We start from the raw sequence: 144179 nt of genomic DNA, 5'->3' as shown, positions 1-144179 counted from the left end.
GTACATAGAACATAGAACATAGAACAGTACAGTACATTACAGGCCCTTCGGCCCACAATGTTGTGCCGACCCTCAAACCCTGCCTCCCATATAACGCCCCCACCTTAAATTCCTCCATATACCTGTCTAGTAGTCTCTTAAACTTCACTAGTGTATCTGCCTCCACCACTGACTCAGGCAGTGCATTCCACGCACCAACCACTTTCTGAGTAAAAAATCTTCCTCTAATATCCCCCTTGAACTTCCCACCCCTTACTTTAAAGCCATGTCCTCTTGTATTGAGCAGTGGTGCCCTGGGGAAGAGGCACTGGCTATCCACTCTATCTATTCCTCTTAATATCTTGTACACCTCTATCATGTCTCCTCTCATCCTCCTTCTCTCCAAAGAGTAAAGCCCTAGCTCCCTTAATCTCTGATCATAATGCGTACTCTCTAAACCAGGCAGCATCCTGGTAAATCTCCTCTGTACCCTTTCCAATGTTTCCACATCCTTCCTATAGTGAGGCGACCAGAAGTGGACACAGTACTCCAAGTGTGGCCTAACCAGAGTTTTATAGAGCTGCATCATTACATCGCGACTCTTAAACTCTATCCCTCGACTTATGAAAGCTAACACCCCATAAGCTTTCTTAACTACCCTATCTACCTGTGAGGCAACTTTCAGGGATCTGTGGAAATGTACCCCCAGATCCCTCTGCTCCTCCACACTACCAAATAACCTGCTAGTCTTCTGGTCAAGATGGTGACTGCATACAATTCGCCTCCGGTTGACATCTTCTGGATAGATCATGAAATCGTATATTTCACTTCTTTTATGTCTTTCACATTTGTTTTTTTTTGGTCTTAGATGTGATTCTCGAGCTGTTGGAGCCTGAGATTTGCAGTTTGGAGATCATTTGAGTATTTCAGCACTCTGCAGTCATCGAGAGGATTCCAGGAGACAGAGACTGTGTGCACAAACCTCATGGCGAGAAGGCTGCAGGACAACTGTGGGGTGCGAGGCAATGTTTGACTTCATTTAAATGCGGAAGATGAGCGTCTGCTACCTGCCTTTTGGCCGCTCTGCCATCAGAGGGGTGAGACGGCCTTCAATCACTCTGCTATCAGAGAGGGGAGACTGCCTTTGATCGCTGGTGGATTGCTCTGCTGCCAGAAGGGGGAGACTGTCTTTTGATTGCTGAAGAGATCACTCTGCTGCCGCAGAGGGAAAGGATTGCCACTGTGCTCAGAGAATGTTACCCAGGTTTCTGCATTTTGGATATGGGCTTGGACTATAGACTTATTTTCAGTCTTACAGTTTGTTATATTCTGTGTTTTTCACCCAATCTTTCTCATCATTTTGTGTATGAGGAGGGGGGATTAGGAGGCAATGTGCCTGTTCAGTTTTTGTTCATTTTTCATGCAGGGAGAAGGGATTTGGGAGTTGATGATCATACTGCCGTTCTTTTCTTTCTTGGTTTCATGGCTATCTAGAGAAGTAGAATTTCAAAATTGTATACATTAATAATGAATGAATCTTTAAACGTTTGTTAAGGAATTGGAGCTGGGTAGGAATGGTGATGAGGTCTTGCAAAGTGAGTTCAGGGTGGTAGATGTGAGGTTAAAGGACAGGACCTCCAGGGTTGTGATCTCAGGGTTACTACCTGTGCCTTGTGCTAGTAAGACCAGAAAAAGAAAGATCATACAGTTTAACACATGGCTTAGGAGGTGGTGCAGGAGGGAGGGCTTCAGATTTTTGCATCATTGGGCTCTCTTCCTGAGAAAGTGGAACCTGTACGGAAGGGACCATTTGCACCTGAACTGGAAGGTAACTAATATGCGTGTGGAAATATTTGCTAGTAGTGCTTGGGGGAGAGGGTTTCAACGAGAGTTGTAGGGGGAAGGCAACCAGAGCGCCAGAGCAGATAATGGAGCGGTTGTGGGGAAAGATGTTTTTAAGCTTACGTTCTGTCATGATCTCGTAACGTACCAGCAGCAAGAGATGACAAATTGAGTCGGGTTTTAATATTAAAACCATTATATTTATTTACATCTACTCAAAAATATAGAAAATTAAATAAACTACTTTCTTAAACAGAAGTTAACAGTGTTATGTATCTATAGCTCCCAAACAGTCAAACTTAGAACCTGTTCTTAACAAATCTTACTCAAGCACAGTCTTAAAGTGGCAGTTCGGAGAGTCTCAGTAATTCACAAAATAGGTGAGAGGAGAGACTTGTGGATTCACAATGCAGCAACGAAGCGATCACCACGAATTCCAAAGATTCCACAACTAGCGAACGAAGAAACGGTCACCAAAGATCCCAGCTGAGGAATACTGTTCTGAAGTCCACAAAGAGCGATTTCACAAAGTGATTGTCATGAAATCCACATCCATGGATCATACGAAGGACAGACACGTCTCCACAATGCACAGTGTGCCGCTGATTAACCCAATCCTCTGGGTATGGGTAAGCATTAGACTTTACCCTTCTCGATCGTGAGCTGTTCCCGGATAGCTCGAAGCCTGCGATCTTCACTATCTCTCTCTTTCCTTTGACTCCCTGTCAGCAAAATGTCCACATTTCTTTTATGCCGTCGCTCACAGAAACGAAACTGTGGACTCAAAGTAAAACGAAACTGGGGACACGTGACGCTCGCAGTAAATGAAACTATGGACTCCCAGGAAAACAAAACTGTGGATGCGTAACAATTCAAAGTCAGGAATTGAACATTTGAGCATAGTGGGGCTAATGTTCTGAGTTGCGTGTATTTCAATGCAAGGAATATTGTCGGAAAGGTGAGTGAGCTCAGATCATGGATCAGTACATGAAATTACGATATTGTAGCCATTAGTGAGACTTGGTTGCATGAGGGGCAGGGATAGAGCAAGAGGAGTTAAAAGGGGAGGGGTGGCATTACCAGTCAGGGAAAATGTCACGACAATGCTCAGACGGGATAGAATCAGGTTATATGGGTGAATTAAAGATTAAAGTCTGTCACGAGCCTTGTGGTCCATCAGGCTGGTGCTTATGCTGGTTTCCGTGGCATGAAGCGACTGAGTGTACGAGACTCCCCCCCCCCACCCCCACCGAGATAGGACGCCAGTCAATTGCGAAGTTAACCCCCTGCATTTTTGCCGGTACCCATTCTCAGCTGGGTAGACCGGAGCATTGTGTGGTTAAGTGCCTTGCTCAAGGACACACACTCTGCCCTGGCCGGGGCTCGAACCCAGGACCTTCAGATCGCCAGTTCAACACCTTAACCACTTGGCTACGCGCCACACATATGGGTGGAACTAAGGAATGAAAAAAGCCCATCCGTGATTTATTTGTTTATATACACACATTCTTTTTCTCTCTCTCCTTTTTCTCCCTCTGTCCCTCTCACTATACCCCTTGCCCATCCTCTGGGCTTCTCCCCTCCCCCTTTTCTTTTTCCCTGGGCCTCCTGTCCCATGATCCTCTCATATCCCTTTTGCCAATCAACTGTCCAGCTCTTGGCTTCATCCCTCCCCCTCCTGTCTTCTCCTATCATTTCGCATCTCCCCCTTCCCCTCCCACTTTCAAATCTCTTACTAGCTCTTCTTTCAGTTAGTCAGTGGGCTGGTTTCACTAAGCAGACTGTCAAAACTATTTGACAGAATGCCTCATCACTGGAACTCACCAACAACCAACAAGCTTTTGTTTGGCTGTAAGTCAGATGGAGCTTACCCATCAGATCCTTGCTGCACAACTGACATCTCATCCACAATGTACACTACCCTCAAGGAAGCTGAGATGAGGATGAAAAAGTCATCCACCTACTTTGTGAACCACAAAGAAGGTCTGTAAAGGGGTTCAAAGGTCCTTGTCAGGGGTTATCCCATGTAGCTGCATTACAAAGGGACCTCGGATCCATGGTGGTTCCCAGGGACACGTACTGAGACAAACATGTGTTACTAGAACATTACCAACTCAGTAAAATATGTTCTTTGATCTGCCTGATTTTCCAGTATAATGAGATATCCATAAGGGAATTCTGCTTACTGGCAGATTCCAGGTTGTAAGAGCACATGCTGAGGAATGTGCTGAGGAAGGTTGGTATAGCTAACGTAAAGGTGTTACTTGAAAGAACTGGTCACTGAGTGTCTGGGCCCTGTGTAACAACCTCCCAAACATTTCAGGGGCACATTGTTCCATCAGCAAACATGAATAGCATTGACACATCAGAGAACGTGTGGAATTTTTGGGTCAATCAATGTAGGGAAAGATATGTGCCTGCTATTATTATCACCCTTCCCTCTATTATTGAAATAGTTGGTCTGTTGCAAATCATCTAACCACTTTCAACACAGAATAGTCTTGCTATTTTTGCTGCATTTATCGTTGAAAATTCACCAGAGTATTCCCTTTCACACCCCCTTCACCAGTCCAAACATAAAGGCTGAAGGGAGGAAGAAGACATTTGAGGATTGGAATATTTGAAGGAGGAAGGACCCAAAACAACACTGTGCCTAACCTTGCTAAACACCAGCTCCAGTGCTGGACGGAAGAGATTAGAAATGCATACTGTAGGTGGAGAGATATAATATAACCATATAACAATTACAGCACGGAAACAGACCATCTCGGCCCTTCTGGTCCGTGCCGAACGCTTATTCTCACCTAGTCCCACTGACCTGCACTCGGCCCATAACCCTTTATTCCTTTCCTGTCCATATATCTATCCAATTTTACTTTACATGACAATATTGAACCTGCCTCGACCACTTCTGCTGGAAGCTCCTTCCACACAGCTACCACTCTGAGTAAAGAAGTTCCCCCTCATGTTACCCCTAAACATTTGCCCCCTAACTCTCAACTCATGTCCTCTTGTTTGAATCTCCCCTACTCTCAATGGAAAAAGCCTATCCATGTCAACTCTCTCTACCCCCCCCATAATTTTAAATACCTCTATTAAGTCCTCCCTCAACCTTCTTGTCATGGTCCGGTCCGTGTAATCTGCATTCCAGTTCACAGTCCAGTCCATGCTCCTTATCCCAGGTTTTCCGGTTTTCCCCAGTTTCTGTTGAGGCAACTGATTCTCGTTTGGGCTGGCTTCATAAATAGCTTCAGGATTCAGCCCTGGGCTGTGGTGTGACTGGTTCAGTTGGAGATGGGGGCTATGAGGTAAGAGGTAGTCTGAGGGAAAACTGATTTCAGGTGGTTGATTGTGGAGCTCACTGGAAAATGGTGGAGAGGGAGAACATCAAGGAAAGAGCCAAGCTGTTGAAGGAATTTTTTGGTGAGAGTGGAAGTGAACTAGAGATGGAGGTTGGTGGGAAAGAGGAATGGAATTGAAAGAGGAAGAAAAGAAAGTAGAGGTATGGGATATCAAACTCTGAGGAGTCAGTGGATGATCATATTACTATTTAACTATTTATGATTTTATTACTATTTATTATTTATGGTGCAACTGTAATGAAAAACCAATTTCCCCTGGGATTAATAAAGTATGACTATGACTAAAACAGGACAGTAAAACAATGGAAAGAAGATGAGATTAAAGCAATTATAAAACTAAGTGAAGATGGGGTGTCTTTCGGTGATTGGAACCCGATTCGTTTGACGAAGATGCTCAACAAAATTATAGGTGAGATTAAAGGAGCAAAGACTTGGATCACTATTAGTGATTCGTTGGGATAGTGCTCAGCAAGGCAAAGTGATAAGATTATGTAAAATAGACAGCAAAGAAGTACAATGCTCAATATCCAACAATAGAAAGTGGACTAGAGGAGTTATTTCAGGGATACCAACAAAAGTTACTATGGATGAGATTAAACAGAACGTAAAAAGAGCAAAAATTATTGAGGCCAAATGTTTGAAAGTTACAAGAAATGAGAAAAAGTGTGATAGTTTATCGGTAATGATTAACTTTGATGAAGAGAGATTGCTGACTAATGTTTACTTAGGGTATATGTGTTATGTGGTTAGAATACATATACCACTGCCATTAAGATGCTATAAATATCAGAAATTCGGGCACATTGCGGCGGTCTGCAGAGGAAAACAAAGATGTGGGAGATGTGCTGGAGAACATGAATATGGGAAATGTGAAGTGGGAGCTAGGGTGAAATGCTGCAATTGTGGTGAGGAACACAGCGTAGCTTATCGAGGGTGCATTTATAGCAAGAATAAATATGTAAATATGTGGCTGAGATACAATATGTAAAAGTAACTCACGGAATCAGTTATGCAGAGGCAGTGAAAGAATTTGGTGGAAAAAAGGCTGTCAAGCAAACAAATACAGGAAATAATAAACTGGTGAATTGGAGGGCTGTAATATGAAAGAGAAGGATACGCTATTAATGAGTAGAAAGGATTTCGTACTTTTTATGGTGGATGCAATTAATTGTTCAGCGCAAACAAGCAAAAGAACTGAAAAAAATTAAAATTACAGTCAAGTCTGCGGAAAAGTATCTTGGTATTAAAGGGATTAGGTGGGAAGAAGTCAAACTCTGAATGGAGAATCCAATACTTCACAGGCAGGGGAGATAGAATCTTAATGGCAGAATATTTATCGCAAATGGTCAAGAATTTAAGAAATGTTTCAGAATTTAAGGAAAATCCTCAGATTTTATGGTTGAAGCCCAGGGTAAATGTGCAGAACTCCAACAACAAATAGAAGTACCCGACAAGAACAACTGAGTTGGAAAAGAGATTCGAAAATGGAGGAAATTATTACAAGAATACAAAAGGAAAAGGAATTTGTTGCAAAGTGAATTATCTACATTCAGATTATAAAATGAAAACATGGAAGCAAATGAAGAAGAACTCCGAGGTCTCAGTAAACAACTGCAGGCTACGATCCAAGAAAAGGAAAACATGAAAAAGCAGATAGACTTGGAAAAACAGCAATTTTAAAAGAAGAACATGCGATAATTACTATTCTTTAACAAGACGATTTTAGTCTTACAAGTGATGTAGATGAAATCAATGTAATTGAGGTAATGCAACTACGCAAAAACATGTGACATAATTAGGGAAGAATAGCAGTTTGCAGCATTATCTAATGAGCGCGTTAAGCATTCATGAGGAATTGCAACTACAGAGTGATGCTAATAGAGAACTGCAGGCTGCCTAGATTGTCTAAAGTAGAGAACTCCAGGACATATTTGGTTGGAACACCACAAGTCTAGCAGGTGGCGGTAATGCACTGAAAACTGGTTACCAACCGCCATAAAATGAAGAAGAAGCCTCGAGCTGCTGATCAGGAGTCAGGGCGAGACGTTGCAAAACGGGTGGCGACTGAAGAGCCTGAACCTGAGGGTGGGCGAGGGTTCCGGTCCAAGGGGCGACCAAGCGAACTGCTGAGGTGCTGTGGGGGACATTCTATGGGAATATTGACTGACGGCCTGTATAGGTCCGGAACGATATTCGTACACGGTCCCTTGCAAACTCTGATAGGATGGCAGGGAGGGAGACTGATGGTGACAGCAAAAGCATGGAGTTTGAGTGGGAAGAGGTGGGGAGAGGGACTGAGAACAGGAAGGTGAAGGGTCAGAAGAGAAAGAAAGGAGGTGGGCTAGTGTAGGTGGATTGGAAAGTGAGGGAAGAGAAGTTGAGGAGAAGGGCCCAAGGGCAAAATTGCTAAACGTAGTGGTAAGATTTGAGGGGGAAGGGGGAGTAAAGAAAATTGATCCACTTAAGCTAACAAAAATCATTAGAGGACAAGTAGGGGAAGTGAACAATGCGAGAATTTTAGGAGATGGAAACCTGCTGGTAGGATGTAAGACCAAAGAGCAGATGGAGAAGGCAATGAAGGTGACTAATGTTGGGAAAGTCAAAGTGTCCAGGGTTGTAAGAGTTGGAGCACAAAGGGACAATGATTGCAAGGGGGGTGATCTCTGGGGTTCCCCTCAGTGTTAATATGAAGGAGCTGGTGGAGAACTTGAGGGTGAGGAATAGTTCAGTGAAGAGTGTGAAAAGAATGACAAGGGGAGCAGAGAAAAGGGAGGCTGAAACCGTTCTGGTAGAATTTGAGGATATGGTGCCTCCAAAGGAGTTATGTATTGGATTCCTAAGATACAATGTAAGAGAATATATATTAAAACCTATGAGGTGTTTCAATTGCCAGGAGTTTGTGCATGTGGCCAAACTGTGCAAAGGAAAGAGAAGATGTGTAAGGTATGGTGGGGAACATGAATACGGAAAATGTGGAGAGGGAGTGAGACCAAAGTGCTGTAATTGTGGAGGTAACCATAGTGTAGCGTACTGGGGATGTGAAGTGTTGAAAAAAGAGGTGGAGGATTAGGCTTGCTGTGTACATACATCTATTGATGCTTCTGGACACATCTTCAGTGATGTTCCTGGAATCATCGGGTGTTTCAGGTCTTTCAACATCATACAACCTCCTCCAGGTGACCCAGCCGGGGCTGATCAGACCCCAGCTTGTGTCCAGATGGCTAGCTACTTATGACTCCATGGCTCCCCTCTTTTGAGCCACAGCCATCTTGAGGCCCTCTCTGCCGCATCGGTGGTACTGTGGATGGCTCTCCTCTTCCTCTCTCCCTCGATGCCCAAAATGCTGAAGGCTCTAACTAAAGAACGGGCTATGAATCCCCTACAACCAACCGTAGTGTAGCATACTGGGGATGTGAAGTGTTGAAAAAAGAGGTGGAGGTGCAGCAGATAAGGGTGAAGGAAAAAGTCTCATATGCTGAGGCAGTTAAGTTGGCAGGACAGAAGAAAATGAACGAGGGAGGATGTAGCAAAGAGCAAGCAGCAGCTAAAGAAAGGCAAGATAAGAAGAATGCATGGATAGAGAAGAAGAAATTGGTGACCCTTATAGCAGGAGTGGTAAACACAATTTATGAGATCAAATCTAAAACTGAAAGGATTCAGATTATTGTGAAAGCTGCAGAGCACCAGTTGGGTATGAGAGGATTAAAATGGGAAGAAGTAAACAATGAACTCAGAGTACAGTCAGGTCAAGAGGCAGCATGTGTGGGTTGATATTACTAATGATGCTACTTCTTCAATGGAATGCAAGAAGCCTGATTGCTAATGGACAAGATTTCAAGCAGTTTATAGCTAGTAGGAGAGAAAAGCCAGATGTTGTGTGTATCCAGGAGACCTGGTTAAAACCTAATTTAGATTTTGTTTTATATGGTTATGAGGCAGTAAGGCAAGACAGGAGAGAGCGGGGAGGAGGATGTGCAACTTGTGTAAAGCAAGGTATTCCTTATAGAATACTAGGTGTAGGAAGTGAACAAGAGTATGTGGTAGTAAAAGTATGGGCTGAGAGAAAGAGTTGGTGATTGTGAATTATTATAATCCATGCAAAAGACTAGAGTTAAACAAGCTTGAGGAGATAGAAGGGCAGAATAGTAGTAACGTTGTTTGGTGTGGTGATTTTAATGGACATAATGTATTATGGGGGAGTGACAGAACAGACATCAGTGGTCAGGTAATAGAGGAGTTGCTAGATAAGAAGTATTTAGTGTACCTAAATGATGGCAGTAGTACTAGAATTGATGTTAATACAAGTAAAGAATCTGTGCTTGATCTTACATTAGTATCAAACTCCATTGCATCAGTGTGTGATTGGTTAGTGTACCAAGAAGGAACTGTAGGGAGTGATCATTACCCAATCTGGTGCAAGATAAATATTTCTGCCTCATTGGTCACAGAGAATACAGGTGGGAAATGGATCCTTGATTTTTGCCAATTGGGAGAAATTTCTGGAAAAAAGCGATAGATATCTAAGTCAGGTCAGTGACGGAATGGACATAGAAACACTTGACAACATATTAAAACAAGGTATAATATCAGCTGCATTAAAATCCAGTCCTAAAAGTAAAGGAAGAACAAAGAAGAGAATAATACCATGCTGGGATGATAATTGTAAGGAAGCAGCGAGAAATAGAAATAAGGCATTTAAACTGTTTAAAAGAACTCGTAACTTCCAACATATGATTCAGTACAAACAAGCTCAGGCAGTAGTAAGGAGGACAATAAGACATGCTAAAAGGACGCACTGGAGAAAGTATTGTGATTCAATCGGAAACACAACTCAAGTAGGAGAGGTGTGGGGGATGATAAAAAGGACAGGAGGGGACAGGAGAGAGTGGAGATACCCAGTTCTAGTTAATAGAAATGTGACTGCAGTAACAAATAAGGAAAAGGCAGAGTTGCTGGCAAACACATTTGTTATGGTACATAGTTCCGATAATTTGTCTGAGAAGGGAAGAAGAGGTAGAGAACGAACAAAAGCTGAAAATATGGAGGCTTTATGTAGGAAAACTAACCTTGACGGTGCGCAAGATATCCCTTTCAACATGGGAGAATGAAGAAAGGCACTAGATAAAACAGGAAAGACTGCGCTGGGTAAAGATGAAATATGTTATAGTATGATAAAACACTTGAGTGAAGGAAGTCTGGAGAAACTACTGCTTCTGTATAACAAAGTCTGGGATGAAGGGAGAATACCAGGGAGCTGGAAAGAGGCAATAATTATTCCAATAAGGAAACCTGGGAAAGATGCCAGCAGGCCAGAAAACGACAGGCCAATTGCCTTGACATCACATGCATGTAAACTTATGGATCATATGATAAATGAGAGGATAGTGTACTTCTTGGAAATAGAGGTATGGTGGCTATGTATCAAAGCGGGTTCAGGAAAGGAAGGAATACTGTGGATCCAGTGTTGTATCTAGAGGATGAAATTAGAAAAGCTCAGGTAAATAAAGAGACAGTGGTTGCAGTTTTTTTTGGATGTTGAGAAAGCTTATGATATGTTATGGAAAGAGGGGCTCCTAATCAAGCTACATTTAATGGGAATTGGGGTGGGGGGGCGATGTTCAATTGGGTTAAGGACTTTTTAGAGGGGATAACTATTCAGGTGAAGATAGGATCAGAGCTATCAAGCCAGTTTGTTGTAGAAAACGGGACGCCGCAGGGGAGTGTAGTGAGTCCAACTTTATTCTCCATTGTGATAAATGATATATTCGTAAATATTCCAACGGAAGTGGGGAGGTCATTGTTTGCAGATGACGGGGCTTTGTGGAAAAGTGGGAGAAATATTGAACATATAGTTACGAAAATGCAAGATGGAAGTAATCAAGTTGAAGAGTTGGGGACAAAGTGGGGTGTTAAATTTTTAGTGGAGAAGACAAAAGCCATGTTCTTTACAAGGAAAAAGTTCAGGGGACTTAATTTGAATCCATATGGAAGTAACCTGGAGAGAGTTGAAAGTTTTCGGTTTTTGGGAGTGCATTTTGACTTGAGATTAACATGGAGAGAACATGTTAGATATGTAGTTACTAAATGTAAAAATGTGATAAATGTCATAAGGTGCCTTGCTGGATTGGAATGGGGCGCTGATTTTGCATCACTGAAGTATATTAATGCAGCATTAATAAGATCAAGATTAGACTATGGAAGTATTGTATACGGGTCAGCAACAAAATCTGTGCCAGCAGAACTGGATATCGTGCAAGCTCGGGCTCTAAGGGTGTGCTTGGGAGTGGTTAGAACTTCCCCCGTGTGTGTACTCCAAGTTGAAGCAAATGAAATGCCACTGGGGCTGCGGCGTAAACAGCTGGAGGCCAATTACTGGATCAATTTAAGGGGGCATGGTGATAGCCATCCTACAAAAAGGGTGTTGCAGACATGCTGGGAGAAGGAGAGGACACAAAAAGAAAGTTTTGGCTGGAGAGAAAACAGCAAAAAATATGGGTGTATACGATAAAGAGTCTTGACAAGTGTGGTGTGGCCTGTCAGACCTTTTTGGGTATTAGAAAATGCCCCTGTAGATTTGGAATTGCTTAAGATTAGGCCAGTTAGAAGAGTGAGCTGAAAGATGGCAGATGGAGTTTAATGCTGATAAATGTGAGGTGCTACATTTTGGTAGGACAAACATGGTAAATGGTAGGGCATTGAAGAATGCAGTAGAACAGAGGGATCTAGGAATAATGGTGCATAGTTCCCTGAAGGTGGAATCTCATGTGGATAGGGTGGTGAAGAAAGCTTTTGGTATGCTGGCCTTCATAAATCACGGCATTGAGTATAGGAGTTGGGATGTAATGTTGAAATTGTACAAGGCATTGTTGAGGCCAAATTTGGAGCATTGTGTACAGTTTTGGTCACTGAATTAAAGGAAAGATGTCAACAAAATAGAGAAAGTACAGAGAAGATTTACCAGAATATTACCTGGATTTCATCACCTAAGTTACAGAGAAAGGTTGAACAAGTTGGGTCTTTATTCTTTGGAACGTAGAAGGTTGAGGGGGGACTTGATAGAGGTATTTAAAATTATGAGGGGGATAGACAGAGTTAACGTGGATAGGCTTTTTCCATTGAGAACGGGGGAGATTCAAACAAGAGGACATGAGTTGAGAGTTAAAGGGCAAAAGTTTAGGGGTAACATGAGGGGGAACTTCTTTACTCAGAGTGGTAGCTGTGTGGAATGAGCTTCCAGCAGAAGTGGTTGAGGCAGGCTCGATGTTGTCGTTTAAAGTTAAATTGGATAGATATATGGACAGGAAAGGAATGGAGGGTTATGGGCTGAGTGCAGGTCGGTGGGACTAGGTGAGAGTAGGAGTTTGGCGTGGACTAGAAGGACTGAGATGCCCTGTTTCAGTGCTGTATTGTTATATGGTTATAAGATTAAACACAGTAATAAGATGGCTGATATACTCGGTGAATATCATAGTTATAGGGAATGTAAATATAAAGGCATACAGATTTTTACGGATGGATCAAAGGATCCAGAAACAGGTGCAACAGGGTCTGCAATTGTTGTGCCAAGTTATCGAGTGGAAATTAGCAAGAGAACACCTGATTGCTTGAGTGTATATGCAGTTGAAATGTTTGCCATATTGATAGCACTAGAATGGAGTGAGCAGGTTGATTGTAATAATATTCTGATATGTAGCAGTTCTGTATCGGCCCTTGCAAGCATTAAGACTGTACAGCTGGAGGTCACCAGGATCTGCTTTATGAAATCCTGTTTGCAAATTCAAGACTGGCTAGACAAGACAAAAATATCGCATTCATGTGGGTTCCAGCACATTCGGGTATTATGGGAAGTGAGAAAGCAGATAGGCTGGCAAAAGCAGCAGTCAAAAAAGGATCTGTAGAGGTCAATATTAAACTATCAAAATCAGAGGGGAAGAGCACAGTGTGGAGAAGGATACATCAACAGTGGCAGCAGCATTGGGATAGAGCAATAAAAGGAAGACATTTACATTCAATTCAGAACAGAGTAGATGTGGGAAGAAGTAGGGGAGTAAAGTGGAAGGAGCAAGTAATTTTCGGTAGACAGAGAACTGGGCACAGCAACCTTAATGGTACTCTGGCCATCATAAATAAATATCCAATAGGTTTTTGCAATCTGTCAGGAGACTGAAACAGTAGAGCATATCCTTATTTCATGCGGGAAATTTGCACGGAAAAGACAACAAATGTTACAACAATTACGCAAAATTGGACTGGTAGAGAACAGTGTTAAAGGTTTATTGGAATGTGGGGAGAGTGATCAGGGGAGGGAATAGTTGTTTAGATTTTTAAGGGTGATAGGACTGGAAAAACAGCTTTAAAGTGAATGGACAATGAGGGACAATAAATCCTGGAGATGGCAGTAATGCAACAGTGTGGATGCCAACTGCCATAAAAACTCAAGGAAAAAGAAGCCTTGGGCAGCTGGATTGTTCCTGTCTATACCCCCTGTCTGAATACCTTCCCTTCCCCTTCTGTTGCCTCGCCTGAAGCCTCGCCTCGCCTGTAAACCTCACTTGTACCGCTGTCAAGTTCATCGTCGGAGCAAGATAAGGAAACGTCTATCGTTGTTTTGAACTGTCTCTGTGTCCACACCTTCACTAGATAGGTCTGGCTGTTTGCCACTACTTAGTGATGGGTTATGTCTTTGTGCCCTCGCCTTCAGCTGGACCTACCGAGTGTTTTCCACTACCTAGTGTTGGGAACCGTCTGTGTCCATGCCTTCGCTAGGTAGGTCCGGCCGTCTGCCACTGCCTTGTGTTAGGAACCGTCTTGTCGTATTCTGCATTCTGTGTAATGAATCCTGGACCTATGTCCTGTACCCAAGGAGGGGTCCCGGCTCTGTGTTCCATGCTCCTGTCTCTCCCTTGATCAAGGCTCTGCGTTCCTGTCTCTCCCTCAACCAAGTCAAGGCTTCGGGGTCCCGTCTAGTCCGAGCCATGATCCAAGAACCTTCTCCTGTCCAAGCCATGGCTTTGTGTTCTCATCTTGTCCATGTGTCTCGCTCAGCCCAGGAGTACCTTGCCCAACCCGGTGCTGGGGTTCCCTTGTACTGTCCAGGAGCCTCATGTCCAGTCCTGTTGCCTCTCCTCGTACTGTAGCCCCGTCATGTCTTCACCTAGATCCGGGGTCTGAGCCCAAGTCAAGACCCAGGTTTCGGGTCCTTGTCCAGTCTCTGGCTCGGAGTCCAAGCTCAGGATCCTAGTTCCAAGTTCCATATCCTGATTCCGCTATCCTAGTCAAGCCCTAGCCCAGGCCCTGTATCTTTGTCTCGTCCAGGGCCCGTGTCATATCCAGCATCCCTTCTTCCCCACTTCCCTTGCTTGCTTAACTCTAGTGCTAGTCCTGTTCCTAATATGTCAGTGTCTGTGTCTTACATTTGGGTCCACCACCAGCACCCCCCTTTATGACACTTCTATGCTCCAATGAATAAAGACCCAACTTGTTCAACCTTTCTCTGCAACTTAGGTGCTGAAATCCAGGTAACATTCTAGTAAATCTTCTCTGTACTCTATTTTGTTGACATCTTTCCTATAATTCGGTGACCAGAACTGTACACAATACTCCAAATTTGGCCTCACCAATGCTTTGTACAATTTTAACATTACATCCCAACTCCTATACTCAATGCTCTGATTTATAAAGGCCAGCATACCAAAAGCTTTCTTCACCCCCTATCCACATGAGACTCCACCTTTAGGGAACTATGGAACATTATTCCTAGATCCCTCTGTTCTCCTGCATTCTTCAATTCCCTACCATGTACCATGTATGTCCTATTTTAATTAGTCCTACCAAAATGTATCACTTCACATTTATCAGCATTAAACTCCAGTTGCCATCTTTCAGCCCACTCTTCTAATTGGCCTAAATCTCTCTGCAAGCTTTGAAAACCTACTTCATGATCCACAACGTCACCTATCTTAGTATCATCTGCATACTTACTCATCCAGTTTACCACCCCATCATCCAGATCATTAATGTATATGACAAACAACATTGGACCCAGTACAGATCCCTGAGGCACACCACTAGTCGCCAGCCTTCAATCTGACAAACAGTTATCCACCACCACTCTCTGGCGTCTCCCATCCAGCCACTGCTGAATCCATTTTACTACTTCAATATTAATACCTAACCATTGAACCTTCCTATCTAACCTTCCATGTGGAACCTTGTCAAAGGCCTTACTGAAGTCCATACAGATAACATCCACCGCTTTACCCTCATCAACTTTCCTAGTAACCTCTTCAAAAAATTCAATAAGATTTGTCAAACATGACCTTCCACGCACAAATCCATGTTGACGGTTCCTAATCAGGCCCTGTCTATCCAGATAATTATATATACCATCTCTAAGAATACATGGCAGATGCAATTTAATGTGGATAAATGTGAAGTTATCCACTTTGGTGGCAAAAATAGGAAAACAGATTATTATCTGAATGGTGGCCGATTAGGAAAAGGGGAGGTGCAACGAGACCTGGGTGTCATTATACACCAGTCATTGAAAGTGGGCATGCAGGTACAGCAGGCGGTGAAAAAGGCGAACGGTATGCTGGCATTTATAGCGAGAGGATTCGAGTACAGGAGCAGGGAGGTACTACTGCAGTTGTACAAGGCCTTGGTGAGACCACACCTGGAGTATTGTGTGCAGTTTTGGTCTCCTAATCTGAGGAAAGACATCTTTGCCATAGAGGGAGTACAAAGAAGGTTCACCAGATTGATTCCTGGGATGGCAGGTCTTTCATATGATGAAAGACTGGATGAACTGGGCTTGTACTCGTTGGAATTTAGAAGATTGAGGGGGGATCTGATTGAAACGTATAAGATCCTAAAGGGATTGGACAGGCTAGATGCGGGAAGATTGTTCCCGATGTTGGGGAGGTCCAGAACGAGGGGTCACAGTTTGAGGATAGAGGGGAAGCCTTTTAGGACCGAGATTAGGAAAAACTTCTTCACACAGAGAGTGGTGAATCTGTGGAATTCTCTGCCACAGCAAACAGTTGAGGCCAGTTCATTGGCTATGTTTAAGAGGGAGTTAGATATGGCCCTTGTGGCTACAGGGGTCAGGGGGTATGGAGGGAAGGCTGGGTTCTGAGTTGGATGATCAGCCATGATCATAATAAATGGCGGTGCAGGCTCGAAGGGCCGAATGGCCTACTCCTGCACCTATTTTCTATGTTTCTATGTTTCTAATACTTCACATCAATTTACCCACCACTGAAGTCAAACTCACAGGCCGATAATTGCTAGGTTTACTCTTAGAACCCTTTTTAAACAATGGAACCACATGAGCAATACGCCAATCTTCCAGCACCATGCCCGTTTCTAATGACATTTGAAATATTTCTGTCAGAGCCCATGCTATTTCTACACTAACTTCCCTCAAGGTCCTAGGGAATATCCTGTCAGGACCCAGAGACTTATACATTTTTATATTCCTTAAAAGTGCCAGTACTTCCTCTTTAATTTTAATAGTTTCCATAACTTCCCTACCTGTTTCCCTTACCTTACACAATTCAATATCCTTCTCCTTAGTGAATACCGAAGAAAAGAAATTGTTCAAAATCTCCCCCATCTCTTTTGGTTCCACACATAGCTGTCCACCCTGATTCTCTAAGGGACCAATTTTATCCCTCATTATCCTTTTGCTATTTATATAACTGTAGAAACCCCTTGGATTTATTTTCACCTTACTTGCCAAAGCAACCTCGTATCTTTTAGCTTTTCTAATTTCTTTAAGATTCCTTTTACATTCTTTATATTCCTCGAGCACCTTATTTATTCCATGCTGCCTATATTTATTGTAGATACCTCGCTTTTTCTGAACCAAGTTTCCAATATCTCTTGAAAACCATGGCTCTCTCAAACTTTTAACCTTTCCTTTCAACCTAACAGGAACATTAAGATTCTGTACCCTCAAAATTCACCTTTAAATGACCTTCATTTCTCTATTACATCCTTCCCATAAAACAATTTGTCCCAATCCACTCCTTCTAAATCCTTTCACATCTCCTCAAAGTTAGCCTTTCTCCAATCAAAAATCTCAACCCTGGGTCCAGACCTATCCTTCTCCATTATTATATTGAAACTAATGGCATTGTGATCACTGGACCCAAAGTGCTCCCTAACACATACCTCCGTCACCTGCCCTATCTCATTCCCTAACAGGAGATCCAACACTGCCCCTTCTCTAGTTGATACCTCTATGTATTGCTGCAAAAAACTATCTTGCACACATTTGACAAACTCCAAACCAGCCAGCCCTTTTACATTATGGGCTTCCCAGTCTATGTGTAGAAAATTAAAATCTCCCACAATCACACCCTTGTGCTTACTACAAATATCTGCTATCTCCTTACAAATTTGCTCCTCCACTTCTCACTCCCCATTAGGTGGTCTATTACACACCCCTATAACTGTTACATCTTTCCCATTCCTCAATTCCACCCAAATAGCCTCCCTTGATGAGCCCTCTAATCTATCCTTCTAGAGCACCACTGTAATATTTTCTCTGACAAGCAATGCAACACCTTCCCCTCTTGTCTCTCTGATTCTATCACACCTGAAGCAATGAAATCCAGGAATATTTAGTTGCCAATCACACCCCTCCTGCAACCATGTTTCACTAATCGCTACCACATCATACTTCCAGGTATCAATCCATACTGCAAGCTCATCCACCTTTCTTACAATGCTCCTAGCATTAAAATAAATGCATTTAAGAAATTTTCCACCTCTTGCTCTCTGTTTATCACTAACGGTGCAAACAACTTTAATATTTTCTTTTTCTTCCTTCTCCCCTACATCTGTTCCTGCACTCTGGTTCCCCTCCGCCCCCCCCCCACCCCTGTATCTAGTTTAAAAACCAAGGGAGCCTCTCTAGCAAACCTACCTGCAAGAATATTTGTCCCCCTCCAGTTCAGATGTAGTCCGTCCCGCCGGAACAGGTCCCACCTTCCCTGGAAAACTGCCCAATTATCTATAAATCTGAAGCCCTTCCTCCTGCACCATGTCTTCAGCCACGTGTTGATCTGCGCTATCTTACTATTTCTAAACCTGCCTGCACGTGGCACTGGTAGCAATCCTGAGATTGTTATTCTGGAGGTCCTGTCCTTTAACTTGGCGCCTAACTCCCTAAACTCACCTTTCAGGACCTCCTCACTTTTCCTACCCACGTCATTGGTCCCTACGTGGACCACGACATCTGGCTGCTCACCCCGCGCCCCCCCCCCGAGAATACTGGGAGCTCGATCCGAGATATCGCGGACCTTGGCACCAGGGAGGCAACAGACCATCTGGGATTCTTGATCTCTTCCACAGAACCTCTTATCTGTCCCCCTAACTATCAAACCCCCTATCACTACTGCTCTCCTCTTTTCCCTCCTTCCCTTCTGAGCTGAGGGTCCATTCTCGGTGCCAGATGATGCAACCACTGCAACTTGTCCGTGGTAGGTTGTCCCCATCAACAGTATCCAAAACGATTTAGTGGGAATGGCCACAGCGGCGCTCTGCTCATTCTGTCTATTCCCTTCCCTCTCCTGACAGTCACCCAGCTACCTGTTTCCTGACTCTTAGGGGTGACTATCTCTCCTTAACTCCTGTTTATTTCTACCGCTGCCTCCTGAATGATCCAAAGTTCATCCAGCTCCAGCTCCAGTTCCCTAACTCCGTTTGTCAGGAGCTGCTCGCCCTGATTTTCCACATCCTGCAAACGGAGCACTCAACTGCCCTAACTGCTGCCTCCATTACCTACTCCTAAGGTAATTAGATTTATTAAAGGCACTTACCCAGCCTTACTTCACTTGGAGTGAAGCTCGTCCTCAGCCTCTGCTTGCCAAAGCCTTCCTACTCTCCCACTACTCCATTGCCCACTACATCGTCTCCTGTTCTGTTAATCTGTTCTCTTTTAAACTTTAAAGATCTGGGGAATTAGTTGGTTGCAGACAGTAAGGAGTGTAAGATAATTTAGTTAACCAGCTTTCCAGATGGGAAGTCTATGTACTAATACTGCCACAGAGGACTTCAATGTGGACTTCAGCAGGGAAGCAAAGGTTGCCATGGATGCAGAGTGAAATACTTGGTGCTTGGCAGATTGAATGAAGAACAAAGAAATCATTTCTTCCACTCTGGAAATGATACACTGTGCATTTCTGTGCCAGTCTGTGTTGGCACTTCTGTATTACAATGGCTGATGAATCAGGCTTTCAAGGAGGTACAGATGGAGGTTGTTCAAAGTCTTTGTCTCTGTGGAGGGTCTGACTGATCCCATCAGAGCTCAGCTAACTGACACCTGCGCACAGATGAGAGAACTGAGAGGCACTAACTGGAACAGATTACTCTCCACTGGGAGTCCATTGTGTTCAGCATGACAGGAGAGATGATTCCGGAGAAAACTCTGCAGCCATTGGGAAGTGCAGCTGGATTCTTTAATTCAGGTTACCATGAGGCAGTGGTGCTTCTGAAAGATTTAGGCAACACAAAATGACAAAAGAATGAAGAAGGCATTTGAATTCCCTTTGTACCTGCCATTGGCCCTCAGAAAATATCCCCTCTAGTGGTCCACAAACACGGAGTGAGGGGGAGCTCCAATGATTCATGAAGAGCTCTAGTCCCTGATAGGGAAACTGAGTGGGCGCAGTTGATCAACACCTCGCCCTCAGTGGAAATCTAATCTCTCCTCTGCTTCGTGTTTCCTGCAGAAGGAAAGGGAAATATGTTTTTCTCAAGTAGAGAAGTATGTTTCTATTGAGCTGAGAAAAAAACATAAAAGTGACTGTGATTTGAAAACATTACAGCATTAGAGAGGTCTCATCACAACATTAGATTTCTTTAATACTGAGATGAGCAGAAATCTGAGATCAGCCAATGCCTGAAACGACACAAGATCTAGGAAGCTGAGTGTGACAGTGACCTTAACCTTAATGGCAAGAGTAGTCTTGAGATCTGACTGCACCAATTTTCATGCAAAACACATCAAAGTTGCTGGTGAACGCAGCAGGCCAGGCAGCATCTGTAGGAAGAGGTGCAGTCGACGTTTCAGGCCGAGACCCTTCGTCCTGACAAAGGGTCTCGGCCTGAAACGTCGACTGCACCTCTTCCTACAGAGTCCCGACGAAGGGTTGCGGCCTGAAACGTCGACTGCACCTCTTCCTACAGATGCTGCCTGGCCTGCTGCGTTCACCAGCAACTTTGATGTGTGTTGCTTGAATTTCCAGCATCTGCAGAATTCCTGCTGTTTGCACCAATTTTCATATTGTTTTTACAAATACTTTTGAAAATCTTAGTCCCCTTGCCATTCTTTGGAGAGTGTGAGAGACCACAATGGGTATCTGTAAAGTGGGCCTGTTGATATGAGCCTTTTCTGGCTTCTTATCTCAGTGTTACACCAGTGCCTCATCTAACATCTGGTCCACAACTCCGAAGCTTCCAGCATTATCAATAGGATTACCACACAGACACCAATTGTAAGTGGCTGTGGATATCACCAAAAGTCCCCGTGGTTTGTCAGAGGTTTCAGAATGAGCAGTCAACTTCCAGAGTGGGTACTGTGCACAACAGATAGTAGAACATAAGTTATGAGTGGCCCTTTAAAATGAACAGCAGCAAAGCAAGCAGTGCTATGTAAATCTGCAAGCTGAAACATTAACTCTGTTTCTCTTTCTGCAGATGCTGCCTGACCTGCTGAGGGTATCCAGCATTTTCTGTTTTCATTTCAAGTTTTTAATACCTGTAATATTAGCTATGAAAACCTCTGTGGGTTCAGAGTCACTTATGCGAGGCACCTTTCAGGATGAAGTGAACTCATTTCAACCAGTGCTATTTGAAAGAGGAAGAATGTCTGACATGGCTAACACACAATCAATGAAGCTATAATTCAAAAATGGATGAATTTGTCAAGTGACATAGTGACCAGGAACCATCATTAATAGTTTCATGAAAAATAATAGCATTCCACAACAATATTCTCAGGGTAGCTCTTATTAAATATCAGAATCTATTAGAGGATGGTGTAATGGGTCTTGATTTGTTCTGAATCACTTCAGTAGTGGAAATGAGAAGTCTAAACTATAAAACTGATGGATTCCCTGAAAGCTCTGTTAGAGATAAGATACATTCTAATTTTAAACCTTTTCAATGGATAAGCAAAGTATGAATTCCATTTAACCTCTTTTTAACACAAGAACTAATTTGCTAATATAATAAATAGGGAACAAAATGAGGACTATCTCCTGACATTTTGTTGTTAAGCTATTATAGGCAGGTCTGAGACCGTGGGTAACTTAATTCAACAGGAATATTAGATTGGCGCACACTCCAGGATGCCATTTACAGCCAGCTGCAGATTAAGACAGTCCATCATGAATCAGCTAGAATTATTCAAACTGCTTCAACAAGTGGGAATGAGATTTGATATATGCTAATGTATTCCAATTAATGCTAATGAAAAATACATCATAAACCAGGATCTGTATAGACTGTAAAATGGAAAAGAAACAGAATCCAGCTGGCTGCAACAAATTCATATACACTGTTTATATGTAGTGCTCTGACATATTATTCACAATGGCCTGGGCTATGTCTTCCTTAGGACAAATGTGTTCATCAACAGCCAAGTTCAGGTATATTGCAGAGAAATAATAAACAGGAATTTGATTCAAATGAAAAGGAAATGGTAATTTATTTATTTTATATGTAATAATTTTCTAAATATTTCAATGTTTAATTGTTAGAAGATCAATTTGTGATCTTACTGTGAGTGCTACTGAAGGGTCTCAGCCCAAAATGTCAACTGTATTCATTTCCATAGAGGCTGCCTGGCCTGCTGAGTTCCTCCAGCATTTTGTGTGTGTGTGTTGCTCAGATTTACAGCATCTGCAGATTTCCTCTTGTTAGTGATCTTACCATATATTTCTGGATTGGAATTCAACATTTATGTGATGAAGTAGTACTAATTCAGCCTTTAGAAATGAAAGCACAAAAGATGGTAAGACTACACACACTTTCTTTTTCTTTGGAATCAAACTTCATGGATCATTTTCATTTTCTCTAGTACAGTAATACCAAATCAGTAATACAGTGTACCAAGCAGCAAAAATCTATCAATTACCTCTTCAGACCTACATATTCTATGTCACAAATACAAATAGAGAAAGACTAAGGTAATAATTAAATATTACAGATGAAATATTCTATTATTATACAATGAACGTTGACAAGAATCTCTCAGATCTTTGCATAATATGGGCATGGTCTTGGGTCTTAATGACAAGAATCCAACTAGGTATCTGTGCAGACATGCGGTCTGATGTAGGAATCATCTTGGCTTTATCTAGACTTCAGTCCAGGGACTGAGGAGATGTTTGGTGGGCAGGTGACTGTATGGTGGACAGAGTAGACGAGGGAGGGAAGGGCAAGAGCTACCTAATATTGGCTTGCATTATAAAGAGGAATGCAATGTTTGTGTCTGGCCTTTCCAGGATGCTTTAAAGCCATTCAAGGTGCTTTATGAAGTACTTCTGAGATAGTCAATGTAGCCAACTGAGGGAGCAGACAGAGCCTCAACTTAGTGTTTGAACCAAAGGATCCATTTGCATTTCTCACTACCTTACCTGCCAACATCAATTTTGTGGTCCAAATACCCTGAAATGGCCTTGAGCTCACAGCCATGGGGTAAATACACCCAATGAAGATATGTTACATGGCCGTAACAAACCTCTTGCATACAGATGTGATAGGAAATATCATTCCAACTGACTTCACGTCCAAAGTAGTTAAAATGTATCTACTTCCTTCCTTGGTTGGCAACATGAGTGCTGACTAGATTTCTGGAAATGGTCATAGGAAACTTATATTGATACTGAATGAGGGCTGTATTTATTTCAGCAGGATGACAGGGTAATTTAAAAAAAGAGGGTCTAAATGACTATACTGGCATCGAAACACACTTGTAAAATGGATCCAGCTTAGTTTGTTGCCAAATTATGCCTCCAAAAGGGGACAAGACCAGCCCTAGAAAATGAATAGAGTTCCAGTCAATTTTGGTGCTGACCAAATACAATTATAGCTATTGTTGTTGTTGACATGTTAGAGTATTTTATGAAAAGATGAAGAACTCTTGGAGCTCTGCATAGTAAGGTATACATATATTTGGTATTGATGCTGGGAAGATTATCAAGATATTTGAGAATGGAAAATGAATTACATTTGTAAATTTAATCCAGAAATTCGTCAAATGCCAAACTGTGGCGACCCACTTTCTGGCACACATGAACTGGCTCACAACAGCGCGCGCAGGCAGAGGGCCAGCCCCAAAAAGGGTGCCAGGCCATCTTCACCAGCAGGGGGAAAATCCCGCGCGCAGAAAGGGTCTGGAAATATGCATTCCCCACAGCAATCCTGCCCAGGGAGGGCGGGAACGGGAAGGCTTTAAAGCGGGCCGCAAAGTTTGAATAAATCTCTTTCATCGCAACTCTAACTCACCGACTCTGTGTGGTTATTCTAGTGCTGTGTGTAGCACAACGCTACAATTGGTGACCCCGACGACCCAAACGATATTTGGACCAGAGATGACCGACACTGCATCTGTTCACGCAGTTTCGTTAAAACTGCCAAGCTTCTGGATGCTGCGACTCCAATTATGGTTCGAACAAGCAGAAGCACAATTCCACATTCGGCAGATAACCTCGGAGTCCACTCGCTACTACTACGTGCTGAGCTCACTCGACCAGGAGACTGCTGCACAAGTTGAGGAGTTTATACAGTTGCCCCCGGAGAATGGCAAATACACAGCATTCAAAGCCCTGCTCATAAGGACTTCCGGACTCTCACGGCGCGAACGAGCACGCCGCTTAATGCACCTGGATGGTTTGGGAGACAGGCCGCCGTCAGCATTAATGAACGAGATGCTGGCCCTGGCTGAAGGACACAAACCCTGTTTGAGCAGGCGTTCCTCGAGCAACTGCCCGAGGACATATGCCTGCTGCTGTCCGACGCAGATTTCAGCAACCCCCGGGATGTGGCGGCCCGAGCAGATGTGCTGTGGAATGCCAGGAAAGAGAGAGGGGCATCCGTCGCACAGATCACCAAGCCGCGTGCCCAACGACAGACCAGACCAGGCCCGGCAGCAGAGCCTACAAAACCCGGCGACGGGAGTGAGGAGCCCAACGAACAATGGTGTTTCTACCACCAGCGGTGGGGCACAGAGGCCCGCCACTGCAGACCACCCTGCAAATTCCCGGGAAATGCCAGGGCCAGCCGCCGCTGATGGCTACGGCGGCTGGCCATCAGGACAGCCTCCTGTATGTCTGGGACAAGCAGTCGCGACGCCGCTTTTTGGTCGACACCAGAGCGGAGATCAGCGTCTTACCTCCAACGAGTTACAACACCCGCAACAGAGAACTGGGACCCACCCTGAGGGCCGCTAATGGCAGCACAATACGAACCTACGGCACCTGCACGGTGCAGCTACAGTTCAGCTCCAGCCGGTTCACGTGGGACTTCACACTGGCCGCCGTGGCCCAACCACTCCTGGGGGCGGATTTTCTACGAGCCCACAGCCTGCTGGTCGACCTGCAAGGGAAGCGATTAGTCCACGCCAAGACTTTTCAAACATTCTCCCTGGGTGAAGCACAGTTGCTAGCCCCACACCTGGACTCCTTCACGCTGTCCGACAACGAATTCACCAGGGTCCTGGCGGATTTCCCATCAGTACTGACACCGCAGTTCACGGCAGCCATGCCCAGACACAGAGTACAGCACCACATCCCGACCCAGAGACCACCCCTCCACGCCCGTGCTCGAAGGCTTCTCCCGGACAAGCTCCGACTGGCAAAGGAGGAGTTCAAGAAGATGGAGGAATTAGGGATCATACGACGGTCTGACAGCCCATAGGCCTCCCCACTTCACATGGTGCCCAAGGCAACGGGGGGCTGGAGACCATGCGGTGACTACTGCAGACTGAACGAGGCTACAACGCCAGACCGCTACCCTGTGCTGCATATTCAAGACTTTGCAGCAAACCTACATGGCGCAAGGATCTTTTCCAAGGTAGACCTCGTCCGGGGATACTATCAAATCCCTGTACATCCGGACGACATCCCCAAAACAGCACTTATCACCCCATTCGGACTTTTCGAATTCCTCCGAATGCCGTTTGGTCTAAAGAATGCCGCACAGACTTTCCAGCGGCTAATGGATGCGGTGGGACGTGACCTGGACTTTGCATTCATCTATTTGGACGACATCCTCATAGCCAGTAGTAGGCGGCAGGAGCATCTGTCCCACCTCTGCCAGCTCTACTCCCACCTGAGTGAATTCGGCCTTACAATCAATCCAGCCAAATGCCAGTTCGGACTCGACACCATCGACTTCCTGGGCCACAGGATTACTAAAGACGGGGCAACCCCGCTGCCCGCCAAGGTAGACGCGGTCCCCCACTTCCCCCGACCCAACACAATCAAAGGCTTGCAGGAATTCATGGGTATGGTGAATTTTTACCACCGTTTCCTCCCCTCAGCAGCCCGAACCATGCGCCCCCTGTTCACCCTGATGTCGGGTAAGGGCAAGGACATTACCTGGAACGAATAGGCCGCAACTGTTTTCGTTAAAACCAAAGAAGCCGCGATGCTAGTGCACCCCAGAATGGACGTTCCTACTGCCCTCACGGTGGACGCATCCAACACAGCGGTCGGTGGAGTGCTGGAACAACTCATCGAGGGTCGCTGACAACCCCTGGCGTTCTTCAGCAAACACCCACGACCACCCGAACTCGAATACAGTGCTTTCGACCGGGAGCTATTGGCACTATACCTGGCAATCTGGCATTTCAGGTACTTCTTAGAAGGTAGGCCCTTCACCGCGTTCACGGACCACAAACTGCTTACCTTTGCGTTCACGAAGGTGTCTGACCCCTGGTCGTCCCGCCAGCAACGACATCTGTCCTACATCTCTGAGTACACGACGGACATCCCGCATGTCTCGGGAAAGGACAACGTCGTGGCGGACGCACTATCCAGACCGACCACACAGGCCCTGTCCCAGGGGGTGGACTATGCAGCGCTGGCAGAGACACAGCAGACAGATGCTGAGATCCCCAGTTACAGGACTGCAGTCTCCGGTTTGCAGCTACAAGACCTCCCCATAGGCCCAGGTGAGAGGACCCTACTATGTGACGTAGCTACCGGCCAACCCCGCCCCGTCGTCCCAGCAGCCTGGCGCCGGCGGGTTTTCGAATCCATTCACAACTTAGCGCACCCCTCCATCAGGACAACCGTCCGGCTGGTCGCCAACAGGTTCGTGTGGCATGGACTGCGTAAACAGGGCAGTGAATGGGCCAAAACATGCATGCAGTGCCAAACGGCCAAGGTGCAGCGGCACACCAAGGCTCCGCCGCAGCGGTTCGAACCCACCCGCCGGAGGTTCGACCACATCCATGTGGATATCGTGGGGCCCCTGCCAGTGTCACGAGGAGCGCGGTACCTCCTAACTATGATAGACCGGTTCACCAGATGGCCAGAGGCAGTCCCGCTCACCGACACCACCTCCGAATCCTGCGCCCGAGCACTGATCGCAACCTGGGTAGCACACTTTGGGGTACCGGCCCACATTACCTCCAACAGGGGCACCCAGTTCACCTCCAGCCTGTGGTCGGCTTTGGCCAGCCTTTTAGGAACACAGCTACACCACACAACTGCCTACCACCCACAGTCAAACGGACTAGTGGAGCGCTTCCACTGTCACCTGAAATCGGCTCTCATGGCCTGCCTGGAGGGGCCTAACTGGATGGATGAACTTCCCTGGGTCCTGCTCAGAATCCGCACGGCACCCAAGGAGGATCTACACACCTCGTCGGCCGAGTTGGTGTACGGCGCACCGCTGGTCGTCCCAGGAGAGTTCATACCAGCCCCAAGTGGGCAAGAGGAAGAACCCACAGCAGTCCTGGACAGACTACGGGAGAGGCTCGGTAACCTGGCCCCCATACCCACTTCACAGCACGGACAGAGCCCGACCTGCGTACCCAAAGACCTGCAGAACTGTAAGTTTCTTTTTGTACGACGGGGTGGACACCGGGCACGGCTACAGCGGCCCTACGAGGGACCGCTTAAGGTGATCAGGAACAACGGGTCCACGTTCGTGCTGGACATTGGGGGGAGAGAGAAGGTTTTCACGGTGGACCGACTCAAACCGGCCCATGTGGACTTGGCGCAGCCGGTCCAGGCTCAGGCACCGCGGCGCAGGGGCAGACCTCCCAAACAGAGGCCAATCCAGACTGTGGACATTGGGGGAGGTATCGCCGGTTCTGGGGGGGGGGGGGTTATGTGGCAACCCACTTTCTGGCACACACGAACCGGCTCACAACAGCACGCGCAGGCAGAGGGCCGGCCCCAAAAAGGGCGCCAGGCCATCTTCACCAGCAGGGGGAAAATCCCGCGCGCAGAAAGGGTCTGGGAATATGCATTCCCCACAGCAATCCCGCCCAGTGAGAGCGGGAACGGGAAGGTTTTAAAGCGGGCCGCGAAGTTTGAATAAATGTCTTTCATCGTAACTCTAACTCACCGACTCCGTGTGGTTATTCTAGCGCTGTGTGTAGCACACCGCTACAAAACCATAAATACATCAATCTTCAACACAAGTCTTTTTTCCTGAAAACTGCCTGGTGACTTAATAATACAATATATTCTTCTTAAGTCCAGTTGACTGATTGGACATAGATGCTTTCATGGAAACATAGAAACATAGAAAACCTACAGCATAATACAGGCCCTTCGGCCCACAAAGCTGTGCCGAACATGTCCTTACATTAGAAATTACCTAGGGTTACCCATAGCTCTCTATTTTTCAAAGCTCCATGTACCTATCCAGGAGTCTCTTAAAAGACCCTATCGTATCCACCTCCACCACCGTCACTGGCAGCCCATTCCATGCACTCATTACTCTCTGCATAAAAAACTTATCCCTAACATCTCCTCTGTACCTACTTCCAAGCACCTTAAAACTGTGCCCTCTCGTGCTAGCCATCTCAAGCCTGGGAAAAAGCCTCCAGCTATCCACACGATCTATGCCTCTCATCATCTTATACACCTCTATCAGATCACCTCTCATCCTCCGTTATTCCAAGGAGAAAAGGCCAAGTTCACTCAACCTATTCTCATAAGGCATGCGCCCCAATCCAGGCAATATCCTTGTAAATCTCCTCTGCACCCTTTCTATGTTTTCCACATCCTTCCTGTAGTAAGGCGACCAAAACTGAGCACAGTACTCCAAGTGGGGTCTGAGCAGGGTCCCATATAGCTGCAACATTACCTCTCGGCTCTTAAACTCAGTCACATGATTGATGAAGGCCAATGCACCGTATGCCTTCTTAACCATGCAGTCAACCTGCGCAGCAACTTTGAGTGTCCTATGGACTCGGACCCCAAGATCCCTCTGATCCTCCACACTGCCAAGAGTCTTACCGTTAATACTATATTCTGCCAGCATATTTGACCTACCAAAATGAACCACCTCACGCTTATCTGGGTTAAGCTCCATCTGCCCCTTCTCAGCTCAGTTTTGCATCCTATCAATGTCCCGCTGTAACCTCTGACAGCCCTCCGCACTATCCACAACACCCCCAACCTTTGTGTCATCAGCAAATTTATTAACCCATCTCGCCACTTCCTCATCCAGGTCATTTATAGAAATCATGAAGAGTAGGGGCCCCAGAACAGATTTTTGAGGCACACCACTGGTCACCAACCTCCATGCAGAATATGACCCGTCTACAACCGCTCTTTGCCTTCTGTGGGCAAGCCAATTCTGAATCTACAAAGCAAGGTCCCCTTGGATCCCATGCCTCTTTACTTTCTCAATAAGCCTTGCATGGGGTACCTTATCAAATGCCTTGCTGAAATTCATATACACTACATCTACTGCTCTACCTTCATCGATGTGTTTAGTCACATCCTCAAAAAATTCTATAAGGCTCGTAAGGCACAGCCTGCCTTTGACAAAGCCATGCTGACTATTCCTAATCATATTATGCCTCTCCAAATGTTCATAAATCCTGCCTCTCAGGATCTTCTCCATCAACTTACCAACCATGGAAGTAAGACTCACTAGTCTATAATTTCCAGGGCTATCTCTACTCCCTTTCTTGAATAATGGAACAACATCCGCAACCCTCCAATCCTCCGGAGCCTCTCCCGTCCCCATTGATAATGCAAAGATCATTGCCAGAGGCTCAGCAATCTTCTCCCTTGCCTCCCACAGGAGCCTGGGGTACATCTCGTCCAGTCCCGGTGACTTATCCAACTTGATACTTTCCAAAAGCTCCAGCACATTTTCTTCCTTAATATCTATATGCTCAAGCTTTCCAGTCCACTGTAAATCATCCCTACAATCGGCAAGGTCCTTTTCTGTAGTGAATACTGAAGCAAAGTATTCATTAATTACCTCTGCTATCTCCTTCGGTTCCATACACACTTTTCCACTGTCACACTTGATTGGTCCTATTCTCTCACGTCTTATCCTCTTGCTCTTCACATACTTGTAGAATACCTTGGGGTTTTCCTTAGTCCTGTCTGCCAAGACCTTCTCATGTCCCCTTCTGGCTCTCCTAATTTCATTCTTAAGCTTATTCCTGCTAGCCTTATAATCTTCTCGATCTCTATCATTACCTCGTTTTTTGAACCTTTCGTAAGCTCTTCTTTTCTTCTTGACTAGATTTACAGCAGCATTTGTACATCATGGTTCCTGTACCCTACCATCCTTTCCGTCTCATTGGAACATACCTATGCAGAACACCGCACAAGTATCCCCTGAACATTTGCCACATTTCTTCCGTACATTTCCCTGAGAACATCTGTTTCCAATTTATGCTTCCAAGTTCCTGCCTGATAGTCTCATATTTCCCCTTACTCCAATTAAGCGCTTTCCTATCCCTCTCCAATGCTATGGTAAAGGAGATAGAATTGTGACCACTATCTCCAAAATGCTTTCCCACTGAGCGATCTGACACCTGACCAGGTTCATTTCCCAATACCAGATCAAATACAGCCTCTACTCTTGTAGGCTAATCTACATACTGTGTCAACAAACTCGACCCCATTTAAACCCCTCACTCCAGGGAGATGCCAATCGATATTTGGGAAATTAAAATCTTGCACCACAACAACCTATTTATTATTACACCTTTCCAGAATCTGTCTCCCTACCTGCTTCTCGATGTCCCTGTTACTATTGGGTGGTCTACAAAAAACACCCAGTAGAGTTATTGACCCCTTCCTGTTCCTAACTTCCACCCACAGAGACTCCGTAGATAATCCCTCCATGACTTCCTCCTTTTCTGCAGTCGTGACACTATCTCTGATCAACAGTGCCATGCCCCCACCTCTCTTGCCTCCATCCCAGTCCTTTCTGAAACATCTAAAACCTGGCACTCGAAGTAACCATTCCTGCCCCTGAGCCATCCAAGTCTCTGTAATGGCCACAACATCATATCTCCAAGTATTGGTCCACTCTCTAAGCTCAGCCTCTTTGTTCATGATACTCCTTGCATTAAAATAGACAAATCTGAAACCATCGGTCTAAGTGTGTCCCTTCTCTATCACCTGCCTATCCTCCCTCTCGCACTGTCTCCAAGCTTTCTCTATTTGTGAGCCAACCGCCTCTTCCTCTGTCTCTTCAGTTCTGTTCCCACCCCCCCAGCAATTCTAGTTTAAACTCTCCCCAATAGCCTTTGCAAACCTGCCCACCAGGATATTGGTACCCCTGGGATTCAAGTGCAACCCGTCCCTTTTGTACAGGGCACGCCTGACCCAAAAGAGTTCCCAATGATCCAGAAATCTGAATTCCTGCCCTCTGCTCCAATCCCTCAGCCACGAATTTATCCTCCACCTCACTCTATTCCTATACTCACTGTCGCGTGGCACAGGCAATAATCCCGAGATTACTACCTTTGTGGTCCTGCTTCTGAAATTCCTTCCTAACTCCCTGTAGTCTGTTTTCAGGACCTCCTCCATTTTCCTGCCTATGTCGTTGGTACCAACATGTACCATGACCTCTGGCTGTTCACCTTCCCACTTCACGATATCGTGGACATGATCAGAAACATTTGCCTCCCGACCCTGGCATCTGGGAGGCAAACTACCATCCGTGTTTCTTTCCTGCATCTACAGATTCGTCTGTCTGACCCCCTAGCTATAGAGTCCCCTATCACTGCTGCCACCCTCTTCCTTTCCCTACCCTTCTGAGCCATAGGGCCAGACTCTGTGCCAGAGGCTTCCCCCAGGTAGGCTGTTCCCCCCACCCAACAATGTTCAAACAGGAGTACTTATTGTTAAGGGGGACAGCCACAGGGGTACTCTCTAACATCTGACTCCTGACCTTCCCTCTCCTGACTGTTACCCATTTATCTGTCTCCCCACGCTCAAGTGTGACTATCTGCCTATAGCTCCTCTCTATCACCTCCTCACTTTCCCTGATCAGATGAAGGTCATCAAGCTGCATCTCCAGTTCCCTAACGTGGTCCCTAAGGAGCTGCAGCTCGATGAACCTGGCGCAGGTGTGGCTGTCCAGGAGGGTGGGAGTCTCCTGGACATCCCACATCTGACACCGAGCACAGAACACCAGCCTCACAAACGTACTTTCTGGCTGTATTCTTAACTCTTCTCATTGTTCTACCTGGCTGATGTCCACACGCTTGCACAGTTGTGCCTCAATCAAACCTTTGAGGAAATTTCACGTTCTCATTTTTGGAAAGCCTAAAAATTGTAACAGACTGCTTGACAAGCTATGAACTATTGATTAAGTTGATAGAGTATAGCATAGGTGTGCCCATCCTGGGATCCATAGACCCTTTGGTTAATGCAAGGGTCCATGGCATAAAAAAAAGATTGGGAACCCCTGGAATAGCAGAAAATCAATGCAGCAACATACATTCATTTAAAGAACATTTACCTCCTGAGTACTGACTTTGCTAACTCTGTTAGTAATAACGGAATCATCATTCACAACATGCGCAGTCTCATCAAGGTGTCAGGTAAGACAGATTTGATAACGCTTTGAGTCAGAAGCTTATAGGTTCAAATCCTACTCATCATGAACAGGAGAAAAGATAATAGTTTGCTGCTGTAAGTTTCCACAGTGAATTTCTGCACTGTTGGACATGCATCTTTTGGCTGAGACATTCAACCTAGACACACAAAATACTGGTGGAACGCAGCAGGCCAGGCAGCATCTATAGGAGGAAGTACAGTTGATGTTTCGGGTTGAGACCCTTCGTTAGCAGACTGACGCAGACTGGGAGACCATTTCGCTGAACACCTACGCCCTGTCCGCCAGAGAAAGCAGGATCTCCCAGTGGCCACACAATTTAATTCCACGTCCCATTTCCATTCTGATATGTCTATCCACAGCTTCCTCTACTGTCAAGATGAAGCCACACTCAGGTTGGAGGAACAACACCTTATATTTCGTCTGGGTAGCCTCCAACCTGATGGCATGAATATTGATTTCTCAAACTTCCACTAATGCCCGCCTCCCCTTCTTACCCCATCCCTTATTTATTTTTATTCCCCCCCTTTTTTTCTTTCTCTGTCCCTCTCACAATCACTGCTCTCCATCTTCCTCTGGGCTCCCCTCTCCCTTCCTTTCTCCTTAGGCCTCCCATCCCATGATCCTCCCCCTTCTCAACTCTGTATCCTTTTTGCCAATCACCTGTCCAGCTCTTAGCTTCATCCCTCCCCCTCTGTCTTCTCCTATCATTTTGGATCTCCCCCTCCTCCTCCCACTTTCAAATCTCTTACTAGCTCTTCCTTCAGTTAGTCCTGACGAAGGGTCTCGGCCCAAAACGTCGACTGTACTTCTTCCTATAGATGCTGCCTGGCCTGCTGCATTCCACCAGCATTTTGTGTGTGTTGCTTAAATTTCCAGCATCTTCAGATTTTCTCGTGTTTACATTCAACCTAGACTCTGCCTGCTTTTTTAGATGCAGACTTAAAGTCCCAAGGTACTATCTGAAGCAAATCAGTTGTTATCCCCGGCAACCAGACCAATACTCAGTTTTCTTAAAACAGATTAACTGGTCATTGGAATCTTATCGGGTACATGTTATTGCCACATTCCCACAAGATGAACTTCATATTGAAAAGAAATGGTTTTAGGATATTGCAGAAGAGACATGAAAAATATTATTTAAATGCACCCTTTTCTCCCCCGTTCCGCCCCTGCCCCCCCCCACTTAATACTCATTTCCTGAAGAATCTACAGGAATTGGTCGTGGTCCCATTAAATATTTAACTCCATTTGGGCAAGTTATGGCCAATAAATCCTTTATTCTCTGAGACATCTAAGAAGATTACTTTTCTTAGCTAGTTCCTTCATACCAGGAGAATTTCACACCACAGAATTAAATACTTCACTTTATATGGTAAGCATTTCTGATTGGTCAGAACAGTAAACAGGTTGGACAGTGAAATCCTAAAATTATAATAGTTTGAATCTCAGTGTGATTCCAGACGGTCAAAATAACTCGACGTCTCCTCATGAACCCAATGTCTGGTAGTAAGCCCAGTCCTCTTCATAATTACCAATAACTGGATATTATGAGATAAATTATAGGTCAGGTCATAGGCATGGCTTGAGCTCTGATATATCCTCCATCGACTGCATGTTGGAAGAAATAGAGATAGGTGGGAAAATCAATTATTTTAAACCAAATTCAAATTAAATATTCAAATTAAGTCACCATGTGTACATATTTAATTTTCCACCTAATAAATACTATAAACCTCATGCAAAAAAACAGCACACACTAAGTCCCAGTATGTAGAAAGTTATTGTTTGGCATTCAGACTTCCTTAGAAATACTTAAGATGCTTTGATGCATTTTATTTGATGACCTTTCTATTTCATCTATATTACAGCAATAGTTGAACTCTGAAGAGTTCATTACTGGTGAAGTACTTTGGGGATTTTCTGGAAGATGTGATAAAGCATGGTAGAAATATATTTATACTTTTTTATATATCCCTTAAGTTTCATGTTCAGTCACAGCCAAACTAATCCCCAGCAAATCCGCAAACCTGAAAGATTCGAGTCTTTAAAGAATGGATTAAAATAAAGATTACATCTGAAGGAATGTGTGCATTAAGTTTCATGTGGCTTTTCTATTGCTTACAGAGTACTATTTTTCAGAATATTCCTTCATACTTCACCGCTCCTCTTTCAAGTGGAGTGTAAGCTTAGAATCACTTTCTCACCCTTTTCACAGATTCTCCTTTTAACTTTTATTTATTTATTGAGATAGAGTGTGGAATAGGCCCTTCTGGCCCTTCAGCAATTCCCAATTTAACCCTAGCCTAATCATGGGACAATTTACAATGACCAATTAATCTACCAACTGCTACATTTTGGGACTGTGGGAGGAAACCGGAGCACCCAGAGGAAACTCATGTAGTCACACGAAGAATGCACAAACTCCTTACTGACAGCGGTGCGAATTGAACCCAGTTCACTGGTACTGTAAAGTGTTGTGCTAACTCTGAATTTTAGTAAGTTGTGTACACTCTGAATTTTACATTAGTAAATCTTGCAGGTTATGAATTTGATCACTTCAGGTACACCATCAAGTAATATGGCAAGTATTACACAGGCACATTCTCTGGAGTACTTCAATAAGTGGGAGTTGCAGTTTGCCTAACAAAACAAGCTCATTACAGCAGTAAAGCTGTGGGAACCATTTTGCTGACCTGGGGAGCCTCATTAAAATGGATCTATAAATAGCATACCTGCATTGTAATTACCTGCAATCTTCAGAGCAAATAATTTGCTTTTCAATTTAATTTGTACATTCTGAAAAGCTGAAAGTATGGTTTACATCATTTCACCAAAACTGTCATTTCTGAGGTTCCAACATTCCAGAATTTAAGAATATGTTCAAATTTTAAGGCAAAATTAAAACCAGAGCAAAAGAAAAGTTTCATTGCTTTTTGAAGTTCTAATTATTGGAGAGGCAATCTATGATATCCATTGGCCTGCATCAGAATTCCGTGGCATATTTGAAGATAAATCTTAGTGTTAGAGGCACAATATTGTATAAAGTACCTCATTGCTACTCTCCTGTAATGACACCCATCTGACGTCTGATTGAAGTTCTTATTTTCTGTAAGTGCCCATCAGTAATCTTCTCCTGACCTTATGAAACCATCTGCTATCTGTGTGTTAATTTAAGTGCCCATCAGAAACTGGGTGTGGGGTGGGGTGGTTGCTGGGAATTAGTAGTGAGGTGATGCCTCTTGGGATGCTTTCAAGGCCAAAAACACAATGTTTTTCTGCCTTTACATGAAGATTGAAATTTGGACACATCTTTTCAAAAGATGCAAATTAGAACCATGACCTTCTCTTTTTAGATCCTGGCCCAGTTTTGATCCCTCCACTGTAGAAGCACATCAGCAGAACAGATTTATGACTTAAGTGCTATCTTTTCTAATCAGAATTTTAAGGAATATGGAGAAAGTTTTATTTTTAACCAGAATCAGGTTTAATATGACTTGCATATGTCATGAAATTTATTGTTCAGAATATTATGTTCAAATATCAACTTAACTTCATTATTAGCCATGTGAACAAGAGTTAATGCAAAGGAATATTACAATTGAGTGGGCAGTGAATGAGAAGAGTAACTGGGGACTAGGCATGGCATTCTTGATTGGAGAGAGAGGCTTGGAGAAGGAGAAGAGACAGACATCCAAATAACAATAAAGAAATCTGTAAGTTATTTGCTCTGGACACTAAAGTAATGGTAGAGCAGGTGTTGTAAAGAAAATGATGAAGTCCCATCACGGAGAATAAGAGGACTGACATGATAAATGCCCATAACAATGGGGTTGGTGTAACAGAGTGGTTTCCCTGAGGAATTCAATGCTGTAATGCTTAACTAACTGGCCTAACATGAATCACTAGAAAAAGTATTCAGTGGCTACAATCAAGTTGAACTTAAGGAAAGAATGATGGAGAGACAAAGGATAGCTATCAGAATAGGAATAAGACCACTGAGAGCAGCAGTTAATTGCAACAAAATATTAAGGCCATAAGCAAAGCTATGGGTTAATTTAAAGTTATAAGGAAATAGCTGGCTCTATTTTCCTCTGATGATTGATCAGCATTCTTAATAAAGTACAATGAATGTATGGTGGATGAGTGTGACAAAAAAAATATTAAATATGCTAACATATCTCTCATAACTTTGTACACTGCAGATCAGAATAATTTGGAGCATCACACACAAAATACTGAAAGAACTCAGCAGGTCAGGCAACATCTATGGAAAGGAGTAAACAGCCAATGTTTCAGGCTGAGACCCTTCACCAGGACTGGAGAATGTGGAGCATGGTGCAGTGGTGTGGTCTGACTGAAGTCGAGAGCATATGAGTTTGAAATTGGGTTTAGGTGCATTTGGAGGCAATAAGTAAGTTTATATATTGTCTGCCACTTTTCATCAAAGTTTATTGGATTTTTGTTTATAGAAAGATTATTTTTGTTTATGATTGATTTTGCTGTTTATTTTGTACAGTGTGGGAAAGTTTATTGCATTGTCTCTGCAATAGAGCTTATGGTGTAATTGAAAAGAGATTTCTGTACAAATATCAACTCACCTTCCGAGTTAAATCCTGAGAAATGAGAAGATAACAGGAATGAGGTAACTGTAAGTGTACAAATATACCTGGTGGTAAATGACTATTTCAAACAAAACCATATTTCCTTTTAGGTCTGGGTGTCAAACTAATGAGCACTTGGAAGAAAACAGTCCATCAATATGTGGTGTCTTTGGAATCACAAACTGAAAATCTTCAGCCAATTTGGGTTATATGCAGAACTCCTGACACCAAAATACTGATGTCAAAGCGTATTACATTTAAAAGGACACTGTAGCCAACAGATCAATGAACCATTATGTCTCATAATACTTCCCATTATGGTGAACCTAAAGTGAAATGAGATGATGTGATTGGTAGAAAGTAGATTGGTATCAGATTCTTCATGTGGTACCTGAGCAAGCAATGAGCTATGGCTGTCGCTTTCTAATAAAAGTGGACAGAAAATCAAACTGGCTGATTAACTACAGCCAAACAGATCTTCATTTGCCATTGGCTAGTTTTCCTTCTGTTTTCTGTTCAAGTGTGGGGTACAGTATGAATTACTTGCAAGACTGAAAAATAACTCAAGTGAATGATTAGAAACAGTTGAATGCTTAATGTCAACACCACAGCTTGAAGTCATAAATAATGAAGTCATTGGTGGCTGTGAAATTCAAGCTGCTAAAAATGTTATGGTCTGCTTTAAGCTAAAATTTCAATACAAGATTCCAATTCAAAAATATATATGCATATATATTCCAGCACAAGGTGTATGAAATGTTTCAGTTCACTCAAGTCCTAGTCACCATGGGCAGCTGTCCATTTTGGCCTGATTTAGTTCCAGAGTTCATGTTGTGCAGCAGGACTTCTGATGCCTCCTGTTAAGTCTTCATTGGCACTCACTGTCCTTCCATTAGATTGTGTGCTGACCAGTGAATTTTCACTATTGTAAACTTTGCAAACTTATCAGCAGCAAGTTGTGGGCTGTTACAATTGTGTCCAGAATACCAGATATGGCAAGCTGAGCTTTAGTCTTGTGAATAATAGTGGGAAATGTGGCTGTTTAGTTCTATGAAGTTCTAAATAATAGTTGACTGTAATGGAATGGCTATCAGTAGATCTAGTACTACATATGCCCAAAGTCTCCTCAAGGTCTTCTGTTTAAGCTCAGACCTTCTTTTCCTCCAGAGATGTGCACGCATAACATTTTCAAATGAAGCCTTTCACTCCTGGCCAATGCAATAATTTGTGAACTCACAACCCGGATGGGATGAGTGTAGATTCGACATTATCTCTGCTCATAGGTTTTGGTCCCACCTCTCACTTGATTCTGCAAAGCAGTCTCTCAGAAGTGTTAGAACATAGAAATTAGAACAACACAGCACAGGAATAGGCCTTTCAGCCCATGATGTTGTGTTGAGCTCATCTTGAATAAGGAAAAACGTGCAAGAATACATTAAAATTCCTGCTGAATCTCTGCCCTTCTTTCAAAATAATCTGTATACAGTGCAGTGTCGTATCAAGCAATGTGGCCTGTTCTGTTCAAGAAAGATCCTCCAGTCCAGTCACTTCCACCATTTCTGTATGTCTGCCATCTCTTTTCCTATAGAAAACTATACACAACTCAACATGCCTGCAATAGATTTTAGAGCCTGGGTAATAGAATGTGCCATGTATTTAGATAATGGAAATTGATGGCTTTGTGGCAAAGTTTGCGGTTGTTACAAAGATAGGTGAAGGGGTAGGTAGTGTTGAGGAAGCAATGAGATTGCAGCAGGACTTAGACAAATTGGAAGAATGGACAAAAAAGTGGCAGATGGAATACAGGGTTGAGAAATGTATGATAATGCATTTTGGTAAAAGGAACAATAGTGCAGACTTTTATCTAAATGGGGAGAAAATTCAAGCATAAGGGGGTGCAGAGGGACTTGGGAGTCCTTATGCATGGCTCGCAGAAGGTTAATTTAGAGGTTGAGTCGGTGGTAAAGAAGGCAAATGCAATGCTGGCATTTATTTCAAGGGGAATAGAATATAAAAGCAAAGAGATATTGCTGAGGCTTATAAGACACTAGTCAGGCTGCACTTGGAGTATTGTCAACAGTTTTAGGCCCCCATATCTCAGAAAGGATTGCTGTCATTGGAGCGAGTCCAGAGGAGATGCATGAGGATGATTTCTGGAATGAAGGGGTTAATATATGAGAAGTGTTTGAAGCTTTTGGCCTGTACTCACTGGAACTTAGAAGAATGTTGGGGGATCTCATTGAAGCCAACCAAATGTTGAAAGGACTAGATAAGGTGGATGTGGAGAGGATGTTTCCTAATGTGGGGGTATCCAGAACTAGAGGGCACAGCCTCAAAATTGAGGGGGTGACCTTTTAGAACAGAGGTAAGGAGGAATTTTTTTAGCCAGAGAGTAGATCATCTATGGAATGCTCTGCCACAGACTGTGGTGGAGGCCAAGTCTGAGGGTGTATTTAAAGCGGAAGTTGATACTTTCCTGATAGGTAGGTCAGGGCATCAAAGGATATGGCAAGAAGGCAGGTGTATGGGGTTGAGTGGGATCCGGGATCAGCCATGATCGAATGGTAGACCAGACTCGATGGGCTGAATGTCCTAATTCTTCTTTTATGTCTTATGGTCTTATGGTATCTGTGAATGTAAAACAATTCATTTTAGTTTCTTTGGAGTCTGGGTTAAATTTTTCATTACAGTCACTTCCAGGATTACGTGGTCGATGAATATGAGTCCTAGAAACAGCAGGCCATTCAGCCTCTCATGCCTGCTGCTCCATTCAATGACCTTTTACTTCAGTGCCACTTCACCCAATACTCTACAGTCCATAAATACCTAAAATCTATGAAACTTTGTTTGAAGTCTACTAAGTGATTAAACCTTCTTAGGTAGAGAATTGGGAAGATTCACCATTCTCAGGGTCAAGAGACTTTTTTTAATATTTGTGTCATAAATATCCAATACTTATTTTGAAACTGTGATCCAAGATTCAAAGCATCCCACCCCACTTTGGAGACACTGACCACAACACCCTGATCAGCAGTATAGGCATGGACAAGACCATAAGATGATAAGACCATTAGATATAGGAGCACAATTAGGTCACTTAGCCTCTCAAGTCTGCTCTGCCATTTTATCATTCATTTTTTCACTCAGCCCAATCTCCTGCCTTCTCCTCATATCCCTTTATGCCATGACCAATCAAGAATCTATCAACCTCTGCCTTAAATATACATAAAGAATTGACCTCCACAGCTGTCTGTGGCAAAGAATTCCACAGTTTCACCACTCTATATTAAAGAAATTCCTCCTTTTCTCTGTTCTAAAAGAACTACCCTCTATTCTGAGAATGTGCCCTCTGGTCTTAGACTCTCCCACCATAGAAAATATCCTCTCCACATCCACTCTATCAATGCCTTTCACAATTCGATTAGTTTCAATGAGGTCACCGCTCATGCTTCTGAATTCCAGTGAATACAGGCCCAGAGCCATCAAAGGCTCTTCATATGACAAGCCATTTAATCCTGGAAATATTTTAGTGAACCTCCTTTGAGGTCTCCCCAGTTTCAACACATCCTTTCTGAGATAAGGGCCCCAAAACTACTCACAATACTCCAAGTGAGGCAACATCAGTGCTTTGTAAAGTCTCAACATCACATCCTTGATTTTATATTCTAGTCCTCTTGAAATAAATGTTAACATCACATTTACCTTCCTCACCACAGACTCAAACTACAAGTTAACCTTTAGGGAATCCAGCACAAGGACTCCCAAGTCCCTTTCTTACTCAATTTTTGAATTTTCTCTCCATTTAGAAAATAGTCTACTTCTTAATTTCTTCTACCAAAGCGCATAACCATACACGTCCCGATACTGAATTCTATCTGTCATTTCTTTGCCCATTCTCTTACTCTAAGTCCTTCTGTAACCTCTCTACTTTCTCAAACCTACCTGCCCCTCCACCTATCTTCGTATTATCTGCAAACTTTGCAACAAAACCATAAATTCCATCATCCAAATCATTGACATAACATAAAAAGAATCGGTCCCAACACAGAACCCTATGAAACACCACTAGTCACTGGCAGCCAACTAGAAAAGGCTCCCTTTATTTCCACTCTTTGTCTCCTGCCAGTCAGCCACTGTTTTATCCATGCTAGAATATTTCCTGTAATACAAGGATAGGAGCAGTCTATATGGGAAAGTATCTTAATTGGGGAGGGCAGGAACGTGAAGCATAAATTGGGAGCAGAGGTCCACAAGGAAATGCACAGCAACAGCGAAAATGTGGAGATTGCTTAGGGGAACACTTGCATAGGATTTTGGATAGGTTTTCTCCACTGATATAGGGAAAAAGATTGTAGGGAGAAGGGACTATGGTTGAGAAGAGAGGTTGAACATTTAGTCAAGAAGAAGAAGGAAGCATACTTAAGGTTTTGGAAGCAAAAATCAGACAAGGCTCCTGAGAGTTATGAGGTGGTCAAGAAAGAGCTTAAGAAAGGACTTAGGAAAATTAGAAAGGAACATGAGAAGGCCTTCGCAAGTAGACTTAAGAAAAACCCAAAGGTATTCTGCCATTCATGAAGAAATAACTAGAGAGAAAGTAGCACCGATCAGGGAGGGTAGAGGAGACATGTGCCTGGAGTTGGAAGAGGTGAGGGAGGTCCTTAATGAATACTTTGCTTCAGCATTCACCAGTGAGAGAGACCTTGTCAAATGTGAGGACAGTGTAAAACAGGCTGATATGCTAGAACAAGTCTAGGTTAAAAAGAAGCAGTGTTGGAGCTTCTGAATAAAAATGAGGGCAGGTAAATCCCCAGGGCCAAATGAGATATATTCCAGGTTATTACAGAAAAAAAGGAAGAGATTGTTGGGGCATCAATAATGATATTAATGTCGCACCTAGCTAGAAGAGTAGGACCAAAAGATTGGAGGATGGCAAATGCTTTTCCATTGTTTAAGAAATTATTGAGGGGGAAGCCACAGCAACCGGGTCTCCAGCTCTGTGTCTGAGATGGAAGGGGGAGAAGAGGAGTGCAGTAGTAATAGGGGTTCCATCATTGGGGGAGCAGACAGGACATTCTGTAGATGTGAAAGAGACTGCCGGATGGTATATTGCCTCCTAGGCTCCAGTGTCAGGGACATTACAGATCGGGTCCACAGCATTCCAAAGGGGGAGGGTGAGCAGCCAGAGGTCTTGCTATATATTGATAATGACATAGGCAGGAAAAGGGAGGAAGTCATGAAGAGAGAATTTAGGGAGTTTGGTAGAAAGCTGAAAAGCAGGATTTCCAGGGTAGTAATCTCTGGTTTGCTGTCTGTGCCATGCATCAGTGAGGGTAAGAGTAGGATGATCTGGCAGATGAATTGCATGGTTGAAGAAATGGTGCAGGGGCAGGATTCCAGAACTCTGGATCATTGGCTTCTCTTCGAGGGAAGATAAGAACTTCACAAAAAAGACGATTACACCTGAACCCGAGGGGTCCCTCCAAAATTGCAGTAAGAGGGACGAGTTGTAGTGTAATATGGAAGCAAAATCAAACAAGAATACAAGACTGAAGTTGGTATATTAAAATGCACGCTGTATGTGGAATGGGTGGATTGTAGCACAGTTAGAGATTGGTAGGTATGATGATGTGGGCATCTGAGTCATAGCTGTGAGAAGATTATAGCTGGGAGTTTAACAATAATACATATTGTATCAAAAGGACAGGCAAGCAGTCAGAGGGGGTGGAGTGGCTCTAATGGTAAAAAGTGAAATCAAATCCTTAGAAAGAGGTGACATAGGATCGGAGGATGTAGAATCCTTGTGGGTAGAGTTAAGAAACTGTAAGGCGACGAAGACCCTGATGGGAGTTATATACAAGCCTTCGAACAGTAGCCAAGATGTGGGATATAGATTACAACGGAAGGTAAAAAAGGCATTGAAGGAGGGCAATGTTGCGATAAATCATAGGGGATTTCAATATGCAGGTAGGTTGGGGAAATTAGGTTGCTGCTGGGTCCTAAGAGGAGGAATTGTAGAATGCCTATGAGGTGCCATTTTAAAGCAGCTTGTGTTTGAGCACTAGGGGAATTCTGGATTGGGTAGTATGTAATGACCTAGATTTGATTAGGAAGCTTAAAGTAAAGGAACCCTGAGGAGGCAGTGGTCATAATATGATAGGTTTCAACCTGCAATCTGAGAAGGGGAAGCTAAAATCAGGTGTATCAGTATTACAGTGGAGTAAAGGGAGTTATAGGCCGGTTGGTGGCGCAGTAACATCAGCGCCGGATCCGGAGCGAAGGTTCCCCAGTTCGAATCCAGTCGGGCAGCTCCCGGGCATGCTTTCCATCTGTGTCAGGTTGAGTGTCAAGCTCGCAACTCGGCCTCGTAAACAAAAAATTACGCTGTGAGAAGGATGTAGGGGACCACTCACAGAATCTTTCCTCCAAAACAACGACTTAAAAAAAAAGTGGTCGTCAAGGCTCTGGCAGAGTATGGCACACAAAAAAAAGGGAGTTATAGATGCATGAGAGAGAAGCTGGCCAAAGCTGATTGGAAGAGGACACTAGCAGGGATGATAGCAAAGCAACAATGGCTGGAGTTTCTGGGGGAAATTCAAAAGGCACAGGATAGATACATCCCAAAGATGAGAAAGTATTCTAATGGGAGAATGAGGCAACCGTGGCTGACAAGGGAAGTCAATGACAACATAAAAGCAAAAGAGAGAGCATATAATATAGCAATAATTATTGGGAAGTTAAGGAATTGGAAAGCCTTTAAAAACCAACTGAAAGCAACCTAAAAAGCCATAAAGAGAGAAAAGATGAAATATGGAAGTATGCTAGCCAATAATATTAAAGAGGATACAAAAAGTTATTTCAGACATATTAAGAGTAAAAGAGAAGAGAGTGGAAAATGGTGCTGGAGAGGTAGTAATTGGGGACAAACAAGTGGCAGAGGAACTTGATAAGTATCTTGCATCAGTCTTCACTGTGGAAAACACTAGCAGTATGGCAGAAGTTCATGAACGCCAGGGTGAGAAAATGTGGGAAGTTCCAATACTAGGAAAAAGGTTCTTGGGAAACTGAAAGGTCTGAATGTATATAAGTCACCTAGACTAGAATGTATACACTGCAGGGCTCTGAAAGAGGTAGCTGAAGAGATTGTGGAGGCATTAGTAATGATCTTTCAAGAATCACTAGATTCTGGAATGGTTCTGGAAGACTGGAAAATTGCAAATGTCACTCCATTCTTCAAGAACGGAGAAAGAAACAATGGAAACTATATATAACAGATTTACAATCTCACCCCATTACTGCAATTTTTGGTTTACCAATGATAGAACAAAGTCATTTGACCTCTTCAGCTCGTCGGATGATTGCATTTCTTACATTAATGGCCAGAAGATCCAGACAATTGAATTGGAAAGAGATTAATCCTCCCACTACATTTCAATGGTTCTCTCAAACTATGTCATGTTTAAACTTAGAAAAAATTAGAAGTGTCATTTATGATCCTTCTATTAAATTTGAAGAGACTTGGAGGCCATTTATTCAATACTTTCATATGATATAATTTGACCCTCTCCAATTCTATTCTGCTACTTTTAAATATATGGAGAGAGGAGCGGAGTTAATGACACTATTGGTTTTATCTGATGTAATATAACAGCCCATTTCTTTTTTTTAGTTTAGTTGATTAGTTTGATTTAGATTAGGGTTTTTTTTCTCTTTCTTATTGGGGTATATTTTTTTCTTTTTTTCTTCTTCCATGATATTTTTGTTTTTTTTATATATTATTATATTTGTACTCTGTATGATTTTGGGAGGTTAATATATGTGTGTTAACTGTGTTTATACTTATATATGCTAATTATTAACAATGTAATCCCAATAGCTTTATATCAATTCTTTGTCATGTTTAAGAATTTGATATTAATAAAACGATTGAAAAAGAAACTACAGGCCAACACAAGGAAACCTGCAGATGCTGGAATTTCGAGCAACACACATAAAAAGGGTTGGTGAACGCAGCAGGCCAGGCAGAAGGTACTGTCGATGTTTTGAGCCGAGACCCTTCATCAGGACTAACTGAAAGAAGAGCTAGTAAGAGATTTGAAAGTGGGAGGGGGAGGGGGGATCCGAAATGATAGGAGAAGACAGGAGGGGGAGGGATGGAGCAAAGAGCTGAAAAGGATCATGGGACGGGAGGCCTAGGGAGAGAGAAAGGGGGAGGGGGGAAGCCCAGAGGATGGGCAAGGGGTATAGTGAGAGGGACAGAGGGAGAAAAAGGAGAGGGAGAAAAAAAATTTAATAATAATAATAAATAACAGATGGGGTACGAAGAGGAGGTGGGGCATTAACGGAAGTTAGATAAGTCAATATTCATGCCATCAGGTTGGAGGCTACCCAGATGGAATATAAGGTGTTGTTCCTCCAACCTGAGTGTGGCTTCATCTTGACAGTAGAGGTGGCTGTGGATAGACATATCAGAATGGGAATGGGACGTGGAATTAAAATGTGTGGCCACTGGGAGATCCTGCTTTCTCTGGCGGACAGAGCGTAGGTGTTCAGCGAAACGGTCTCCCAGTCTGCGTCGCGTCTCACCAATATATAGAAGGCCACATGGGGAGCACCGGACGTAGTATATCACCCCAGCCAACTCACAGGTGAAGTGTCGCCTCACCTGGAAGGACTGTCTGGGGCCCTGAATTGTAGTGAGGGAGGAAGTGTAAGGGGATGTGTAATACTTGTTCTGCTTACAAGGATAAGTGCCAGGAGGGAGATCAGTGGGGAGGGATGGGGCGGACAAAGGGACAAGGGAGTCGTGTAAGGAGCGATCCCTGCGGAAAGCAGAGAGAAGGGGGGGGAGGGAAAGATGTTCTTAGTGGTGGGATCCCGTTGGAGGTGGCAGAAGTTATGGAGAATTATAGGTTGGACCCGGAGGCTGGTGGGGTGGTAGGTGAGAACAAGGGGAACCCTATTCCTTGTGGGGTGGCGGGAGGATGGAGTGAGAGCAGATGTGCGTGAAATGGGAGAGATGCGTTTGACAGCAGAGCTGATGGTGGAGGAAGGGAGGCCCCTTTTTTTAAAAAAGGAAGACATCTCCTTTGTCCTGGAATGAAAAACCTCAAACCTGAGAGCAGATGCGGCGGAGACGGAGGAATTGCGAGAAGGGGATGGCATTTTTGCAAGAGACAGGGTGGGAAGAGGAATAGTCCAGGTAGCTGTGAGAGTCTGTAGGCTTATAGTAGACATCAGTAGATAAGCTGTCTGCAGAGATAGAGACAGAAAGATCTAGAAAGGGGAGGGAGGTGTCAGAAATGGACCAGGTAAACTCTCCTCTTCTTTTCCCTCTCTCCTTTTTCTTCCTCTGTCCCTCTCACTATACCCCTTGTCCATCCTCTGTTTCCCTCCCACCCCCCCTCTGCTTTCCTCAGGGATCGCTCCCTACGCAACTCCCTTGTCCATTCGTCCCCCTCATCCCTCCCCACTGATCTCCCTCCTGGCACTTATCCGTGTAAGCGGAACAAGTGCTACACATGCCCTTACACTTCCTCCCTTACCACCATTCAGGGCCCCAAACAGTCCTTCCAGGTGAGGCATCACTTCACCTGTGAGTCGACTGGGGTGATATACTGCGTCCGGTGCTCCCGATGTGGCCTTTTATATATTGGTGAGACCCGACGCAGATTGGGAGACCGCTTTGCTGAACATCTACGCTCTGTCCGCCAGAGAAAGCAGGATCTCCCAGTGGCCACACATTTTAATTCCATATCCCATTCCCATTCTGACATGTCTATCCACGGCCTCCTCTACTGTAAAGATGAAGCCACACTCAGGTTGGAGGAACAACACCTTATATTCCATCTGGGTAGCCTCCAACCTAATGGCATGAACATCGACTTCTCTAACTTCCGCTAATGCCCCACCTCCCCCTCGTACCCCATCTGTTATTTATTTTTATACACACATTTTCTCTCACTCTCCTTTTTCTCCCTCTGTCCCTCTGACTATACGCCTTGCCCAGCCTCTGGGTTTTTCCCCCCTCCCCCTCGTCTTTCTCCCTGGGCCTCCTGTCCCATGATCCTCTCATATCCCTTTTTCCAATCAACTGTCCAGCTCTTGGTTCCATCCCTCCCCCTCCTGTTTTCTCCTATCATTTTGGATCTCCCCCTCCCCCTCCCACTTTCAAATCTCTTACTAGCTCTTCCGTCCTGATGAAGGGTCTTGGCCCGAAATGTCGACTGTACCTCTTCCTAGAGATGCTGCCTGGCCTGCTGCATTCACCAGCAACTTTGATGTGTGTTGCTTGAATTTCCAGCATCTGCAGAATTCCTCGAGGGTGGTTAAGAAGTTTGTGGTGTGTTGGCCTTCATTAGTTGGGGCATTGATTTCAAGAGCTGCGTGATAATGTTGCAGCTCTATAAAACCCTGGTTAGACCACACTTAGAATATTGTGTTGAGTTCTGGTCATCTCATTATAGGAAGGATGTGGAAGCTTTAGATGGGGGTGCAGAAGTGAGTTACCAGGATTAGGGAACATGTCTTATGAGGAAAAGTTGAGTGAACTCTTTGGAGTGAAGGAGGATGAGATAACATGGTAGAAGTGTATAAGAGTATGAGAGGCATAGATAGAGTGGACTGGCAGCACCTTTTACTAGATAATATCCATTTAATGTGAGAGGAGGGAAGTTAAGGGGGGGGTGTCAGAGGTAGGTTTTTTTACACGAGTATGGAGGGTGCCTGTAACACACTGCTGGAGGCACTGGTAGTGGCTGATACGTTAGAGATGTTTATGAGACTCTTAGATAGGCACATGGATGAAAGAAAAATGGAGAGTTATGTGCTCTGAGGAGGGAATAGTTAGATTGATCATGGAGCAGGCTTACTGTGCCTGAAGGCCATGTATTATGCTGTACTGATTTATGTTCTATGTTCTATCTGGGGCCATGCTACTCTCCAACTCATTGGTATTTCTCAAGCAGCACAATGACTTGCTGCTGTGAAGTCAACACTTGTCCACATAAAAGGCCCGACATGATGTGAGTCAGCAACACCATTAGTTTCAATTTGATCATGGACAAGGATAGATCTGGTCCTAGGGTTGAGGTTCTGAACTGGAAGAAGGCCAAATTTGAAGAAATGAGAAAGGATCTAAAAAGCGTGGATTGGGACAGGTTGTTCTCTGGCAAAGATGTGATTGGTAGGTGGGAAGCCTTCAAAGGGGAAATTTTGAGAGTGCAGAGTTTGTATGTTCCTGTCAGGATTAAAGGCAAATTGAATAGGAATAAGGAGCCTTGGTTCTCAAGGGATATTGCAACTCTGATAAAGAAGAAGAGGGAGTTGTATGAAATGTATAGGAAACAGGGGGTAAATCAGGTGCTTGAGGAGTATAAGAAGTGCAAGAAAATAAAGAAAGAAATCAGGAGGGCTAAAAGAAGACATGAGGTTGCCTTGGCAGTCAAAGTGAAGGATAATCCAAAGAGCTTTTACAAGTATATTAAGAGCAAAAGGATTGTAAGGGATAAAATTGGTCCTCTTGAAGATCAGAGTGGTCGGCTTTGTGCGGAACCAAAGGAAATGGGGGAGATCTTAAATAGCTTTTTTGCATCTGTATTTACTAAGGAAGCTGGCATGAAATCTATGGAATTGAGGGAATCAAGTAGTGAGACCATGGAAACTGTACAGATTGAAAAGGAGGAGGTGCTTCCTGTCTTAAGGAAAATTAAAGTGGATAAATCCCCAGGACCTGACAGAGTGTTCCCTCGGACCTTGAAGGAGACTAGTGTTGAAATTGCGGGGGCCCTGGCAGAAATATTTAAAATGTCGCTGTCTACAGGTGAAGTGCCGGAGGATTGGAGAGTGGCTCATGTTGTTCTGTTGTTTAAAAAAGGATCGAAAAGTAATCCGGGAAATTATAGGCCGGTGAGTTTAACATCAGTAGTAGGTAAGTTATTGGAGGGAGTACTAAGAGACAGAATATACAAGCATTTGGATAAACAGGGGCTTATTAGGGAGAGTCAACATGGCTTTGTGCGTGATAGGTCATGTTTGACCAATCTGTTGGAGTTTTTCGAGGAGGTTACCAGGAAAGTGGATGAAGGGAAGGCAGTGGATATTGTCTACATGGACTTCAGTAAGGCCTTTGACAAGGTCCCGCATGGGAGGTTAGGAAAATTCAGTCGCTAGGTATACATGGAGAGATGGTAAATTGGATTAGACATTGGCTCGATGGAAGAAGCCAGAGAGTGGTGGTAGAGAATTGCTTCTCTGAGTGGAGGCCTGTGACTAGTGGTGTGCCACAGAGATCAGTGCTGGGTCCATTGTTATTTGTCATCTATATCAATGATCTGGATGATAATGTGGTAAATTGGATCAGCATGTTTGCTGATGATACAAAGATTGGAGGTGTAGTAGACAGTGAGGAAGGTTTTCAGAGCCTGCAGAGGGACTTGGACCATCTGGAAAAATGGGCTGAAAAAATGGCAAATGGAGCTTAATACAGACAAGTGTGAGGTATTGCACGTTGGAAGGACAAACCAAGGTAGAACATACAGGGTTAATGGTAAGGCACTGAGGAGTGCAGTGGAACAGAGGGATCTGGGAATACAGATACAATATTCCCTAAAAGTGGCGTCACAGGTAGATAGGGTCGTAAAGAGAGCTTTTGGTACATTGGCCTTTATTAATCGAAGTATTGAGTATAAGAGCTGGAATGTTATGATGAGGTTGTATAAGGCATTGGTGAGGCCGAATCTGGAGTATTGTGTTCAGTTTTGGTCACCAAATTACAGGAAGGATATAAATAAGGTTGAAAGAGTGCAGAGAAGGTTTACAAGGATGTTGCCAGGACTTGAGAAACTCAGTTACAGAGAAAGGTTGAATAGATTAGGACTTTATTCCCTGGAGCGTAGAAGAATGAGGGGAGATTTGATAGAGGTGTATAAAATTATGATGGGTATAGATAGAGTGAATGCAAGCAGACTTTTTCCACTGAGGCAAGGGGAGAAAAAAACCAGAGGACATGGGTTAAGGGTGAGGGGGGAAAAGTTTAAAGGGAACATTAGGGGGGGCTTCTTCACACAGAGAGTGGTGGGAGTATGGAATGAGCTGCCAGACGAGGTGGTAAATGCGGGTTCTTTTTTAACATTTAAGAATAAATTGGACAGATACATGGATGGGAGGTGTATGGAGGGATATGGTCCGTGTGCAGGTCAGTGGGACTAGGCAGAAAATGGTTCGGCACAGCCAAGAAGGGCCAAAAGACTCATCGTGCTATTCAGTTAAAAGGAAAAGATCCAGATTGATGCCCCCTAATTCCTTATATATGGAAACCCCATGCAAACAGTCTCAATTGAATTACCTACCTTTCCATATGCAATCAATTTTCTAGGCCTCATAACTGCATGTAAGCACAAAGCAATCATAGCTACAGAAGCATATGCTTTTCCCCACATGACATTCCTATTGAAATGGAGAACAATTAACTGTAGTCATTAATATGAAGCCTGTTCCAGTGCTAGGCTATGATTTAGATCAACAAACACAGCTGTCATGATGTTTATACATTAATGTAAAATTTCAACATAGATATTTCAAAAGAATATTCATAGATTGTTTTCATTCTCTTAAGAACTACTTATAGTACTTTATCCATTTTCACAACAGAATTTAAAAAAGCAATCCATCTATCTTGTTGATTAATGCTATTGCAATAACCTTAACTTAGTCTATAAATCTTGTCATAAGAGTTTCATGCTTTTGCCACAGCCTGCTTCGCAAGACTAAAGGCTGAAATAATGCTCAATCAGTTTACTCATGGTGAAATCAAGACCCAATTTCCTCAACCTTATTTCAGAATCGGACCTTGGCCAGGTATGTGCTCTCAAGAGCTGGAATATGGGCAATAACTATTATAGGACTGATTGTATATGACTTTTAAGCCAATTAACCGTCATGAACTGAGCATTTTTCCAAAGTGAAATCTGATTGATTTTGGCACCAGAAAATTAGCAAAATACCTATACCTGCACTGAGGAAATCAATAAGCAGTAATTACAAAGCAACAGTGTTTCAAGTTATTGCTATTAAAGTGAACAAAGAGATTAATATGCTTGGCATAATGAACAAGGAAAAAGTGAATTGTTCCATGGAATCTACCTAAAGTTGGCTATTGAAGATAGATTTTATTAGTTCGAACAAAGGTCTGTTTAACAAATCTCAGCCCAATCAATATCTAGTTCTCATGCAGTGAAGAAAAGGTTTGATATTTACTTTAATCTGTATATTTAAACTGGAATAGTAATTGATTTGGAGTATTTGTGGTGATTTATTGAATTCCAATGTTGTGGGCATTGACCCAAATTTTCACCTGGCATGCAAGGGAGTCAGGTGTTGAAAAACACCATCTGACCTTTGATTAGATCGGTTTATTTAAGCATTTTTAATTGTGAAGCTGCTCAAAAATTGATAGCTTTGTAACTGCTATATAAATAAAGTATATCAAAAAGGGGAAATTCAGAAATGCAATAAAATACTGAGATTTCAGCTATCATTTAACCGGAGCACAAATTGATGTCAGTCACCAGGAATTTACAGATCTCTGTATAATTGCAGATTACAAGTAAAGGCCATCAGCACTGCAGTGGCCTTTTCAATAGAAAATCAGAATATAATCAACAAGACATCTCAATGTAAGAATCTGTCACCAGTTCAATAAGGTAAATCAAGCCAGCTGTAAATCCCTCTGGCATTTTTGCTTCTGAAAGGAGTTTGGGGTTGAAATTCTCCTGTGCAGCAGAATCTGATATGAACATATTAACAGTGCGCTAAGAATAGAACAGAGAGGAATTTCATCCTCATTGCTTTTAAAACTCAAGTGTCAGTCAACTGTCTTCTATCAATGGCTCAGAACAATGTGTTTCAATTGAGAACAAAGAAGTTGGTGACAGAGAACCCGACACAGTCTTTATTAATATTTAGTACAGGTGATTGGATATGAATGTACTAGACACAGAGTGACTTTTTCAGTTTCCTTCTGTCGAGCCCTCTAATATAGAAAGCCATGTTCAGTTATGTAGTCATGAAAAAGGTAATATCACAGATAAAAACATGATCCAGATCTTTTGAAACAGTCCATTCCAGTAACCATTCATGGCTATTCACTTCAAAACTACATTTTTTCCCCAAATACGCTTCATTGAATTGATTCATAAATCAGGATGTGCAACCAATCTTCTTTCTTCTATTAACTCTGATTTTTCCATGGGAAAGTTATTAGATTCCTTCACCTAAACGTTTCTGTCATTTATTTCCATGCAAACACAGTTCCCATAGATTACACAAACATATGAATAAATAGCAGAGTTCAATGTTTAAATAGTGAGGTTGATAAATGTTGGTACAGGTCCACAATCCCTTATCCGAAATCCTTAGGGCCAGTTACATTTTGGAATTCAGAATTTTTCGGATTTCAGACCCCTCCTGCCCCCCAAAAAACACATATGCTCAAGTCCCTTATTTCACCTGTCTCAGTGCAATAGACTTTAGGACCCAGCGGCGCACCAAACCGACGCACATCCTCCCGTATACTTTAAGTCATCTCTAGATTACTTGTGATATCTAATACAATGTAAACGCTGTGTAAATAGTTGTTCTACTCTATTGTTTAGGGAATAATGACAAGAAAAATTTTTATCTCCAACAAAAACATGTAATAAAACATAAAAATATACAACTTCAAACGAACCAAATCAAACACATGGTAAATGACTTATTGGAATAAATGTAGAATGTCACTGTCACTATAAAACTTCAGTAACTTGTCTTTCTGTTTATTTAAATCATATACAGTGGTAGCTCCGACACTATTTTCTTCAGTAAGACACACCACGATCACGCTTCTGCAATAACTCCACTTTCTGTGTTATTGATAATGATAGATGCTTCCTTCTCTTTTTCTCATTGTCACCCATAGGGGTATCTGTAGCTCCTTTTGACATTTTGACAGTGAAATTAAACACAAAGTCAACAGTGAACACAAAATATCAGCGAACAGCAAATGCACGTGTAACCAGTACGAGCGCTGAGCCACAACTGACATCTGGCGGCCTCTGCTAGTGCTGCCACGTCACACCTGAGTGAGGTCAGCTGTTGGTGAGAAAAACTTCGGTTTTTGGAGCTTTTTGGATTTTGGAATTTCGGATGAAGGAATGTGCACCTGTACTGAGAAGAATCTGAGTGTGTCTGTATAAAAATATCTTAAAGTTAACATGCAAGGACAGTAAACAATTAGGAAAACACATAAGGCACTGGCCTATACTGCAAAGAAGATATGAAAACCTTCTACTGCAGCTACACAAGGTCACAATGGGACTCCAGTTAAAATATTCTATGAAAGTCTGGTCTTCTTGCCAAAGGAAGGATAACTTGCAAAGGGAAGTGCAACAGAGGTTTACCAATAGCTTCTTGAAATATGGGATTTTCGTGTCATGCAACTTGAACATATTCAAGAAAGAGAATGGTAGATTTTTGGTTAGTCAGGAAACTGAAACTGTCTCATTGGTGCATGAAAAAAACATTGATATAAAAGATCACTCATGATTTTACTAAATAGTGCAGCTCAGAATGGCCTCCTCCTGCTCAGTGTTCCTATTTTATTTTGAAGAATTATGTGAATTAAACTACCAAGAATAACAACTGATTAATCCTCTCCACATTCAAACTGTTGTGACCCATTAAGATCTTATATCTTTCAGTGAAGTCCTACTCAGTCCTCTGTCCAACTGCTCCTGAAGGTTTGCCCTTCCCATTCTGGGTATCAATCTAATAAAGCTCCTTAAAATTGCTTCTAACCCATTCATATCCTTCCACAACTGAGGAGAACAATACTGCGCACAGGGGTCTAAATTTGGTTTCACTATTCCCTCTGTAACTGAAGCATTAACTCTCTATTTTTAATTCAAGTTCCCATGGCAATAAATAGCATTATTAGTTTTTGTATTTACTTCCTGCACATCATCTTCACAACTTCCTTCCTTTCTATTTTTGTGTCACCAACAAACTTTACAACAATTCCTTTGGTTCCTTCATTCAAATCATATGTATATAAATTGTAAAAAGATTGAGGCCCCAGCACCAATCCCATTGGCAAACCTCATGTTGCATCATGCCTCCCAAAAGAAAAAGATCTATTTATGCCTCTTGCCTCTTCCTGTTAGCTAAACAATCTTCTACCACTCCAGTACGTTACCTTCTACACCATAAAGTTTACTCAATAACCTTTGAAGTGTTACCTAATCAAATATCTTTCAGAAAGCTAAATACAGTGGATCCAACAGTTCCACATCATCCAGAAGTAACACTTCATCTTTCACTTCTTCAAAGAACTTCAATATGTTGGCCAAACATGATTTCCCTGCCAGAAAACAATGATAACTTTGCCTGATTACTCTGAACTTTTCTATAACATCTTTAATAATGGCTTTTAACACTTCGCCAATGACAAATGTAAGCCAGTTGGTTTGAGCTTTCCTGTTTTTAGTCTCCCTTCTTTTTTTGATTATGGAATTTACATGCACTATTTCCCAATCTAATGGAATTATTTCCAATTATTAGGATTTTTAATAAATTAAAATGAATGTAATATTTTTCTCAGATAACAAAGATGAAGTCCATCAGGACATGAAGGCTTGTCAACGCACAGTTAACAGAATTTTATTCAGTCTCATTTTGCAGGTAATTAGAATTTTCCTGAGCTCCTTCCTTGTTTTCTATCTGTTTTGTGTCTAGCTGGTTTTGTACTCTATCTTTTTCCCCCTTATTACTCTTGCAGTCAGACCTTGCTGCTATTTGTTTAGATATTTTACTTAGCTATGTTCCAAATACAGTGGATTAAAGTTAATTGGAACACATCAAAACCAGTAAATTTTGGCACAATTAAAGCAACTGCTCCAGTTAGCCGAAATTTCATACAAATAGTTAAAAAGCAATAAAAAAAGAAACTATCATTTAACATAATTTGTATTTAAATGAAATACATAACAAATTAGAACATTACCAATATTACTACGGCACTATTAATCTGTTTATCAGTTCCCAATAGTTATCGATGGAGGAATTCTACTCACTTCACACTTATGACTATGTGGCTAAGTACAGATCCAATGTCATATTTAAATTTGCGGATAACAGGACTTTTGTTGTCCAATTCAGCATATAGGAGGGAGGTTGAAAATCTGGCTGAGTGGTTCCACAACAACAACCTCTCTCACTCAATGTCAGCAAGACCAAGGAGATGATTATTGACTACAAGAGGAGGAAACCAGAGGTCCATGAGCCAGTCCTCATTGATCAGAGGTGGAGAGGGTCAGCAACTTTAAATTCCTTAGTGTTATCATTTCAGAAAATCTGTTCTGGCCCAGAATATAAGTGCAATTATGAAGAAAGCACTGCAGCTCCTCTATTTCCTTAGAAGTTTACAAGAATTCGGCATGAGATCTAAAACTTTGACAAACTTCTAAAGATGTGTGGTAGAAAGTGTATTGACTGGTTGCATCACAATCTAGTATGGAAACACCAATACCCTTGAATGGAAAATCCTACAAAAAGTAGTGGATATGGGCCAGTCCATCAAGGGTAAAGTCCTCCCCACGGCTGAATACATCTACACGGAGCATTGTCGCAGGAAAGAAGCATCAGTCATCAGGGGCCCCCACCACCCAGGTCATGCTCCCTTCTCACTGCTGCCATCAGGAAGAAGGTACATGAGCTTCAGGACTCACACCACTCCGCCACCAGGCTCTTGAACTTGTGGAGATAACTTCACTTGTCCCATCACTGAACTGTTCCCACGACCCATGGACACATTTGCAAGGATTCTTCACCTTATGTTCTGATGGATCATTAAGGAGTCAAACGCCACAGCACAAGTGTCTTGAGTCCTTGTTGAACAGGGCAAATTTGGCAAAAGATCGTCTCCAATTAAATAAAAGGTGATGTCAGAATCTGAAAGAAACAGATAATGTGATTAATGACCAGCTGCCTTGGGGCAGTGGAAAATCTATCCCATTCATTTACATTAAATAATAAAATGCAAATTATAACCAATCTTTATGGGTCCTGTTGTTTTTCTTTCTCACACCATGGCTGATGGGGTATTGGCCAATGTACATTGCCTCATCTGTGTTGGTCAGGATAGAATTTGGGGGCAGTTGATGGGAATGTAGGAGAATGTGGGGAAAGTAAAATAGAGTCTTAATAGGGTTTGATGATTAATATAGTTTTGGTGCATTGATGGAGCCAGGTCAATGTTTTATGGCACTATGACATCTTTGCCTCTATGACTTATTTTGAAGTAAATTCACAGAAAATCTAACTACTTGCTTTCAAATGTTTAAGTTTAAGTTAAGTGATATCATATGAAAGGAAGAATACCATTGCGGAAGCAATTTCTTTTCCCTTTTCAAAGCCTTTGCAGCAGTAGCATTTATAATGTGCTGAATTTTATTGGCAAATACTTAACAGAAGCCTATATATTTCAAATAGCCAAGAGCCCGATATCAGATGTATTACTGTAATGTTAGTGTAGTTTTCTGATTTATATTGTGAGCAATGAAAGCTTAAACAGCATGATAGCTTCAAATAAACTGTGATTCTGATGTAGTCATTCATAGATGCTGACTGATCTATTGAGTATTCCTAAAATTTTCTGTTTTATTTGCCTTTTCTTGTGACGTCGCAGGGATCTGTTTTGGAAGTTATTCTCACTTGGGTACATGCCAATACCTTTTTGAAATCAGCAGGTAAGTAGTGTTCATTCTCTTACATTTCACTGGCAGGGAATAAAAGATCCATATTCAAAAATGAAGTGATTTAGGTGAAGGAGTCATCTAAATATAAAACAATTCCTGTATTGTAATTTTTTTTGCAATAGAATGAAAGCTCAGTTCTTTATTTGGATATTATATCCAGTAAAATCAATGTGAAATTTATCTGCAGCAAAATCCTCATGGTCATATTAACTATCGGGCTCTTGGCTGTTTGAAATATATAGGCTTCCGTTAAATATTTGCAAATAAAATTCAGCACTTTATAAATGCTACTGCTACAAAGGCTTTGAAAAGGGAAAAGAAATTGCTTCTGCAATTCACCAAAAGAAGCAGTCAATGTTAAACAAATGCCAGGTGGCACTACTACTCATGAATAAGCTTTTTATTCACTAGATTATCACTTTAATCTATATTTATTAGCTGCAAGGATGGTTGTGATGAGTAACATATACATTTAAGAGCAAACTAATTATCTCTGTGAAGAAGGAAGGATTAAAAAGATAGGATAAGATGAATGAAAAAACAAGAGGGGGCTCATTTGGAACATTAATACACGACTAACACAGAACTGTTGGGCCAAATGGTCTTTCTATGTTGTATAAACCTTATATAACCTAAACACGAGGAAATCTGCAGATGCTGGAATTTCAAGCAACACACATCAAAGTTGCTGGTGAACGCAGCAGGCCAGGCAGCATCTCTAGGAAGAGGTACAGTCGGCGTTTCAGGCCGAGACCCTTCGTCAGGACTAACTGAAAGAAGAGCTAGTAAGAGATTTGAAAGGGGGAGGGGGAGATCCAAAATGATAGGAGAAGACAGGAGGGGGAGGGATGGAGCCAAGAGCTGGACAGGTGATTGGCGAAAGGGATATGAGAGGATCATGGGACAGGAGGCTTAGGGAGAAAGAAAGGGGGAGGGGGGGAAAACCCAGAGGATGGGCAAGGGGTATAGTGAGGGGGACAGAGGGAGAAAAAGGAGAGAGAGAGAAAAAGAATGTGTGTGTATATAAATAACGGATGGGGTACGAGGGGGAGGTGGGGCATTAGCGGAAGTTTGAGAAGTCAATGTTCATGCCATCAGGTTGGAGGCTACACAGATGGAATATAAGGTGTTGTTCCTCCAACCTGAGTGTGGCTTCATCTTTACAGTAGAGGAGGCCGTGGATAGACATATCAGAATGGGAATGGGACGTGGAATTCAAATGTGTGGCCACTGGGAGATCCTGCTTTCTCTGGCGGACAGAGCGTAGGTGTTCAGCGAAACAAACTCCCGGTCTATACCCTATGCTGTATAATTGACACAAAAATCTCCCACTTTTGCTAGTTCCTTCAGATGTTCATATTTATTAAGAAAACCCATTGGAACCTCTTAAAATATCTATACCCGAGCAAATGTTGTCTTAAACATAGTTCCAGTAATAGAATCAGAGTAACAGTGATGGGCTGCTCTCAGTATTAAAAACATAGATCTGAAACATGCTTATTGAAAATGACAATTAAAACTGTTAATTAAAAATAGCCAAATCACTTAAAATAATACATCACCAAGGATTTGGCAAGCACTGATATATTTTTTGCCTTTACAGCTCTGAGTCTTCTATTAAGATTGATGGAATGACGCGTGGCACCACTCGGATTAGGGTTATGTTGCTGTTCTGTTTCAGCACCTTTCTTAATACTGACACTGTGCACTGAAGGACTACTGTATATGTTATAAGATTGAAGTCCCACTATGTTGCATAAGCAAAAAATTAATATATTCATGTAAAATTTTTTCGTCCAATATTTAAGCAAAACTTTTTGTGAGGTAGCGGGATGTTAAAATGGAGGACAAAAGAATTTCAAAACAAACATATTTCATGTTATCGTTTATTTCTTTTGTCTTTATTTTAGTCCTTTGGGGAAATTGAGTTTGTCTCTGGCCTCACTTCTTTAAAATATTCCAAACCACACATCTTTGGGATGTGGGAGGAAACCAATGAAAAGAAGATGCAAACTTCATATAAACTGCATTGGAGGTCAGGGTTAAACCTGGGTTACTGGTGCTGTGAGGAGGTGCTTGTATACATTTACTTGAGTTCACTTACATGACCATTTCTATTTTAGTTTGCATCTGATTAAGTAGCAAGGTGAATTCAATGATTCCATGCTCCTGGCAAATGCAGCCCAAGGGTATGGGTGTTCAGATTCAGAAGATCAGAATCAGTGTACTTACCTTATATACCCAGGAAAGTTAATTTGCCAGTGTTTATATTGTAGGACATATTTCAAACAAAGTGAAACTTAACTTTCTACTCGTGGATAGTAGTAAAACTAAAGAACAGGTAAGGTCTTCATAAACCATGTAAAGTCAGTCGCAATTTATTGACATTACCCATTTACATCACACAGGCACAAGCCACTCCCCGTATATTCACACTGTGCCCTCTTCAAATAAACTATGTTTATTCTTGCTGAACTGGAGTGTAAAGTACATAATTCTTAGAAGCTCCGCAGTGCAGATACACAGTTTCCCCTAGTTACTAGGAATCATAGTCTCAACATCTTAGGCTGTTAAAGACAAAATTGAAGGGATTTTTTTTCATTCACGAGGGTGATGAATTTGGAAACTAATTCACTGATTACATTCCCAAACAGAGATCGGTAGATTTCTGAATATTAAAGGAAACAACGGATAATGGAGTTAGGAAAACAATGTCTGAGGTAGAAGATCATCCATGATTTTTGGAATGACAGAACATGTTTGAGAGGCCCAATTGCCTACTCTAGCTCCTATTGATTATGTACATAAGTGGCAAAATAAGTAAAAATGGCCAAGCATCATCAAGAAAAGGCTTACAACTTTTCCCTGAGACGGTTGTTGGGGACATTCTATTGGTTGCAAAACTTTGACGTAAACGTTGACAACAATACAGTTGCAGAAATTAACCTTGAACAGTTCTTTCTTTGACACTATTTTACACAGGCTTTCACACACTAATTTCTTGCCATGAACCTTAATTAGATTGAGCTGGTACTCAACACAGAATGCCTTGGCATTTTGCATCTGATTACAATTGCCTACATTGCCTCAGTTCTTAAAAGGAGTTTGCATTGCCGCTGTAAATCCAAGGATTCAGCACCTTATATTCTCAAATGCAATTTAGGAAGAAATCCTACTGTAGGAAGGGTATCTAATAAAACATAGAATATAGAATAGTACAGCACAGTAGAGGACCTTCGGCCCACAATGTTGTGCCGACCCTCAAACCCTGCCTCCCATATACCTCTCCACCTTATATTCCTCCATATACCTGTCTAGTAGTCTCTTAAATTTCACTAGTGTATCTGCCTCCACCACTGACTCAGGCAGTGCATTCCACGCACCAACCACTCTGAGTAAAAAACCTTCCTCTAATATCCCCCTTGAACTTCCCATCCCTTACCTTAAAGCCATGTCCTCTTGTATTGAGCAGTGGTGCCCTGGGGAAGAGGCGCTGGCTGTCCACTCTATCTATTCCTCTTAATATCTTGTATATCTCTATCATGTCTCCTCTCATCCTCCTTCTCTCCAGAGAGTAAAGTCTTAGCTCCCTTAATCTCTGATCATAATGCGTACTCTCTAAACCAGGCAACATCCTGGTAAATCTCCTCTGTACCCTTTCCAATGCTGTCACATCCTTCCTATAGTGAGTTGACCAGAACTGGACACAGTACTCGATAAGTGTGGCCTAATCAGAATTTTATAGAGCTGCATCATTACCTCGCGACTCTTAAACTCTATCCCTCGACTTATGAAAGCTAACACCCCATAAGCTTTCTTAACTACCCTATCCACCTGTGAGGCAACCTTCAAGGATCTGTGGACATGTACTCCCAGATCCCTCTGCTCCTCCACACTACCAAGTATCCTGCCATTTACAGTGTACTCTGCCTTGGAGTTTGTCCTTCCAAAGTGTACCACCTCACACTTCTCTGGGTTGAACTCCATCTGCCACTTCTCAGCCCACTTTTGCATCCTATCAATGTCTCTCTGCAATCTTCAACTATCCTCTACACTATCTACAACACCACCAACCTTTGTGTTGTCTGCAAACTTGCCAACCCACCCTTCTACCCCCACATCCAGGTCGTTAATAAAAATCACGAAAAGTAGAGGTCCCAGAACAGATCCTTGTGGGACACCACTAGTCACAACCCTCCAATCCGAATGTACTCCCTCCACCACCACCCTCTACCTTCTGCAGGCAAGCCAATTCTGAATCCACCTGGCCAATCTTCCCTGGATCCCATGCCTTCTGACTTTCTGAATAAGCCTACCGTGTGGAACCTTGTCAAATGCCTTACTAAAATCCATATAGATCACATCCACTGCACTACCCTCATCGACATGGCTGGTCACCTCCTCAAAGAACTCTATCAGGTTTGTTAGACACGATCTGCCCTTCACAAAGCCATGCTAACTGTCACTGATCAGACCATGATTCTCTAAATGCCCATAGATCTCTAAGAATCTTTTCCAACAGCTTTCCCACCACAGACGTAAGGCTCACTGGCCTATAATTACCCAGACTATCCCCCTACTACCTTTTTTGAACAAGGGGACAACATTCGCCTCCCTTCAATCCTCCGGTACCATTCCCGTGGACAATGAGGACATAAGGATCCTAACCAGAGGCTCAGCAATCTCTTCCCTCACCTCGTGGAGCAGCCTGGGGAATATTCCATCAGGCCCCGGGGACTTATCCGTCCTAATGTATTTTAACAACTCCAGCACCTCCTCTCCCTTAATATCAACATGCTCCACAACATCAACCTCACTCATATTGTCCTCACCATCATCAAGTTCCCTCTCATTCGTGAATACCGAAGAGAAGTATTCATTGAGGACCTTGCTCACTTCCACAGCCTCCAGGCACATCTTCCCACCTTTATCTCTAATCGGTCCTACTTTCACTTCTATCATCCTTTTGTTCTTCACATAATTGAAGAATGCCTTGGGGTTTTCCTTTACCCTACTTGCCAAGGCCTTCTCATGCCCCCTTCTTGCTCTTCTCAGCACCTTCTTAAGCTCCTTTCTTGCTTCCCTATATTCCTCAATAGACCCATCTGATCCTTGCTTTCTGAACCTCATGCATGCTGCCTTCTTCCACCTGACTAGATTTTCCACCTCATTTGTCACCCATGGTTCCTTCACCCTACCATTCTTTATCTTCCTTTCCGGGACAAATTTATCCCTAACATCCTGCAAGAGATCTCTAAACATCGACCACATGTCCACAGTACATTTCCCTGCAAAAACATCATCCCAATTCACACTCGCAAGTTCTAGCCTTATAGCCTCATAATTTGCCCTTCCCCAATTAAAAATTTTCCTGTCCTCTCTGATTTTATATTTTACCATGATAATGCTAAAGGCCAGGGAGTGGTGATCACTGTCCCCCAGGTGCTCACCCACTGAGAGATCTGTGACCTGACCCAGTTCATTACCTAGTACTAGATCTAGTATGACATTCCCCCTAGTCTGCCTGTCCACATACTGTGACAGGAATCCATCCTGGACACACTTAACAAACTCTGCCCCATCTAAACCCTTGGAACTAATCAGGTGCCAATCAATATTAGGGAAGTTAAAGTCACCCATGATAAGAATTATGGACCGGTTAGCCTAACATCAGTGGTGGGGAAACTGCTGGAGTCAGTTATCAAGGATGTGATAACAGCACATTTGGAAAGCGGTGAAATGATCGGACAAAGTCAGCATGTATTTGTGAAAGGAAAATCATGTCTGACGAATCTCATAGAATTTTTTGAGGATGTAACTAGTAGAGTGGATAGGGGAGAACCAGTGGATGTGGTATATTTGGATTTTCAAAAGGCTTTTGACAAGGTCCCACACAGGAGATTAGTGTGCAAACTTAAAGCACACAGTATTGGGGGTAAGGTATTGGTGTGGGTGGAGAATTGGTTAGCAGACAGGAAGCAAAGAGTGGGAATAAACGGGACCTTTTCAGAATGGCAGGTGGTGACTAGTGGGGTACCGCAAGGCTCAGTGCTGGGACCCCAGTTGTTTACAATATATATTAATGACTTGGATGAGGGAATTAAATGCAGCATCTCCAAGTTTGCGGATGACACGAAGCTGGGTGGCAGTGTTAGCAGTGAGGAGGATGCTAAGAGGATGCAGGGTGACTTGGATAGGTTGGGTGAGTGGGCAAACTCATGGCAGATGCAATTCAATGTGGATAAATGTGAAGTTATCCACTTTGGTGGCAAAAATAGGAAAACAGATTATTATCTGAATGGTGGCCGATTAGGAAAAGGGGAGGTGCAACGAGACCTGGATGTCATTATACACCAGTCATTGAAAGTGGGCATGCAGGTACAGCAGGCGGTGAAAAAGGCGAATGGTATGCTGGCATTTATAGCGAGAGGATTCGAGTACAGGAGCAGGGAGGTACTACTGCAGTTGTACAAGGCCTTGGTGAGACCACACCTGGATATTGTGTGCTGTTTTGGTCCCCTAATCTGAGGAAAGACATCTTTGCCATAGAGGGAGTACAAAGAAGGTTCACCAGATTGATTCCTGGGATGGCAGGACTTTCATATGAAGAAAGACTGGATGAACTGGGCTTGTACTCGTTGGAATTTAGAAGATTGAGGGGGGATCTGATTGAAACGTATAAGATCCTAAAGGGATTGGACAGGCTAGATGCAGGAAGATTGTTCCCGATGTTGGGGAAGTCCAGAACAAAGGGTCACAGTTTGAGGATAGAGGGGAAGCCTTTTAGGACCGAGATTAGGAAAAACTTCTTCACACAGAGAGTGGTGAATCTGTGGAATTCTCTGCCACAGCAAACTGTTGAGGCCAGTTCATTGGCTATGTTTAAGAGGGAGTTAGATATGGCCCTTGTGGCTACGGGGGTCAGGGGGTATGGAGGGAAGGCTGGGGCGGGGTTCTGAGTTGGATGATCAGCCATAATCATAATAAATGGCGGTGCAGGCTCGAAGGGCCGAATGGCCTACTCCTGCACCTATTTTCTATGTTTCTATAACAACCCTGTTATTTTTGTACCTTTCCAAAATCTGCCTCCCAATCTGCTCCTCTGTATTTCTGCTGCTACCAGGGGGCCTAGAGAATACCCCCAATAGAGTAACTGCTCCCTTCCTGTTCCTGACCTCCACCCATATTGACTCAAAAGAGGATCCTGCTACATTACCCACCCTTTCTGTAGCTGTAATAGTATCCCTGGCCAGTAATGCCACCCCTCCTCCCCTTTTTCCACCCTCTCTATCCCTTTTAAAGCACTGAAATCCAGGAATATTGAGAATCCATTCCTGCCCTGGTGCCAGCCAAGTCTCTGTAATGGCCACTACATCATAATTCCATGTATGTATCCAAGCTCTCAGTTCATCACCTTTGTTCCTGATGCTTCTTGCATTGAGGTACACACATTTCAGCCCTTCTACCTTATTGTCTTTACACCGTTTATTCTGCTTCTCTTTCCTCAAAGCCTCTCTATATGTCAGATCTGACCTTACTCCATGCACTTCTTTCACTGCTCTATTCACCCCCCCTTGCAAATTAGTTTAAACCCTCCCGAACCGTGCTAGTAAACCTACCTGCAAGGATATTGCTCCCCCTTGAGTTCAGATGCAACCCATCCAATCTGTACAGGTCCCACCTTCCCCAGAAGAGTTCCCAATGATCCAAAAATCTAAGACCCTGCTCCCTGCACCAATTCCTCAGCCACGCATTGAACTGCCATCTCCTCCAATTCTTACCATCACTGACACGTAGCACTGGCAGCAATCCTGAGAACGCCACCCTTGAGCTCCTGTTCTTCAGCCTTCTGTCTAGTTCCTGAAACTCACACTTATCTCCAGATATATTTGTTAGTCCTTGCTCTGCATCATGATTTTTAAACTCAAGGTAATATTTTAAGTGAACCTTCGTATTTCAAAGCCTGATATGTTACTCATCCAACTCAAGGGCTCAAATCTCCCTGTGAGTGGGCAACATAATCACAATTTCTAGTGTCTGCAGTCGCAGACATGCCATGGGACTGACTGACTGACTGTATCACATAATGCTTCATCTCAAATGTCTCTCCATAGGCAACTGCATCACATCCCACTGAAAACTATCATTGTCACATCACATTGCTCTTGTTTTCACCTGTCAGACTGACAGAGGCATCGACAAAATCACCCTGGAGTTTGAAGTAACCTTATGGCAGCCTTTCCTGTCACTGTGCTGAGACACTTCACTAGTCAGAGGTACCTTGGCGTGACCGATACAAACACATCATAAATTTGCTGTCAGATTCTGGCACCAAGCAGACATCAGTAATTCCATATCCTTTAAAATTAAAATGTCTTAAATTTTTACTGGGGTGGCTACAATTAACATTGACTATAAAAATGCATTATTTTTAAAGTGATAAAATGATTGGAAAGCATGAACAAGTGTTAATGCTTCATCACTCTTGCAGGTGCTGTCATCAGATTTAAGTCATTAAATGGTAGCAAATAAAGGCGATAATTGACTGCATGTTATCCAAGAGACAATCCTTCATCATCATGACAACTGTTTCCCCTCATTTCCGTTGGTTCCAAGGTGGTAGATGAGGCCACAGTGGGAAAAAGAGACGGGGCAGAAAGGATGAAGATCAAAAGTTTGGAAAGTGGTGCATTTTTCTCAATGCTATCCGAATGATCAATGTTTACATCGAGCAGAAGGGATTCGGGGATGTCCCAGGAGCCAATGAGAATGCAACTCTTTCTCAAACAATCTTGAGCTATCTGCTCTGTCCACCTTGTAATCTTTTTGTCATGACAAAGCTTGGAATGGATGTCTGGTGTTGGGCACAAGAACAATATGGTCTGCCCATTTTGGAGCTGACTGAGAGCAATTAAGGCTGAGGACACCAACACTGGCTCCTTTTACCTGCTAATGGATTTGGAGGGTTTTGTGGGGCGGTTGTTGACAATATCACTCCAGTGATTGAGGTACCTGCTGCAGTCCATGACAAAAGCAGACATAAGAGCAGGAGTCACTGCTGACTGGTAGACCATGAATATTGTGCCAAGTCTAAAGCTTTGGTCCACACATTTTCCTTAGAAGGCCTAATGCCCATGCATTGAAGGCAATGGCGAATTTCTTCATTAGTGCCCACCTTTTGAAAATTAATACAAGGACACAGTCACATTTTCCACTGTCTCACCACTGCTGAAAATTAGTGGATAATCCAGGCATGTGTTGTTAAGGAAAGATACCAACTGGATAAGGATCCCAAACAAGCATCATGAATAAAATATTTTAGATCTTTATAATATTCATTAAAAAAACAAACAGACCTTATATTTGACAAAAGCAATCAGGTAAATCACAACTTAAGAGCAAATCCAAATGATTAGACTGAATAGGACATAATCAGAAAGAGTGCAAAAGGTGGATGAATTTCAAATCAATTCATTTTCCAAGGCATGTAATAAATTCAGTGACAGAAATTGGTACACTGAATCAAACTGAATGATGGAGTGATGTGCAGCATCTTCAGACAAAAAAAGTGAGATAATTGAAATATATATAAGAAGTTATCAAGATATTAATGACAGTTACCAAACATATCCAGCAAGAAAATAGGAGGGATGACTAAAATCTTAATTAATCATTGTTAAGTCCAAGGAACAACCACATTAGAACCAAAATTAGGTGGGCACAATGCACTGATTGGGACATCGAAGAGAAGCAGAGTCTAACAGTGTCTAGCAGCTCCCAACATGGCACAGGCAATATACAGTGACGTTTTTCAGGCAACTCACAAACCTACTAGAAATAGTTCTTCTGAGCTATGGTCGCTGCAATCTGCAACGTGCAATCCCCTTTAAGAAATGTACTTTTGAACCATCTACATGAACGAGTGACTTTATGATTTCAAAGATTCTGCGAATTTGACTCTCAGGAATGCAGGTACAGCTCCTTAAAGCAGACAAAGGTCAGCCATCACCGGGGCAGACTTCAAGCCAGATTAAAGCGTCAAGGCCTGAAAACGGAAAGCCAACCAGTGTTTAGCCTCACTACTCCATGCCAGCCAAGATTCCCCACCTGACCCCATCCTGTCTGTCTGAGTTTGATTATCTCCCTCTCTTCTTGCTACTACCATCAGGTGGGAGGTGCAGGAGTCTCAGGTCCCACACCACCAGGTTCAGGAACAGTTGTTGCCCAGAACCACTTCACTCACCTCACGCTGAACTGACTACACAGCCTGTCGACTCTGGGACTCCTTCTTTGTTATACATGTTTTTTCATGGATTCTAGTGTATTTCTCTATGTTCCTGTGGGTGTCTGCAAGAAAATGAATCTCAAGTTTGTATATGGTATACATACTTCGGTAATAAATTTATATTGAATTTTGAACTCAATCCACCTGTCAAGCACAGTGAACTTCAAATGTACTAAATGAAGCTCAGTTTAATGGTCAGATGAAGAATTGCCTTCAGCCTTTGATAGGCCCAGAAGTTCTGGTAAACTGTATGTATACTTCCTCATAAATATCCCTGTTGCTGGTTGATGTTCAGCAAGAAACAAAATAAATCAGATGTAATATATACAGTACATTGATTACACGTATAGCTGGAGACATCCGTGGCTTTCCGTGGAAAAACACTATTATAGTCACTACTAAAACAGCTTAAAAAAAACATTTTTCTATTTCTGAGATACCCACATGAGAAAACCGTAAAATAGCAACCCAATCACCACACATAGGTACTTATTCTCAAATGAGTAATGTTCCTATTCCAATACACCTGGTTGATGGATTTAAACAATATACAATAAATTGAATATTCAGTTGCTTTAATTGCTTTGTTATCAGAAACCATACTGAATAAACACATAGAAACATAGAAAATAGGTGCAGGAGTAGGCTATTCGGCCCTTAGAGCCTGCACCGCCATTCAGTATGATCATGGCTGATCATCCAACTCAGAACCCTGTACCAGCCTTCCCTCCATTCCCCCTGATCCCTTTAGCCACAAGGGCCATATCTAACTCTCTCTTAAATATAGTCAATGAACTGGCCTCAACTGTTTCCTGTGGCAGAGAATTCCACAGATTCACCACTCTCTGTGTGAAGAAGTTTTTCCTAATCTCAGTCCTAAAAGGCTTCCCTTTTATCCTCAAACTGCGACCCCTCGTTCTGGACTTCCCTAACATCAGGAACAAACTTCTTGCATCTGGCCTGTCCAATCCCTTTAGGATTTTATATGTTTCAATAAGATCCCCCCTCAATCTTCTAAATTCCAACGAGTACAAGCCTAGTTCATCCAGTCTTTCATCATATGAATGTCCTGCCATCCCAGGAATCAATCTGGTGAACCTTCTTTGTACTCCCTCTATGGCAAGGATGTCTTTCCTCAGATTAGGGGACCCCCAAAACTGCACACAATACTCCAGGTGTGGTCTCACCAAGGCCTTGTACAACTGCAGTAGTGCAGTAGTCCCAGCACTGAGCCTTGCGGTACCCCACTAGTTACTGCCTGCCATTCTGAAAAGGTCCCGTTTATTCCCACTCTTTGCTTCCTGTCTGCCAACCAATTCTCCATCCACATCAATACCTTACCCCCAATACCGTGTGCTTTAAGTTTGCACACTAATCTCCTTGTCAAAAGCCTTTTGAAAATCCAAATATACCACATCCACTGGTTCTCCCCTATCCACTCTACTAGTTACATCCTCAAAAAATTCTATGAGATTCGTCAGACATGATTTTCCTTTCACAAATCCATGCTGACTTTGTCCACTGATTTCACCGCTTTCCAAATGTGCTGTTATCACATCTTTGATAACTGACTCTAGCAGTTTCCCCACCACCAATGTTAGGCTAACCGGTCTATAATTCCCCGGTTTCTCTCTCCCTCCCTTTTTTAAAAAGTGGGGTTACATTAGCCACCCTTCAATCCTCAGGAACTAGTCCAGAATCTAAAGAGTTTTGAAAAATTATTACTAATGCATCCACTATTTCTTGGGCTACTTCCTTAAGCACTCTGGGATGCAGACCATCTGGCCCTGGGGATTTATCTGCCTTTAATCCCTTCAATTTACCTAACACCACTTCCCTACTAACATGTATTTCCCTCAGTTCCTCCATCTCACAGGACCCTCTGTCCCCTACTATTTCCGGAAGATTATTTATGTCCTCCTTAGTGAAGACAGACCAAAGTAATTATTCAATTGGTCTGCCATGTCCTTGCTCCCCATAATCAATTCACCTGTTTCTGTCTGTAGGGGAACTACATTTGTCTTAACCAATCTTTTTCTTTTCACATATCTATAAAAGCTTTTACAGTCAGTTTTTATGTTCCCTGCCAGTTTTCTCTCATAATCTCTTTTCCCCTTCCTAATTAAGCCCTTTGTCCTCCTCTGCTGAACTCTGAATTTCTCCCAGTCCTCAGGTGAGCCACTTTTTCTGGCTAATTTGTATGCTTCTTCTTTGGAATTGATACTATCTCTAATTTCCCTTGTCAGCCACGGGTGCACTACCTTCCTTGATTTATTCTTTTGCCAAACTGGGATGAACAATTGTTGTAGTTCATCCATGCGATCTTTAAATGCTTGCCATTGCATATCCACCGTCAACCCTTTAAAGGTTGTCTGGCTTTGATCAACTGGAGCAAAATATGTAGTCCCACTGCTTTGAAACGATCACAGAATGATAACTAACTCCGAAACTATGGTCATCAGTACAATACACAAAGAAAAATGATTAACTGTTGTCATAATTTGCCCAAGAGGTTCTGGTTATTTGGATCATATTAATTGAATTAATTTCTAAAATAATAAGGATTGGGCTAAAAAGATATACTTCACATTTATATTTGCAACATTTCAATTTAAGCAGTGTTACTAATCTATATTATTATAGAACCTGAATAATAATAATCTGGATTATAATAATCGTGTAGGTTACTATGGAATCCTAGAATGTGTTACAGAATGATTGGACACAGCAGATGAGATCAATAAATTCAGTATCCAATTTTAAATGGGAAAAAATAAAGACTGTGGTGAGAAAGCAGTTGGGTGGGATCAATCTCGGGAATTGGATAAGATTGTCATCCAAATGGACTGTGTCAATTTATAAAAAGGGAAAAGCAAAAAGGATTATGCAAGGAGTCAAATCCCATTGTTTCATATACCATTGTTTAGTGTAAACCTGCAGATATAATTGAAAATCTGCAGGCATGTCCAATTCAGCAGAGGAGAGGGAACAAAGATTGAGAGACAATGACAGATTTGTCACTCCTGAGCTCCATTTTCCTTTTTCATTCAGTTAGAGTGAGCAATAAGCATGGGGCAGTGGCACTGAACAACTGCCACTCAGCTTGGTCACAGTGGCTGCTTTTAACTTCAGCATTCAAAATCAGATTTCCACTCAGCAGCAGCTCTATGGTAAAACATTCCACTCCAAACCTGGTGACAGGTAATCAGGAGAAGAAAATCAGACTACATTCTGTTCGTGCACTCAACCAAAATTTAATTACCTGCTGCAGTTCCATTAGAGACTTCAATCCATATCAGGACTGGTAAAGGTTAGTGTCTGCCTACCCTGCAGGGAATCTCTCACCTCCTGACTTCTTAAAGCTTTTTTACCATTTGCAAAGCACATGCCTTAAGTGCACTGAAACAAACTCCATTTCCGTGTGGATGAGCTCAGTTCCAATACCAGTATAGCAGCTTAGAACATTCAGAACAAACTGGACATTCACACACTCTACCAATGGTACTTCATGTCTACAAGATGTACTGCACCATTGTGCCAAGAGTTCTCTGACATCAATACCTGCTACAGGGAAGCAGGTTCGTGAGTTTAATGAGTGGAACAGAAAGAGGGCACTGATTACAAATAAGTACATTAACCATTTATTTACAGACAAACACTAAAACACTCAACCAAACATCTAAAGCAAATACTCATCTAAGCCACCCCAAGTTACAAAAACTGCGACACTAAACATTCAGTACACATTTCAAGCTCAACAGGTATTTCGTTAACTTTCCCCAAGTTACATAATTACCAAACTAAACATTCAACAAACAGGCACAGGTGAGCTCTCTATATCTGCAGCACACTTTCCAATGGCTCCTCAGCACTGGTCTCGACCTCACTGTGAAGGTGAGCCCGTAACAAAGAGACAGAGGCTTTTGCACATGCTATTCTTAAGCATCCAGAAATGGAAGCAGGTACCGTGGTATGGAAGCCAGTCACTGGGAAAGAACTGCTACATTCTTCAAACAGACTGATCAATGACCAACATAGTGGAGGCGGCTTTTGACTGACAAGTAAGTTAAGCCTTCACATTACGCTGCCCGGAATCAAATCTATGAGGGTCAAGCCCCCTGAGGGAGCACCGATCCTCTACAGTTGACACCTGGATCAAATGCAAAGGTTGTTTCTTTCATGGGTCTTGTCTGAGAAAACAGTGCAATTGACATAAAACAATAATAAATCAGCCATGATGGAATGTCAGAACAGACTCAATGGGCCGAGTGGCCTAATTCCACTCTTATGTTCTTTCAGAATGATGGATGCACAGATATGTATAAATTTCTGTGCAGGCACAAAAGAGCGCTACAAATTAAAATTCAGACTTGTGTTACCAGCATACCAAACAGCAAATGGAGCATAAAACCTGCATTAGACAATGAATTTCTAACCCACAACTGTATTTTGCCCAAAGATAAGAAGTGCAATTTCTGCTTTGGAAAACAAATATTATGCTTTCCCACTTATAACTCTATAATCTCTCACCAGCATATAAAAATTACAATTGCTTCCTGATGTACAGCAGTGTCATGTATGAATGCATTTCTATTTATTTTCCATGAGTGATAAAAGAAACCTAATGTCCTGAATAATGCTCCCATTTTTCCTGGGATTTAACAACTCGTATCTCCTGGATGCAAAAGATGGCATGTCATAGAGTACAGATGCTGATCCCATTGGCACTTAGGGCCCTTGCTCTGGAGCTAGAAGCTCACAGTCTTCATTTAGTGGCAGAAATGAGCTAACAATTAGACATTTATTGCTTCCTCAATGTTAGTGACAGATGGGTAGGTAATTCAATTAATACAGTATCATTACAGAACACCAAAAAAGTTCCCTGCCTAATGACCTTCAAGGATTGAGCCGTTGCTCTAAGCAATGATTTTGGCCGACAGTATGTTTTGGAAAGAGTCACTTGTGGCATAAATTTTGCATATAAAAGTTCCAAAAATATGACTAAAATTAATCAGAAGCTTGTCAAGATCTTTCAAGGAAGACTTAGACTGTCAGAAAATATTGAGCAAGTCATACATAATACAAGAGTGATTAGGAGCAGTGACATGGAACACTTCAAGCCCAAGAATTTAGTGACCAATTGTATTTTGTTTTTAGTTTGCATTTTGTTTGCATTTTGTTTTAGATATGATTATCTCATGTTGTTTAATGCAATAATTTTTTTTATTATTAAACTTTAGAGATCAATAGCAGTCCATTGATTCCATTCCTACTCACCAAAGAGACTCCCGTGGAGGGACTGTGTTTCATTTGTAAAAGGAACAGCAGAATACAAAGTATCTCATTTGTATCAGCAGGGGTAGCAACATCGATGAAACAAAATTAGCACTTGATCCTTGTTCCTAAGCACACTGCACTCACTGACCTAGAGTACATTGATTCCTCCTGCCCTACAACCTACTGAGAACATATTCCCTAGTTCTGATGTACTGTTCACTTAGCCTTTAGTTTTAAAATAACTTTCCTAAACTTTATTGCCTTTTCCACTTCCTGGGCAAAAATTGCCTCTTTAACCAAATGAATCAACGAAAGACAACACCCAACAGGACAGACAAAAAGAACAGTGTACAAAAGGCAACAAACTCTGTAAATACAAAAGGAAAAAAAATACTACTTATAATAAGTAATAGGCAATAAATATTGAGAACATGAGATGAGGAATCATTGAAAGTGAATCCATAGGTTCTGGGAAAAGTTCAGTGATGGGGCAAGGGAAGCTTTCTACTTTGGTTCAAGAGCCTGATGGTTCGGGGTAATAACTGTTCCTGAACCTGGTAATGTGAGTCTTGAGGCTCCTGTATCTTCTTCCTGATGGCAGCAGTGAGAAGAGAGCATGACCTGGGTGGTGTGGGTTCCCTGATGATAGATGTTATTTTCCTGCTACAGCACTCTATATAGATGGGGAGGGCTTTACCTGTGATGGACTGGGCCATAATCCACTACTTTAGGATTTTTCATTCAAGGGCATTGGTGTTTCCATACCAGGCTGTGATGCAACACATATACAGAAATTTGTCAAAGTTTGAGATATCATGCAAGCTTTTTAACAAAGTAGAGGCACTGCCGTGCTTTCTTCATAATTACACTTACTGTATATACTGGGCCCAGGACAGATCCTCTGAAATGATAACACTGAGGAATTTAAGGTTCCTCTGATTCCCTGATGAGGACTGGCTCATGGACCTCCGGTTTCCTCCTCCTGAAGTCAATAATCTTCTCCTTGGTCTTGCTGACATTGAATGAGAGGTTGTTGTGACACCACTCAGCCAGATTTTCAATCTCCTTCCTATATGCTGATTCATCACCACATTCAATTCAGCCAAAAACAGTGGTGTCCATCAGCAAACTTAGATATAGCATTGGAGCTGTGGTTATACAGTCATAAGTGTACAGCAAGCAGAGCAGGGGGCTAAGCACACAGTCCTGTGGTGCAGCTGTGCTGATGGAGACTGGGGAAGAGATGTTATTGCCAATCTGAACTGACTGGGATCTGCAAGTGAGGAAATTGCAGAGGTATTGCACAAGGAGGTATTGAGCTGAAAGTTTTAAAGCTTACTCAAATTCTAGTATTAGTATCTCTTATTTTAGAGAGCTAATATGCAGATACTGTGACATGGTGTCAGAAATCCCAGTTAATGAATTCACATGACTTAGTTGCCATGCTTGAATGCTAAAATAGAACATAGAACAGTACAAAATAGTAGCAGGCTCTTCAGTCCACAATTTGTGCTAATTAAATGTCTAACTAAACTAAACCCTTTGCCTACTTAATGGCCATATCTATCCTTTCTCTGTGCATTCATGTGCCTCCTAAATGTTTCTGTTGGATTTGCCTCCATTACCACCTGGTAGTACGTGCCAGGCCTCCACCACACTCTGTAGAAAAAAAAACTTGCACTACACATCTCCTTTGAATTTATCCACTCTCACCTTCAGTGCTTGCCCTCTTGTAGGAGACATTTCAACCCTGTGAAAAAGATATTAGCCGTCCATTTTGTCTAGGCTTCTCAATCATATAAAATTCTATCAGCTCTTCACTCTTTGTTCAGCCTCCACTGCTCAGAGAAAACAAGCCAAGGCTGTCCAGCCTCTTCTTTTAACACGTGCCCTCTAATCCAGGCAGCATTCTGGTAAACCTCTTCTGCACCCTCTCCAAAGCCTCAAAATCTTTCCTATAATGGTATGGCCAGAAATGAATACGCAAGTTCAAAGGGTAGTTTATAAAGTTACAGTATGTGGTGTGCTTGCCTTTATTAGTCAAAGCATTGAGTTATGTTGCTGCTGTAGTTAGGCTGCATCTGCAGTATTGAAAATCATTGTGGTATTTCCTTGGTCTCGAAGGAAGGCCAATTCTACAGCACCATAAAGTCCTCAAATGAGACCATGCAGAGTGTATTAGATGCACAAGCACACTGCAACCTATGTAAATAAAGCAATCCACAGCTACTGTAGGAGCCATTTGTCTATTTTCTGTCACGCTATATTGTATTTTGTGTTGTGCGTTTATTATGGGTTACGGTAATTTGTCACATATGTTTTGGCATGGCGGAAGCAAATGAGTATAGTTACATATTCATGCGTTGTACTTGTTATTTAGGGGCAGCTGGAGAAAGGATTTTTTTATTATTGACCCACTAATTTGAACACTAATTACTCTTATTCCTCTTTTCTCACTTTAGTTTTGTTAGTTTTAAGATACAAGATTGTTTGTCTTTGCTGGTTTCGTAATAATGGATTGAACATACTTTTTTCAACTTGGATCTCAGTTATTTGAGAGCATGTCATACAGTATCAATTCCTGTACTTTGTCTCTAAGCGGTTTTGGGCTATTTTTCAACTAACCACTACAGTTACCAATTCCACATGCAACCAGGGGCAGGGAGAATCCTTTGGCACTTTCTTATCGGATTGTCAGCAGATCATTGCAAGCTTACAGGCTTGAAGGAACTGCTGATTAGAGGGAGCATCAACTTCATGAGACAAAGTTAACCTTATAGAAGTCCATTAAGGAATGATTGAAATAAAAACCATTTATCATTGGTTATGGACCAGCTCAGGGCAGCGCCATTCCTGATCTGCCGATCACTAATGACAGACTGCTCACAAGTTCTCTGAGAGGCAATTTGATCACGTCACTTTTGACAGAGAAGTAGAAAAATGGAGAACACTCTGAGGAGGCCCAGGCACTGCTGAACAAGAATAAACCATCACAGTCAGAATCTTACCTGAGCATCCTGACCTTCCACATACCCAAACTCCAGGGCAGACCAACTGTCCTTAAGCACATTAGGGCCCTACTCCCCACAATGGAAAGGCACCTGGAAGAAGAAGTGGAGAAAGTTAGAAACTGTTGAAAGAAGATAGATTCACTATTATAACAGAGGCCAGGTACTGTTAAGAAATGTTGATGTAGTTTGATGAGAAATTGTTCTAGGAGACTGTTTAAAAGAAAGCAACTGTAAGAACATTCATGGCTGTGTAAGCAGCTTCAAGAATGAAGCACTTTTATGGAAAGTTTAAACTGCCAAATATTTTCAGTATCTTGAGGACTGAATGCGAATGAATCTGAGGGAAATTAAACCATTGTTAAAGCTCAAAATGTATAATTCAGAATATACAGACCTTGAGGAATGAGTGCTGTCAAATAGTTTGGAAAAGGTTCACATTCTATGAATAAACAACCAAAATAAAATGGGAAAGGTAATGGTGAGAAGTGTAGAGACTGAAACACATATGGAAACTAATATTTGGGTGTGATATTCAATTCTATTGATATTCAATCTCACTGCCTCATTGAGAAAAAAGTCACAAATGGAACAATTATCAATCTAATGGCTATATTAAAAAAGTGAAATTATTTTAAAAGATAACTTCAGCTTCTCATTTTTCACAAGAGGGAAACAGATGAATAGCCTGCATTACCAATGTAAGAAATATTATGCAAATATTAAGTCAAATTGCATTCAATTGTGCTTTTAATAACTTAATGCAACACATTAAGGGTGCCAGCCTGCGTTCATCAGTTGAATCAGAAATCTGTTTTCTGAATAATCTAACCCAGTCACTCCTCATTCCAGTTTACTTTAATACTGTTAGCCTTTTCTTCAGTTGTTCAATCAAAACTCCTAATTCAACTTTCTTAACTTGACACAAAGACATTCTGGTCCATTGATTCCATTCCTGATTATATAATTTGGATCACATCTTGCCTTTAGTCTTCATTATTTCCAAGTTAAAAGAAAGGTTTAGCTTCCTCAGCCTTTTTCACAGCTCATTGATTTAAGCCTTGCTTGATGAATATCATATTACAATCCACAGAAAGGCACTTTCTCAGACTGCACTCTAATATCATCATCCCAATTACGACACACACTCCGGATTCCATGATACAGAATTACAGATACATATTTAGAAACCTGAGTTACTTGAAGTTTCTCTGTGTTTTTTTGTTGAATAGTAAATGAATGATGAGAAAACAATGACCATTGCAAAGGCACATTTCTGGTCTCTTCTGATTGGTTACCAGTGGTGTTCCACAGGGATCAGTGTTGGGGCCGCTTCTTTTTACGTTGTACATCAACAATTTGGATTATGGAATAGATGGCTTTGTAGCTAAGTTTGCTGATGATACAAAGATAGGTGGAGGGGCCGGTAGTGCTGAGGAAACAGAGAGTCTGCAGAGAGACTTGGATAGATTGGGAGACTGGGCAAAGAAGTGGCAAATGAAATGCAATGTTGGAAAGTGTATGGTTATGCACTTTGGCAGAAGAAATAAACGGGCAGACTATTATTTAAATGGGGAGAGAATTCAAAGTTCTGAGATGCAACAGGACTTGGGAGTCCTTAAGGTTAACCTCCAGGTTGAGTCGGTGGTGAAGAAGGTGAATGCAATGTTGACATTCATTTCTAGAGGAAGAGAGTAAAGGAGCAGGGGTGTGATGTTGAGGCTCTATAAGGCGCTGGTGAGACCTCACTTGGATTACTGTGGGCAGTTTTGGGCTCCTTATTTAATAAAGGATGTGCTGATGTTGGAGAGGGTTCAGAGAAGATTCACTAGAATAATTCCGGGAATGAGAGGGTTAACATATGAGGAACGTTTGTCCGCTCTTGGATTGTATTCCTTGGAGTTTAGAAGAATGAGGGGGGACCTCATAGAAACATTTCGAATGTTGAAAGGCATGGACAGAGTGGATGTGGCAAAGTTGTTTCCCATGATGGAGGAGTCTAGTACGAGAGGGCATGACTTAAGGATTGAAGGGCGTCTATTCAGAACAGAGATGCGAAGAAATTTTTTTAGCCAGAGGGTGGTGAATCTGTGGAATTTGTTGCCACAGGTGGCAGTGGAGGCCAAGTCATTGGGTATATTTAAGGCAGAGATTGATAGGTATCTGAGTAGCCAGGGCACCAAAGGTTATGGTGAGAAGGCGGAGGAGTGGGACTAAATGGGAGAATGGATCAGCTCATGATAAAATGGCAGAGCAGACTCGATGGGCCGAATGGCTGACTTCTGCTCCTTTGTTTTATGGTTTTATGGTGTTATTATTATTTCTTCCATCAGATGTGACTCCAAACCAGTGTGTCAACTGCCCTGTCAAATAAGCATGGAAGTTACCAAGGCAATATTTTGAAGGTGGAGAAGTTGTCACAGGTATCCTGACCAATATTTATCACATTTTCAGCATAAACAGGTTTATTTTGTTCATCTAAAAGATATGAACATTAGTGGGAAGGCCAGCATTTTTACCCATTTATGATTTTCCTTAAGGTGGTACCAAGTCGCATTCTTCCACAACTGCAGTCATTCTGTTGGAGGAGTTTCCATGGCACTTCTCAATCAGGAGTTTCAGGATCTAGACTCAGTGACAATGAAGAATAAGAGACATATTTCCAATGCAAGGTGGAGCTTCACTTGGAGGAGTATAAAACAGTGGTGGTGATACCATGTGCCTGCTATCCTTGTCCATCATGGTTGTAGGGATCATACATTTGGAAGGTTCAGTCAGAGTAGTCTGAACGAGTAACGGCAATACATTTTATACATGATAAACAAGGTAGTCACTGGTGGAGGGAATGAATGTTTAAAAAGGTGTATGAGTGCCAATCCAGCAGGTCACTTTATCCTGGAAAGTGAATTTTGTTGGACCTGCACTCATCATGGCAAATGGAGAGTATTCCGTCACACTACTAACACTTTCCCTGTAGGTAATAGAAAGATTTTAGGGTGTCACTTTACTAGGATATCTGAGTCTGACCTGCTCCTGCATTTACACGGCTAGACAATGAAGAATGCACACCAGCAGCTATACTTCATTAGGAGTTTGAGTAGATTTGGTATGTCAAAGACTCCAGTAAATTTCTACAGAAATTTGCAAAGCCTTGCAAAGCCTTCTGACTGGTTGCAGCACTGCTTGGTATGCAAGCTCCAACGCACAGGATCGAAAGAGGCTGCAGAGGGTTGTAGACTCAGTCAGTTCCATCATAGGTACAAACCTCCCACTATCTTCAAAAAGCCGTGCCTCAAGATGGTGGCATCCATCATTAAGGATCTTCACCACCCAGAGCATGCCCTTTTCTCATTACTACCATCATGGAGGGAGTACAAGAGCCTGAGGCTGCACACTCAACATTTTAAGAAGAGTTTTCTTCCCTTCACCAGATTTCTGAACAGTCCATGAATGCATGGACACCACATTACTATTTTGCTCTCTTTTTGTACTATTTACATTTTATATCTGAAATCCAGAGGAAAACACACAGAGGGGGATCACAAAGCCGAGGAAAGAGGACCGGGTCGAGACAACAGAGACTGTTGGAGAAGAGGAGTTCGGTGGGTAATACCGTTCCGGCTGACCGGAAGTGTACTGAGAGCGGTAAGCATAAAGGAATTGGGTGCTTACTGTTCTAGTTAACAATGGATGGTGCAATCCGGGGCATATTACGATCGAGGAACGTGTTTGTAGACTGGATATTGAACTTTTTACTGTTGGACTTCGGCCACATTCCACCAAGATACAACACTGGGCGGCACGGGAGGTCGTTCCTGCCTGTGGCCATCGAACGTGCAGCTCCTCCCGTGGAGGGTCAGACACCCTGAGCCAATAGACTGGTCCTGGACTTATTTTCCATCTGGCATAGTTTGCATATTGTTGTTTGATTGTTGGGGTTTTTTGTATTGCTATATTTACGCTCTATTCTCGGTTGGTGCAGCTGTAACGAAACCAAATTTCCCTCGGGATTAATAAAGTATATCTATCTATTTCTTATTGTAACTTTTAATGTATTGCACTGTACTGCTGCCATGAACAAATTTCATGACATACATCAGTGATAATAAACTTGATTCTTTTTCAGTTGTTTCTTGTCAATGGAGACCCCTAGAATGCTGACGATGAAGGAGTTTGCACTGTAAATGTTAATGAATGTCAAGAATTGGCCATTAATTTGTTTCTGCCTGAAGATGGTCATTGCCTAGCTGTTACCACTTATCAGCCTCTGCCTGAACATTGCCCTAGCCTTACAGAACACTCCCATTGGAGGCAACTGTTCCGCAGGGTAGAAACATCCAAGCAATAAGCTCCTTAAAGAACCTTTACACTTTCAGTAAGAAATCCAGTGTGGGCTTGGGAGAGGGGAGATTCAATAGGGGGAGGGAGGTGCTTGATGGGGACAGAAAAAGGAATTATGACAGAGAAAAAGAAGTTTTGCATGGGATGTTGTTGTAGCGTGGATGAAATCATCGGAGAGACAGAGTCACTGGTAGATACAAAGCAGCTTCTTTATTCGACACAACAAGGTACAGCAAGCATCATACGGACGGAGACGCTTTCCGCAGAAAGGTCTGTTATCTCAATGTGGGCTCGATATTTATATGCTAAACACAAAGGCAATCGCTACCTAAAAGTTATAGACAATGCTTCCTTTTGAAGCTACATACAAACATCACACCTTCAGATTTCATCCTTTCCTTCTTGACACCAACATATCTGGGTTGGTATCCACAGCCTTTAGTTCAATCCACAATACATTTATTTGGCATTTAACGTGCTAACATAGAAGACAATTAATATTTATAATGTATAGATAATACTGTCTTCGAAACTACAGCATCAGGCACCAGAAGCATCTGGTATCTACACCTTTTAGGAAGCCCATTGTGGTGGACTCAATCCACAGTCCTTTGTCAAACAGTTAAAATAGAAGTCTGGTGGCCAAAGTCATTTAAGTGTAAACAAATCATCTACCCAAAAGAAATCCACTCTAACAGATGTCACTGCTGGAGTTCCTCGAGCTCCAAATAAATCCATTCAGTAAAATGCTGAGAGGTCATTCATACAATTCCAAAGCAGAACTGGCAGAATTTTGGAGCTGATTCCCAAAGGTACAATCTCCTCACTCAACAAATGACTACAGACATTCAACTACAACTGCCAGCTCACGACCAAAGAGATGGCTTCAGTAGAATGCAGCCAGGCAGTTAAACCAAGGTTGTTCACATGTGATGAATAAATCAGTATCACCTATAACAGACTGAGAAGTATCCTTTGTCCTTCCTATTAAACTTATTTATGCCTGCAGCCAGACAGTAATCAGTGTGCACAGCATTAAGCTCATGGATCTCATTCAGTTGAGATGAAGTGTATAAATGATGAAGCGCTGCTCCCATTTGAAATTTCATTCCACTCATGTTGCAACATTTTGACACCTATTTTTTCCATCACCACTCTCCAACTCCCGAAAAATACCAAGTTGTCTTTACAAATAAATTGACTTCCCTCCAGATATACTTGCATCTCAAAGTGCACGGATTCCCCGTCTATTTAAACTATGGTTTTTTAATTTCATAAATTTAAACAAAACTAGGTAAATGATTTTCATTTACTCATGTCATATGCAATAGTTTTTTCCAAAGATATTTTCTCATACGTCATTTTTAGTTTGATCAATTAAAAAAACACATTATGATGTCACTCGCCTCTACCTCAGGAACTCACTGCTGGAGTTCCTCAAGCAATGTCCTAGATCCAGCCAGGTACAGCTGCTCCACAAGTGGCCTCCCTTCCACTAACAGGTCAGGAATAGGAATAACTGCACAACGCTCAATCCCATGCACTTGCGCTGAATCTTGACAGAAATGCACGTTTATGATATCAATGATGAGTAAAATTCCTCCTACACAACTGCTCCCCAATCCAGGCAACATCTTTGTAAATCTCCTCTGCTCCCTTTCTATAGTTTCCACATCCTTCCTGTAGTGAGGTGACCAGAGCTGAGCACAGTACTCCAAGTGGGGTCTGACCAGGGTCCTATATAGCTGCAACATTACCTCTAGGCTCTTGAACTCAATCCCTCAGTTGATGAAGGCCAATACACCGTATGCCTTCTTAACCACAGAGTCAACCTGTGCAGCAGCTTTGAGTGTCCAACAGAATCGGACCCCAAGATCTCTCTGATCCTCCACACTGCCAAGAGTCTTACCATTAATACTATATTCTGCCATCATATTTGACCTACCAAAATGAACCACCTCACACTTATCTGGGTTGAACTCCATCTGCCACTTCTCAGCCCAGTTTTGCATCCTATCGATGTCCCGCTGTAACCTCTGACAGCACTCCACACTATCCACAACACCCCCAACCTTTGTGTCATCAGCAAACTTACTAACCCATCCCTCCACTTCCTCATCCAGCTCATTTATGAAAATCACGAAGAGTACGGGTCCCAGAACAGATCCCTGAGTCAAACCACTGGTCACCAACCTCCATGCAGAATATGACCCATCTACAACCACTCTTTGCCTTCTGCGAGCAAGCCAATTCTGGATCCACAAAGCAATGTCCCCTTAGATCCCATGCCGCCTCACTTTCTCAATAAGCCTTGCATGGGGTACCTTATCAAATGCCTTGCTGAAATCCATATATATTGCATCTACTGCTCTACCTTCATCAATGTGTTTAGTCACGTCCTCAAAAAATTAAATCAGGCTCGTAAGGCACGACTTGCTTTTGACAAAGCCATGCTGACTATTCCTAATCATATTATGCCCCTCCAAATGTTCATAAATCCTGCCTCTCAAGATCTTCTCCATCAACTTACCAACCACTGAGGTAAGACTCACTGGTCTATCATTTCCTGGGCTATCTCTACTGCCTTTCTTGAACAAGGGAACATCTGCCACCCTCCAATGTTCTGGAACCTCTCCTGTCCCCATTGATGATGCAAAGATCATTGCAAGAGGCTCAGCAGTCTCTTCCCTTGCCTCCTACAGTAGCCTGGGGTACATCTCATCCGGTCCCAGAGACTTGTCCAACTTGATACTTTCCAAAAGCTCCAGCACATCCTTTTTCTTAATGTCCATATGTTCCAGATTTTCAGTCCACTGTAAGTCATCCGTACAGTCACCAAGGTCCTTTTCCGTAGTGACTACTGAAGCAAAGTATTCATTTAGTACCTCCGCTATCTCCTTCGGTTCCATACATACTTTTCCACTGTCAAGGTGGCTCACCTCCACCCTCCTGAAACATTCAGGAATGAGCAATAACTGCTAACCTTGCTAACATTACACACACTTCAAAGAATAAAGAGAACACTAAAGCAATTTTGCTTTTAAGTGTGCTTGGTTCAGCTTTTATATCATGTTCATAAGCAGCTGGATTAACATCTACATCTGTGGGAGAAAAATCTGCAAGGTAATTATTTCTCCTGTGGTTCGTGACATTCTTAGTCTTAGTCTATCTTTTCATGAACACTTATGCAACTATCAACATTCAGCTTCTATGATGAACGAAGGGCTTGTGTTGCTCAAGCTGTACACAGGAGAATCGATCTAATGGAGGAACAACATACCATAAATCAATATATTCAGTCTTCATAATTACTCACCCAATGGACGCTTATTTATTAGATCATTGTGAATCAAAAGGCCTTGCTATATAAAAAAAGAATCACTGCAGTGCTGTTAATATGTTAGAAATTACTTTCAACTAATACAGATTCATTCTGAGTGCTTTCACTTTTTTGGCATTTTAAATCACTTAGACCAAGTTTGGAAGGATCCTGCCTGTGTTTATGCCTGTGTCTTTCTGAGATAAAACTATAAACATTGTTGACACAGGCATAATAACTTTGTGTTTCCTTTGCAATTTTCCCCCTAAAGGAAAATACATATCATTGTTTAACAATAGAGTCCTAGTGGCAACTTTTAATACACTAGTCTCAATCTCAAGATTGTCAACTTTATTGCTAATTGAAAGGGGAGGGAAAAATACATTTAAACATTTCTGTTTAAATTCCTCACAAGCATCACTTGCCACAGCCATTGGTCTTTTTCACTAAACCCAGCTCAAGCACTCTATCACCCACCCATGCTGTCCATCTCAAGAAACTAGCTACTAGAAAAGCACAGTCCCACACTTCCCCACACAGCTGCAAATATCTCTTGGTTGGTATGGCTCTGGTTCTAAAACTATGCGAAAATAACAACACAGGAAGGATGACTTTAGCTACTCCAAAATTTCTTGTGCATTTCTAATTCCATTTTTGAAAAGGCACGAGTGAACATGAAGAGCTACAGTTTGCAGAATGAAAGTTCCAGATGATTTATCTACAGAAAAGGAATATGCAAGCAACGCACACAAAATGCTGGAGGAACTCAGCAGACCAGGCAACATCTATGGAAGAGTACAGTTGGCGTTTTGGGCTGAGGCCCTTCAGCAGGACTGGAGAAAAATGGTGAGGAGTCAGAGTAAGAAAGTGGGTGGGGGGGAGGGGAGGAATAACCACAAGGTGATAGGTGAAACCAGGAGGGGGAGGGTGAAGTAAAGAGCTGGAAAGTTGATTGGTGAAAGATGTACAGGGCTGGAGCCAAGAGGAATCTGATAGGAGAGGACAGAAGGGATGGAAGAAAGAAAAGGGGGAGGAGCACCAGAGGGAGGTGATAGGCAGGTAAGGAGATAAGGTGAGAGGGAAATAAGAATGGGGAATGAGGACAGGGGGTGTATTATTGGAAGTTTGAGAAATTGATGTTCATGCCATCAGGTTGGAGGCTACCCAGACAGAATATAAGGTGTTATTCCTCCAACCTGATTGTGGCTGTATTGTGACAGTACAGGAGGCCTTGGATGGACATATTGGAATGGGAATGGGTATTGGAATTAAAATGGGTGGCCACTGGGAGATCCCACTTGTTCTGGCAGATGGAGTGTAGATGCTTGACAAAGCTGTCTCCCAATCTACATCGGGTCTCACTGATATACAGGAGGCCACACCGGGAGCACCAAACACAGTAGGTGACCCCAACGAACTCACAGGTGAAGTGTCGCCTCACCTGGAAGGATTGTTCAGGGCCCTGGATGGTAGTGAGGGAGGAGGTGTAGGAGCAGGTGTAGTACCTGTTCTGCTTGCAAGGATAAGTTCCAGGAGGGAAATCAGTGGGGAAGGACGAATAGACAAGGGAGTCCTGTAGAGAGCGATCCCTACGGAAAGCAGAAAGTGAGGTGAGGGGTAGATGTGCTTGGTGGTGGGATCCAGTGGAAGATGGCAGAAGTTTTGGAGAATTATGTGCTGAATGCAGAGGCTGGTGGGGTGGTAGGGGAGGACAGGGGGAACCCTATCCCTGGTAGGGTGGTGGGAGGATGGGGTGAAGGCAAATGTACGTTAACCTTTAAACCCAGCCTCACAGCTCTGACCAGTAGGTAAATTTTTGTCTGGCATTTCAAAAGCAGAGACAATTTAAAATAAAACCTAGTAAGTAGAGCAAATCTAACTGAAGGAATCTAAATAATCTGCACATCGAAGTAGGAAAGGACTATTTCAAAAACAATGAAGGAAGTTAATGGTGTATCTGTGCAATTTTAATGGAATTCTAACAGTTCTCTCTGTTCTTTCATGTTTTTTTCTACATCTCCTCCACAACCCACAGTTGGAATATAAAGACGTGCATGTGCATAGATTTTACGTTGGTGATCAGGATGTAAAGAATGGATGTCCTGTGAATGAAGAAAAGAAAATCAATTTTGAAACTGAGAAAAATGGTGCGTCTGAGAGTTGACAGCTTTAATGACCACAACAACAATTTGAGGCACCAAAGTGTTGCTGAATGTTTTGGCAGCTGATGCTGTGTTTGTGATAACAAATCTGGGCATGGGAGAGAAGAGGAGGCAAAGCATTGCCAAGACTGGGAGGCTCCTGGCCAAGTACTTTGGTATAGCTCTCATGGTGGGGGTGAGGGTAGATGCGGCCCAGTCAGCAGAGTGGTTTCTGGTACATGTGCACTTGGATGAGAGTGTACCTGATCGATTCAGTAACATGTGGGATGTCCTGGAAAAGTCAGTGTAGCTATCTTAATGTGGCCAGTAAACTAAACCTGTACTAGAACCCAGAAGATTTCACATGTTCTGCTGCATTGCCATCAGTTCGGGTGGGAACTGCACAGTGGTAGCGCCAGAGACTTTTTCTTGCTGGTGCTACAGTGGGGCTGAATTATTTAGTGATGGTGCTGAGCAATGTGCTGTGTGGTAATATGTATTCGCAAGGCCAGGCGCGTGGCGTTCAAAAGTCAGTTTCAAGCATCATGTGCCTACTATAGATGCCTCTGTTGATTCACAAGCAACAGCAATTGATAGATCTAATATAGGAGTGAACTGTGACAGTGTCAACAGCATCGGAGACAACCCGGGCTACACAGAGCATAAACAAACAAACCAACAGAGCATCTGACCCACAGCGCACAACGTGAATCACACACCAATCCCGCAATCAGTGTCAAATGCGTGCTTTTCAACTGAAAAACACAACACTAACCCACAATGTCCACTGCTATTCACATTACGGAGACAGACAATGCCAAAAAATACACCGTTATTAAAGTCAAATAAGGCAAACAACAGATGCAAGGCTTTACCAGGAGTTGGGCAAATCATACTCTGACCATGCAATACCTCAATTAATTTGGCTACTGAATTTAAAACAAAAATCAACAGAATCACCACTTGGAAGTCTAAGCAAAACCAGTCAGCTTAATAGCAGTAAATGTAATAGTTTAGGATTTTCAGGAAACATAAGGACTATGGGACCACAAAATAATAATAATAATCAGCATTAGTCTTAGCCCAAATTTTTTTTAAAAATCAACTGCACTCACCATTGATGTTTTCAGAGAAGCACAATCCGTCTGTTATTGTGATTGGTGGTGAAAGCATCAATGATTTTCTGGATGTTGAGTGCTTTGGTCCTTCGGCTGTTTATGGCCAACAGGGCCAAATTGCTGTTCCGAGCATCGTCGCTGCTATTCCTTAGGTAGTTTTTGAGGCGTCTGACGAAAGAGAAACTCTGTTTGCATGAGGCAGATGTCACAGGTAGAGTCAGTGATTAGTTTGTATAAATCTATCAATGCATCGCGGTAGGGTCTCATTGGAGCTAGAAATTCCACTGTGTCATTCACTGTCTGTCCTTGCTGGAGACTCAACCACTGCTCTCAAATACTCACGATTTTCTTGGACAATCTTTGCATTTCCTTTGTCAAGCATATTTCCCAATCTTGAACGGTCTTGTTTTCTCAATCTGAATTCGGCCCGTGCCTCCATAGCAAACTTATGAGCTGCACTTACATGGTGGGTTTTGAAAGCTGTTGTGGTAACCGGTGACAGTGGAGGTAAACTCAGAATGGAACCCATGTCCTCCACACAGGAAATGTGGAGCAAAACAGAACGTAATACCTTTCGTGATCGAATATTCCAGTCAGCCAAACCAGCCACAAATAAAACTCCTTTGCTGATTGCCAAACTGTTGCAAGCAGCGAAGGGTACTTTTTCAGTGGCGGCCGACGGGGTCCTTCCTCAGGCTGCTGGCTAACATCGCTAACAGTATTCTCACTAGCACTAAGAGCGGCTTCATCCACGTTCTCTTCCGAATCCGCTCCATTTCTTGTTCCTCTACTTCGCCTCACACTCCTTCGATGAACTGCTGTCGTCCTCATCCCCACTTACTCCTTTCTGCATGTCACTTTCAATTAAGACAGGCTCAGGCTGAGACACCACTGATTCCTCTGGATAAGGTCGTTTTCTGACTAAAAATCGACCTATTTTCCACGCCACCAAAATAATGCACGTGCCAGGCCCACGCTCGCTTGTGAAAGCACAACGTGTATGTGTGGCATCCGTTAGTCTCGCGAGACCATGGATCTGCGGCTGGATGTATACTATCAATCTCTCACGTGAGAGTGAGCGACATCACCAGCTTAAGAGATGTGAGATCAGCTTAACTGATCTGAGGACAGCAACGGCAAGACATTGACAACGAACGAATAAACTAGGGGTCGCCAACCCGAGTGTGGCTTCATCTTTACAGTAGAGGAGGCCGCATGTCAGAATGGTTCTTACTCACTCTTCCTTCAGTTAGTCCTGACGAAGGGTCTCAGCCTGAAACATCGACTGTACCTCTTCCTAGAGATGCTACCTGGCCTGCTGCATTCACCAGCAACTTTGATGTGTGTTGCTTAGATAAGAGTACAGACTGTCGCAAACATCAATATATGGCAGTGTCCCCAACCTCCGGGCCGGTGCAGTGGTAGTCGCGATGCACACAGCACATTTTTAAGAAAAAAAGCTGAAATAAACAAGCTAATTAATTAGGTGAATGTCGGCCCAGATCAGAGGCAACGCAATCGGCAATCGTTCGTGATATCCTGATAGCATAGCGGAGGCTCCACGAAAGAAGGTGAAAACATACAAATTCCATCCAGAATGGGAAGAGGAATTTCTATTTACCTTGGTGAAAGACAAGTGTGTATGTATGTTGTGCCACCAAACACAAGCACTGACTAAAAGAGGGAATCTGGACCGGCACCACAACACCAACCACCAGGAATTTAAAGACACCTACCCCCCCCCCCCCCCAAGAGCGCAATTCGTGCCTGGAAAGTTGAGTTGAAATCAGGGTTGAAGGACCAGTAATCGTCTTTCACAAAACACGCTGCTCAAAATAAGGCTGCTATTGAAGCATCATTTCGTGTAAATCACCTTTTGGCTAAACACAAGAAGCCTTTTACAGATGGCGATCTATTCAAGGAAGCAATGGTCATTACCGCAGAGACTGTTTTTAATGACTTTAAAATTAAACAAAAATGGTATCACAACCGCAATACGTAATATACTGCTTGGCCCTGCAACAGTGACAAGGAGGATAGAGTCATCGTCAGAGGACGTAAATATTTTTCACTACGGTTCATAGAAACATAGAAAAGTTCGATGAATCCCTGGAAGTAATGCAAACAGCTCAGTTTGTTGTATTTGTCAGAATGGCTTTCCAGGATTTTACAACAAAGGAGGACTTCCTCACTCTTTTGCAATTAAAGGAAAGAACGAGAGGTGAGGATATTTACAATGAGTTAAAAAAAATGTCAGTGAAAATGACAACCCCATTCATAAACTGGTGGCAGTTACTACTGATGGGGCCAAGCAATGCGCGCTGTGCATGTTGGTTTTATAGCACTAAAAGTCGGTGCCTACTTATCTATGTGAACTTGCATTTTCACAGATGAAAATTATTAAATCTAAGTACAGGAGCTGACTTACTGACAGACACCTCACTAGGGTTGCCAACTTTCTCACTCCCAAATAACGGACAAAAGTAGCAGTCAAATCCCGGGACATTTGTGTTCACCCCGAGAAAGACTACCATGGCCATGAAGCCTTGCGCGGGCACCTGTGTGCGCATGCGTGCCTATTATTTTAAACCCCAGGAATCGGTTTTGGCTTAACCTTTATTATATCTACTTTATATAGGCTGTGTATTTATCATCTCATTCCTGATTTTACTGTATGTTAGTGTTATTTTAGGTTTCAAGTGTTATTTGGTATGATTTGGTAGGTTATTTTTTTGGGTCTGGGAACGCTCAAAATTTTTTTCCATATAAATTAATGGTAATTGCTTCTTCAGCATAAAGCATTTCGGCACGAAAGGTTTTATTGGAACGCTCTACCTTAGTGGAAGGAATACGAGACAGTTGGCAACCCTACACCTCACAGACTGTCTCAGACTGGCTGTCTGTAGTTATGAGCCAAATTTCAGGGAACTAGCAGAAAGTATTCAGCCCTAGTCATCACACTGAGCGCAACAGTCAATTTTTATTCATTTATTTTTCGTGTTGAAATAAAATTAAATAATGAAACTTAGAATTAAAGGTGTGAAGTATTGTAATATTCTTAAAGAAAAACAGCTATGGCTTGTTTGATATGTAGTTACAGTGTTTTCTTGTTTGAATTAATTTGAAAGTTTGACAAAAGTATTTTGTGTAATTCAAATACAATTAGCCCAAATAAAAGGCCTCAAATCTGAGCTGTTTTTTCTCTAAACGATTTAGTAGGTAGATCTTGCTTTTCACTGAGGTTGAGGTAGGGGATCTTGGGCTTAAAAAGGTTGGTGACCACTAGAATAAGTAGACGTGTAGAGTGGATCTGACAGAGTTTATAACTTTATTGCTGCGTGGATGCTATAGTAATTGGAGGCGCTGTTTCACTAGATCAACTGGAAAAACAAGCTGTATTCAAAACTGTACAGAGAAAGCAAAGCAGCTGCAATTTGTATGTGAAATCTCAGTTAAGTTCTTGGTGGTGCTACGCTGGTGTTATTGCAATTTCTGATGGGGCTATAGCACCAGCTAGCACCACCTTAGCGCCACCCCTGGAACTGCAAAAGAAATGGATAAAATTACAGTTCAGATTCAAGTTATTATGTTGGAAGTTTTGTGCATTCAATTATATGTGAAACTCTTTCAATTTATACACAAAAGGAATGGAAATAATTTCAGAGAAAGTAATGCCATGACAGTGACGGTAAGACTGTGCCTGCACAAATCAATTCTGAACAGAATTACAGAAAAGTTATTCTATCCCAAACATACGTAATGTCAGCAAAGCTTCAATGCCACTGAAATCAAAAGATGTCTTGTTTCAGGGTACAAAACTTTGACCATAAAGAAGTTAATCTCTGGAAAATAGCTAAATGAAATGAGTCAAGGACAGTGGAGGTTGAAAATGTCTTTGTTGTTGCTATGTGGTAGAAGGAATGAGGGCCACCATTTTGTGAGATTTCATATAGCCACTGTTTCTTGAACTGATTCTTGCTCAGGAATAGCTGCATTAGAGCAATTGAAAGTGGACAGAACAAAGCTCCAGCAGATAAACTGCTAAGCCAGGGATCAATTACAAATGAGGAGTTGTTTATGAACTGTTCTTTGGGATGATGAGAATTCCAGACTTATGGAAGGGCAGCCTGTGTCTTTGAATTAAGACAACACGAGTCCAGTGATTGGCTTAAGCTGGATGTACCTGGTCTGACTTAAGGAAAAGCAAGGGAATAACATCAGAGGCAAGTCCTTAGTTGGGAAGAACAATAAGGTATTACTACCTGTAGCCTTGGGCCTTGTCGTGGTTTCTCGTTTCTCACAAACAACAAGGAGACGCAGAAAACTCGCCAAGACGTTTTAAACTTTAATTTGCAAATCAAAGCTGAGACAATCAGAAAGCTAGTAGCTGACTGCCCATCGAGGCTTGTATACAACATTTTTTATAGCAATTTCCTATCTTAGCTACATTATCATATCCAGTCGGCCTGTGATTACATATCATCAATATATCCGCTCTCGACTTTCCACTATTGTTTTATTCCCCAACTTAATTATGCCCTAGTTTACATTTTAGACCATATATTCTCTCATCCCTAACCATAGTTATTTCTTAATTAGTCTTGCATTGACATACTGCCCCATATTTCATCACCTTACTCACCACCGTTATCTTTCTACTTGGTTTCATTCTAGTTCTCTTCATGAATTAATAATGAACAGGTCAAAAGTCATGGCTACATAGTGAATACCCTCTATTAAGCTAGCAGTGGTTACATAGTAAATATAGAAAATACAATGTGTGCATTTGAGTAAATACTGTAATACATAGAAAATACAATGTATGCGTTTACATTTTCCAATAGCCTGAGCCAATGAAAGGTTGACACACGCCGGTCAGAACCATTGGAAACCAAACTTAATATTTCATAAATTACAAGAAAAGATGAAGGATTTCAGATCTAGAGCAGTGAGAATACCAGAAACTATCACAAAAAGAGACTCCTAAGCCCTGGGCAAGAAGAAGGAGAATTAAATGTTTAGCCAATGGGAGATCCCCTATTTCAGTGTTGTAAATTGCAGTAGTGGTTTTGATGAATGCAGATGTAAGAAAAACAATAGCATTCAGACCCAAGTTGAATTAATTGAGAGCGTTCCAGTTATTTACTAACTAAAGTTGTTGGACTGGAGTCAATAAAAAGTTACAAAATTATTTCAATCCTGAAATATCCTAAAGTTATGGACAGCTACAAATATGGAAGCAGGATGGGGTAAGAGCATGGGCAGAGTATACTAGATTCAGTGGACACCTGTCGTGACACTGTACCTTTAGCACTTGTGCCACAAGAAAGTTTATTAGTGACTTAATAAATGAATGATCAAATTCAATCCAAGTTATTAACCACACAGAATTTCACACTTTATTTTGTCTGTAAAACTATATCTACTGGAATAACAGTTTAAAACCATAAGACCATATGATATAGGAGCAGAATTAAACCATTTGGCTCATCGAGTCTGCTCCGCCATTTCATCATGGCTGATCCATTATTCCTCTCAGCCCCAGTCTCCTGCCTTCTCCACAAATCCCTTCACACTTTGACCCTTCGTTGTGTTGAAGGTAACACTTTTATGTGAAGAATAGATTGACTGGCCAACAGGAAAGAGTTAACATAAATGAGTCTTGTTATGGTTGGCTAGATGAAGTATGCCACATGGATCAGAGCCTCTGTTTTTAAAAATTAGTGTACATGACTTGGATAAAAGCACTGGTGATATCGTTACTCAATTTGCTGATGCAAAGAGAGTGAGAGAATAAATTGTGAAGACAGCAGAAGTGATATGGATAGATGAGTAAGTGGCAAAGATCTGGCAGTGGCGAATAAAGGAAAAATGTGCAATTGTCCATTCCAGTGGGATTTTTTTAAAAACAGAAACATTATCTAAATGGTGAGAGGCTATGGAGCTCTGAGATGCTGAGGAATTTGGGTGATTCACTGAGGATTAATTATTCAGGTGTAGCAAGTAATTAGGAAAGCTAACAGGATATTATTTATTGCTTGAAGAACACAATACAAACATAGGGAAATTATTCTTCAATTATATTATACATTAGTGAGAACATATCTGGAGTACTCCGTATAGTACTCCTTATTTAAGGATGGATATTAAAGCTTTAAAAGCAGTTCAGAGAAGGTCTACGAGACTAACACCTGGAATGGAAGGTTGTCTCCGCAGAAAGATAAATTAGACTTAGCTTGAATTCACTGCATTTTAGAAAACTGAGAGTTGACTTGATGAAACCTAAGATTTGGTGGATGAAGAAAGAATGGTTCCTTTTGTAAGAGAATTGAGAATGAAAGGGTTAATATTTAAGAACAAGGATCCATTTACTTAAGGGCAAGATGAGGCAAGAAAAAAGTTCCCTCATAGGGAACATTCCTTCTCAAAGGGTGTTGGAAATGCCTTTGATCATATTTAATGCAGGGATTGATTAGTTCTTGAATAAGCAAGAGGGTGAAATATTACTGAACAAAATGGGTGTGGAGAGTTGAGGTTACAACCATATAGGTAGGTAGATAGATTATTGATCCCAAAGGAAATTACAGCATCACAGTAGCATTGCAAGTGCACAGGTATACAAATATTAGAAGAGAACTAAGAAAGAAGAAAAAATAAATTACCTCAAACAATCTAACAGGAGGGGGGTCATCACTTTCCCAGCTATAGTTTGACTTATTATAGAGTCTAATGGCTGAGGGTAAGAATGACCTCATATATCAGTCACGACTTTATCAAATATTGAAGCAGGCTCAAATTGCCTATCTTTATACTCCACAGCGTTTATGTAGAGTGTTGCAGGAGCTAAAAACTACCAATCTACATCTATTACATGCACTTGCTCAGCTGACATATAAGAGGAGATCCAACAAAATTTGGCATTCATTACACAAAGATCTTTCAAGCTACAAATAGTACAACATTAGGAAGTATGGCCAGATGTACTAAAGGAAATCTCATTATGTGTGTCCAGGTTCCTGCATGAACACAATATTAAAACAAAAAGGAACAAATGTGAAATTGTATTTTTCCTGAAATTGGTAGCTTTGTTGCATTAAAGGCAAGTATAAGTGATTGCAACTGCTTACATAGCAGTAGAAGGAATTGTAGAAACAGACAAGGACATTGTATTGATGCTAAATTTTTGCCAAGTCTTGCAACAATGCTATTGCTGTCACATCAGTTTCTAAAGATAAAAAAAGAAACTATGTAAGAGGATGGTAAAGATCAGCATATGCCTGGAGTCGATTGGTAAATGAATCTGTATTGGTTCTCTATAATATAAAATGCTTTGCACATTATACTGGTGGAGGACTTGTAATTAGGCATGTATTGTATGATCGTCAAAGTTCAAAGTTCACAGTAAATTTACTATTAAACTACATAGGTCACCATATACAACCCTAAGATTTATTTTCTTGCAGGCATACACAGTAAATCCAAGAAACATAATAGAATCAATGAAAGAGTACACCCATCAGGACGGACAAACAACTAATATGTAAAAGACAACAAACTCAGCAAATACAAAAGTAAAAAAACAAGAAAAAGAATAAATAAATAAGCAATAAGTATCGAGAACATGAGATGAACAAAAAAGTGAGTCCATAGGTGGTGGAACAGTTCAGTGATGGGGTGAGTGAAGTTATCCCTTTTGGTTCAATAGACTGATGGTTGAGGGACAATGACTGTTCTGAGCATAGTGGTGTGAGTCCTGAGGCTCCTGTACCTTCTTCCCCATCGCAGCAATGAGAAGAGAGCATGTTATGGATGGTGAGGGTCCCTGATGATGGATGCTGCTTTCCTCTGATAACGCTCCGTGTAAATGTGCTCAATAGTGGGGAGGGCTTTACCTGTGATGGAGTGGGCTGTATCCACTAATTTTTGCAGGATTTTCCATTCAAAGGCATTGGTATTTCCATGCCAGGCCATGATGAAACCAGTCAATATGCTCTCCACCACACATCTATAGAAGATTGTCAAAGTTTTAGATGTTGTGCTGAATTTTTGCAAAATTCGAAGGAAGTAGAGGCACTGCTGTACTTTCTTCGTAATTGTACTTGCATGTTGGACCCAGGACAGATCCTTTAAAATGATAACACCAAGGAATTTAAAGTTGCTGATCCTCTCCACCTCTGATCCTCATGGACCTCCAGTTTCCTCCTCAATAATCATCTCCTTACTCTTGCTGACATTGAGTCAGATTTTCAATCTCCCTCCTGTATGTTGACTTGTCACCACCTTGGCTTGGCCAACAATTGTGGTGTTATCATCAAACTTAAATATGGCTTTGGAGCTGTGCTTAGCCTCACAGTAATAAGTATTAAGCGAGTAGAGCAGGGGACTAAGCACACAGCCTTGTGGTGTTCCTGTGCTGATGGACATTGTGGAAGAGATGTTGTTGCCCATCCAAACTGACTGGGATCTACAAGTGATGAAATCAAGGATCCAATTGCACAAGGAAATATTGAGGCCAAGATCTTGAAGCTTATTGGTTGGTTCTGAGGAGACAATGGTCTTGAATGCCAAGCTGTAGTTGATAAAGAACATCCTGATGTATGTATCTTTGCTGTCTAGATGTTCCAGGATTGAGTGAAGAGCCAGTGAGATGGCATCTGCTGTGGACCTGTTATGCCAGTAGGCAAACTGGAGCAGATCCAAGTCATTTCTCAAGCAGGAGTTGATGTGGTTCATTACCAACCTCTCAAAGCACTTCATCACGGTGGATGCAAGTGCTACTGGATGATAGTCATTGAGGCAGGTTACCATGTTCTTCTTAGGGACCGGTATAAATGAAGCCTGCTTGAAGCCTCAGACTGCTGAAGCAAGAGATTAAAGATTTTGGTGAACATTTCCACCAGTCAATCAGCACAGGTCTTCAGTATTTTTATCATGAAAAGACAATGACTTTCACATCACAAATATTTACAAAGAGTGAGAGAAACTCTGCTCACATTAAGAAACATGCATTAAGAAGTAACTTCTCATTGCAAAGAATTGCCATTTCTTTAATGACTGCTCAGAATGTTTTCATTATTTCAATATGATTACATGTTCAAATATAGAACACCAAATGAAAATGGAGTTGCAGATGTTTGATGTATTGTCAGCGTTACCATCTGAGAATTCAGAGACAGAGTGAAAGCATGTCCTCACATTGAAACTAAATAATAATTTTTAGGTTATTTCAATAGAAGTAGCCAAGAAAACACAAAGTTACAAAAAGAACTTTCAAAGAATCGTGTGAATAAGACAGTGTCTGAATGAACCTCAAACCATACAGAGGATACAAGTTGCTGAGAAATCAAAAATGAAATGGAACACACAATCCTTCTGCTTATCTGGTGTGGATAAGGACAGCACGCAAAGTTCTTTTCTCTTATGTACCTCATTGTGAAGTCACCACTAAAGATCTTTCAAGAAACAAAGTATCAGATTGACACCAGTCATTCTGATGTTGCAAGCAGGAGAGCAAGGGCTTTGTTTATTGGCCGGTTTTAGACAACGGATGGAAGAGTTAATAGACAAGCGCCTAATCTATCAAGAGTGCACAGCCAATTCAGTGAAGATGGAATAGTTCAGAATCTTTCCGAGATGAACTGATTCAGAAAGAAATTTAAGACACCTTGGTACTTATGGGCAATCACTCAAAGTGAGGATCGTAACAAAACATGTTGGGTTCCTTACCACAAAAAAAGTATGTTATCAAAGAATCAAAATTTATTTTACTATGTTGTGGGTTTACTGACATACTTTGTTTTGTGTGGGGTTTTTTTTCATTTCCATTTGAATGCTTTATGAAACAAAATAGTTTTGTGCACTCACATATTTCACAACACCAGTCATATAGAATGGTCAATGAAAATTGAAGAAATGTATTACCAGCGAGATAAAATTTAAAAATGTGACATTGATTAAGAACTTTAATACAGAACACCACCATATCCCACTACAGGAGAAATTCCTGTTGATTGAGGTTTTTTTCAAACAATACCTGTAGGGAGACTCATTAAGGAGCAGCTGAAACAGAAAAAAGTTCAAACCTGTGTGAAGGCTGCCAGCTAAAAAACCTAACTCAGGGATACTGATGTAGCAGCTGAAGTTTGTGATACAAAGAAATATCTTGTAAAATGAGATAGAATTAGAATAATAAGCATACATTACTTAATTCTAGCAAGGAAAAGACAAGAGTACACTGAAGAGTACATACAGCACCAATAATATGTTCCTTTCAGATCAAACACTCACAAAATCTGTGAATAAGTTGATCTGTAAATGGTGTGAATATCTGAATCACTGCACTCCCCCCCCCCCCCTTCCAAAGAAAGGGAAAATCTGTGTAGGGCATATAATCTTGTGATGTGCAGGAAGATAGGGTAGTTAGAGTGGAATAGCTTGTACATCTACTTTATACTTTATACTTTATACTTTATTGTCGCCAAACAATCAGTACCAGAACATACAATCATCACAGTGATATTTGATTCTGTGCTTCACACTCCCTGGATTACAAATATTAAATATTAGAAGTATTAAAAATAGTTAAAATTAGTAAATATTAAAAAATTTAAATTATAAATCATAAATAGAAAATAGAAAAATGGAAAGTAAGGTAGTGCAAAAAAACCCAGAGGCAGGTCCGGATATTTGGAGGGTACGGCCCAGATCCAGGTCAGGATCCGTTCAGCAGTCTTATCACAGTTGGAAAGAAGCTGTTCCCAAATCTGGCTGTACGAGTCTTCAAGCCCCTGAACCTTCTCCCAGAGGGAAGAGGGACGAAAAGTGTGTTGGCTGGGTGGGTCATGTCCTTGATTATCCTGGCAGCACTGCTCCGACAGCATGCGGTGTAAAGTGAGTCCACGGAAGGAAGATTGGTTTGTGTGATGTGCTGCGCCATGTTCACGATCTTCTGCAGCTTCTTTCGGTCTTGGACAGGACAACTTCCATACCAGGTTGTGATACACCCTAGAAGAATGCTTTCTACAGTGCATCTATAAAAATTAGTGAGGGTTTTAGGGGACAGGCCAAATTTCTTTAAGTTTTCTCAGGAAGTAAAGGTGCTGGTGGGTCTTCTTGGCAGTGAACACTGCTTGGATGGACCAAGTCAGGTCATTTGTGATATTGACCCCGAGGAACTTAAAGCTTTTGACCTGTTCCACTTGCGCACCACCGATGTAAATTGGGTCGTGCAGTCCGCTACTCCTTCTGAAGTCAACAACCAGTTCCTTCGTCTTGCTGACGTTGAGGGATAGGTTATTGTCTTCGCACCATGCCACCAGGTTCTTAATTTTCTCTCTGTACTCAAACTCATCATTACCCGAGATACGGCCTACAATTGTTGTGTCATCAGCAAACTTATATATTGAGTTTGATGGAAACTTGGCTACACAATCATGGGTGTACAGTGAGTACAGCAGGGGGCTGAGTACACAGCCTTGCGGGGCACCGGTGCTCAGAGTGATTGTAGAGGAGAGCTTGTCCCCTATTTTTACAGTCTAGGTCCTGTCTGTGAGGAAGCTGAAGATCCAGCTGCAGATCTGAGTGTTAAGGCCCAGGTTCCGGAGCTTAGGAATCAGTTTATTTGGAATGATGGTATTAAAGGCAGAACTGTAGTCAATGAAAAGGAGCCTTACGTATGCGTCTTTATTCTTCAGGTGTTCTAAGGAGGAATGTAGGGCCAGAGAGATGGCATCTCCCGTTGACCTGTTGCTCCGGTAGGCGAATTGCCAAGCGTCGAGGTTGACCGGTAGGCTGTGGTTGATGTGTGCCATAGCCAATCTCTCGAAGCACTTCATAGCAATTGATGTCAGAGCCACAGGTCAATAGTCATTCAGGCATGCCACCTTGCCCTTCTTCGGCACTGGGATTATCATTGCCTTCTTAAAACACGAGGGGATCTTAGACTGAAGCAAGGAGCAATTGAAGATGTCAGCAAACACTCCAGCTAGCTCGCTTGCACAGGCCCGGAAAACCCGTCTTGGGACGCCATCTGGGCCCGTCGCCTTCCTTGGATTTATCTTCAGGAAGGTCCTTCTAACGTCCTCCTCGGAGACGATGAATCTCGATGCCACCAGATCCAGTTCATCCGGAGGGAGTGGGATGCTCCTCTTCTGTTCAAATCTTGCGTAGAATACGTTAAGTTCATCAGGAAGAGAAGCGCCATAGTTATTGATATTCCCAGCCTTTTCTTTGCGCCCAGTGATCTCATTTAGACCCTGCCATAGTCTATCGGCATCCCTTTGGTTAGCCTGGGCTTCCAACTTGGTTCGATATTGCCTCTTGGCGCCCTTAATGGCTTTCCGGAGTTCACACCTGGATTCCGTGTAGCGAATGGCATCCCCGGACCTAAAAGCCACAGCTCTAGCCTTTAAAAGGGACTTGATCTTATAATTCATCCAAGGTTTCTGGTTAGGAAATACCAGGATCGTCTTGTGAGATACACAGTCCTCTGTGCATTTCCAAATAAAGCATCTTTCCAAGATTCCCAATATTAACTGTACAACCCACAGGGAGGACATGTAATTGCACCCAGCCAAGCCCAACTAGCATCATTAAAGGAATTTTAAGTAAATTTCATCTAATCCACTGCCACATATATATGGCAGCTTCAATTCTCCACAGGTGATGTCTGACCTACTGAGAGTTGATTCTGAATTTGTTCAGCACAGGTCCATTTAAGTCACACGTGTTTTCTTTCAAATGAGCCATTAAAACTAAGACCCTGCCCAATCTGTCAGGCGAACATAAATCCCATAAAATGATTTAAATGCAGGACAGTCATCCAATATTAGTTGCAATAAAGCAAATGACCTGATCATTACAATGTGGCTTTTGAGCAAATTTTGTGTGTTCACATTGATTGTCACAGTACAACAGGGGCATTAAATAAATGGAAGCAAAATACAAAATTTCAGGCCATAAAAAAATAGAGAAATGCATCTCAAATGGTGGTGCAAAAGTCAAGTTCAAATTTATTCCACCTCCTTTTCTCTCATTCCCTGTTGGGCTTCTCAGCTGCTCTGATCCAATTCATCTGAAACCAAACGATCAGTCTGACACAAGCACCAACAATGTGGCTGAAGATTTAACATCAAAAGTCTATGTCAACATAACCGAGAAGTCTCCCTCTGGAACCCAGCCAGCATCAGTGTCAAGCAAATAGCAGCAAACAATTTCATACTATTTACAGGAGATATCAGCTAACTGCTGACAGTTCTATATGATATGGAGGTGAATAGTACAGAAATCGTACAGAAATGCTTGAAACTAAGGCATAATACCATAAGATGTAGGAGCAGATTTAGGTCATTTGGCCCATTGAGTCTGTTCCACCATTTCATCATGGCTGATCCAATTTTCCTCTTAGCCCCAATCTCCTGCCTTCTCCTCGTATCCCTTCATGCCCTGACCAGTCAAGAATCTATCACCCTCTGTCATAAATGTATGGGGTTTCTGTTATTTTATGTCACTGCATAGTCTAATTAAAATAGCTTCTTTGTTGTGTTATAATTGAAAGGGTTTCTTTGTTATGTTAACTGCTGAGAAAGTGCTTCCCGCTAGCAGTTCGTTTGAATCACGTTACTGATAAGAAGATGTTATGAACCAATTGCGATAGTTGTTATGTTTTTGGTGTATCTGTAAGATATTGTATGCACGGGGTTTTGGGGCAGAAGGCGGGTGAGAGAGACCGAGGATGGACCAGGTGCTGTGAGTCCGCTAACGGGGTTGGACCCCGAGCGGGGCATTCGGCAAGGAGAGGAGACGGAGATGGACCCGTGTGGAGCGTCTGGTCGACCACCGTTGTTGGTCCCAGGTGGCTGGTCGAGTTGGTCCGAGGGGTCGCAAGGGTGAAGAAGAAGGATCCTGAGCTCCAACTGCTTGTGCACGAAGAGATTGAACTTTGATAAGTGTGGCGCCTTTTATTTTCCTTTTATATTTTATTCTCTATTAATTTTATAGTTCCAGTTATATCTATAAACTGTAAATCATTTAATTGTATCTGGTGTATTGTCTGTTATTTGGGCGGGGTGGGGTACATCACACAGCATCCACACAAACTAATTATCCAGTTTGGTGGGGCCGAGGGCTGTTTCCCTAGACGTCAGCGAGCCGAGCGACCCTGAGGCTGGCCGGGGGGCTACATAAACGTACAGAAAGACTTGACCTCCACAGCTGCCTGTGGCAAAGAATTCCACAGATTCACCACTCTCTGGCTAAAGAAGTTTCTCCTCATCTCCATTCTAAAAGAATGTTCCTCTATTCTGAGGCTGTGTCGTCTGGTCTTGTACTCTCCTACCATAGGAAACATCTTCTTCACATCCACTCTATCAAGGCCTTTCACCATTCGATAGGTTTCAATGAGATCACTGCTCATTCTTCTGAATTCTAGTGAATACAGGCCCAAAACCATCAAACACTCTTCATATGACAAGCTGTTCAATTCTGGAATCATTTTTGTGAACCTCCTTTGACCCCTCTCCAGTTTCAGCACATCCTTTCTAAGATAAGGGGCCCCACACTGCTCACAATACTCCAAGTGAGGCCTCACCAGTGCTTTCTAAAGTCTCAATATTACATCCTTGTTTTCTATTCTAGTCCCCTTGAAGTGAATGCTAACAGCACATTTGCCTTCCTCACCACAGACTCGACATGCAAGTTAATCTTTAACGAATCTTGTTCTAGTATTCACAAATCCCTTTGCACCTCAGGTTTTTGTATTTTCTCTACATTTAGAAAATAGTATCATATTATGATCACTTTCTCCTAAGAGTTCTTTTGCCTTAAGTTCCCTAGTCAATTCTGGTTCATTGCACAACACTCAATCCAGAATAGCTGATCTTCTAGTGGGCTCAACCATGAGCTACTATGAGCCATCTCATAGGCACTCTAGAAATTCCTCCTCCTGGAATCCAGCACCAACCTGATTTTCTCAATCTACCTGCATATTGAAATCCATCATGACTATTGTAATATTGCTATTTTGGCATGCATTCATTATCTCCTGTTGTAACTTGCAGACCATATCATTATGACTGTTTGTGGGGGTGGGGGGGAAATCTATTTACAACTCCCATCAGGATCTTTTTACCTTTGTAGTTCTTTAGCTCTATCCACAATGACTGAACACCTGACCCTATGTCACATCTTTCTAATGATTTTATTTCATTTTTTATCGACAGAGCAAAGCTGTCCCCTCTGCCTTGCTGCCTGTCCTTTTGATACAATGCGTATCCTTGGACATTAAGCTCCCAGCTATAATCTTTCATCCATGATTCAGTGATGCCTACAACATCACACCTGCCAATATGCAACTGTGCTACAAGTTCATCTACCTTATTCCATATACTGCGCACATTCAGATACAACACCTTCAGTCCTCATTCACCCTTTTCAATTTTGTCCACTTTTACGTTGCAACTCATCCTGTTGACTGCATTTTGCCCCATCAACAGCTTCTCCTCACTACACATTGCCTCTGTTTGTAAACCAGCTACCTCATCTTCATTACTATTATCTGCCTTCCCTATGATGCTTCTTGCATTGAAATATAGGCAGCTCAGGACTCTAGTTGCACCATGCTCAATCTTTTGATTCCTGACTTCGTCTGAGGTTCTACCAACATCCGCCTCCACAACCTCTCCACTAACTGTTCTGCCACTCTCGTTCCCATCACCCTGCAACTTTAGTTTAAACCTTACCGTGCAGCATTAACGAACCTTCCTGCTAGGATATTAGGCCCCCTCTAGTTCAGATACAAACTGTCCCTTCTGTACAGGTCCCACCTTCTCTGGAAGAGAGCCCAATGATCCAAAAACCTCCTACACCAACTCCTTTGCCACATATTAAACTGTACAACCTTCCTAGTTCTGGCCTCACTAGCACATGGCCTGGATAGCAATCCTGAGGTCACAACCCTGGAGGTGCTGCCCTTTAACAACATCTAACTCCCTGAACCCCCTATGCAGAACTTCGTCACTCATCCTCCTCATGTCATTGGCTCCTATATGGACCACAACTTCCAGCTGTTCATCCTCCCTTTTAAGAATGTTGGGGACTCGATCCAAGATGTCTCGGACCCTGCCACCCAAAAGTCTACATTCCATCCGGTAATCTTGTTCTCGCCCAAAGATCCTCCTGTCCATTCCCCTAACAAATCCCTTATCACCATCACCACGGAGTGCCTCTTGTCCCCCACTTCTCTTCTGAGTCATAGAGACAGACTCAGTGCCAGAGACCCGACCACTGTGACTTTCCTCTGCTAGGTCAACACACCGCGCACCCCACCCCCGACAGCATCCAAAGTGATATACCTGTTGTTGAGGGGGATGGCCACAGGAGTATTCTGCACTGGCTCCATAACCCCTTTCCTCTTTCTGACCATCCCCCAGTTTCCTGTGACCTGCATCTTGGATATAACTACCTCTCTATACTCTCTATCCTACCTATCACCCCTTCAGCCTCCTGAATGATCCAGAGTTCATCCAGTTCCAGCTCCAACTCCTTAACGTGGTTTGTTAGAACTGCAGTTTGATGCATTTCTCACAGTTGTCGTCAGAGAGACTGGAGATCTCCCTGCCTTCCCACATCCTGCACAAGGAGAATTTCACTATCTTTCCCATCACCATATGGACGCTAGTACTGAGAAACAGATATTGGGTAACATGATAAATTGTACTGGTGATCACAAAGCTGCAATTTATTTGTCTTGGCTCCTAGAGTGTGCATATATTCTCTGATGCCCATAAGATCCAGGAAAGTAGGATTTGCATAGAAGTACCTCCTCAAATTCATCATGTACTCATTTAATTTTAAATGCATTGCAATTCACATTAAAATTGAAAAATTTGCAAAAAGTCAAGAGGGTTAAGAGCTGCAAGGTTTGAATCTTACAATAAAATTCACCTGATTTTATTAAGTTAAACAAACTAACCTCTGGTAATATAATTTCAGTTTTCTTAAAGTCTCCAGGATTGAACAAATCAGTTGTTTGAAACTCCCATCAACCTCAGGCTAATGATAAAGGTTAAAGTCTTTCTTGAGATTGGATTATCGGACTTTAATTTAAATTCACAAATCAATCTGAATGAAAGCCAGTTAATTTAACTGCTATACACATCCTCTGCATATGAATACTGAACCTTGCTCCACACGTTGCACCCCATCATACTCACCACTGTCCTACAAATCTGAAGTGGACTGCCAGACTCCCCTCCTCCTCATGGATCAGCTTTCCCCTTATTGCTGCACCAATGTATTAAATTTGATTGTCAGATCAAAGCTAGTGATCTGATGTCAGTGCATTTGTCTTTTGCCCTGGACAAAACATCAAGAGCACCAGCAGCCACACTACCATCCTGAGCTGGGGGGCGGGCAGGAAGCATAATGAGGGAAAGTAGAAATTTCTTCTCTTAGAGACTGGGAAATCTTTGGTTCACCTTCCCAGAGCAGCACAGTGGCATTGCAGTTAATGAGGCGCTATTACAGCTCAAGGCATTGGAGTTCGGAGTTCAATTCCAATGTCATCTGTAAAGAGTCTACGTCCTTCGCGTGACTGCATGGTTTTTCTCCAAGCCTTCCAGTTTCCTCCCACAGTGTAAAGACCTATTGGTTAGTAGGTAATTGGTCATTGTAAATTGTCCAGTAATTAGGCTCAGGTTAAATCAGGGGTTGCTGGACGGCATGGCTCAAAGGGCTAGAAGGACCTATTCTGCTCTGTATTTCAATAAATAAATTAAATTTGTGGAGGCCAAGTCAGTAGATGTGTTTAAAGTGGAGGTAGAGACATCAGGGGACTGAGGGTCATGGGGATCTGATACATCTTTAGCCTGAGAGAGGAAACCAGAGGATGTACAGGCTCCTTATAGATGACATTGAAATTGAACACTGAACCATCACTCTAACTGCTGCACCACTTACCCCATATAAGAGCGGTCCCCAACCACCCGGCTGCGGACTGGTACTGGGCCGCAAAGCATGCGCTACCAGGCCATGAGGAAACGATATGAGTCAGCTGCACCTTTCCTCATTCCCTGTCATGCACTGTTGAACTTGAACCTAGGTTGCCAATTGTCCCATATTTGCTGGGACATCCCGTAGATTGGGCTAAATTGGTTTCTCCCGTACGGGACTGCCCTTGTCCCATATTTCCCCTGCTAAGATGGAGCATTCCTATGAAACTGTTCGTGCCGAAATAGTGTGAGACGAAGAAGCAATTACCATTAATTTATATGGGAAAAATTTTTGAGCGTTCCCAGACCCAAAAAATAACCTAACAAATCATACCAAATAGCACATAAAACCCAAAATAAATAACACTAACATATAGTAAAAGCAGGAATGATATGATAAATACACAGCCTATATAAAGTAGAAGTCATGTATGTACAGTATAGTCGGGAAGATGAAGGGAAAACCGATTTGTGGGGAAAAAATCGGCATGTACACTCATGCGCACATCACATGTGCACACAGGTGCCTGCGCAAGGCTTCATGGTCATGGTAGTCTTTCCTGGGGTAAAGTGTCCCGGGATTTGACTGCTACTTTTGTCCCTTATTTGGGAATGAGAAAGTTGGCAACCCTAACCCTACTTGAACCCCACCACCCCCTCCCCCCACCACCCCCCCCCCCCGGGTCAGCCGGTCCGCAAGAATATTGTCAATATTAAACCAGTCCGCGTTGCAAAAAAGGTTGGAAACCCCTGCCATATAAGCATCAATCTCTTATAAAAGCTACTATTTAAATATATTGATAGTTTAGCTGCGTGACTCCACATGAACTGCTTAAACTATCTGTCAGATACACTAACACCCACTGAAAGGTCCTTGGCAGCTGATGAATAGCATCATGGTGGCCCAGGGCAGAGACTCAGGACCCATTATCCAAGGCTCTTGTCACAGTTCACAGCCAGTTTTGCTTCAAGGGCCGGCGCAGTTGTCAAGACTGAAGAATGACTGCTATTGCAGAGGTGTAATCACCACAGTGGTGGGAAGAGAGCAGGGTGGAGGAAAAGGGTGAGTATCTGAAACATGAGGGAGGCCAGGGATGGATAAGCAAATCATTTCAAACTGGACCTGAATGGAATCTAATCAGGACAAGTGTATTGAACTAGTGAACAGCCACTTTTCTAGCTTTCTGAGAACTGATATCAATGAGGAGTGAGTTATGGTTTGTTGGTGAAGTTCTTTTATTCTAACACACCAGCTTCCCCACCCCCCGACATATACTTTGGAGCACCTGAGACAAAAAACACTACTTTTATCATTATTCAATTTCACGTGAGTGGAACGGTGAATGTTAAGTATCATTACAAAGTCAGGCTATGCCCACACTAGACCGGATAAATCCGTAACTGAAGCTTTTTCTCTTCGTTTTGACCCTCTGTCCACACTGAAACACTGTTTTTCTTCCCCGAAAAGGTAGCTTTTCAGAAACACTCTCCAGAGTGAATAATTCTGAAAACGCAAAATATCCGGCGTAGTGGGGTAACCGGCTATTTTTAAAACCGCCGTCATGACGTACCAGAACAAATGGTGGCAGCAGCGCAGTCTTTCATTGTTTTCTTGAACGCAACCTCCAACACCACAACAATATCTGACAATAGATGTGTAACAGCCTAATGTAACAGTGTATGAAAATACAAGATGACACTGATGCAGACATGTTTTATACATTTAACAAGGTGCTTTATTAATGTATTGCTTGTGCAAACATTCAATAGATGCAATTGTCACTTTTGCCCAGTAACTCCTTTTATTACACATGTTAAATACAGCAAAATAATACCCAAAGACATGGCAAAAGTAAAGGCAAACAAATGAGGTAACAGCAAATTCCACTTTTGCCCAGTAACAAGCCTTATTGCATTTAGTTATAGCTGTTGTCCCTTTCATCGGTAAAGAGACTATGTCTGTAGGAAATGTTTCTGGACAAACGCGCACCAAGTCTTTCGTTTAGCAATTTCCTTTTAAGTTTTTCTAGTCTGTAACTGGGCAAACGCACACCAAGTATACCGTTTCCTCTTCGCTTGTTTTCTATGTGTCCTGCGCATGCCCAGTAGGAGGAGATTTGCCCAAATACCCGTTTTAATGTGGACAGAGATAGTTTCAAAAACGCCTGGTGTGGACGCCTATCGTATTTATGTGAAACCAGCGTTTTCAAAATTATTCCGTGTAGTGCGGACGTAGCCTCAGTCCACAGATTGTTTTTCAAAGCATTTACAAAATATTACTGATCACCTCAAGCCTGCAGATGGATCCATCCTCCAATAAAAATGAACGAGATTAGAGACAAAGCTGAAGGGATCACTGATTGCAATTTACCTCTGAATAATATCAAATAAAATTCTTCTTTCTAATAACTGGAAAAATATTTAATGAGTTTGAAAAGCTTTGCTGTTCTTACTGGATGTATATATTCATTTTATCAGGTTGCTATTCATTGATTTCAGCTCAGTGTTTAACACCATCATTCTCTCGGTACTAACAACAACCTGGATCTCTGCAACTGGATCCTTGGCTTCCTCACTGAGAGTCAGAATGGAAATAACATCTCTTCCTCCTTACTGACAATCAATACAGGTGCACTTCATGGGTGCATTCTTAGCCCACTGCTCAACTCTCTCTCTACACTCATAACTGCTAGGCGCAGCTCAAACACCATCTATATAAATTTGCTAATGACACAACTGTTAGCAGAACCGCAGATGGTGATGAAGAGGCACACAGAACTGAGAAGGATTGTCTGGTTCAGTGGTGTTACAACAACAAACATGCACTCAGCATTAGTAAGACCAAGGAATGATTGTTAACTTCAGGAAGAGGAAGTTGGCTAACACATAACAGTCCTCACCAAGGGGAAATCAGCAGTGGAAAGAGTGAGCAGCTTCAAGTTCCTGGGTGTCAACAACTCAGAGGATTTACCTTGGGCCCAACACATTCATGCAATCACTAAGAAGGCACACCAAAGTCTCCAGCAAATTTCTACAGAGGGCACTCTGACTGATGAATCACCGCCTGGTATGGAGACGCCAATGCACAGGATAAAAGAAAACTGCGAAGAGTTGTAAACTCAGCCAGCTCCATCATGGGCACTAGCCTCCTTACTATTGAGGAAATCCTCAAAAGGCAAGGTAGCATCTACTATTAAGGACCCTCACCATCCAGGACATCCCTCTCCTCATTACTCCCATCAAGGAGGAGGTACAGGAGCCCGAAGATGCACATTCAATATTTTAAGAACAGCTTCTTCCCCTCCACCATCAGATTTCTGAATGGACAATGAACACTACCCTGCAAATCTGCTCTCTTTTTGCATTATTTTCAGATACTTGTTATTGTAATTTATATTATAGTTTACATATTGCACTATACTGCTGCTGAAAATAAAATAAATTTCATGATAATAAACCGGATTCTGATTTTAGTGGATCAGATTGTTATTTAACCAATGCTTTATTACAGAGTAATAGTGTAATGTGGACAACTTAGAGACAGAATGGAGAATTCTTCAGAATCAATGAATAAAATGAATTTATAGCTTTGAGTAGAAGTCAAGAGAGGCAGATTGGTCAATGTCTGCTCAGCTAATTTGCTTTCCTCATTGCCTTGGACATCATTATTTAAAGAAACAGTAACAAAAGATGGCTGAAAATGAACCCATTGGTATAACGAAGCATGTGAATTAATATTACTTTTCATGTCCTGGTGCTGACATCAACTTAATTGTATGTTATACTTGTTATGAACTATGCTCAGGATAACCCAAAACAGAACTAATAAATGTTTTAAAATGTAGGGTAATGGGAGATCATTCTATTCTACAAATAGTGCAAAGATAACCTTCAACTTTTATCTAAACAGGTCTAATGTCTCATAAAGCTGTGTCAACTGTGAACATTGTCATGTTATAATCTGAAATTCATTCCATTGAGACAGAGTACAAGGCACTAATACAGGCAGTACATTGAGTGATACTTCCCAAAGTTGAATTTGATTAACTTCTTAACTAAAATTAATTATCTAATCAAAGTTATTTCTAAGAGTGTTCTAAAGCTATCACTTTTCATTGTCCTGAACAATTTTTATTGCAAATATTTATTAAAAGTTTCAACAGTTAACTTCTAAGGAAGTTCTGAGCTTTTCCTTGGGATTCTATTCAATTGTATTAATTTTGTTAACCACAACACACCAGTATTTAATAATAGAATGCCTTGGGAAAAGCTTTTTTTTTGTACAGTAAATGGCAGGTTTGTCTCATTCACTCCATAGAATTAAGAGATCTCAAGCAATGATCCTCAAGAACAAAGAAATGAGACGTTCCTAAAAAAAAACCATGTGGCAATGATGCAGTCTAAAGCCTGTAAGGCTCTTAGAACTTCTGTCTTACAGTCTTCTGTTAATCTCTATGTAACTGTCAGGCATTTAACTGAAAAGGGAGTTGAAGTATTTCAAAGTAAACATGAGTCAGAAGCAAACATGTGCTTGAGTTAAACTTCATTTCAATGTGGTATTTTCAGTTCTGAAAAAAAAACATTTTATCTTAAGTACACCTTTGTGTATATCTAATATTCTTAACCTTATCTTAAAGAAAACATTAAATAACAGGTACTTTGTCAAGTGAGTTGCAATATTTCTTTTTTAACCTGTGTATACTTGATGCAATGATTAGAGTAGGAAGACTAAGAATACTGACATAGGACTACATATAATATATAGAAGCTCTGGATTAACTGTGATATTGTTAAAGTATCAACAGCTCATCCCACAAGCTACTCAAAAACCTTGGCATTGACCTTGGCCTTTTTTTCTCCTCAAACCTTTCTATAAGAATGCCTGGAGAGCTTTCTTCCCCTGTAAGGAAAAACAAGCTTTTCTACCCTCTGCCTCTTGCACCATCCTCCAAAGTTTTGTCAGAAGATACTAGCATGCATTTTCATACCCATTCATAGTGTCATACACAAGATACATTTTCCAAAGAGTCACTTCTAGCTGATTAAGTGAAATGATGTTTGAATAGCTGCTGGCTGCCTTCAAGTTGCTCACATTGCTAGTTGCCACAGAAGCACAGAGCCAATGAACAAAGGTGTCCATTTCAAATATTCAAACACTTTAAATCCAAATGCTCATGCATTTACAATTCCTACAATTATATTTGCATATAAACCGAGTATTGCAACAAGTATATTTAATATTTATAGTTTGTTACAGTTCTCTGTTCTCTGAATATATCCGTACATTGAACAATACTTGATCGCAAAGAGTTTGAAGGAGTTTCAGCTGCATGAGTGACAATGGGCTGCATTCAGAAGTTATTTAAAATCAATTTGTGCACAAAATAACCTGCATCTGGAATGAATGCACAGAACATACACAATATCTGCCTGGTAAGCCTATGGGTACATGTAGCAGAAGAATGTAATACAATGTAGAAGTTTCAAATAATATTACAATCACACAATTTGCATCTCATTTCAAACTACAGTAGTTTAGAAGTTACCTTATCTGTAATGAAACATCAGAGCCATTTTCATCACACACTAGGTAGATTCACACATTCTAGGCAGTATGGAGTTTTAACTCTTCTGAATAATTTATAACATCAATACTTGATTTCCTCAGCATCCCATCATGGCAGCAGGACTTTAATTTTAAAAGAAATTCTTGAAAACTACCTTAGGTTGATTAGTAATGTTGTCACATGATCATAGTCAATAGCAAATACATTGGACAACAAAGCCGGTGGTGGGGTGGAGATACGTCACTACCAAAGGAGGTGTAAGGCACTCCTACCCTCTGCTAGCCTGCAGTTCACCCTTGGGCAAGGTGTATGACCTGTTTAGCTCCCAGATCAGGGTCATGAGAAGCCATGGAGCAGGGGGTGGATGGTTGTATCAGAAGCTGGTGCATATCACAAGTCCTGGTTATTACACTAGGCAGACAATCTAGGAAGAATATTGATAATGGCTGGGGTCACCCGTCTTGTAAAGACACTGCTCAGGGAGAAGGTAATGACAAACCACTTCTGTAGAAAAAATTGCCAAAAATAATCATGGTCGTGGCACCATAATAGCCTACGTCATACAACACGGCGCATGATGATGATGATGAGACAACGAAGAAGCTTTCAGTCATCATTACATTAACTGTATGAAATACTGGGATATACCCAGTCTGGTTGCTTGTTGGTTCCTTCAAGTCAGATTAGAATATGGATTGAAAACATTAGATACAAGCAAGTTATTAATTATACTTCAATTTTCAAGAATTGGTAGACTTGAGACTTAGCATTTGTTCACACCAGATTCACTTCTTTCTGAAATATGTCACTCCTCTTTTAGTTAAGTACTTTCTAGTTACACCAAAAATAACAGATAGCTGATTAATTAGAAAGTCATAAATGACCCATGGGACTAGAATGAAGCTTCAATATTTTATGAATACCACGGGAGCATTGGGAACATATCGCTGTTTCTATATGTGCCATTTCCACTCACTCTTCCCTTTATTTCATTCCTTCATATTAACAGCAAGTGTTGTACCCAGCTGAGACCTTTTGTTGGTTGGGATCGACCATGAATGTTGCGCCCCAGCTGTCTACATGATATGCACACCAGGTTAGTATGATATGGAGAGCAGGCTGTTGCTTATGTAAGCAGGATCCCCCTCTCTATAGAGCTGATGAATCCAAAGGAACAGCAGCGACCAATACAGTTGGGCACCAGCAACATTGCAGGAGTTGCCAGTCAACATTGAATTCAACTTAGGGTCTCCAGCTCAGGATGTTTTCCTCAGGGTTTACTCCCAAAGCCATCCCCATGAGTGAGTGTAGCCACAAAGCAGCGGAGGTTTGAGATCAGAGTTTCCCTTCTCCTAAGTGAGCTACCAACCACAGCTGATGAGCCCCATCTGCCTGAAGCGACTGACTTTTGGGCGCCAGTAACCCGGCTTTGGCCCTTCTCCTGTCAGTGGAAACAGTTCTGCCTGGCTTAGTAACTAAACCACATGTGAAGGCCAGGAGCTGGATATGGAGGCTGGTTGTCAGAGGCTACTTGAGACATACACCATCGAGAGAATTTAGTAAGTAGTGAGAGCTTATCCCACCATAGCAACCTTAAGGAACCCAACTACCATATTGCTAATTAAATTTCAATATATACACTCTGGTTAGTTTATTAAGACCCTACTGTACCTAATAAATTGGCCACTGAGTATATGTTCATGATTTTCTGCTGCTGTAGCCCATCCACTTCAGGATTTGACGTGTTGTACATTTAGAGTGCTGTTCTGCACACCACCGTTGTAATGTGTGGTTATTTGAGTTACTGTCACCTTCCTCTCAGCTTGAACCAGTCTGGCCATTCTCCTCTGACCTCTCTCATTAACAAGGTATTTTTGTCACAGAACTGCCATGCACTGGATTTTTTTTTTGGTTTTCATACCATTATAGAATTTGCGGAGAAACTGTGTGTGCCCCTACAAAATCATCCAAAGTCTTCTGCAACCAGAAACCCCGGATGAACCATGAGATCTGCAATCTGCTGAGGGCCAGATCAGTGGCATGCAGGTCTGGTGACCAAGTAAGGTAAAAGAAATCCAGGTACGGTCTCTGGAAAGGCATCTTAGATGCAAAGTGGCAATTCCAGACCAGTCTTGAATCACTGAAGGGAGCTCACCAGCTATGGCAGGGCTTGAATCCTATCACCTCTTACAAAGTGAAACTAAGTAACATAGGTGACAGCAAGGCTTCATTCCCAGTTACAAATTACACGTGGACTAAGATGTTAACTGTCCTGTGCTATCACCAGTGGGATCATCAGTTGATCTGCCACCTGTCTTCAGGAGTTTCGGCCCGCTTATGATCAAGACTCCCTCAAGGTGGTGGGCCAGCAGTGCTAAAGCACCACCTCCCACTGGTGAGCTTAAAAACTTGGCATCTGCCTCTATCAGAGTTGTTGGTCACTTCCATCCAACAGATAGTCTGCTCTTCAGGTGTCTATACAACTACTGAAGGGTTTGCAAGATATGTATACACTGTCTGACTATCTGCCCCTCTGGACATACTTGGTCCACACCCATGCTGATCCTTTCTCTGCTGCCTCAGCTACAGCCCTGCTGGTTGACTTGATCTCTCTTCTAGTGAAGCCAAGGTCACGCAGCCACTTCTGGAGAGTGAATGCAATAAACCCACAGCAGCCTACTTCGAATGGATAGCATGAGACCTTCCACTCTCTGTCTCTGCAGCCTGATCTTAACTCTGCATACTTGGTTAACTTGCGCTCATGGGCTTCATCAATGTTGTCTTCCCAGGGGACTGTGAGTTCACCAGTCACCGCTTCTCTACTGGTGTCAGACCATACGATTATATCTGGATGCAATGTTGTGAAAGCTATTTGCTCCGGGAAACTGCCTTTCCCGTCCAGGTCAGCCTTGACTCACCAATCATTGGCTGAAGAAAGTATGCTTGATCGTGAGCCTATGCTGTACACCCTTGACTTGGAGCCTTCTTTCACAAATGGTATGCGATGTTCTGTGCAGCATGGGGCATGAGATAAGTTGTGCTGCAGTACTCTCTGCTCAACCGCTTCTGTTACAACTTTGAGAACATTGTTATGTCTCCAAGTGTACATGCCGCTGGAAAGATTGACTCTGCGTGCACTCAAAATATGTTGAAGTGTTCCCTTCTCGCCACAAGCAGCACACCTGTCTGTCTTATCTTCATACCAGGTGCTGAGGTTGGCAGGTGTTGGGAGCAGATCGTAGGCTGCTCTGCATAGAAAAGAAATGCGGAGCGGTCCCATCTGCCACAGAACATTCCAAGATAGGTGTCGTTGTTCAAAACTTTCCCACCGGGTCCAAGCCCCTTGTTTGGCCAGGCCAGCTGTTTTAGCTAACCTCTTCTCCTCTTCTTCCTCTTGTATTTCTTGTGTTAGAAGTTCACGGCGCTCCTTACCTGTAGAAGATGACCACCACTTGTGGGTTGTCCATCCAAGTCCCTGGTGGCCTAGCTGGATAGCCCCAACCGTCTCCTTGTGCTTCAATCTAGACTCTGCCTCATCAACTGCTACATGGGCTGATCGCTTCCTGCCTGATCTCACATCCGGCTGAGTGTTCTTGATGACAGGGACTTTTGAGTCTCGAAGCATCAAGAATGATCTTACCTTGGCTACCTTGACCTCCTCAACAAGGGATTGCACTGGGATGGTAAGCTTTGTCTGGCTACTGTGGATTGCAACATTGGTGAGGCTGCTCGGTACTCCAAGCCACTTCTTCACATACTTGTTGATCTTCCGTTCCATTGCCTCAACATGGGACATTGCCACTTCATAGACAGTTAGTGGCTACATTATCCGTGGCATCAGTCCGTACTGCAAGCACCACAACTTCAACTTGCCAGGCAAGCCACACTTGTCAACAGACATCAGACCTCTGCTGATCTGTTCTCCTGTCTCTTGAACCCTCTTGGTGTCTCTCAGCTCCTCCGTGTACCATTGCCTGAGGCTCTTAATTGGTTGGTCCTGAATGGATGGAATTTCCTCTCCACAAAGGGTGAAATGAAAGTCAACCAGCTTTCCTAAGAACAAGGCTCCTTGACTTCTTGGTCTTGAACTTCATTCTTCCCCAATCCATTAGCTCCTCGAGTCTAGATAGTACATTTTCCACTGCCTCCGTGCTGGGACCCAAAAGGGTAAGATCATCCATGAACACTCGTATTGCTGGTAACTCCCCTCCGCCATCAAGTGCGACACCTGGTCCCACTGATTCTATAGCCCTCACAATGACCTCCATGGCTAACGCAAAAAGGATGGGTGAAATCGCACATCCCATTGGGATTCCAACATCCAATCTCTGCCACCTAGTTGTAAACTGCTGAGTGGAAAACCTCATCCGGAAATCGTTGTAGTACTGCATAACAAAGTTCCTCACCTTAGCCGGAATCCATAGGAATTCCATTGCAAACTCAATCAGGACATGGGGAACAGAACCATATGCATTTGCCAGATCAAGCCAAACTACAGCCAGATTTCTTCTCAACCTTTTTGACTCCCGGATGGTATGCCATATCATACTAGAATGTTCAAGGCATCCTGCGAAACCTGGTACTCCTGCCTTCTGCACAGATATATTTACTAATCCATTCTCTATCACAAATGAAGATATTCTTTCTGCCAGAATGCCAAACATAATCTTCCCCTCTACATTCAGGAGTGAAATTGGTCGGAACTGATTCAAAGTAGAAGAATTCTCTTCCTTCGGGATGTATACTCCTTCAGCCTCACTCCATGACAAAGGAACAACACCTTGTCTCCACACCACCTTTAACAATCTCCACAAGTATTTCCTCAGCTGTTCACACTTCTTGAACACCTTATACAGCACTCCATTAGGTCCTGGCACTGAGCCTGACCTTGCCTTTCTGATGAACCGTTCGACTTCTGCATGTCTCTGGGAGCTGAACATCCAAGGATACACGGTGTATCGGAAGGATAGGAAGGTAGGCAGAGGGGGAGGCGTGGCTTTATTGGTAAGAAATGATATTAAATCATTAGAAAGAGGTGATATAGGATCGGAAGGTGCAGAATCTTTATGGGTTGAGCTAAGAAATCGCAAGGGTAAAAGGACCCTGATGACAGTTATTTATAGGCCTCCAAACAGCTGCAGGGATGTGGACTACAAATTACAACTGGAAAAGGCTTGTCAGAAGGGCAGTGTTATGATAATTGTGGGGGATTTTAACATGCGAGTGGATTGGGAAAATCAGGTCAGCACTGGATCTCAAGAGAGAGAATTTGTAGAATGTCTGCGAGATGGCTTTTTAGAACAGCTTGTTGTTGAGCCCACTAGGGGATCGGCTGTACTGGATTGGGTATTGTGTAATGAACCGGAAGTGATTAGAGAGATTGAGGTGAAAGAACCCTTAGGAGGCAGTGATCATAACATGATTGAATTCACTGTGAAATTAGAAATAGAGAAGCCGAAATCTGATGTGTCGGTATTTCAGTGGAGTAAAGGAAATTACAGTGGCATGAGAGAGGAACTGGCCAAAGTTGACTGGAAAGGGACACTGGCAGGAAAGACAGCAGAGCAGCAGTGACTGGAGTTTATGCGAGAAGTGAGGAAGGTGCAAGACAGATATATTCCAAAAAAGAAGAAATTTTCGAATGGATAAAGGATGCAACCGTGGCTGACAAGAGGAGTCAAAGCCAAAGTTAAAGCAAAAGAGAGAGCGTACAAGGAAGCAAAAATTAGTGGGAAGACAGAGGATTGGGAGGTTTTTAAAACCTTACAAAAGGAAACCAAGAAGGTCATTAAGAGAGAAAAGATTAACTATGAAAGGAAGCTAGCAAATAATATCAAAGAGGATACTAAAAGCTTTTTCAAGTATATAAAGAGTAAAAGACAGGTGAGAGTAGATATAGGACCGATAGAAAATGATGCTGGAGAAATTGTAATGGGAGATAAGGAGATGGCAGAGGAACTGAACGAGTATTTTGCATCAGTCTTCACTGAGGAAGACATCAGCAGTATACCGGACACTCAAGGGTGGCAGGGAAGAGAAGTGTGCGCAGTCACAATTACGACAGAGAAAGTACTCAGGAAGCTGAATAGTCTAAAGGTAGATAAATCTCCTGGACCAGATGGAATGCACCCTCGTGTTCTGAAGGAAGTAGCTGTGGAGATTGCAGAGGCATTAGCGATGAACTTTCAAAAGTCAATAGATTCTGGCATGGTTCCAGAAGACTGGAAGATTGCAAATGTCACTCCTCTATTTAAAAAGGGGGCAAGGAAGCAAAAAGGAAATTATAGACCTGTTAGCTTGACATCAGTGGTTGGGAAGTTGTTGGAGTCAATTGTCAAGGATGAGGTTACAGAGTACCTCGAGGCATATGACAAGATAGGCAGAACTCAGCATGGATTCCTTAAAGGAAAATCCTGCCTGACAAACCTATTACAATTTTTTGAGGAAATTACCAGTAGGCTAGACAAGGGAGATGCAGTGGATGTTGTATATTTGGATTTTCAGAAGGCCTTTGACAAGGTGCCACACATGAGGCTACTTAACAAGATAAGAGCCCATGGAATTACCGGAAAGTTACATACGTGGATAGAACGTTGGTTGATTGGCAGGAAACAGAGAGTGGGAATAAAGGGATCCTATTCTAGTTGGCTGCCAGTTACCAGTGGTGTTCCACAGGGGTCAGTGTTGGGGCCGCTTCTTTTTACATTGTACATCAACGATTTGGATTATGGAATTGTGGCTAAGTTTGCTGATGAACGAAGATAGGTGGAGGGGCCGATAGTGCTGAGGAAACAGAAAGTCTGCAGAGAGACTTGGATAGATTGGAAGAATGGGCAGAGAAGTGGCAAATGAAGTACAATGTTGGAAAGTGTATGGTTATGCACTTTGGCAGAAAAAATAAACGGGCAGACTATGATTTAAATGGGGAAAGAATTCAAAGTTCTGAGATGCAATGGGACTTGGGATTCCTCGTACAGGATACCCTTAAAGTTAACCTCCAGGTTGAGTCAGTAGTGAAGAAGGTGAATGCAATGTTGGCATTCATTTCTAGAGGAATAGAGTATAGGAGCAGGGATGTGATGTTGAGGCTCTATAAGGCGCTGGTGAGACCTCACTTGGAGTACTGTAGGCAGTTTTGGTCTCCTTATTTAAGAAAGGATGTGCTGACGTTGGAGAGGGTACAGAGAAGATTCACTAGAATGATTCTGGGAATGAGAGGGTTAACATATGAGGAACGTTTGTCCGCTCTTGGAGTTTAGAAGAATGAGGGGAGACCTCACAGAAACATTTCAAATGTTGAAAGGCATGGACAGAGTGGATATGGACAGAGCGGATGTGGCAAAGTTGTTTCCCATGATGGGGGAGTCTAATACCAGAGGGCATGACTTAAGGATTGAAGGGCGCCCATTCAGAACAGAAATGCGAAGAAATTTTTTTAGCCAGAGGGTGGTGAATCTATGGAATTTGTTGCCATGGGCAGCAGTGGAGGCCAAGTCATTGGGTGTATTTAAGGCAGAGATTGATAGGTATCTGAGTAGCCAAGGCATCAAAGGTTATGGTGAGAAGACGGGGGAGTGGGACTAAATAGGAGAATGGATCAGCTCATGATAAAATGGCGGAGCAGACTCGATGGGCCAAATGGCTTACTTCTGCTCCTTTGTCTTACGGTCTTATGGTCTTATGGACTTATGGACTTCTGCCAGTTTGGGCTCTGACAGATCGAACTTCACTCCTGGCTCGGTAGGCTTCACAAGCCCTGAAATGTCAAGCAAAGGAGCCTCCCGCTGTTCATTAGAGTAAGTGCTTGCCAGGTGATCCTCAAGTTCTTGTTGAAAGATGTTAAGCTGCCTGCTCTTACTTTGTTCAAACAGTTTCTTTGTAAACTCATGAGGGTTCTCAAAGAACGACTTTCTTGCCTTCTCTCTCTTCTTTCTCTTTTTACGTTGTGGCTCTGCACGACAGTGTGATGCTAACTTTATTTGAAAATGCTCTCGGAGATCAGCAAGCCTTGGCTTGTCACCCTCACTTGCTACCTTCCACCTCTGTCTCAACGATCTGAGCTCTTTCCTCAACCTACTAATCTCCTTCTGGCGCCTGCTTGGTTGCTGTGTAGGCTTTGCTTTCTTCAACTCAACCAAACCAAACCTGTACTTTCCAACATCGTAAATCATATCGCCCATCACTTCCAACTTTCTCTTTGATGTTCCCCTGACAGTGTTCTCCAACATCATACTGATATCCTCATCAAATACACGCCAAGCCTTCTCATCTGCCATTGCTGGCCACTTGACCTTCCTCTTCTTCTCTACCTCCTCACCACCGCCAACATGCGAAGGATCTACCTGGGTACTGTGGTCTGAAACCTGACCTGGGTTATCTCTCGTCTGACGTGGAGTATGATGACTCTCTCCAGAGCGAATTGCTGTGGGGACTCAATACCTTTTATGTTCACTTTGACCAACGTAACATGGAGGCACCTTCACGAACTCCCACAGCCCCTGATGACCCTTCAGTCTCTGAGATGGATGTGATAACTCTTTGGTGTTATCATTTCAGATGATCTGTCCTGGGCCCAGTGTATAAATGCAATTGTAAAGAAAGACATGACATCTAAAACTTTGACAAACTTCTATAGATGTGTAGTGGAGAGTATATTGACTGGTTGCATCACAGATCACAGCCTGGTATGGAAACACCAATGCCCTTGAACAGAAAATGCTGCAAAAAGTAGTGGATACAGTGCAAGTAAAGCCCTCCGCACCATTGAGCACATCTATATGGAGCACTGTCACAGGAAAGCAGCATCCATTATCAGGGACCGCCACCACCCAGGTCATGCTCTCTTCTCGCTGCTGTCATCAGGACTCAGAGCACCAGATTCAGGAACGGTTATTACCCCTCAACCATCAGGGATAACTTCACTTGCCCCATCACTGAACACTTCTCACAACCTGTGGACTCACTTTCAAGGACTTACCATCACATGTTCTCGATATTTATTGCTTATTTATTATTATTATCTTTTGTATTTACACAGTTAGTTGCCTTTTGCATCCTGTGTTGGGTACAGTCTTTCACTGATTTTATTGTGCTTCTTACATTTAATGTGCATGACAGCAAGGAAACAAATCTCAGGGTTGTAGATGGTGACATGCAGTATATGTACTTTGATAATAAGTTTACTTTGAGCTAACTTTGAAATATCTCTGGTATGAGCACATAGAGCCCAACTGCAAACAACATATCAAAGCAATCCAACCACTTATCACATTAGAATCCAAGAAACCGCATTAAAAGCAAGGCTTTTCTCCTTTGGTCCAGAAGAGGCTCAGAAACATTATACAAGGAATGAAAGGGTTAATACATGAGGAGCATTTGATGGCTCTGGACCTGTACTCCGTAGAGTTTACAAGAATGGGGTGGGGGGGCGCGAGGAGAATCCCATTGAAAGTTATCGAATTTTGAAAGGTCGACATCTGGTGGATGTGGAGAGGATGTTTCTTATAATAGAGTCAAAGACCAGAAGGCACAGCCTCAAAATAGAAGATTCTCCTTTAGAACATAGATGAGGAGGAATTTCTTTAGCCAGTAATTGGTGAATCTGTGGAATTCATTACTGTAGATAGCTGTGGAGGCCAAGTCATTGGATATATTTAAAGCAAAAGATTGTTAGGTTCTTAATTAGTAAGGATGTCAAATGTTATGGCAGGAGATATTGATATCACCTCTTTCATTCATGCACATCAGCTCTTACCCCAACTTCCCGACACCCCACCATGGATAGGGCTCCCCTTGTCCTCACCTACCACCCCACCAGCCTCGGTGTCCAGTGCATAATTCTCAGCAACTTCCGCTATTTCCAATGGGATCCCACCACCATGCACATATCCCTCACCCCCACTTTCTGCTTTCTGCAGTGATCGCTCCCTATGTGACTCCTTTGTCCATTCGTCCCTTCCCACTGATCTCCCTCCTGGAACTTGTCCCTGCAAGTGGAACAAGTGCTTCACCTGCCTCTACACCTCCTCCCTCACTACCATTCAGGATTCCAAACAGTCCTTCCAGATGAGGTGACACTTCACCTGTGAGTCTGTTGGAATCATATATCTGAAGCTACCGGTGCGGCCTCCTGTATATAGGTGAGACCCAACGTAGATTGGGAGACTGCCTCGCTGAGCACCTATGTTCCATCCGCCAGAAGAAGCAGGATCTCCCAGTGGCCACCCATTTTAATTCCATGTCCCATTCGCATTCTGATATGTCAATCCATGGCTCCTCTACTGTCACTACAAGGCCACATTCAGGTTTGAGGAACGGCACCTTATATTCCGTCAGGGTAGCCTCCAACTTGATGGCATGAACTTCTCGAACTTCTGGTAATGACCCCCCCCCCTTTACCATTCCCCATCCCCTTTTCCCTTTCTCACCTTATCTCCTTGCTTCTGTCTGGTGCTCCTCCCCCTTTTTCTTTCTTCCAGGCCCTTCTGTCCTTTCCTATTAGATTTCCCCTTCTCCAGCCCTGTATCCTTTTCACCAGTCAACTTCCCAGTTCTTTACTTCACCCCTCCCCTCTCCCGATTTCACCTGTCACCTTGTGTTTCTCTCTCCCCTCTCCTAATCTTTTCAATCTACTCATCTTTTTCTCTCCAGATCTGCCAAAGGGTCTCAGCCCAAAACGTCATCTATATATTTTTTTCCATAGATGATGATCTATGACTTTCCTGGCCTGCTGACTCCTGCCAGCATTTTGTGTGTTGTTTTTCAAGAAAAGGATTATTACTCCAATGGCCCTGAAATTTGCAATTCTACCTTACTATTTTAGAAAGCAACTCAACAAATCATACCGCGGCCCACACCACAGCACTGAAGTGTTTTCTTCCTCTCCCATTGTCCTTTAATTTAGTCCTCAAGATGATGAACAGATTTGATTAGGCAGCTTAAGATAAAAAAAATCCTGAGCAGGCAGTCATCATATGATAGAATTCACCCTGCAGTTTGAGAGGAAGACATGCAAAAATCGGATGTTATCAGTATTACAGCTAAATAAAGGTAACTAGATTCATGACAGAGAAGGTGACTAAAGTTGATTGGTAGGGGACATTAGTGGGGATAGTGGTAGAGCAGAAATGGCTAGAGTTTCTGGAAGAAACTCATAAGACACAACATCACTTTGCTCCACAGAAGATGAAGCATTCTAAAGGGAGGATAAGGCAACCGTAGCTGACAAGATAAGTTAAAGAAAGCATAAAAGCAAAAGAGAAGGCATATAATATAGCAAAAACTAGTGGAAAGATAGCCCATGGCCCAGAATCATTCCACCAGTAGCTGTAGAAACCATGGATGTGTTGAGTGTTATCTACCTAAATCCCCTGGATTCTGAAGAGATCCCAGAGAACTGAACATCCACAAGTATAACAAGAGAGGAGGAAATAGGAAACTATAGGGCAGTCTGCCGAATGTTTGTCATTAGGAAAATGCTGGAATCCATTCATAAACAGTTAATTAGAGAATGTTAGAAAATCATGAGGCAATTAGTCAGGAACAGTGCCACAGCTGCTACATCACAGTTTTGTGATTGACCAAGGTCAATCCTGATCTCACTGCTGTGTGGAGCATCCTGTAACGTGGATTTCCCCATATTCCCGAGGAGTCATGGTAGTGTAATGGTTAGCAAGACACTATTACAGCTCGGGGCATCAGAGTTAGGAGTTCAAATCTGGTACCATCTGTAAGGAGATTGTACATTGTCTCTGTAACTGCATGGGTTTCCTCCGGGTGCTCTGGTTTCTTCCCACAGTCCAAAGACATGTCGGTTGGTGGGTTAGTTGGTTATTGTAAATTATCCTGTGATTAGGCTAGGGTTAAATAGGTAGGTTCCCCCAATGTTGGTGAGTGATTGAATCAGGGTGCGGCATCTGCAGTGTTTTGCTTTCCAATTGCTACTTGCTAAGACTTCAGCTTGCCAAGATCCCATCTCTTTTCCTCTCAGCAGCTTGTCACATCAATGGAAATCTCAGCCAGGTGAAATGTAAATAGATAAAAAAATACAGTTAAACTCACATTAATTATGAAGAGTTTGGTAAACAGGAGAGTAGACCATGCTGAGACTGATGGTTCCAGAGGGAACTGTCTGCTGTGCGATATACATCCCACATCTGAGCATGCTTGGTGAAACAAGCTGGGGTTAGTGTATCCCCAGTCCACTCTTGGACTCACCAATGCTAGAGCACCATTGTGCTGTGGGAGGAGTGGACGTGGGACAGCACGTGTGGAGCTATAATAAGTATGGGGCAAGTCAAGAGCCAGATACAGAAATATACAGGTTTGGCAAACCTGTGGAGAAAGATGAGCTTTTTTAAAACATTCTTTCAATTGCCTGTCAGTATTTAATATTTGAGAGATTTAAAAGCAGATCAAATGGCCAAGAAAGCAATGAGCTGCCAGAAATCAGAGACTTTTAGGAGTGGATAGCTGTGGCAGATTTTCTTCCTTATTTGCAGGATGCCTCTTTGGAGCAGTGGGGTCAGGTTGGTCTGCACTTCACATTCAAAAAATACCGGCACCATTTGTGGCAGTGAGCATGTTCAAAGATGAAAGTAAAGTTTATTATCGGAGTACATGTAACCACATACAACCCTGTAATTTTTTTTCTGCGAGCATACTTAGCCTATCTATAGGACAGCAACTGTTAACTATAAACATCAGTAACTGTAAACTGTAAACAAACAGTGCAAGTGCAGATATAAGTAAATAGCAATAACAAACAAGCATGAAATAACAATATAACAGAGTCCTTAAATGAATGTAGTTATCCCCTTTTGTTCAAGAGGCTGATGGTTGAGGGGTAGTCACTGTACTTGAACCTGGTGGTACAAGTCTTGAGGCACACTTGTACCTTCTACCTGAAGGCAGCAGTGAGAAAAGAGCATGGTCTGGGTGGTGGGGATCTCTGACGACGGATGCTGCTTTTCTACAGAAACGTTTCATGTAGATGTGCTTAATGGTTGGGAGGGTTTTACCCATAATGTACTGGGCCGAATCCATTACTTTTTGTCAGATTTTCCACTCAAAGGCATTGGTGTTCCCATACCAGGCCATAATGCAGCCAGTCAGCACACTTTCCACCGCACACCTATTGAAGTTTGCCAGGGTTCTTGATGACACGCTGAATCTCTGCAGACTCCTGAGGAAGTAGAGGCACTATCGTGCTTCCTTCGCAATAATATTTATATGATGGGTCCAGGACAGGTCCCCTGAGATAGTGACACCCAGGAACTTAAAGTTACTGACCCTCTCCATCTCTGATCCTCCAATGATTACTGGCTCATGAACCGCTGGTTTCCCTCTCCTGAAATCTACAATCAGTTCCTTGGTCTTATTGACATTGAGTGAGAGGTTGTTGTTATTACACCATTCCGACAAGTTTTCAATCTCCCTCCTGCATGCTGATCCATCACCACCTTTGATACAGCCCACAACAGTGGTGTTATCAGTAAACGTGTATATGGTGTTGGAGTTGTACTTAGCCACACAGTCACAGGTGTAAAGCGAATAGAGCAGGGGGCTAAGTACACATCCCTGCAGTGATCCTGTGCTGATAGAGATTGTGGAGGAGATGTTCCTGCCGATTTGAACTGACTGGGGTCTACAAGTGAGAAAATCCAGGATCCAATTGCACGAGGGGTATTGAGGCCCAGTTCTTGATGTTTATTGATTAGTTTTGAGGGGATGATGGTGTTAAATGCTAGGCAGTAACCAATAAAGAGCATCCTGATGTATGCATCTTTGCTGTCAGGCTGTCCTAGGGTTGTGTGAAGAGCCAACAAGATAGCATCTGCTGTAGACTTGTTGCTTCAGTAGGCGAATTCCAGTGGATTCAGATCACCACTCAGGCAGGTACAGCCAGGTATTCTGTCTGGACCAGATGCTTTCCTTGGATTCCCTCCCTTGAAGGCAGCCCACACGTCATCTTCAGATACTGAGAGCAAAGGATCATCGGGAAACATGGGAGTGTGTGATGGTTCCTCTCTGTTCTGGTGATCAAAGTGAGCATAGAAACATTGAGCTCATCTGGAAGCAAAGCTCTGCTGTCCCCTATGTTGCAATATTTAACTTTGTGGGAGGTTATGGCATTCAAACCCTGCCACAGCTATCGAGCATCTCTCATTGATTCTAGTCTCATCCGAGAGTCTCTACTTTCCAGAGATCGTACCTGCACCTCTTGTAGCGTTTTTGATCTCCAGACTTGAATGCCTCTGATCTGACTCTCAGCAGGTTCTGGGTTTCATTGTTCATCCAGGACTTCTGGCAGGGGTAAACCCAGAATGATTTTGTGGGGACGCACTCATCCACAGCTGTTTTAATAAAGTCTGTAACAACCCTGGTGTAGTCATTCAGGTCCTCAGATGAGTTCTTGAACACAGCCCAGTCCACTGACTCAAGACAATCCTGTAATCGTTCGTCAGCCTCCCGTGACCACTTGCCAAAATGCGGTCTCAGGAAGGAACAATGGGCATTTCTTATCATAGTGTAACAGTTGTCTAGTGTGTTGGGACCACTGGTGCAACAGGTTACGTGCTGCTGAAAATTGAGCAGAATCTTCTTCAAACGGGCCTGATTAAAGTCACCAACTATAATTTGAAATGTGTTGTGTTATAAAGGAGATGGCTTTTGTCCTATCATGGACCAATTCACCAGTCCCATCCCTCCTATTTATTTCTCTACAATGTGTTCTCTCTCATGGGCCCAGCAACCACCCCCCCCCCATTAATTTTCCCACCATCCACATGCACCAGAAAATTAACCTACCAACCAGAACATCTTGGGGACGTGGAAAGGATGGGTTCAGAGGAAACCCATCAGTCACAGGAAGAACATGCAAACTCCATGCAGACAGCGCTGGAGTTCAGGATCAAACCAGACTGCAGGAGCTACAAGGATAATGATATTTGGAACCTTAAAAATGTTGTAAGAGACGAAATCACGCAGAATTTGCTGCAAACATTGATCTTGCCCAAATGTCTCTGAGACTACAAGACAAACCGGAAAGGTGAGTGGATGTAAAGACAGCATTGCTTCAGGTGGTTCATTTAATTTAGTTAAGTGAAGGTTCTTGCCAGTGACCCATCCTAATTCTGATGGTCTTCTCATTTAAACTCCACAATTAAAAGAAATTGCAATACATACTTAAATTACCAACAAAATTCAAGCTAAAATTAAGTGGATTAATCTTCAATTACACCTGCATCCTAGGAAGAACTGGCATGCTTTCAACTCCTGAGATTAAACATCTGAGCAATTTCAGTACTTGGCAGGCATCTCAAACAGTTGATTATACTCTTGATTCCAGCTGCTGAAAATAGGCTAGTTGATGGTTAATGTATATATCAGTCAGTGTTGGAAAAAACTGTTGGTTCACCGCTAGGGTCTTGCTATCAGTCATCTCAAAAGGATGAGTTAATGATGGAGAATAGCAGACGAGTGCTGTCACACAGCTCCAGTAACCCAGGCTCAATCCTGAGCTCAGGCACTGTCCATGTGGAGCTGGGTTTTCCCCAGGAGACTGGTTTGTTTCTACGTTCTAAGGATATGATAGAATCATAGAGGATGGCAGCAAAGAAACAGGCCATTCAGCCCATCTAGTCCATTCCAGCCCATGCCATCTACCTACAGCAGGACAATAGCCCTCCATACTCCTCCTGTCCTTGTACCTATCCATACACCTCTTAAATGTTGCAATTGAACCGGCATCACTGCTTCTGCTGGTTCCTCGCTTCACATACACACCATCCTTTGAACGAAGTTGCTCCCCGTCAAGTTCCCTTAAATATTGTGCCTTTCACCTTAAATCTATGACCTCGCTCTAGTCTCACCCAACCTGAAACGAAAAAGCCTACTTGTATTTACCTTATCTATACTCCTCAATTTTGTATACTTCTGTAAGAGCTCCTCTCATTCTGCAATGCACCAGGAAGTAAAGTCCTGACCCATTCATCTTTTCCTTATCACTGAGGTCGTGAAGCATAAATAGAAATGGTGAAGGAGGAGTTGGGCATGCTGGCCTTCATCAGTCAGGACACCGAATATTGGAAAGTTATGTTGCGGTTATGGAAGGCATTGATGAGACAGTACTTGGAACATTGTGTATAGTTCTGAGAATACATTAGTTGTATTTGCCATATGTACATTGAAACATACAGTGAAATGTGTTATTTGCATCAATAACCAACACAGTTGGAGGATGCGCCATGGGGCAGCCGTGAGTGTTGCCATGCTTCATGCACCAACATAGCGTGCCCACAACTTACTATCTTTAAGCCATGTGTGTCTGGAGCGCCCAGAGGAAACCCATGCAGTCACAAAGACCATACACGCTCCTGACAGACAGCAGTGGAATAGAAGCCGAGTCACTGGTGCTGTAATAGCGTTATGCTAACCACTACACTACTGAGCCTGATTAGTTCCAAGAGTTCAGATGGAGCAGAGTATGTTAAGTGTGTCCAGGACGGTTTCCTGTCACAGTACGTTGACAGGCCGACCAGGGGGAATACCATACTAGATCTAGTATTAGGTAACGAACCGGGTCAGCTCGCAGATCTCTCAGTGGGTGAGCATCTGGGGGACAGTGACCACCGCTCCCTGGCCTTTAGCATTATCATGGAAAACGATAGAATCAGATAGGACAGGAAAATTTTTAATTGGGGAAGGGCAAATTATGAGGCTATAAGGCTAGAACTTGAGGGTGTGAATTGGGATGATGTTTTTGCAGGGAAATGTACCATGGACATGTGATCGATGTTTAGAGATCTCTTGCAGGATGTTAGGGATAAATTTTTCCCGGTGAGGAGGATAAAGAATGGTAGGGTGAAGGAACCATGGGTGACAAGTGAGGTGGAAAATCTAGTCAGGTGGAAGAAGGCAGCATACATGAGGTTTAGGAAGCAGGGATCAGATGGGTCTATTGAGGAATATAGGGAAGCAAGAAAGGAGCTTAAGAAGGGGCTGAGAAGACCAAGAAGGGGGGATGAGAAGGCCTTGGCGAGTAGGGTAAAGGAAAACCCCAAGGCATTCTTCAATTATGTGAAGAAAAAAAAGGATGACAGGAGGGAAGGTAGGACTGATTAGAGATAAAGGTGGGAAGATGTGCCTGGAGGCTGTGGAAGTGAGCGAGGTCCTCAATGAATACTTCTCTTCAGTATTCACCAATGAGAGGGAACTTGATGATGGTGAGGACAATATGAGTGAGGTTGGTGTTCTGGAGCATGTTGATATTAAGGGAGAGGAGGTGTTGGAGTTGTGAAAATACATTAGGACGGATAAGTCCCCGGGGCCTGACGGAATATCCCCCAGGCTGCTCCACGAGGCAAGGGAAGAGATTGCTGAGCCTCTGGCTAGGATCTTTATGTCCTCGTTGTCCACAGAAATGGTACCAGAGGATTGGAGGGAGGCGAATGTTCCCCCCTTGTTCAAAAAAGATAGTAGGGATAGTCCGGGTAATTATAGACCAGTGAGCCTTACGTCTGTGGTGGGAAAGCTGTTGGAAAAGATTCTCAGAGATAGGATCTATGGGCATTTAGAGAATCATGGTCTGATCAAGGACAGTCAGCAGGGCTTTGTGAAGGGCAGATCGTATCTAACAAGCCTGATAGAGTTCTTTGAGGAGGTGACCAGGCATATAGATGAGGGTAGTGCAGTGGATGTGATCTATATGGATTTTAGTAAGGCATTTGACAAGGTTCCACACGGTAGGCTTATTCAGAAAGTCAGAAGGCATGGGATCCAGGGAAGTTTGGCCAGGTGGATTCAGAATTGGCTTGCCTGCAGAAGGCAGAGAGTGGTGGTGGAGGGAGTACATTCGGATTGGAGGATTGTGACTAGTGGTGTCCCACAAGGATCTGTTCTGGGACCTCTACTTTTCGTGATTTTTATTAACGACCTGGATATGGGGGTAGAAGGGTGGGTTGACATGTTTGCAGACGACACAAAGGTTGGTGGTGTTGGTGGTGTTGTAGATAGTGTAGAGGATTGTCAAAGATTGCAGAGAGACATTGATAGGATGCAGAAGTGGGCTGAAAAATGGCAGATGGAATTCAACCCAGAGAAGTGTGAGGTGGTACACTTTGGAAGGACAAATTCCAAGTCAGAATACAAAGTAAATGGCAGGATACTTGGTAGTGTGGAGGAGCAGAGGGATCTCGGGGTACATGTCCATAGATCCCTGAAAGTTGCCTCACAGGTGGATAGGGTAGTTAAGAAAGCTTATGGGGTGTTAGCTTTCATAAGTCGAGGGATAGAGTTTAAGAGTCGCAATGTAATGATGCAGCTCTATAAAACTCTGGTTCGGCCACACTTGGAGTACTGTGTCCAGTTCTGGTCGCCTCACTATAGGAAGGATGTGGAAGCATTGGAAAGGTACAGAGGAGATTTACCAGGTTGCTGCCTGGTTTAGAGAGAATGGATTATGATCAGAGATTAAGGGAGCTAGGGCTTTACTCTTTGGAGAGAAGGAGAATGAGAGGAGACATGATAGAGGTATACAAGATAATAAGAGGAATAGATAGAGTGGATAGCCAGTGCCTCTCCCCCAGGGCACCACTGCTCAATACAAGAGGACATGGCTTTAAGGTAAGGGGTGGGAAGTTCAAGGGGGATATTAGAGGAAGGTTTTTAACTCAGAGAGTGGCTGGTGCGTGGAATGCACTGCCTGAGTCAGTGGTGGAGGCAGATACACTAGTGAAGTTTAAGAGACTACTAGACAGGTATATGGAGGAATCTAAGGTAGGGTGTTATATGGGAGGCAGGGTTTGAGGGTTGACACAACATTGTAGGCTGAAGGGCCTGTACTGTGCTGTACAAGTCTATGTTCTATGTTTTCTATGAGCCGCCCATTTCACCGTCCTCTTATATGAAAGATGTTATTACACTAGAGAATCATTGAAATGGTCTCACAATCACTGGACTTACTTTCAAGAACATTTCATCTGATGTCTTGATATTTATTGCTTATTTATTTATTATTATTATTTCTTTCTTTTTGTATTTCACCGTTTGTTATCTTCTGCACTCTGGTTGAATGCCCAAGTTGGATAGTCATTCATTGATTCTGCTATTGGTTATTATCCTATAGATTTATTGAGTATGCCTACAAGAAAAATGTTATTAGAAACAGGGATGGTGCCGGAGGATTGGCGTATTGCTCATGTTCTTCCATTGTTTAAAAACAGTTCTAAGAATAAACCTAGCAATTATCGGCCTGTGAGTTTGATATCAGTGGTGGGTAAATTGATGGAAAGTATTCTTAGAGATGGTAAATATAATCATCTGCATAGACAGGGTCTGATTAGGAACAGTCAACATGGATTTGTGCGTGGAAGGTCATGTTTGACAAATCTTATTGAATTTTTTGAAGAGGTTACTAGGAAAGTTGACAAGGGTAAAGTGGTGGATGTTGTCTATATGGACTTCAGTAAGGCCTTTGACAAGGTTACACACGGAAGGTTAGTTAGGAAGGTTCAATCGTTAGGTATTAATATTGAAATAGTAAAATGGATTCAGCAGTGGCTGGATGGGAGACGCCAGAGAGTACTGGTGGATAACTGTTTGTCAGATTGGAGGTCAGTGACTAGTGGTGTGCCTCAGGGATCTGTACTGGGTCCAATGTTGTTTGTCATATACATTAATGATCTGGATGATGGGGTGGTAAATTGGATGAGTACGTATGCAGATGAAACTAAGATAGGTGGCATTGTGGATAATGAAGTAGGTTTTCAAAGCTTGCAGAGAGATTTAGGCCAGTTAGAAGAGCGGGCTGAAAGATGGCAGATGGAGTTTAATGCTGATAAATATGAGGTGCTACATTTTGGTAGGACTAATCAAAATAGGACATACATGGTAAATGGTAGGGCATTAGAACAGAGGGATCTAGGAATAAAGGTGCATAGTTCCCTGAAGGTGGAATCTCATGTGGATAGGGTGGTGAAGAAAGCTTTTGGTATTCTGGCCTTTATAAATCAGAGCATTGAGTATAGGAGTTGGGATGTAATGTTAAAATTGTATAGAGGCATTGGTAAGGCCAAGTTTGGAGTATTGTGACCAGTTCTGGTCACCGAATTATAGGAAAGATGTCAACAAAATAGAGAGAGTACAGAGAAGATTTACTAGAATGTTACCTGGATTTCAGCACCTAAGTTACAGAGAAAGGTTGAACAAGTTGGGTCTTTATTCTTTGGAGCATAGAAAGTTGAGGGGGGACTTGATAGAGGTATTTAAAATTATGAGGGGGATAGACAGAGTTAACGTGGATAGGCTTTTTCCATTGAGAATGGGGGAGATTCAAACAAGACAACATGAGTTGAGAGTTAAAGGGCAAAAGTTTAGGGGTAACATGAGGGGGAACTTCTTTACTCAGAGAGTGGTAGCTGTGTGGAACGAGCTTCCAGAAGAAGTGGTTGAGGCAGGTTTGATATTGTCATTTAAAGTAAAATTGGATAGATATATGGACAGGAAAGGAATGGAGGGTTATGGGCTTAGTGCAGGTCGGTGGGACTAGGTGAGTGTAAGCATTCGGCATGGACTAGAAGGGCCGAGATGACCTGTTTCCGTGCTGTAATTGCTATATGGTTATATGGTTAAAATAAATCTCAGGGATGTATATAGTGACATACGTGTATGCACTTTGATAATAAATTTACGTTGAACTTGGAATTAAAGAGTTGGACAAGTAATTAGGACCCTGAAAGCAAGCAGTGAATTCCTTATTCCTAGAAGATCAAAAATTGGAGCTGCCAAACTAGAAGCAAGGTTATTATGGTGCCCTTTAACCAAAATATTAGAAGCCCCAAAATCTTCAATTAAAGACCTGTTCCGGTTCAACTGACCTTATGCCACAAATGCACAAATTAATGGTCCAAAAGTGAAAAAGTCAATATTGCATTCTATCGGCTGACACTGTACATTAGTAATGTTTAGCAACCACCTTTTACATGGTGTAACAAAATGTCAAAAGAACTTTGAGTCTGGTGCATTCATACATTTTCTTTTATGGCTGTGTGTCTGTCATGCCAGTGAAGTGATCCATTTGAACTGTAGGCAAGCAAAGAACAAATTGCTAACAAGATCTGATGGTTTAATCATCATTGCAGCTACTATTTTTTGGTGAATCAAGAATGCATAAAACCATGATATATAAAAAGTGCTGTTGTTTCTGAGCTCCTCAAAAGGAAGCTTTTAATGGTTGCAGTTTCCAGTGTTGCTACCCATGCATTTCACACCAGCAGACCTGCCACTGATAGGCCTCAGAAATCAGCACTTTACACCTTTGCCTTGGAATTTTGTTGACATGCAATTACTGACTTGTGCCAGACTTGGCACACATATTGATTTGTTACTATTGGGACTATTGGGATTTACATTTTCTATGGATTTATAAATTGAAGTTTTAACAGGTAGAAGCACCTTCTCTTGTGAATTGGTTTTGTATATTTTTATTTACAGTTACTCATTAGCAAGAGTTAAAGGTTTGGAAAGGGAAAATTAAGCAACAATAACACATGATGCAGTGCATGCCTTTTTTTCTAAAAAAAATTCCACACTTTACATTTCATTGATGCTGACCTTGCTTTAGTGCAGTGAAAGGTAAGCTGACATCTCAAGTCACTTTTAATCTGCATAATCATTTTGGTTTTTTTAGTATCACTTTTGACGTTTAGGCATTCAAGTTCCAAAACATACAATTGCTTAAAAAGTTTAATTTCTGTGATTTCATTCTTCTGAGGTGCTTAAAGTTAAACAAGGGTAAAAAGACCCTGATAGGAGTTATATACAGGCAGCTGAACAGTAGCCAGGCTGTGGGATACAAATTACAATGGGAGATGGACAATAGATGTAAAAAGGGAAATGTTACAATAATCATGGGGGAATTCAAGATGCTATACATTGTGAAAATTGGGTTGGTGCTGGATCCAAAGAGAGGGAATTCATAGAATGCCTACAAGATGGTTTTTTAGAGCAATGGGAAATTAGAGGATTGGGAAGCTTTTAAAAATCAACAGAAGGCAACTAAAAAAGCCACAAGGAGAGAAAAGATGAACATGAGACCACAATATTAAAAGGAAGATACTAGGATGGATAGAAGATTGGCTGACTGGCAGGAGGCAAACAGCAGGAATAAAGTGGAATCTTTCGGGTTGGCTCTCAATGACTAGTGGTGTTCGTTAGGGTTTGGTGTTAGGACTGCTTCTTTTCATGTTACATGTCAATGACTGTGATGGAATTGATGGCTCTGTGACAAAGTTTATGGACCATACAAAGATGTGTAGGTGGAGGGGCAGGTAGTGTTGAGGAAGCAGGGAGTCTGCAGAGGACAGACAGATTGGGAGAATGGGCAAAGAAGTGGCAGATGGAATAAAGTGTAGGGAAGTTCATGCATTTTTCTCAAAGGAAAAAAGGCATAGACTATTTTCTAAATGGGCAAAAAATTCAAACGTCAGAGATACAAATGGACTTGGGAGCCCTTGTGCAGGATTTCCTAAAGGTTAACTTGCAGGCTGAGTTGGCGGTAAGGAAGGCAAATGCAATGTGAGCATTCATTTCAAAAGGAATTGAATATAAGAGCAAGGATGTCATGTTGAAGCTTTAAGGCACTGGTGAGGCCTTACTTGGAGAATTGTGAGCAGTTTTGACGAAGGGTCTCGGCCTGAAACGTCGACTGCGCCTTTTCCTATAGATGCTGCTTGGCCTGCTGCGTTCACCAGCAACTTTGATGTATGTTGCTTGAATTTCCAGCATCTGCAGAATTCCTGTTGTTTGTATTTATTATGTTTTGTGTTTCTGCACTGGCTTGCTGATAACAACATAAGATACAACAGCAGAATTAGGCTATTCAGTCCATCGAGTCTGTTCAGTCATTCAACAATAGCTGTTACTTCTTTTCCAATTCTTCCACCTTCACCCCATAACCCGTAAACCCCCTTAGCAACTTATCAATATCTGCTTTAAATACAGCCAATGAATTGCCCTCACGGTCCTTTGTAGCAACAAATTCCACAGATTCACTATTGTTTGGTTGAAGAAATTCCTCCTCATCTCTGATATAAAGGGATGTCTTTTTATTCTAAAATTGTGCCCTCAAGGTCCAACTAATAAAAACACCATTTCCACATCCATTCTATCCAGCCCTTTCAGCATGCAGGAGATTTCAATGAGACCCCTCCCCTTCTGAACTCCAACGTTGCAGAATATATAGGGGTATGTTTTAGTTAAGTGAAGTTGGATAAAAAAAGGACAATGCCACTTTTATTAACCTAGTATCATGAAATGTAAAAATAGAATGCACCATATTTCTATTTTTCCCCTCTGTCATCCAATTCCGAAATGGACATTGAACCCTTGGACACTACCTCACTTTTTTTTAATATACAGTACTTCTGTGTTTTGCACTCTTTGAACATCTATTCAATATATGTATACTTATTTATTACTGTATTTTATTTATTTTTTTTCTCTTCTATATTATGCATTGCATTGAACTGCTGCTGCTAATTTAACAAATTTCACATCACATGCCGGTGATAAAAAACCTGATTCTGATTCTGATTAAAGCAAATCTTTTCTAGATCCATGTTTTTGAAATCCAGGACTATATCATCAGTTTCATTTCCAGAATTCAACTTTTCATAATAGTTTTATTTTTAAACAATCAGGGGAATATTTAGAGTACATACCACCCTTTAGAGCTCACGTAACTATTTGTTTTCATGTAGACCTGTTTTCTAATGCATTGATACTCTAGGCTTTGTGTTTTCTTAAGCGTTTGATCATTTGCGGGTCAGCACCCACTATGCAGCACACAGAAGATGTAAAGGATCTCTCTGTTTAAAAACAAATTATTAAGCTGCAATTTTCATTCAGAAGTTGCTAGACAGTATGCCCAGTGGTCCTTCTTTCATTCCACTCTGGACAGATGATGCGGAAAATTACTGTGCACAGCATAGATGGACTGAGAAAGCTCAGGAACAAATTACACTGAACTTGACCTTCATATTTTCTGAGGGAAATTTACTGTCTCAACACTCACCAATTAAATAAAAGTGACATTCTCTGCTTCAGGAGGCAAAAGAAATTTGGCATATCCTCATTAACCTTCACCAATTTTAATCGATGCACCATAGAAAGCATCCTATCCAACATATCGTGCCTTAGTATGGCAACTGCTCTGCCTGTGACTGCAAGAAACTACAGAGTTATGGACAGAGATCAGTATATCACAAAAACCAGCCTCACCTCCATGGGCTCTGTCTATACTTCTCATAAACAACGTAATCAAAGACACCATCTACCCTGGGGATTCTCTCTTCTTTCTCCCTCACCCACCATCACCCCCCCCAAATCAGGCAGAAGATTAAAAAACCTGAAAGCATGTACCGCCAGGCTCAAGGACTATTTCTAACCTACTGCTGTATGACTATTGAACGGTCCCCTAGTACAACAAGGTGGACTTTTGACCTCACAATACACCTCATTCCAACTTTGCAGCTTATTGTCTGCCTATATTGCACTTTCTGTATAACACTTCATTCTGCATCCTGTTATTGTTTTACTTCAATGCTCTGTTGCTATGAAATGAAACCAGAAGTCAATCAGACTCAGGTTTTCAATGGTGGGAGAATGTCAAGGACACAAGGGGAGAAAGGGTTGTACCTGAAGAGAAAATGGGTTCCACTAGTTACTTTGCTAACCACACCACATCATCTCAGTTGTCTCAGTAGTCATTGCAGCCTTAAGATTAACTCACTCTAAGTTCTGAGTTCTGTCACATAATTATCACCCACAATGCAAGTACAATGAAGTTGTATTAATGTACTTCAAAACTAATGCCTAATAGGACTGTACTGACAATCCCCAAATTTAGATTTCAGATGTTGCAACAACAATTTCTGAAAGAGTTTGATAAATCTGGCAATTCCAGAATAGACCCTAACTATGACACCATGCTCTTCTCTCAATTCCTCTGGCTCCACCGCATCTGCTCTCAGGATGAGGCTTTTCATTCTAGAATGAAGGAGGTGTCCTCCTTTTTCAAAGAAAGGGGCTTCCCTTCCTCCACCATCAACACTTCCTCAACCGCATCTCTTCCATTTCATGCACGTTCGCTCTCACCCCATCCTCCCATCACCCTACCAGGGATAAGGTTCCTCTTGTCCTCGCCTACCACCCCACCAGTCTCTGCATCCAGCTCATAATTCCCTGGAACCTTTGCCATCTCCAACGGGTTCCCACCACCAAGCACATCATAACCCCCACCCTCTCATTTTTTGCTTTCCGCAGGGATCACTCCCTTCGCAACTCCCTTGTCCATTCATCCCTCCCCACTGATCTCCCTCCTGGCACTTACTCTTGCAAGCGAAACAAGTGCTACACCAGCCCCTACACCTCCTCCCTCACTAACATTCAGGGTCCCAAACAGTCCTTGCAGGTGAGGTGACACTTCACCTGTGAGTCTGTTGGCATCATCTACTGTATCCAGTGCTCCCAATGTGGCCTCCTGTATATCAGTGAGACCCGACATAGATTGGGAGACAGTTTCGCTAAGCACCTATGTTCCATCCAACAGAAGAAGCAGGATCTCCCAGTGGCCACCCATTTTTAACTCCACTTCTCATTCCCATTCTGATATGTCAATCCATGGCTTCCTCTACTGTTGTGATGAGGCCACACTCAGGTTGGAGAAGTAACACCTGATATTCCATCTGGATAGCTTCCAACCTGATGGCATAAACATCGATTGCTCAAACTTCTGGTAATGCACTCCCTTCATCATTCCCCATCCTCTTTTTCCTCTCTGAACTTATCTCCTTGCCTGCCAATCACCACTTCTATTTTCCATGGCCTTCTGTCCTCTTCTATCAGACTCCCCCTTCTTCAGTCCTGTATCTCTTCACTAATCAACTTCCCGGTTCTTTACTTCATCCCTCTCCCTCCCAGTTTCACACATCACCTTGTGCTTCTCCCTCCCTTCCCTTCACCTTCCAACTCTGACTCCTCATCTTTTTGTCTCCAATCTGCTGAAGGGTCTCAGCCTGAAACGTTGACTATTTACTCTTTTCCATAGATGCTGCCTGGCCTGATGAGTTCCTCCAGCATTTTGTGTGTGTTGCCTGAACTATGAAAATGCTAGATGGCCTTCAAAAACAAATATTGTTTAACCTCTTTTTGCCTTGATCTCTTTTTAACACTTTTAATATCCTCTGAAGTACCTAGCAGGAGACCCAGTAAGTACCTTTTGCTGCAAACAAGGATCTATTGGAAGTGCAGGAAAGGATTCAAATATCTTCAGGCCAGCCAATCTTAATAATTTCTCTCACTAATATCTGAAGACTGATGTCCAGGTTCAGAGATCTGTTAATAGATTAGACCAGCAGCATGGTGACACATTGATATTCTTTGAATTGCATTAAAATATCAAAATCCTATCACAAACTTCCACAATGGTATATTCTAGATTTCCTGATTCAGGTTCATTGTAGAGAAAAGAAGACTACAGCAATTCAAGATAGCCTACTGCTTGCTTTTTCCAGGTATAGAGAAAGGATGCTTCTGTTAAGTATGGCTCACTTTTATTCAAGTCCATCACCTAATACTGTTTTCATATCTATGCCGTACAACTTTAAGAAGTGTTTAAGTAAACCAATCAAGCAGCTACCCATTAGGTGTGTCTCAGGCTATGCCCAAACCAGACCGGATAAATCCATAACCGAAGCTTTTTCTCTTCGTTTTGACCCTTCCTCCACACTGAAACGGTGTTTTTCTCCCCCAAAAACGGCGATTTTCAAAAATGCTCTCCAGAGTGAATAAATCTGAAAACGCCTGATGGCCAGTGTAGTGTGTACGGGGTAACCAGCTCTTTTTAAACCACTGTCATGACGTGCCGGAACAGATGGTGGTGGCAGCACGGCTTTTCATTGTTTCCTTGAACGCAACCTCCAACACCACACCACCAATGGCAGACAGCATCATGCGTGTGTTGTTTACTTTATTGTCTACGTTAATTTCAACCCTACACACAAGCCAACAATTTCAGAACAGACGGATGAGACTGAAGCCAGAAGAGTTAGAAATGCACTCACCAAATACTTTGACCCATAGCTTACTGAATAAATAAGTATACTCACTTCGCCCTGTTTTCTGTCCTTGCTTGTATGGAGGTGGTTTACCTATTTATGCAAGTACTTCTCTGACAATAGATGTGTAACAGCCTAATGTAACATTGTATGGAAATACAAGATAACACTGATGCAGACGTTTTATACATTTAACAAGGTGCTCATTAATGTATTGCTTGTGCAAACATTCAATAGATGCAATTGTCACTACTTCCAAAATATCATTTTTAAGTAGTAGCTTATGTTTGGCATAGACGTGAAAATGTTAAGGCCATAAAAGGAAAATAGTAAGTTTCACTTTTACTCAAGAAAAAAAAATCACTTTTGCCCAGTAACTCGTTTTATTGCACATGTTAAATACAGCAAAATAATACAGAAAGACTTGGCAAAAGTAAAGGCAAAGAAATGAGGTAACAGCAAATTTCACTTTTACCCAGTAACAAGCTTTATTGCGTTTAGTTGTAGCTGTCGTCCCTTTCATCAGTGAAGAGACTATGGCTGTAAGAAATGTTTCCAGAGTGACCCCTCTGTGGGAGTGGGGAAGATGTTGGTGGGGCCACCCGGGGGTCTGTGTGTCCGTATGTGTAGCTATTGTAGTGGCTGTAAGGCTGGTATTGTGGTGGTGAAAAGTACTGGGGAGGGAGCCATCATATTCCTCATCATTGCAAATCCTTCTGCAACAGAGTTAGTCAGTTTTTCAATGTTCATCATCAGCCGGGTTATACTGACCGTGAACTCCCTGTCGGTTGCCTCCTTATGCTCCAGTATTTGTTTTTTTTAGTTTTAAGTCCTACTGCGCGAGAGCCAACAACTGTCCATCGTTTGGCAATTTCCTTTTAAGTTTTTCTAGTCTGTAACTGGACAAACATGCACCTAGTCTTTCACAGCGATATTCCACACCAAACATGTCGCAGCCATCACCTGTTGCTTGGTCCAAACTGTCAGAGTCAGGCGTACTCGTCGAAGCGGATGATTTCTGTAGATATGTCCTGCGCATGCCCAGTAGGAGGAGATTCGTCTAAATACCCGTTTTAATGTGGACGGAGGTATTTTCAAAAATGCCTGGTATGGACACCTATCGTTTTTACGCGAAACCGGCATTTTCAAAATTATCCGGTCTAGACCACACAGAAAACCAGAGCCAAACTATTATTCTTGATTTCAAGTAAACATTGCATTAAATTTTTCTAGGAAGTGTTAATGTTTTACTGACCACCCATTTTATTTTCACAGTTGTACCTATGGCCCTACATCAAGTTCAAGGTAGTGCTGCTGTAGTATTCTACAAGGTTCTGTCTGTGACTGGTGACTGGGCCTCAGGCAGCAGATTCAAAGAGAATACACCCTGACCACGCTGATGGCTTTCTAACATTAATTTCTGACCATGCCTTTCAATTGCTTCTGAATGTCTATGATCATACAGATATTTGAACATCAACACTAAATAGAAATAAAAAATAAATATTAAATATTACTCAAAAACAGCTGCAAGTGCCAAACATTAAAAACTCTTAAGTGAAATTGGAACACTTTTGGAAAGATTGGGATCACAACACACATACAGCAAGTTTGGTGTGAAACAGAAGTGCTGGATGTAAAGTACCTTGTGAAGTCAGTTGTGCTAACTTTTGTCAACCTCTGTCTTGCAAAGCACAAGTACAGAAGTAAGGGACAAGCAGATCTAGGTACCATAGCTAGCTGACAGTTCTGTACAAAACTGCTGGCTGAAGAACCACACAGCCCAGCCTGTTATCTTCCATAAAGGAGCAGTGATTGAACACCTTAAGTGTTGGCAACATTTTGATTTTACAGCCGCAAACACGAGGAATTCTGCAGATGCTGGAAATTCAAGCAACACACATAAAAGTTGCTGGTGAACGCAGCAGGCCAGGCAGCATCTCTAGGAAGAGGTGCAGTTGACGTTTCAGGCCGAGACCCTTCGTCAGGACTAACTGAAGGAAGAGTGAGTAAGGGATTTGAAAGTTGGAGGGGGAGGGGGAGATCCAAAATGATAGGAGAAGACAGGAGGGGGAGGGATGGAGCCAAGAGCTGGACAGGTGATTGGCAAAGGGGATATGAGAGGATCATGGGGCAGGAGGCCCAGGGATGAGGAAAAGGGGGAGGGGGAAAAACCAGAGGATGGGCAAGGGGTATAGCTCTTCTTTCAGTTGGTCCTGACGAAGGGTCTCCACCTGAAATGTCGACCGTTCCTCTTCCTAGAGATGCTGCCTGGCCTGCTGCGTTCACCAGCAACTTTTATGTGTGTTGCTTTTGATTTTACAGCCAGTGTTTCACTTCTTGAATTCATAGGTTATTAAAGATTGAGTATAATTTAACAGGCTGCAAGTGTTAACAACAAATTTTTTACTAACAAGCACCCACTGGATTTATAAGAATAACCAGTGGCTACGCACAGTGAGATACAAGCGTGCACAAAGGTTATTATGGCCTGATAAAATTGCTGGATATAATAATCACCCAACAACCTGGCCTCCACAGCTGCATGTGGCAGCAAATTCCACAAATTCACCACCCTTTAGCTAAAGAAATTTCTCTGCATCTCTGTTTTAAATGGACGCCCCTGTATCCCGAGGCTGTGCCCTCTTGTCCAAGACTCTCCTACCATGGGAAACATCCTTTCCACATCTACTCTGTTTAGGCCTTTCAACATTCGAAGGGTTTCAATGAGATCCCCCCTCATCCTTCTGAATTGCAGTGAGTACAGATCCAGAGCCATCAAATGTTTCTCATATGATAACCCTTTCATTCCTGGAATCATCCTTGTGAACCTCCTCTGGACCCTCTCCAATGCCAGCACATCTTTTCTAAGATGAGGGGCCCAAAACTGTTCACAATACTCAAGGTGAGCCTCACCAATGCCTTATAAAGCCTCAGCATCACCTTCTTGCTATTGTATTCTAGACCGCTTGAAATGAATGCTAATATGGAACTTGCCTTCCTCACCACTAACTCAACTTGTAAGTTAACCTTCAGAGTGCTCTGCACAAGGACTCCAAAGTCCTTCTACATTTCGGATTCCTGGATTTTCTCCCCGTTTAGAAAATAGTCTGCACATTTATTTCTACTATCAAAGTGTATGACCATGCATTTTCGAACATTGTATTTTACTTGCCACTTCCTTGACCACTCTCGTAGTCTGTCTGTCCTTCTGCATCCTACCTGTTTCCTCAACACTACCTGCCCCTCCACCAATCTTCATATCATCTGCAAAGTTGACAACCAAGCCTTCTATTCCATCATCTAAATCATTTATATACAGCATAAAAATAAGAGGTCCCAACACCAACCGCTGTGGAACACCATTGGTCACTGGCAGCCAACCAGAAAAGGATCCTTTTATTCCCACTCACTGCCTCCTGCCAATCAGCCAATGCTCTAACCATGTTAACAACTTTCCTGTAATACCATGGGCTCTTAACTTGCTAAGCAGCCTCATGTGTGGCACCTTGTCAGAGGCCTTCTAAAAGTCCAAATATACAACATCCACTGTATCCCCTTTATCTACCCTACTTGTAATCTCCTCAAAGAATTCCAACAGGTTCGTCAGGCAGGATTTTCCCTTAAGGAAACCATGCTGGCATTATCCTATCTTGTCCTGTGTCACCAATTACTCCATCACCTCATCCTTAACAATTGACTCTAACATCATACCAAACAGCTGAGGTCAGGCTAACTGGTCTATCATTTCCTTTCTGCTGCCTTCCTCCTTTCTTAAAGAGTGGAGTAACATTTGCAATTTTCCAGTCCTCTGGCACCATGCCAGAGTCCAATGATTTTTGAAAGATTACTTCTAATGCCACTACAATCTCTAACACTACCTCTTTCAGAACCCGAGGGTGCAGTTAATCTAGTCTGGGTGATTTATGTACCTTTAGGTCTTTCAGCTTTTTGAGCGCCTTCTCTCATTTAACAGCAACCACACCCACTTCTCTTCCTTCACACACTACAACATCTGGCAGACTGCTAGTGCCTTCCACAGTGAAAACTGACGCAAAATACTCATTTAGTTCATCAGCCATCTCCTTGTCCCCTGTTGTTATTTCTCCTGCCTCATTTTCTAGAGGTCCTATATCCACTCTCATTTCTCTTTTATTTTTAACATACTTGAAAAAACTTTTGCTTTCCACTTTGATATTATTTGCTAGCTTGCTTTCATATTTCATCTTTTCCCTTCTAATGATTTTTTAGTTGCTCTCTGTAGGCTTTTAAAAACTTCCCAACCCTCTATCTTCCCAGTAATTTTTTCTTTGTTGTATGTCCTTTCTTTTGTTTTTACATTAGCTTTGACTTCCCTTGTCAGCCTCAGTTGCACTATTTTACCATTTGGAATACACATGTCGTGCACCTTCCTCATTTTCCAGAAACGGATGCCATTGCTGCTCTACTGACATCTCTGCTAGCATCTCTTTCCAGTTTACTTTGGCCAACTCCTCTCTCACACCACCATAATTTCCCTTACCTCACTGAAATACTGTTACGTCAGACTTTACTTTCTCCCTATCAAGTTTCAAGTTGAATGCAATCATATTGTCTGTCATAGAAATACAATACATTTTATCAGTCCATCATAGAAATGAAATACATTTTAATGACACCTTAACTCCAAAGAAATAACATGTCTAAAAGAATCTGTATCCAAGGACCACATGATAAACAAGATTATAATATTTGCAGAAGAGCAAGGTTTCCTGCTTTCACATTCAACCTGTGGCTGCATTGACACCGTTACAAATGGGCAGGGAGTTAAAACGATGACTAGTAAATATTGCTTTATATTCAGCTTCTGATGAAAAGCACAAGCTTAAGCCCATTCAGACATACCCTCTTTGTCTTACTACTATTGGGCAGGAGGTACAGGAGCTTGAAGATGCACAGCCTGCTTTAAGAACAACTTATTTCCTTCCATCAGATTTCTATATGGTTTTGATTAGATTAGATTAGCTTTATATCACATATATATTGAAACATACAGTGAAAAGCTTTATTCTGCATCAAATCAAATTAGCAAGGATTGTGCTGGGCAGCCCATAAGTGTCGCCACACTTTCAGTGCTAACATAGAATGTCCATAATTTACCAACCCTAACCATACATATTTGTAACATGGGAGGAAATCAGAGCCCTGGGGGAGACCCATGTGATCACGAGGGGAACGTACAAACTTCTTACAGACAGCAGTCCTTACAGAAACCCAATAAACTTCACAACATCTGTCAATGATAATTAACCTGATTCTGATCTCAGGGCAGGATAAATTTTGATAGAATGGCAACTGACTCAAATGTCTCATAGAGGAACAAGTAATTGGTTGGCACCTGTAAAAATTTCTCTAAGCAAATCTGGATCCACAGAAGACAGGCAAACCATGAAGGAAAAAGATTCAGTGGAACCTACCAAATTAAATTAAGATGTAAAATAATTTTTACCTTAGTCATGAGAGCTCCGATAGATTTTTGCAAGGTTCTGTACCTGACTAAGGAAGAGTTTTGACTTATTTCAGCCCTCTTTAGAAAGTTCTATAGGACTGAAATGAAAACAGTATTAAATGGAGGAAATAACATGAAATGAATGAGCCACTCTTACAAAGCAGAGACATGTATTGGTATTATACGCATGCGAGGTTTATAGGCACTTGAGGTTTAATTAATTTGAGTTGATTAATATATTCTAAACTATTCATACAAGTCTTATCTTTTTTCCAGCACAGACTAATCCCTTGAACTTAAATTTAAATAGTGCTAATTATATTCAAATTAATTCTGCAATTCTACTGAATTTTCTCATAAAAATGAACAGGAATTTCAATAAGATCACCAAGGACTTCAGCATCACTGATAATGTTTTCATTTGCCAGCCTTTTAAAAATATATATATTCTTTTCAAAATGTGTCCCTAAATGAGGAGTTGTAAATGTACTGATTACAGAGTTTGCTTCTCAGCACTTTGGTTTGCTTACCACTTTAAATACTCCCAGGGAACTAAGCATGCAAACTAAATGATATTAGAGCTCTTTTAAAGACAATGGGCTGTAATTTGATGTAGAAATAAGCATAATTCAGACTGCAACCTCTGGTGACTACAGATGTTCAATTAAACATGGGATCTTGCTGTCACTTTCTCTCCTCCATCAGAAGTTGTACTGAGCCAGAGCAGAATCCAAGAAACTTGTTTTTCAAATACATGGGCACCATGAAATATCTATGCTCAACCATTTAAAGTCCTACTAAACTCAATAGTAAATGTTGGAGTTGGTCCAATGTAGCATAAATAAAATTTGAAACGTCTTAAATCTTAATTACTGCTAAGCTATACTGCTGGCATTAAAAACAAACTACTTTACCAAGCTTGGAGTTTTATTACATCAGATTTTAATTATTATTGGGCATTTTATGATGTGTGTATTATCACTCTTAATTAATTCACATGCACTTCAGATGGTAGTTCATTTACAGCTGCTTAATCCTTGGCTTGGAGTGACTCAAATACAGTGCATCGTTCATCTACCATCACGCCTATTAACCCGATATAGACTCAAATCCCCTCTCACTGCTTGAAAAAGATCCAATTGCAAACCTAAACTGATAACACAAGTTATCATCATGCTTCACAAAGTGACTGCAATACTTTGCTGGCCATGAAGGGCCCTGTGCAAATTGAAGAACTGGAAGGTAATGCAGAAATAAATTGGCACAGGCTTTCACACACTTTGTAATTTGCTGCTGATTAGCAAACATATTTGGAACGCAAACAGCTTGATACAAAATAAGGCTTAGCCCTAATGATGCCAAACCTGGCCTAAAAGTATAATCTTTACACTAAACTTTTCATTCTCTTTATTTTGTTGCTTAGCTCAAGAATGAGATCACAAGAGCCAAAAAAAAAATTGAAGCAGGGATGGCCATTTGGCCTCGCACATCATCTGCACCATTTTAGATCATGGCTTACCACTAACTTTTGCACAGCTTTCCTAAAATAATCTTATATTTCACTCCTGAATGTAGAGGGGAAGATAATGTTTGGCATTCTGGCAGAAAGAATATCTTCATTTGTGATAGAGAATGGATTGGTAAATTCATCTGTGCAGAAGGCAGGAGTACCAGGCTTCCCAGGATGCCTTGAACATTCTAGTATGATATGGCATACCATCCAGGAGTCAAAAAGGTTGAGAAGAAATCTGGCTGTAGTTTGGCTTGATCTGGCAAATGCATATGGTTCTGTTCCCCATGTCCTGATTGAGCTTGCGATGGAATTCCTATGGATTCCTGCTAAGGTGAGGAACTTTGTTATGCAGTACTACAACGATTTC

Source organism: Mobula hypostoma, chromosome X1, assembly GCF_963921235.1.
Source record: "Mobula hypostoma chromosome X1, sMobHyp1.1, whole genome shotgun sequence".
In the NCBI taxonomy this organism is placed as follows: Eukaryota; Metazoa; Chordata; class Chondrichthyes; order Myliobatiformes; family Myliobatidae; genus Mobula; species Mobula hypostoma.
This window is presented reverse-complemented; position numbering follows the sequence as displayed.